Source organism: Fistularia commersonii, chromosome 24, assembly GCF_037954325.1.
Source record: "Fistularia commersonii isolate RoL2024-O1a breed Wild chromosome 24, RoL_Fcom_v1.0, whole genome shotgun sequence".
Lineage (NCBI taxonomy): Eukaryota > Metazoa > Chordata > Actinopteri > Syngnathiformes > Fistulariidae > Fistularia > Fistularia commersonii.
The window spans coordinates 8,656,566-8,771,859 of NC_141307.1; the positions used below are offsets into that span (position 1 = coordinate 8,656,566).

The window sequence follows — 115,294 nt, forward strand, 5'->3', positions numbered from 1 at the left end:
CCATCAAAGATTGGTACAGAATTCATGCTTGATATGTATGATTGGATCAACGAATGTGGGAGCTCAAACTGGAGATTATCAATTTTTGGAGCTACTTCAGAACTCTTGAGAATTTATCCTGAACTGAATAACACGGATTGGCTTTGTTATTTAACATTTACTGTGGACCTACTGACACACATGAATGAGCTGGACGTGAAGATCCAACCAAAAAAACGGTTTGTGAATGAAATGCAAGCAAATGTCAGAGCCTTCAAAACCAAGTTGGTTTTATTTTCAAAGCAAATATCAAAAGAGTCTGATATGTACTGTTCACAAATACATTTTTTGTTTTACATGTATCATATTGTCAAATTTTAAAAGTCAATCCGGCCCCTGAGCCAAAAAGTTTGCCCGCCCCTGGAATACCTTATGAAGACTTTTCAGAAAACCTTTGACCTGTCATTGCCAGCAAAAGGTATATAAGAAAGTATTGCAATGAATGTTTGTTCCTGACCAACTGCTTATTCTCCATCATTATGTCCAAATAAGTTTGTTAAAAATCAGACAAGGTGATTTTCTGTCTCTCATAGTTGAAGTATACCAATGATGAAAATGAAAGACCTCTATCATGTTTTTAAGTGGGAGAACTTGCACAATTGTTGGCTGACTAAATACTGTTTTGCCCCACTTTATCTGAATACTGGGTACTGACACTTATTCAAATCAACATTTTAAAATGAGCTGATTTAGACTATAATGATCATTTTGAGCTTATTTTAATCAAATTGTCAAATTTTCAAATACAACATTCAAGTTTTTAGTTTCACCTATGAACAGGGTGATGGCAATCAGCACCAACAACACACTGAAGTCTCACAGCACCTTGACTGGACTGAAAATCAATGTCAAAATGAAGCTATGACAAACAGTGCACCTCTGCGTGAATTCTGTCCTCTTTAAACATATCTTGAACCCCCGGTGCATGTCTTTGCGATAACAAGTCATAACTTCTCACTCCAAACTCACCTGAAACACAATAACAAATAAAATCTTCAAAGGGTACAGAAGAGACCTGCATGTTTTATTCCTAAACCAAGCCAAGGCTTCTTAATCCATCCCCACATCTGTCATCTGGGAGGCCTTCAACCTCTTCCAAGTGCATGAAACCACCACAAACCTGGTCAGAAGCTTCCTCCAGCATTTCTTATTCTGTAAAACAACCACAGAGTACAAAATATGGTGATCATTGGAAGTGGGCTTCAGGGCAGGCTGCGCCACATCCCCTCATGCCTTTACCATGGCAATGGAGATGATCATCGGTGCATCTCGGTGGAACGACGGAGGGGAGCTACTGCAGGCTTGACAGCAGCTGCCTCCGATTCGTGCCTCCAAATAATTATTGGAAAAGCCCCCCAGTACAACAGTCAAAGAACATGAAATGACCACCTAGATCCCCACCATCACCTCTACCAAATGCCAGCTGGAGAAGCTTCACTCCAACACTACCTGGGGAAGAAGAAGTTGGAAGCCAACAAGTAAGGGAGCATTTCCATCGTGAAAGGAAAGCTTACTGGCCACGGTTCCACCTCGTCGAAACAGCCATTCCTTTGATATCAGAGCTGCAGGTCCAGCCTTGGATGGTGGAAGCCTCAGATGCAGAACAGACCAACGCTGCATTGAATCCCTTCAGTGGGTTGTAGGACAGGATACAGATTGGATTGGAAAAGCAGGATTTCCCTTGAAAGGTAGTAAACATCAGACTTTTCTACTCATCCTGAAATTTATTACAAAACACACAAGAGATGTGTTTCAGTATTACACATTTACAATACGCAATTAAAAATGTGTCTGTAGATCTTTGTGCAAGTCGCTACAAATCAGCCTTGCTTGTTCAGAGATTATTAAAAAATCATTTTCACAGAAAGGTGGATTTAGAATTCAGTAAAATAAAAAAAAAAAAACATTGTAACAGTTTTACCAGAGATTTTCAATAATAATGTTTTCGTTTCCCATATGAACAAGCAGATGAAAATGTGTACAAACAACAGACGAGAGTGCCACATGACCACAAGCATGTAATTGATTCCTAAGTACAAATACAACCACTAATACAAAAGTTTTTGAGTCATGCATTGCTCCATTCAGAAGCTGATCCAGGGTCAGCCATCGCAGCCATTCAATGACAAGAAAAACGTCAACTCTGAGTTCCGATAGGCCGGAATGACCGAAACGACACAGACGCTTCAATTTTCATGAAGAAGTCAGAACACAGAACACATTCCGTCCATCCTCCTGATGCCACAATTGGTTTCTATTGTTTTACAAACGGGAGAACTTTGCCACGATCCCAGTCTGACAGTCTTTAAACGCGACCAGTGTGGTGGACGGATCGGGGCTGTCGTCTTTTGTCGTCAAACACAATCCATTTGCGCTAAGATCAGATTCCTTGGTGGGAATTTACTTCAGTACACGGAAGCAAGGCGTAGAGACAGGCTGTCCAGTTAACAAACTTATGTCACACGTCACCTATAACCCTCCTGCCTCTTTGCATTATCATCTACCAACATAATACAGTAGACACACCAAATGGTACGTTAAACATTCGTCTCCACGATCTTTGAGATGTCTCCCATCGAATATGTTATTATTTGCAATTTAACAGGGTGCACCGTCATCTTCACTTCAAACAACATCGCTGATGCGTCTTCCGCATCTCCTCGGTCACGTGGTGCACGGCCGACCAATAGGACGCCTTCTTCTTCTTCTTCTTTCGGCTTTTCCCGTCAGGGGTCGCCACAGCGAGTCAACTTTCTCCATCTAACAGTTTCTAGTCCATACATCATCGCTGGTCTCGCCACTGTCTTGTACACCTTTCCGTTCATTCTGGCCGATAGTCTTCTATCACATAGTACCCCTGACACTTTTCTCCACCCATTCCAATCAGCTTGGACCCGTCTCTTCACCTCTTTTCCACACTCTCCGTTGCTCTGGACTGTTGACCCTAAGTACCTGAAATCCTCCAGCTTCTTGATCTCCACTCCCTGTAGCCTCACCGTTCCACCTGAGTTCCTCTCATTCACACACATATATTCTGTCTTGCTGCGACTAACTTTCATTCCTCTCTTTTCTAGAGCATACTTCGACCTCTCTAGATTTTCCTCAACCTGTTCCCTGCTCTAACTACAGATCACAATGTCTGCAAACATCATGGTCCATGGAGATTCCTGTCTAGCCTCATCTGTCAGCCTGTCCATCACCATTGCTAACAAGAAGAGCCTCAGAGCTGATCCCTGATGGAGTCCCACCTCCACCTTGAACTTCTCTGTTACCCCTACAGCACACCGTACCAGTGTCTCACAGCTAGCATACATGTCCTGCACCAGTCTAACATACTTCTCTGCCACTCCAGACTTCCTCATACAATACCAGAGCTCCTCTCTTGGCACCCTGTCATATGCTTTTTCTAGGTCTACAAAAACACAATGCAGCTCCCTCTGGCCTTCTCTGTACTTCTCTATTAGCATTCTCAACGCAAATACTGCATCTGTAGTACTCTTCCTTGGCATAAAGCCATACTGCTGTTCACAGATGCTGACTTCTGCTCTCAGTCTAGTTTCCACTACTCTTTCCCATAACTTCATTGTATGGCTCATCAACTTTATCCCTCTATAGTTGCCACAATTCTGCACATCCCCTGTATTCTTAAAAATAGGCACCAACACACTTTGTCTCCATTCTTCAGGCATCTTCTCACTCTCTAAGATCCTGTTGAATAATCTAGTCAGAAAATCTACCGCTGCCTCTCCTCGACACTTCCATACCTCCACAGGTATATCATCAGGGCCAACTGCTTTTCCACTCTTCATCTTCTTCAATGCCTTCCTCACTTCACTCTTACTAATTTTTGCTACTTTGTGGTCTACAATAGTCACCTCTTCTACCCTTGCCTCTCTTTCATTTTCCACATTCATCAGTTCTTCAAGTACTCTTTCCATCTTCCCATCACTCTTCTAGCATCTGTCAATACATTTCCCTCTCTGTCCTTAATCACCCGGACCTGTTGTACATCCATTCCATCTTTATCTCTCTGTTTCGCCAACCTGTATAGATCATTCCCACCCTCCTTTCTATCCATCCGAGCATACAATCATTGTACGCTTTTTGTTTTGCCTTTGCTACCAGTATCTTTACCTTTCGCCACATCTCCCTGAACTCCTGTCTATTCTCTTCAGTCCTCTCAGTATCCCACTTCGTCTTTGCTAACCGCTTTCTCTGCATATACTCCTGCACTTCCTCATTCCACCACCAAGTCTCCTTATCTATTTTCCTTCCAGATGACACACCAAGTACTCTCCTATCTGTCTCCTTGATAATACGAGCTGCTGTTGTCCAATCATCTGGAAGCTCACCGTGACCACCCAGACCCTTTCTCAACTCCTCCCTGAAAACCATGCAACACTCCTCCCTTTTCAGCTTCCACCATTTTGTCCTGTGCTCTGCCTTTGTCCTCTTCATCTTCCTTGTCACCAGAGTCATCCTACAAACCATCATCCTTTGCTGTCTGGCAACACTCTCACCTACAACTACTTTGCAGTCACTGATCTCTTTCAGGTTACCGCATCTATACAAGATGTAGTCTACCTGCGTGCTCCTACCCCCACTCTTATAAGTTACCCTATGTTCCTGTTTTTTTGGGAAAAAGGTGTTCACTACAGCCATTTCCATCCTTTTTGCAAAATCTACCACCATCTGTCCCTCTGCATTCCTGTCCTGGATACCAGATCTGCCCATCACTTCTTCACCCCCTCTATTGCCATCGCCAACATGTCCGTTGAAGTCTGCACCTATTACCACTCTCTCATTTCTGGGAATATTCTGCATCACTTCATCCACCTCATTCCAGAACTTCTCCTTCTCTTCAGATTCACATCCCACCTGCGGGGCATAGCCACTAACAACATTGAGCATCACACCTTCAATTTCCAGTTTCAGACTTATAAGTCTATGTGACATTCTTTTCACCTCTTGGACGTTCCTAACAAACTCCTCCTTCAAGATAACTCCTATTCCACTTCTCTTCTTGTCAGTACCATAATAGTACAACTTAAAGCCCGCTCCTAAGCTTCTAGCCTTACTACCTTTCCACCTGGTCTCCTGGACAAACAGTATATCCACCTTCCTTCTCTGCATCATGTCGACAAACTCTCTACCTTTTCCTGTCATAGTCCCAATATTCAAAGTCCCTACTCTCCCTACTCCCTACTCCCAGGCTCTTTCCTTTCCTTCTCTCTCTCTGCTTCTGAACACGCACTCCTCCTCTTCTTCTCGTTCTTGTTCTTCGACCCAATAAAGCCAATAAAGCCACAATAAAGCCATCTAGTCAAAACAATTTTGACTAGATGGCTTTGTTGTGAAAACCTTCAGCAGTAGGTGAAGACATTGTGTAGAATCACGTCATATTCAGCATATTTCAGCACCAGATACCAGCATTAAGAATACCATGGTTATTTACAATATGTGAGTGAATTTATTCATTTTGTAGATTCTATATTTTGTAGAATCCCTTAATATTCAGCATATTTCAGCACAAGACACAACCTTTAAAGAATTCCAAAGTTATTTACAACTTGTGCCATAAACATTCGACTTAGTGAGATAAACATTTTTGATCAAATGGCTTTGTCTTTTAAACCTGCTGCTGGATTTCAGTAAATGTGACATATATTGTGTAGAATCATGGCCTATTCAACATATTTTAGCACCAGACACCAGTTTTAAGAATTCACTTGTTATTTATAACTTGGTCCAAAAAGCTTCAACATCATGACATGAAGAGTTTTGACCAGATAGGTTTATGGTTTAAACCTTTGGGTAGATTTAGGTAAAGATGGCATACTTTGTGTAGAATCACATCATATTCAGCACCAGGCACCACCATTAAGAATTCGAAAGTTATTTACAACCTGTGCCAAAAATCTAAAACTTGGAAGATAAACACTTTTTGACCAAATGGGTTTATCTTTTAAAGATGTGGCTCCATATCAGTAACTGTCGCAGATATTGTGTAGAATCATGTCCTTTTCAATATATTTTAGCACCAGACACCAGATTTCAATCATTCTTTTCTTCTTAAAACTTGTTCTAAAAAGCTTCAATTGGTAAGATAAACACTTGATGTCCAAATGGCTGGATTTCAGTAAATGTGACATGTATTGTGTAGAATTACGCCCTATTCAGCATATTCCAAAAACAGACACAAGATTTAAAGAATTCCAAAGTAATTTACAACTTGTTCCAAAAAATTCAATTCGGTGTGAAACATTTTTGAATAAATAGCTTTGTCTTTCATTCTTTCGGCTGGGATTGAGTGAATTTATACATTGTTTCGATAGTGTATTATCACATCCTAATCGGGAAATTTCAGCACCAGACACCAGCTTTAAAGAATTCCAAAGTTTTTTAATACCTTTGCCAAAAACCTTAAACTTGGAAAAAGCTTCAACTGGTGAGATAAACACTTTATGTCCAAATGGGTGTGTTTTAAACCTGCAGCTGGATTTCAGTAAATGTGACATACTGTATATTGTGTAGTATCACTTCATATTTAACATATTGCAGCACCAAACACCAGTTTTTAACAATTCACTTCTTATTCAAAACTTTTTTCAAAAATCTTCAACTTGGTGAGGTAAGAACTTTTCAACCAAATGCCTTTATCATTTAAACATCTGGCTGGATGTTAGTGAATCAGACATTAATTGTTTAGAATCACATCCTATTCAGCATATTTCAAAAACAGACACCAGTTTTGAAGAATTACAAAGTTATTTACAACTTTTGCAAAAAAACCCTCAACTGGCTGAGATAAAAAATTGACCAAACGGCTTCATATTTCTAACTGTCAGCTGCATTTAAGTAAAGATGATATATACTGTGCAGAATCACATCCTATTCAATAATTTTCAACAACAGGTGCCAGCTTTAAGGAATTCCAAAGTAATTTACAACTTGTTAAAACCTACTAAACCTGCAACATGATATTTATACATTTGACATATTTTGTGTAAGTTCAAATCCTATTTAACATATTTCAACAACAGAAACCAGCTTTAAAGAATTCCAAAGTAATTTACAACTTGTTCCAAACACCTTCAGTTTGGGTGATGAACATTTTTGAATAAATGGCTTTATCTTTCATTCTTGCGGCTGGATTTGAGTGAATTTATACATTGTTTAGATTCTGTATTGTGTATAATCACATCCTTATCGGGAAATTTGAGCTTCGGACACCAGCTCTTAAGAATTACAACTTGTGCCAAAAACTGTCAACTTGGTGAGATAAAGATATTATATCCAAATTGCAACTATGAGAGCGCAAAGACCAGACATCCCCCTCCCTTTTTTTTTGATATTAATGTATTTTATTTCCTGAGTTAGCAACTTGCTCCTTTCCTCTCACTCACTGTTCGTAAGTATGTAGTACCACATTCCACCACAGGATGGCCTGAAACCAACTGTGATTAGTTTGCCGAGACGAGGTCACAGCATTAGTTCAGTGCTGTGTTGGACGCCAGTAATGTGGCTAATGTCTGTGTTACAGCCGACAGCAAAACCCGCAAAACCTACACACTGAATCATCATCATTCACGTGTGCAACACAACCACTACAAAAGCTGATGCAGAAGCTGTAGTTAAACCTATCTGTAAATATATTCTGCCAACCCATGGCATACTGCAGAGAATAAATGAAGTTGTACACAATGGGTCAAGTTATGGATATTGACTTAAAGAGACATTGTTCTTATCATCCACAAACTGCAGGGTTAGTGGAAAGAACAAATGAAACAGTAAAAAACAGACTAAGAAAATGTACGGAACGTACAGGAAAGACATGGCGAGAGTGCATATATATGGTAAAAATGTATATGCACATAGTTACCACGGTGAATGGTTTGACACCATTATAGATAATACATGGTGGACCATTCAGGTTACCGATGACACATCCAGACCTAGAGAAGGCCCACACAGAAGAAACTTAGTGGAATACATTAGAAATACACTAAGGCAACGAGACGTAACAGACGCAAATGATCTACCTGAATCTCAATCTGCTCCACAGGTGAAGGTCGGAGTTGGTGATTGGATCTTCGTGAAAGTCATAAAGAGAAGCTGTTGGAGTTCAGCACGCTGGGAAGGACCATTCCAAGTACTTCTGACCACGCTGACTGCAGTGAAAACTGCGGAACGATCCACTTGGATTCATAATCACACTGTAAGGTACTCCCTGTTAATCCTACTAACACTGGCTAGAGGGGAAGGCTGACTACAAAAGGGAGTAAGAAGGATAGTCTTACTCGTCTCAAGGCATCGGCTGCATTTGTGAAGAAACCACCAGGTCCCTAACCATTTAGGTTGGAAGGATCCAGGATGAGCCCGCCAAAACAGGAGCACCCAACCCAGCAGGAGAAGGCAGAGACAAACAATGGCAAGTCTGATGAGTAAAGAAGGGCCTATCTCAAACTTATAAAGAACTATGAAATGAGAACAATGCTCCACATCGTGACAGTCTCTGGTGGCGATTGATAAATATAACAGCAGGAGACCAAACTGATTGCTATGTTTGTACTGTAATGCCAATATCAGTGTCTCCTAACCCGACTATACAACCTCATCCAATTAATGAAAGTGAAACCTTGTCCATAATATGAGTGTATTCCCAAGGACCGAATCAGAGATTTTGAATTTTTCAGAATATAACAAATACCTCGGTCCTTCCCTTTCTGCCTTACAATCCATCAAATTGGCGATTACCAGCTAATTATTCTATGGCAACCAACAGAACTGTCATTGAGGGATTCATTCTAATTACAATGAAAAGACACCACCATTTTGCATGAAACGACAGTGTGATAAAAAGGATCATTATCTGGGCCAACTTAAGTGTGACACTGTGCTAAATATGGAAACGGATAGACTAGTTAGGAAAACTTATGACTCCTATAGTAATAGTATATGTGAGGTTGGAAAGTGGGGAATGGATGCGTGCGCCATGAATCTGACTGCCCTCAAGCTATTGTTGGGTATTGAAACAAACCTCACCAAATTTGGTATTCCACCATGGAGGATTTTCGCATTCCCACATAAATACAGTTATCCATGCCCAAAAACACATGTATGGATTTGTGGCAGACGAGCATTTCTGTATCTGCCCCAACACTGGTGTGGCACATGCAATTTGGGCCGATTAGGAAGCGCCATGACTTTTATACCACAGCATAACATGACTCATGGCATACAACCCATTAGGCCAGGGGTGGGCAATTATTTTTTTCCATGGGGCCACATAAGAAACATAAAATATTGTGGAGGGCCGGGCCAAAAGGCTGAACTCAATTCTGCATAATATTAATTGTATTTATCTATAAAAAGCAGTAAATAGCACTGTTTTGACAAGCTGGCAAGAGTATATGTTAAAGTTAAGCAATGAAAAAATGAGGTTGCCTTACAAAAATGTATTCATTCAAATTTCTCAGCACAATGGTAGACAAAATTTTAACATTTTTTTACTATTTGTGACTCATATTAGTGAACATTTTCAGTCACATTCACTTCAAAACACATTTTGAGTTCCATATTGACTGTCACTGAACTGTGATTTTGAGAAAAAGTGTCCCAGTTCACTGTTATCTGGTGCCTTAACATGCCTACATTTGTGGTCTAGCTACCTCATTTGGTGTTTTAAAGTTCTTTTTTCTTGTTCAGTGAGAGAAATCTAATCTCTGCTGGGCTTTAACGAGTGCAGCTAAGTGAGGTTGAATGTCTGAAGTGCAGATGCGAAGCACAGCTGACAGATGATCATCAGTGAGAGAGGATCTATACCTGGATTTTGTAAACTTCATCATTGAAAATGTTTGTTCACAAATGTAGGTAGAGCCAAAGAGAACAAACATCTTCTGAGCATGTCTCCTAATGTTTGGAAAGTTCTCCTCCTTGAGAGAAGAGTAGAAATCCAGCAGAGATCCTGACTTAAAGTGCTCTGCCAGTACTACATCAGACTGCAGGTCGATGAGTTCCAGCTGAAAATCACTGGGTGCATCATCCGCACGGAAGGTAAAGGGAGAGGAAAGCATGTGCATGTCATCCTCCATTGTTCTAAGATCCTCAAATCGCCTTGAAAACTCACCATGCAATGCTCCTCACATGGATGAGTACCTACAGAGGTTATCAGCTGATGGTGTGACTTCTTTCAGGGTCAGCATGTGAGTGAGAGTGTTGCTCTCCTGTTGTCTTGAAAGCAACTGTATCTTTCTCATGAAAGCTCTCACCAGGCTGTGCATTTCATGCACAAAAAGGCCCTTGCCTTGCAGCTTGGTGTTCAGTTCATTCATCAGTGCAGTCACATCAACAGCAAATGCAAAATCTGCCATCCTGTCCTCATCTGCAAGCTCTGGGATGTCCTTGCCTTTTGTCTCACAAAACTCCTGGATTTCTGCTTTCAGATCCCAGACTCTTTTTAGCACTTTGCCCAGGCTGAGCCATCTCACAGAAGTGTGGTAGCCAATGTCACTGTGCTCACTCTCATGCTCCTCCAGAAGTGTTATAAACTGTCTGTGATTCAGTGCCCGCGCCCTGATGAAGTTAACTATTATAGTAATAACATCGATAACATGGTTAATTTTTAGCACTGATGTGCACAAGACATGTTGGTATAAAATACAATGTAAAAATACCAATTTCTGATCAGGGTCAATTTCAGTCACTTTATCCTGCATGCGTTTTAAAAGTCCGACATTTTTCCCTGTAAGATTTGGACAACCGTCCTTGGTGACACCTGCCATTCTGTCCCATTTCAGTCCCAACGTGTCCATACAAGCATTTACCTCAGTGAAGAGATCGCTCCCTGTCGTCATCCCTTTTAACGACCGCATTGCTGCCAGCTCCTCCGTAATCTTGAAGTCCGGCGCTATCCCACGGACAAATACGAGTAGCTGGGCTGTGTCGCGGACATCACAACTCTCGTTCAAAGCCAAGGAGAAAAAGTCAAAACTTGGCACTTCACGTTGCAGCTGTAGCTCCAGATTCCCCGCAATGTCCTCGATCCTTCTCGCCACGGTTCGCCTGGACAGCGGGACTTGCTCAAATGCCGCTTTTTTTCAGGGCATATTAGTGCTGCAGAGTCTACCAAGCACTCTTTCACAAACTCCCCCTCTGCGAATGGCTTGCTGTTTTTGGCTATTTTGTGGGATATCACAAAGCTGGTCTTGGTTGCTGCATCCCTGGATGTATGAAGCTTGGTAAAAAAGCCATGCTGCGTTTGCAGCTTAGCTAGCAAAGCTTCCAATGTCCGCGTTCTTTCGTCATCAGTCAGGTTTTTATATTTCTCTGCATGTTTCGTCTGGTAATGGCGACTCAAATTGTAGTCCTTAAACATGGCGATCTGCTCCCCGCAAACTAAACACACAGCTTTACCTCCAACTTCAGTAAATAAATACTTAGCTGTCCAATTTTTGTTGAAAATCCTACATTCGGCATTTACCTTTCTTTTTTTAGCCTGAGCGGACATTTTTGAGGGTGAAAGTTGTCTTGTGATTCAATCGCGCGCATGTCTTGATATACGCATTACGTTATTATGTGCGTGAATTAAAAAAAAAACAACTTCAGAATAAAAGCAGTGCAGCTTTAGCCCATGAATGAGGTGAAATTAGAAAGTATGTTTATTTTGTAATTTCCAATTAACCTTACACTGGCGGTCAGAGTCAACCAAAGGTATGTGGCCCGGGCCATACATTGCCCAGGTCTGTCATACAGGCCCGTCAGTGCCATCCCGCAGGCCGGATGTGGCCCGTGGGCCGTACAATGCCCAGGTCTGTTATACAAGGTATGCTCAGGCATTTCCTACAAAGGACCAAAAGTCAGTTACAATTGCCAAAGTATTGTGGGAAAGTACTTTGTTCATTATGGACTACCCGCTAGAATATATTCAGACCAAGGTAGAGATTTTGAAAGCCACCTTATAAAAGAACTCTTATCCATGCTTGGAGTAAGAAAGTTGCGCACCTCACCTTATCATCCGCAAGGTGATGCTCAACCAGAACATTTCAACAGAACACTTCTCTCAATGCTTGGAACTCTTGAAAATGTGCAGAAACAAAACTGGAGTCAACATATCGGTCAGTTAGTACATGCGTATAACTGCACTAAAAATTAGTCCACTGGATATTCCCCATACTACTTGATGTTCGGGCGCAATGCCAGATTGCCTGTTGACCTCTGTTTTGGTACAGCTCTCGACGGTAATTCAGAGACGTCTCACCTACAGTATGTGGACAAAATGAGAAAAGAACTCCAAAAAGCTTACCATTTAGCTGCAGAGTGTGCAACCAAGAGCCATCTGAGAAACAAAACCTGTTATGATCAACGAGTAAGAGACCAACCTCTACAAGAAGGAGACCGAGTCCTCCTAAGAAATGTTGGCCTCACTGGGAAACATAAACTACAAGATAGATGGAAATCCACACCCTATATTGTGATTAAAAAGTTTTCCAACTTACCTGTAGACAGAGTCAAACCCGAACAAGGAACTGGAAGTGTCAAAACTCAACACAGAGACCACCTTCTACAAATTGGTTATCTTGTCAGGATTCCCGATAATTCTGAACAAACTGAAAGAGTCAGAACACCAGTTACCAGGAGACAACAAACTCTAAGACATCAAACACATCACCAAAATGATCAGACATCTGACATCTCTTCAAACTCTGAATCTGAGTATGAGTGTGTCTACGAGTGCCCAACCTATGATAAGGTCAGGAAACCACTGTCCATACCAGACCGAACCACCCCAGAGCATACTCCCTTTGAAAATTTCCCCTCATCTGAGAGTGAACCGGAGGTGGAGAAAGTACATTCTGTCAGTTCACAGGAAGAGGAATATCAGTCCTCCAACAAGGACGCAGATACTAATGATACAGCTGAAGACACTGATGTGGAATTGAGAACTCAAACGAGCCCTAGAGGCAGAAAGTCAACGCGTGAAGTAAAACCAGTGATCCGCTTGACCTATGATAAACCTGGAACTCAAGCTGGGGAACCTGTGACTATTGTGCACCAGAGCATGGTCATTCACTTGAACCTCAGTGCCAGAGGAAACGCTGATCTTGTGAAACATCCTAAAACATGCCCCTACAGATCTAAGTCTAAACAGTACAGTTAGTTGAGGACATCTACAGTATATGTATATTTTAGAAGGGGGAGGATGTAGCCCGTCTAAAATTTCATTACAGACCATACAGGCTAAAATGTAAAGATGTTTTAACATTTAAGTAAAATTAAATAAGACTGAAATGGCTGTAAAACATTTAATATTTCATGTTTAAAATGTGTTCATAAATGGTTAAAAACAAGGTTTAATCTTATCTAAGGTTTTTGTTATTTATTTGGGAATCGTGCTTTTAATCGCCGCAAGCTTGTGTGAAACGTACAGCTCAACATGTGCTTTTGCTTGCATCCGAACTTGTTAAGTGTCAATATGGTATTTTCTTGAATTGTATTGGTTGATGTACACTTAGTGTCCAATCCCATGCGTGAGGGCGGGATCTGAATGAGGAAGGCAATAGAACATCTAGGCGCGAGGCATTCGACTGCTGCGTTTGCCGAGGGAAGTTTGTGAAGCTAAGCTGAAAGGAGAATGGTCATAAAACATTGTGGATGCAGAGTCTACGTTGCTGTTTTCGACTATTTAACCCTGTGATGAGTGAGTACTCGATGTATATGATTTTTATGCTTAGACGATATGTTTAAGTGCACATATGCGATGCTAATCGAGCGTTAGCATTGTTAGCATTTTACCGCGAGTTAATTTCATACTCTGTATGTAAAGTATATGAGCTTGGAATTGGAGACCTTTGATGCTCAGTGGACCGAGAGGAATTCTCTGGACGTTTCTGCTGAGGCTTAACCGATGAGTTTCACCGAGTGCACTTCGTGATGCCGTGATGCCAAGTCATTGCTAACCCGTTTGCTGAGAGGGAATCGCATGGTGATGGACAACATTTGACTATCCATTGCTTCGACACCAAAAGGATTAGTGAGTACATCAAAGCACATGCATTTTATTTTGGGGCTTGTGAACAAGTGAAACGGACATTTTCTGTTTTTCTGGTCCAACGATCCCGAGCATCGAATCAGGCCTGCCGAGATTGAACTTTCTGAGAAAAACAAAAAGGACTTTAAGGTTATGGTTTTTGAACTGGACTGAACTTGAAGGGATGTACATGGTTTTTGAATATGTTTATGTAGTTGCAGAGCGACAAAATCTCAAATGAACGCACTACCAATTTTATTTCATTTTTCTTTCTTTTAATTTTGTGAAACTAAACTTTAAATTTGTACTTAAAGAGATCTGTGTTTGTCTTAATTCATATTTTATCCTTAGGAGATGGAGGCACCGCTATAATCAAAAAGCATAAATAAGTTTAAGTTATCAAAGAATTAGGTATTATTGTTTCTCCTATTTACCATTGAAAATTTCATCGAAGTAACGTTCCCAGGGCCGGAACCATTGTACTATCACTACATTAACTAAGAGGTTGGGTGCTACACTGCTCTAACCATAAATCATCACACACTCTCTACCTTAGGCTACAGCCTAAGGCTAAAGCCTAAGGTAAAGAGGGATCTATCAAAGGCCATACCAGGACTCGTATGCACGGCGGGAAAGTTAATGACAAGAGAAAGAGAAAATTAAATAAAATACACATGGAAAAAGGAAGAGTACTACAGATGCAGTATTTGCGCCGAGAATGCTCATAGAGAAGTACAGAGAAGGCCCGTGGGAGCCCCATTGCCTTTTTGTACACCTTGAAAAGTCGTACGACAGGTTGCCAAGAGAGGAGCTCTGGTATCCTATGAGGAAGTCTGGAGCGGCAGAGAAGTGTGTTACACTGGTGCAGGACATGTATGCTAGCTGGCAGACAGTGGTGCGTGCGGTGTGCTGTAAGACGGTACCAGAGAAGTTCAAGGTGGAAGCGGGACTCCGTCGGGGATAGGCCCTGAGCCCCTTCTTGTTCGCAACGGTGACGGATGAGGGTAGACGTGAATCTCCACGGACCGTGACCTTTGCAGATGCCGTTGTGATCTGCAGTGAGAGCAGAAAACAGGTGGAGGTCAAGATAAGATAAGATAAGACCTCCGTCTCGCCCCGGAGACGGAGATTCCCGTGGAGGCCGATGTTCCTGCTTTACAAAAAAAAAAACATGGCTGATGCATCTTCCGCATCTGCCCGGTCACGTGATGCACGGCCCCCCGACAGGACGCCAAAGCATCAAAGTAAACCCAGGACTTCAACAACCAGACTCCTAGGAATATGATGAATGAATGGGGAAAAATGAAAGAGAGCCAAGGGTAGAAGCGCTGATTACTGGCGATCGCAAAAGGAGCAGAGACAAGTGTAAAAAGAAGCGAGGAGGGCATCGAAGAGGATGAGGAGTTCAAAGGCAGTAGGTCCTGATGACGTACCGTACATGTGGAGGCCTGGAAGTGCCTAGGAGAGCCAGCGGTACGGAGGTCAGCGGCTGGATTATTCAACAGCGAGAGGCACAAACGAGAGAAAAAGAAATTCAGCACACATGGAGAAATACTGTACGGGGATGACGAGAAAGGCGGCGAGCGACGGACGGAGGCAGGCGGCGAGACAACGGAAAGTGACCGAAGAAGGTAAGGCGGGGAACTATGACTGAGCGCGTGTGGCGCTGGGCTTCACGGTGACTCCGGTGGGACAGACACAAGGGAATGAGCGGCGTGTGTCTAGCTAGCAAAGGCCATACCAGGACTCGAATGCACGGCGGGACAGTTAATGACAAGAGAAAGAGAAAAATAAATAAAATACACATGGAAAAAGGAAGAGTACTACAGATGCAGTATTTGCGCCGAGAATGCTCATAGAGAAGTACAGAGAAGGCCCGCGGGAGCCCCATTGCCTTTTTGTACACCTAGAAAAGGCCGACGACAGGTTGCCAAGAGAGGAGCTCTGGTATCCTATGAGGAAGTCTGGAGCGGCAGAGAAGTGTGTTACACTGGTGCAGGACATGTATGCTAGCTGGGAGACAGTGGTGCGTGCGGTGTGCTGTAAGACGGTACCAGAGAAGTTCAAGGTGGAAGCGGGACTCCGTCGGGGATAGGCCCTGAGCCCCTTCTTGTTCGCAATGGTGACGCATGGGCGGGCTGACGGATGAGGGTAGACATGAATCTCCACGGACCGTGACCTTCGCAGATGCCGTTGTGATCTGTAGTGAGAGCAGAAAACAGGTGGAGGTCGAGATAAGATAAGATAAGATAAGAACAACTTTATTAATCCCGAAGGAAACTGTTGTGCCAGAGTTCCAGAAAATATAACAGTAATAAATAATAAAAGGCAGAATTAGAAATCAAAATAAACTATAAACTGTAAAGTGTCTCGGTGAAACTATAGAGAGGTGGGGGTATGCTCTGGAAAGGAGAGGAACGAAAGTTAGTCGCAGCAAGACAGCATACATGTGTGGGGATGAGAGGAACTCGGGTGGAACGGTGAGGCTACAGGGAGTGGAGATCAAGAAGCAGGAGCATTTCAGGGACTTGGACACTCGGGATTGTTTTCTGGCCCGATCGTAAATCCACGCTTTCGCGGTGCACCTGCCATGTGCAACGACAACTCCCTGGTTGGGTCACAGCCCGGCCAGGGAGGGTGGGCGCGCGCGACCATAAACAGTGAACCCGGCCTCCAGCAATACAGACTTGCTCTTGAACAGCACGACAGGGGAGAGCGCGGCCACAGTCCCCCACTACCAGAAATTATGCAGTCGAGATTCCCACATTTGGGGAATTTGCAGGGGTCAGCACAGCCGCAGTGCAATGGCTGAGCCCCGCCCTGGGTGAACCACCTTCTTGATCATGGTATCTCCCCTGCCAGGTAAGTATGAGTCGCACGCGTCCCGCGCACGGACCGCTTTCACACGCACGCCGTTCTCAGTCGGGGGGGAACCCACGCGGACTCTTCCGGGAGCTCACACGCGATCCCTCTCGCGCGCGCACACGCACACACGCACACACGCGCACGCGCACACACGCACACACACACACACACTCCGTCAAAAAACCGTCAACTCTGAGTTCTGACGGGCCGGGACGCCGAAAACGACACGGACGCTTCAATTTTCACGAAGAAGTCAGAGGACAACCGGAACACGTTCCGTCCGTCCTCCTGATGCCGCGAGGGGTTTCTGCCGCTCTACGGCCGGGAGAACTTCCCCCTGAGCCCAGTCTGACACAGTCTATCGGGGGCAATCCATCCGTTTCAAATGCGATCCATTTAGGCTCAGTTCTGGTCCATAGCGGGATTTTATCTGGCTGCACGGGGCGAATGGTAGGGACAGGGTTTCAGGCAGACACGCTCGTGTGTCGCTATCTACCGCTCCCTACCGGCAGAAACAACGGGGACAGTGTCGCTGGTCACGCAGGGCACAGACGAGATCTGGATCCCGTGTGTGTTGGTTACGTATGACGTTGTTTGAGGCCACGGCAACCTTGACATCGGACACAAAAGCGGGGGGTACACCGTTCCCGGAGATACTGCAATACCGGGTCGATGCGCGGAGTGGACGGAGCAAGCCCCTATTCCATCTCCCTGTTCCAAAAATCAATTTAATATTTGGTCCCCGTATAGGGGACGTATCAGATATTAAACTGATAAGAACAGATACTACACTTGATCTTAGCCAAAAGGCCGAGAAGCGACAGCCCCACGCCCTCGCTCGACGCCAGCGCATCCCCCGCACCGTCAGCTTCACTCACGACTTCATACAAGAAACAACATGGCTGAAGCATCTTCCGCATTTGCCCGGTCACGTGGTGCACGCCCCCCGACAGGACGCCGAAGCATCAAAGTAAACCCAGGACTTCAACAACCAGACTCTTGGAATCGTGTCCCCTTCAAATCCACCTGGAATGTGGCAAAAAGTCGCCCGTGAGGAGAAAAGACACAGGTGGAAAAGGGACGTTTGCACCGCTCACGATACACTGGGATGCAAACGGGCGCCATCTTGTGAACCCGTCTGGTTACCGCATCGTTGCGACCAGCTCTCACAGAGACTCGTTGCTCATCGCCGGGAAACACAATTCAAAAAACGTCACGAACACAAGACAACAGTAAAATGGATTTAAATCCACATTTACATTTAATTACATTCATGTTTTCGTCACTACCAGCAGAACAATTTCTAAACACGACGGTAAATCATCTCGTCCCGTGGCGAACACCCACTGGACCCCGGCACCCCAAACAGCCTTCGACGGCCTTGAACGCTAACCCCGCCCCGCACCGGCTAATACCGGCTGTTACGACAACTGCTGGTCCGGACGGAGCCGATCGCGCTCGGTTAGACCACCGCTTTTTCGTTGTCGTTTGAGTCGCCAACATTCAATTACCGACGCGCTCCGAGGCAAGATGGCGGAAGGCCGCGAGCTAGTCTGTTTGGCTAGCGGAGCGGCTTAGTTAGCCTTACCTCAGCTCACGAAATCTGTGACGTCGTCGAGATTTCTCGGCCGAAAGGACCTAAATTACCGTCAAAAATCACCGGGAGTTGCTTCGCGGTTGTTATAAACACGGTCAATTCGGTTGTAGGTCGAGAAATCGTCACTATTCTCTGTAAAAGTGAACTTACGTCGCGGGGCTGGACAGCGCTCTTGACCGGAAACACATCGTGGAACCCCGGAGCCTTCAGTGACCGACATAAACGGTCATAAACTCTTCGGTTCAATTCTACTTCGAACTATTTAAATTAATTGTACTTCAAACTATATGAATTAATTCTAATTCTAACCATATGAATTAACTGTACTTTAAATTATGAATTAAGAAAAGAGATGTGGGACCTGTGGAATCCCCTCCGTGGACACTTTCATCCCGAGTCCCGCTTCTCTGTACTCTTATACTGGCATTCTGTGGCTTAACTGATGCCAGACCACCATCGATGACATGCAGAGGTTTTTAAATGCACTGAATGGAGAGAAGTTCTGACACACTGTTGATGAATCAGGTCCAAGTCCAGTCACCCAGCAGCCCAGGAGTCTCCTTCTGTGCGCCGGTCTGCTCCAAGACCTCCAACATCATCCCCGTCTGCAGGAAAACAAAGAACCACAGGACCCTGGGTACAGATCTTCCATCCTGGCTCTGTAGGAGTGACTGACGTCCTCTGAGCACCTTGTTGTTCTGTCTTACCTGAGATCCAACACCGACCCGCCCTGGCCCCCCTGCTGTTCACCTAGAGTGAGCAGGACCAGAGGAGATGCCGTGATAATGAGCACTGTTGTGCAACTTGAAAGTCCTAGAAAGTGACATCTGGACATCTGGAGCTCATCTGAATATAAACCACAGTGGGTAAAAACACAAACACATAAGCTGCACTTGTCTGTAAACTGCAGGTGTTCACATTGTAACGAGATATTTACACATTAACCTTTTTTTTTTTTTTTTACTTTTAATTAGATACATACCGTTAACATTTGCAAATATGTCCTGGAAAAGCAGTGCCTGTAACACGGCTGATGGAAAATGTTCATAATGAATAAAACAAGGAAAAGTTCATCCATTTTTTATCCCCACTTTGTCCCAATCCGAGTCATTTTTGGCTTTGCACATTTCACTCTCTGTTGCTATTCAACTATGAGAGACAGTGCTGGGGTTAAAGAGATTTAATAAATTAATTGGTAAATTCTTCAGTAAAATAAGTAATTGTTTACCAATAAACAAGATATCACAGAGCTCCCACAGACCTGTAACTTCTTTTTTAAGATGCCCCTCTGTTCTCCACACCTTACCTGTATTAATGGCACCTGTTTGAACTGGTCACCAGGATAGAAGACACCTGTCCACAACCTCAAACCGTCACACTCCAAACTCAATCAGGCCAAGACCAAAGAGCTGTCTAAGGACACCATAAACAAAAATGTAAACCGGCACCAGGCTGGGAAGACTGAATCTGGACTAGGAAAGCAGCTTGGTGTGAAGACATCAACTGTGAGAGCAATTATTAGAAAATGGAAGACATACAAGACCACTGATAATCTCCCTCCATCTTGGGCTCCACACAAGAGCTCACCCCGAGGGCTCAAAATGATGAGACGCCCACAGGGGGACCTAGAGAATGAACTGCAGAGAGCTGGGACCAAAGTAATAAAGGCTACCATCAGTAACACACTACGCTGCCAGGTACTCAAACCCTGAAGTGCCAGATGTGTCCCTCTACTGAGATAGCATGTGTCCCATCGCGTCATCTAAATTTACTGGAGGGCATTTGGATGATCCAAAAGAGGACTATGAATGTCCTATGGTCAGATGAAACCAAAATACAACTTTTTAGTAAAAGCTAAGTGTGTCGTAGCTGGGGGAAGGAATGCTGAATCACATTCAAAATAACACCATTGACAGTGTTAAGCATTGCTTTGGGGCTGTTTTTCTACAAAGGGACCAAACGACTGATCAGAAAGGCTGAAAGGAAAGAATTAATGCGGCCATGGATTCTGAGATTTGGAGTGAAAATCTCCTTCCATTTGCAGGAGCATTGAAGATGAAACGTGGCTGGTTTCAGCATGACAATGATCCCAAACACACCGCCCGGGCAATGAAGGAGTGGCTTTGTAGGCAGGATCTACAAGAGGTAAGAGGTCTGCATGGAGGAATGGGCCAAACTACCAGCAACAGTGTGTAAAAACCCTGTGAATACATCAAGGGTAGGTAAACCCTTCAGCCGAAGGGGATATTCAAATCTTTGTACTTTTTAAGACCTTAAAACACTTTATAGCCTTGCCTTTGACACTTTATGGTTTTATTTGTATTTCTTATTCTCCCTCCTTCCGACTATTATTTATTATTGTTATGTTTTACTTGAAACTCTGGCACAACAATTTCCTTTGGGATAAATAAAGTTCTTCTTATTCTTATTCTTAAATAGGCCACATCTGGCCCATCAAAGATTGGTACAGAATTCATGCTTGATATGTATGATTGGATCAACGAATGTGGGAGCTCAAACTGGAGATTATCATTTTTTGGAGCTACTTCAGAACTCTTGAGAATTTACCCTGAACTGAATGACACGGATTGGCTTTGTTATTTAACATTTACTGTGGACCTACTGACACACATGAATGAGCTGGATGTGAAGATCCAACCAAAAAAACGGTTTGCGAATGAAATGCAAGCAAATGTCAGAGCCTTCAAAACCAAGTTGGTTTTATTTTCAAAGCAAATATCAAAAGAGTCTGATATGTACTGTTCACAAATACATTTTTTGTTTTACATGTATCATATTGTCAAATTTTAAAAGTCAATCCGGCCCCTGAGCCAAAAAGTTTGCCCGCCCCTGGAATACCTTATGAAGACTTTTCAGAAAACCTTTGACCTGTCATCGCCAGCAAAAGGTATATCAGAAAGTATTGCAATGAATGTTTATTCCTGACCAACTACTTATACTCCATCATTATGTCCAAATAAGTTTGTTGAAAATCAGACAATGAGATTTTCTGTCTCTCATAGTTGAAGTATACCAATAATGAAAATGAAAGACCTCCATCATGTTTTTAAGTGGGAGAACTTACACAATTGTTGGCTGACTAAATACTGTTTTGCCCCACTTTATCTGGATACTGGGCACTGACACCTATTCAAATCAACATTTTGAAATGAGCTGATTTAGACTGTAATGATCATTTTGAGCTTATTTTAATCAAATTGTCAAATATTCAAATACAACATTCAAGTTTTTAGTTTCACCTATGAACAGGTTGATGGCAATCAGCACCAACAACACACTGAAGTCTCACAGCACCTTGACTGGACTGAAAATCAATGTCAAAATTAAGCTATGACAAACAGTGCACCTCTGCGTGAATTCTGTCCTCTTTAAACATATCTTGAACCCCCGGTGCATGTCTTTGCGATAACAAGTCATAACTTCTCACTCCAAACTTACCTGAAACACAATAACAAATAAAATCTTCAAAGGGTACAGAAGAGACCTGCATGTTTTATTCCTAAACCGAGCCAAGGCTTCTTAATCCATCCCCGCATCTGTCATCTGGGAGGCCTTCAACCTCTTCCAAGTGCATGAAACCACCACTAACGTGGTCAGAAGCTTCCTCCGGCATTTCTTATTCTGTAAAACAACCACAGAGTACAAAACATGGTGATCATTGGAAGTGGGCTTCAGGGCAGGCTGCGTCACATCCCCTCTAGCCTTTACCATGGCAATGGAGATGATCATCGGTGCATCTCGGTGGAACAACGGGGGGGAGCTACTGCAGGCTTGACAGCGGCTGCCTCCGATTCGTGCCTCCAAATAATTATTGGAAAAGCCCCCCAGTACAACAGTCAAAGAACATGAAATGACCACCTAGATCCCCACCATCACCTCTACCAAATGCCAGCTGGAGAAGCTTCACTCCAACACTACCTGGGGAAGAAGAAGTTGGAAGCCAACAAGTGTTAAGCATAAGGCCCTGACCCTGGCATTCAAAACCACCTCAGGAACAGGTCCAGCATATCTGAACGAAATGATAAGACCTTATGCTCCCGGCAGAGAGCTGCATTCCTCTAATACAAACCTACTAGCAGTACCTTTTGCTCGCCCTAAGCGATCTCAGGCAAAACTGTTCTCAGTTCTACTACCTCAGCGGTGGAACAAACTTCCAGAAGCAACAAGACTAGCGTCATCTATCTCAACCTTCAAGAAACAGGTAAAAACTGTTCTCTTTCAGGACTTTTTACTGCGCTGATGCCCCAGATCAGGTTAGGCAGCAAGTTAGGCTATGCAGTGTCTGTGTGTGTGTGTGTATGTTTGTGTATGTCTTTGTCAAAAAAAAAAACAACTCACTAACCCAAGCTTACTGTTCTGTATATTTCCTGTGCATCGTGTATTTGCAAGTGTATTTGCAGTCCCTATGTCCTCTATTGTAAGTCGCTTTGGATAAAAGCGTCTGCCAAATGCAATGTGATGTAATGTGATGTAATTTAACATGATCTTGAGTGAGAAGATGCCTGAAGAATGGAGACAAAGTGTGATGGTGCCTATTTTTAAGAATAAAGGGGATGTGCAGAATTGTGGCATCTACCCTTGCCTCTCTTTCATTTTCCACATTCATCAGCTCTTCAAAGTACTCTTTCCATCTTCCCATCACTCTTCTAGCATCTCTCAATACATTTCCCTCGCTATCCTTAATCACCTGGACCTGTTGTACATCCTTTCCATCATCATCACTCTGTTTCGCCAACCTGTATAGATCATTCTCACCCTCCTTACTATCAACCGAGCATACAAGTCATCGTACGCTTTTTGTTTTGCCTTTGCTACCTCTATCTCTACCTTTCGCTATATCTCCCTGAACTCCTGTCTGTTCTCTTCAGTCCTCTCAGTATCCCACTTCTTCTTTGCTTACCGCTTTCTCTCTATATACTCCTGCACTTCCTCATTCCACCACCAAGCCTCCTTATCTACTTTCCTTCCAGATGACACACCAAGTACTCTTCTACCTGTCTCCCTGATAACACTAGCTGTAGTTGTTTAATCATCTGGAAGCTCACCCTGACCACTCAGACCCTTTCTCAACTCCTCCCTGAAAACCATGCAACACTCCTCCCTTTTCAGCTCCCACCACTTTGTCCTCTGCTCTGCCTTTGTCCTCTTCATCTACCTTGTCACCAGAGTCATCCTACAAACCACCATCCTATGCTGTCTGGCAACACTCTTTCTGTAACTCTGCCTGGGACCCTTTCTGTAACTCTGCCTGGGACCTTTCCTATAACTCTGCCTGGGACCCCTCCTGTAACCCTTCCTGAGACACCCCGCCTGCTTGCCTGCCTTCCTGCCTGCCTGCCAGAGACACCCTGCCTGCTTGCCTGCCTGAGGCACCCTGCCTGCTTGCCTGCCTGAGACACCCTGCGTACCTAAATAAAAGAGTTCCTACCCTGATTTCAGCCTTGGTTGTGTGGTTCCCTGCCCGAGTCCACCCCCGTCCCGTGACAGAATTCTCTGGCCAATATGGACTCGGGGAGCCCACCACCGGGACCCGGTCTCAGCCCCGAAATGGATCTCCAAGCCGCCCTGACCATACACAGCCAAGTGCTTGGACAACACGAGAGTATTCTGGGAGAGTTAGCAGATGCCGGATGTCAGGCCCATGGCAGGTTGGAGTCCATCTCCAACAGGCTTGCGCAGCTAGCCACCACCCCAGACACCTTAGATAGGCACAGCCAGACACTACGCGACCTGGCTGCCTCTCTACACCAGACTCAGGGGCAAGTGGAAAACATCTTCGCCCGGTTGAGCCAGATCTCCTCTGTCCTAGCCCAGAGATCGTTGCGGCAGAATCCTTCCGCTCCGCCGACCCCTGGTCCGGAACCAGCCCCCGCCCCTCGACATCAACCCGCAAAGGAACCGCATGTACCAGACCCCCCGCGATACTCCGGAGACCAAGGCAAATGTGGAGGAGTTTTGCTGCAGGTCTCACTAGTGTTTGGCTTGCAGCCGATGACCTACCAGAGGGATGAACAGAAAATAGCTTACACCATCAGTTTACTTACCGGAGCTGCACTACGCTGGGGTCGGCGGTGAGGCGGACTGCCGTGTCGGTCCTATGCCGCTTTCACCGCCGAGATGAGAGAAGTGTTCGACCACCCTCTCCAGGGAGACGACGCAGCGAAATGCTTGGGCGACCTCACCCAAGGGGGGCGGAGTGTCGCTGAGTATGCCGTTGAGTTTTGGACTCTGGCGGCAGCTTGTGACTGGAATGACCCAGCACTACAATACGCCTTTCTGAGGGGAATCAATGAGGAGCTGAAGGACGAGCTGGCGGCGAGGGACGGACCTCCGGACCTGCATGCATTGATCAACCTCGCAATCCGGATAGACAATCGTCTCCGCGAGAGGCGGCAGGAGAAGAAAGCCCAGGGACCCCCTTCGGACCGAGCCCGAACCCCAGTCCTGCCTCGCCCCTATCCCGGCTCCCGTAACCCCACTTCTCCACTCCGCCCGAGTTCATTTGCCCGTCCTTTGCCCTCAGCCTCAGATCCCCCGCGTTGGGGGAGGAGCCCATGCAGCTGGGCCGAGCGCACCTCACCGCTGAGGAGAAGACTGCCCAGCGGTGCCTCTACTGCAGTGAAGTGGGCCGCTTCGCTGCCACCTGCTCGGCCAAGCTGGGAAAAGCCAAGGCTCGCCAGTGACTCGGGGGTCCTGGTGAGTCGTACGGTGATTCCCCCCTGGCCCACCTACGGGTGCCAACCTCGCTGGAGTGGGGCATGCACCAGCGCTCAGTCTCGGCGCTGGTAGACTCAGGGGCAGAGGGCAACTTCATAGACGAGGCCCTGGTTAAAGAGCTCCTCATCCCCACCACAGCTATCCAACCACCCCGCTGCGCCCTGTCATTGAACAACCGCCGGCTGGCTCAGGTTCAGCGCCAGACCGTCCCCGTCCGCATCCGGATTTCTAGTAACCATTCCGAATCAATCTCCTTCCCCATCCTGTCTGGACTTCACTCCCCCCTGGTGCTCAGGTTCCCCTTGCTGCAACTACACAATCCCCACATCGACTGGGCCGCCGGCAAAATGCAGACCTGGAGCACATCATGCCATGCAACCTGCCTGACCTCCGCCCCACCCCCGGTAGTTCCGCAGCCCCAGATCGACCGTCAACCCCGGACCTATCCTGCGTCCCTTCCGAGTATCATGACCTCGTCCCGGTCTTTGTCAAGGACAAAGCCCTGACCCTCCCCCCTCACCGGCCTTATGACTGCGCCATAGACCACCAGCAGGACACAGTTCTACACAGAGGTCGACTATATAATCTGTCAAGACCCGAGAGAACCGCCATGGACGAGTATATTACAGACTCCCTGGCGACGGGCTTGATTCGACCATCCACCTCTCCGGCCGGGGCGGGGTTCTTCTTCGTGGGGAAGAAGGATGGGTGCCTCAGACCCTGCGTGGACTACCGGGGTCTGAACAGGATCACCATCCGGAACAAGTACCCACTTCCCCTTATCGATTCGGCTTTTACCCCCCCTCCACGGAGCCCAGATTTTCACAAAATTGGATTTAAGGAATGGAAGACGGCCTTTAATACGCCCCTGGGGCATTTTGAGTATCTAGTAATGCCCTTTGGCTAAACCAACGCCCCCGCCGTCTTCCAGCATCTCGTCAATGACGTCCTGCGGGACTTCTTGGACTGGTTTGTTTTTGTTTACCTAGACGACATCCTGATCTTCTCCCGCGGCGAGGAAGAGCACCGGCGGCACGTGAGACAGATGTTGGAGCGCCTTCTAGAGAACCGCCTCTTCGTAAAGGCGGAGAGGTGGGCGTTTCATGTGCCGTCGGCGTCCTTCTTGGGTTACATCATCACTGCGGGAAAGATCGGGATGGACCCCTCCAAGATAGCGGCGGTGAGGGACTGGCCGGAGCCCGGGGACCGCAAGCAGTTGCAGCGGTTCTTGGGCTTCGCCAATTTCTACCGCCGCTTCATTCAGAACTACAGCCAAATTGCCGCACCCCTCACCGCACTCACCTCCAGCAAGATTCGCTTCTCATGGACCCCGGCCGCCCGCAACGCATTCCTAACCCTCAAAACTCGGTTCACCACCACCCCAATCCTCACTTAGCCCGACACCTCACGTCAGTTTATCGTGGAGGTCGACGCCTCGGATACCGGAGTGGGGGCGGTGCTGTCTCAGCCCTCCCGTGGGGACAGCAAGCTCCATCCCTGTGCCTTTTTTTTCGAAAAAACTGTCGCCGGCCGAGCGGAAATATGACGTGGGAAACAGGGAGCTGCTGGCCGTCAAGCTGGCGCTGGAGGAGTGGAGACACTGGCTGGAGGGGGCGGAGATGCCGTTCCTGGTCTGGACCGACCACCGGAACCTGGAGTACCTGCGGACCGCCAAAAGATTGAACCCCAGACAGGCCAGGTGGGCACTCTTCTTCGATCGTTTTAGTTTCTCTTTGTCATACCGACCTGGTAATCGAAACATTAAGCCTGATGCCCTGTCCCGTGTCCACTCTAAAGAGGGGGGTTCCGAGCCCCCCGAGCCCATCCTGTCTCCATGCCACCTGGCCTGCTTGGTCTGGGATGTAGAAACCGCGGTCCGACAGGCTCAACAGAACCAGGTATTTCCGGAGGCCGGTCCCCCGGGGACGACGTTCGTCCCGGAGACAGCCCGGGCCGACGTCCTCCGGTGGGCCCACTCCAGCCAGCTATCATGCCACCCAGGGAGGTACAGAACTCTGAGGGCTGCGCGGCAGAGATTCTGGTGGCCCTCCATGTCCTTGTGCCGGTACATTTCAGCCTGCTCAGTCTAAGAGCAGTCTAAGTCCTCTACTCAACCTACCTCGGGGTGGCTACTGCCCCTCCCGATTCTCTGGCGACCTTGGTCCCATATTGCCTTAGATTTCGTTACCGGTTTACCCCCCTCTAAGGGGCACACAGTTATCCTGTCCATCATTGATCGTTTTTCTAAATTCACGCACTTTATTCGACTACCCAAACTTCCCTCTGCACTAGACACGGCTAAATTATTAGTTTCTCACGTTTTCCGCGCTCATGGCATCCCCGTAGACATCGTTTCCGATAGAGGTCCCCAGTTCACGTCCAGCGTTTGGAAGGTCTTTTGTTTAGCAACTGGGGCCAAGGTCAGCCTGTCGTCCGGGTTCCACCCCCAAAGTAACGGCCAGACGGAGCGGCTGAACCAGGAGATGGAGGCGGCCCTCCGCTGCGTCACCTCTAGAAACCCCAGCTCTTGGAGTGATCACCTTCCCTGGGTGGAGTACGTGCACAACACCCTCCCCAGCGCCGCTACCCAGCTCTCGCCTTTCCATTGTGGGTACGGCTACCAGCCTCCCTTGTTTCCCAAACACAAGCGAGAGATTGCGGTTCCCTCGGTCGGCGTCCATCTCCGCCGGTGCGCTCTGACCTGGCACCAGGCACGCGCCGCCCTCCTCCGTGCTTCCCGGCAAACTCAGACACAAGCTAACCGTCGCCGATCTGAGGCGCCGATCTACGCCCCCGGTCACAAAGTCTGGCTCTCCACCCAGGACCTTCCTCTGAACGCATCCCACAAGAAACTCTCTCCGCAATACATTGGCCCATTCGAGATCACTGCTATTATCAATGTGACCCTTCCTGTAACTCTGCCTGTGACACCCTGCCTACCTAAATAAAAGAGTTCCTACCCTGATTTCAGCCTTGGTGGTGTGGTTCCCTGCCTGAGTCCGCCCCCTGAGAAGACAGAAACACTACAGATTCTGTTACTGCAGCCCAATATGCTTTTTTTAACAGCGGGAGGGGTCCTGACATTGTCCGGACCCCACCAGCAGGATGTTCATACCCTCTTCTAGTCGGAAGCTGGTGCGGCATGTACCAATATCAATCATTCTGGGCTTTATTTCTGATATTATGCAGTGCGATGACTAATGCTTCAAGCCATGTCAATTTGTAGTGGGAACAGATCTCTCTTTGTCCTTGGTCCTGGTTTGGGGTTGTGTTGGCTACATACTGTACAACCATCCAATGTTTCCTTTATCTTTTGTTTGAAATATGGCAACCACCAACCCTGAGCCACCTTATTGTTTTATTGTATTGTGAGTTGGGCCGTGTGCTTCTCGAAATACACCATGTGCGGCTTCCAAAGGGGGCACCATTTCTGCCGTCGGTGTCTGCCAGAACCCTTCGTTGTTCTTTCTTGCTCCGTGCCCCGTCCAGACAGACTTTTCCCATGGGGTGCCCGGTTCTTGCAGCTGCTTTAGTTGGTCAGGGTTCATGCTTGTCCAGGAGCTTTGTTCTATTTCCGCTTGGGAGGCTTCCTGCTCCATCTCGTTTAGCATTAGCGGTAGTTCACCATCCGCTGGAAATCCTGCAACTAATTTCGCATATCTGTCTGCTTGTTCGTTCCCTTGTGAATCTTCATCCGGGCCCCCGGAGCGTGCTGTTATATTTCTGACTGCCAGTTCATCTGGTTCCAGGATTTCTCGTGCCAGTCGTATCACCAGGTCTCTGTGCTTACATGGTGTTCCTGCTGATATAGTCCGTCCAGACCTGGACATTCCTGCCCATCCTATATGGCATAAACCATATAAATATTGGGAGTCTGTTCAGATCTCTCCTCTCTAACCTTTGAGCTCTATGAGTGCTCCCACCATGACCTGTAGTTCAGCTCTCTGGGCTGAAAGTTTCTCATCCTCTTCCAGCGTTTTCGCTTTAAACACCTGCCATGTTCCTTCTCTTCTCTCCACAATTGCGTAGCCTGCTCTCAATTCATAAGTGCCACACATTGTGCCGTGGCAACAGCCATTGATGTACAGTACTCTTCTATCGCCTTGTAGCGAGTCAGCTCGGAGGTAGGTTCGGAACTTCACGTCTTGGTGCACAATTGGGGTGCACTTGTGCAATGGAAACAGCAAGATGTCATCTGCCAGCAGAACGTCAGGTGTTTGGAATGAGACGTTTGGCCTCAGCAATATTTTGCTTTGACACCTTAACGATGTCATGGAGAAGGCTGTGGACTCCAAGAACGCTTGCACCCCATGTGTTGTATACACTATTAATGGGTGATGCATTGTCATGTGTCACTGCGTAATGCATTGTCACTGCAACATTTCAGTGGGGTCCAATTTTGAGCTGTAGTACATCAACACTTCTTTTTGATCCTTTGCCTGTCCACTCCCTCTCTGGAAGTGGCTGTCAACGCCGTTCTTTTTCAGCAAACAAAAGGATTTAGAGTAATCTGGCACGGCAAGGGCGATTGCTTGGCTAATCAGGCCTTTAATTTTTGATGAAATGCACCTCCATTTGTGTAGTCCACGAAAGGGGAGCTGGGAGGTTAGAGTATCCTGCCTTGGCCATCATCTGTCTCATGGGAGCCGTCTGGTCCACGAAATTAGGGATGTGGTGGCTGTGATAGTTCAGAAGTCCAAGAAATCCCATCATATCACGTACAGTTTCTGGCCTAGCATATTGCAGAATCGAGGTCATTTGGATGGTTGTAAGGGATAGCCCTGCTGGGGAAAGTAGGCGTACGAGGAATACCACTGATTGACGCACACATTAAAGTTTTTTCCTAGACACCTTGTAGCCATGGGCCGCTAGGGGCAGTAGGATATTTCTGGTGGCTTCTAGACATTATTGGGGATTCGTAGCTGCAATTAGGATCTCATCGACATATTGGATGACCTCAACCTCATTAGGGATTTGTATGTCATTCAACAAAGCACGTAGGCAATGACTGAATATACCTGGAGAATTAGCCAAGCCCTGAGGGAGACGAGTGTACATATACTTGTTTCTGTAACACGTAAACGTGAGTTGGTCTCGGCTGTTGTCATGCAGTGGGATACAAAAAAGCATTGGATAAATCGAGCGCCTTAAACCATGTTTGAGCTGGCGTTATTGTGCCAAGAAAAAGCAGTGGATTAGTAACGGCATCTAAAGCCGTCATACACTGAGCATTGACTTCCCTCAAGCCGTGTACCGTTCGCCGGAATCCATCGGGTTTCTAACTGGCAGCAATGGGGTGTTTGATATCGAATTAGTGGGAAGCAACACACCAGCTTCTATCAAACCGACTATGGTCTCACGGATGCCCTCTGCTGCATCTGATTTAAACGGATATTGTGGGTTATAATTATTTCTTGTTTAAATGCAAGCTCGACAGGCGGGATGTTAATCAACCCTACATCAAAACTGCCCTTAGACCAGGAGGGTCAAACTCAAGTGGGCCGGAACATTGAAAAAATAGCATACTCAGCAATAGATAATCATAAAGTCATATCTTTTCTCTGTTTCGGTGTGAAGAAGTACAAGGACATTTGGAAAATCTTGGAATTTAATGAACAATCCTTTTACAAAACATTTCATGAAACACCAAATATTTCCTTAGACAAACGTGTAATTTACTTTTATCATTCACATGTATGCATTGCAACTGATCCCACTGATCTTACAAAGGCACAAAACTTTAACAAGTAATTGGTATTGAAAAATATAGAAAAGAACTTCAAGATTAAATGAGACTTGTAAAGAAAGGGATTTCTAAACCATATACCAGTGGTGGGCTGTCAGGGCCTGCAAGGCCTTCTCTGCTGGCCTAAAAAAATACCTGAATCACAAACGTTAATTAAAATTTGTCCATGAATACTTATTAAATAATTCCAAACGGTCTGTTCACTTCCATTCATAGCTTTTCTCCTGGTTGTGCCGCTTCCAGACAAGCATTTTCATACTAAAGCTTTTAACCACTTTTCAGCCATAATCTGTTGCTAGGCAGGGTCATAGTCAAAGGAATCTGCCTGGGGGGGGGGCTGCACAATCAGTTCTGCAAGCCCTTTACGCAAAAAAAGTGTTGATGATGCTGTTGCTTCAACCAATCAGATTTTGAGCTGGCGTAGATTTTGAGGAGAAGCGTACTAGCGAGTTGCGAACAGAAATATAGTTGTGTTTGTTTAATTTGTTTTTTTTCAACCCACAATGGCTGCAGGAGGAGAAGAAACGGATTTAGTTACTAACATATTGTTAAAGTGATTTTCTTTTTGAAGAAAAGCTGGACATAGTAAAGAAAGGTCGGGCAACTCCTAAGCTCGTGAACCTGTCATAAACAGGAAAAGGATTTGTCCAACATTTCCAAGCCACGAACTACGACCGGTACCCCTGGGTCACAGGCTCCGAGGTACACTGCAAATTGTATTGCTGGGAGTGCTTGGAGACGAAGCGCAGGGATGATCTGTGCGACAGGATAATAGAACTCTATTTGAGGAAAGGAAGGAGGATGGATTTTGTCTACAAATCATCAGAATTTGAGTGAGTAAAATACTGCTATTTTCCTTAATAATACGGAAAGCTTATAAGGTTATTATTGTTTTTTTTAATGTGTCGCATACATTTGCTATAAAGGCATTTATTGTGGCTTCTGTCCGTTTTTGTGGCTTCCGCCACGGGACACCTGAATGCCACAGGGGTATGTAGAAAGTCCATTAATTTTTGCAGCAGAAATTCAAAAGGTCATTGCTGATTTACGGCCTGAAGCAGGAAAAAAAACGCTGTGAAGAAAGCTCCTAAACCAAGAACAAAGAAAGAAATGGTGTCTGTCCTTGGTTTATGTAACTATTGTACAGCATTCATCGCAGAATTTGCAATCATAACTGCACCGCTTTTGAAAGTGGTATGTGAAAACCCATTGGCTATGAATGATGTTCTCTCACCTGGACACCAGAAGCAGCTGGAGTGTTTGCGGAAATCAAACAACAACTTTGTAGTGTATCCGTACAGAAGGGCCTATCTCAAACTTATAAAGAACTATGAAATGAGAACAATGCTCCACACCGTGACAGTCTCTGGTGGCGATTGATAAATATAACAGCAGGAGACCAAACTGATTGTTATGTTTGTACTGTAATGCAAATATCAGTGTCTCCTAACCCGAATATACAACCTCATCCAATTAATGAAAGTGAAACCTTGTCCATAATATGGGTGTATTCCCAAGGACTGAATCAGAGATTTTGAATTTTTCAGAATATAACAAATACCTCAGTCCTTCCCTTTCTGCCTTACAATCCATCAAATTGGCGATTACCAGCTAATTATTCTATGGCAACCAACAGAACTGTCATTGAGGGATTCATTCTGATTAAAATGAAAAAGACACCACCATTTTGCATGAAACGACAGTGTGGTAAAAAGGATCATTATCTGGGCCAACTTAAGTGTGCTAAATATGGAAACAGATAGACTAGTTAGGAAAACTTATGACTCCTATAGTAATAGTATATGTGAGGTTGGAAAGTGGGGAATGGATGCGTGCGCCATGAATCTGACTGCCCTCAAGCCATTATTGGGTATTGAAACAAACCTTACCAAATTTGGTATTCCACCATGGAGGATTTTCGCATTCCCACATAAATACGGTTCTCCATGCCCAAAAACACATGTATGGATTTGTGGCAGACGAGCATTTCTGTATCTGCCCCAACACTGGTGTGGCACATGCAATTTGGGCTGATTAGGAAGCGCCATGACTTTTATACCAGAGCATAACATGACTCATGGCATACAACCCATTAGGCCAGGGGTGGGCAATTATTTTTTTCCATGGGGCCACATAAGAAACGTAAAATATTGTGGAGGGCCGGGCCAAAAGGCTGAACTCAATTCTGCATAATATTAATTGCAATGAAAAAATGAGGTTGCCTTACAAAAATTTATTCATTCAAATTTCTCAGCACAATGGTAGACAAAATTTTAACATTTTTTACTATTTGTGACTCATATTAGTGAACATTTTCAGTCATATTCACTTCAAAACACATTTTGAGTTCCATATTGACTGTCACTGAACTGTGATTTTGAGAAAAAGGGTCCCAGTTCACTGTTATCTGGTGCCTTAACATGCCTACATTTGTGGTCTAACTACCTCATTTGGTGTTTTAAAGTTCTTTTTTCTTGTTCAGTGAGAGAAATCTAATCTCTGCTGGGCTTTAACGAGTGCATCGAAGTCAGGTTGAATGTCTGAAGTGGAGATGTGAAGCACAGCTAACAGATGATCATCAGTGAGAGGATCTATACCTGGATTTTGTAAACTTCATCATTGAAAATGTTTGTTCACAAATGTAGGTAGAGCCAAAGAGAACAAACATCTTCTGAGCATGTCTCCTAATGTTTGGAAAGTTCTCCTCCTTGAGAGAAGAGTAGAAATCCAGCAGAGATCCTGACTTAAAGTGCTCTGCCAGTACTACATCAGACTGCAGGTCAATGAGTTCCAGCTGTAAATCACTGGGTGCATCATCCACACGGAAGGTAAAGGGACTAGACATCATGTGCATGTCATCCTCCATTGTTCTAAGATCCTCAAATCACCTTGAAAACTCACCATACAATGCTCCTCACATGGATGAGTACCTGCAGAGGTTATCAGCTGAAGGTGTGACTTCTTTCAGGGTCAGCATGTGAGTGAGAGTGTTGCTCTCCTGTTGTCTTGAAAGCAACTGTATCTTTCTCATGAAAGCCTTCACCAGGCTGTGCATTTCATGCACAAAAAGGCCCTTGCCTTGCAGCTTGGTGTTCAGTTCATTCATCAGTGCAGTCACATCAACAGCAAATGCAAAATCTGCCATCCTGTCCTCATCTGCAAGCTCTGGGATGGCCTTGCCTTTTGTCTCAAAAAACTCCTGGATTTCTGCTTTCAGATCCCAGACTCTTTTTAGCACTTTGCCCAGGCTGAGCCATCTCACAGAAGTGTGGTAGCCAATGTCACTGTGCTCACTCTCATGCTCCTCCAGAAGTGTTATAAACTGTCTGTGATTCAGTGCCCGCGCCCTGATGAAGTTAACTATTATAGTGACAACATCGATAACATGGTTAATTTTTAGCACTGATGTGCACAACACATGTTGGTGTAAAATGCAATGTAAAAATACCAATTTCTGATCAGGGTCAATTTCAGTCACTTTATCCTGCATGCGTTTTAAAAGTCCGACATTTTTCCCTGTAAGATTTGGACAACCGTCCTTGGTGACACCTGCCAGTCTGTCCCATTTCAGTCCCAACGTGTCCATACAAGCATTTACCTCAGTGAAGAGATCGCTCCCTGTCGTCATCCCTTTTAACGACCGCATTGCTGCCAGCTCCTCCGTAATCTTGAAGTCCGGCGCTATCCCACGGACAAATACGAGTAGCTGGGCTGTGTCGCGGACATCACAACTCTCGTTCAAAGCCAAGGAGAAAAAGTCAAAACTTGGCACTTCACGTTGCAGCTGTAGCTCCAGATTCCCCGCAATGTCCTCGATCCTTCTCGCCACGGTTCGCCTGGACAGCGGGACTTGCTCAAATGCCGCTTTTTTTCAGGGTATATTAGTGCTGCAGAGTCTACCAAGCACTCTTTCACAAACTCCCCCTCTGCGAATGGCTTGCTGTTTTTGGCTATTTTGTGGGATATCACGAAGCTGGTCTTTGTTGCTGCATCCCTGGATGTATGAAGCTTGGTAAAAAAGCCTTGCTGCGTTTGCAGCTTAGCTAGCAAAGCTTCCAATGTCCGCGTTCTTTCGTCATCAGTCAGGTTTTTATATTTCTCTGCATGTTTCGTCTGGTAATGCCGACTCAAATTGTAGTCCTTAAACACGGCGATCTGCTCCCCGCAAACTAAACACACAGCTTTACCTCCAACTTCAGTAAATAAATACTTAGCTGTCCAATTTTTGTTGAAAATCCTACATTCGGCATCTACCTTTCTTTTTTTAGCCTGAGCGGACATTTTTGAGGGTGAAAGTTGTCTTGTGATTCAATCGCGCGCTTGTCTTGATAGACGCATTACGTCATTATGTGCGTGAATTAAAAAAAAAAACAACTTCAGAATAAAAGCAGTGCAGCTTTAGCCCATGAATGAGGTGAAATTAGAAAGTATGTTTATTTTGTAATTTCCAATTAACCTTACACTGGCGGTCAGAGTCAACCAAAGGTATGTGGCCCGGGCCATACATTGCCCAGGTCTGTCATACAGGCCCATCAGTGCCATCCCGCAGGCCGGATGTGGCCCGTGGGCCGTACAATGCCCAGGTCTGTTATACAAGGTATGCTCGGGCATTTCCTACAAAGGACCAAAAGTCAGTTACAGTTGCCAAAGTATTGTGGGAAAGTACTTTGTTCATTATGGACTACCCGCTAGAATACATTCAGACCAAGGTAGAGATTTTGAAAGCCGCCTTATAAAAGAACTCTTATCCATGCTTGGAGTAAGAAAGTCGCGCACCTCACCTTATCATCCGCAAGGTGATGCTCAACCAGAACATTTCAACAGAACACTTCTCTCAATGCTTGGAACTCTTGAAAATGTGCAGAAACAAAACTGGAGTCAACATATCAGTCAGTTAGTACATGCGTATGACTGCACTAAAAATTAGTCCACTGGATATTCCCCATACTACTTAATGTTCGGGCGCAATGCCAGATTGCCTGTTGACCTCTGTTTTGGTACAGCTCTCGACGGTAATTCAGAGACGTCTCACCTACGGTATGTGGACAAAATGAGAAAAGAACTCCAAAAAGCTTACCATTTAGCTGCAGAGTGTGCAACCAAGAGCCATCTGAGAAACAAAACCTGTTATGATCAACGAGTAAGAGACCAACCTCTACAAGAAGGAGACCGAGTCCTCGTAAGAAATGTTGGCCTCACTGGGAAACATAAACTACAAGATAGATGGAAATCCACACCCTATATTGTGATTAAAAAGTTTTCCAACTTACCTGTAGACAGAGTCAAACCCGAACAAGGAACTGGAAGTGTCAAAACTCTACACAGAGACCACCTTCTACAAATTGGTTGTCTTGTCAGGATTCCCGATAACTCTGAACAAACTAAAAGAGTCAGAACACCAGTTACCAGGAGACAACATACTCTAAGACATCAAACACATCACCAAAATGATCAGACATCTGACATCTCTTCAAACTCTGAATCTGAGTATGAGCGTGTCTACGAGTGCCCAACCTATGATAAGGTCAGGAAACCACTGTCCATACCAGACCGAACCACCCCAGAGCATACTCCCTTTGAAAATTCCCCCTCATCTGAGAGTGAACCGGAGGTGGAGAAAGTACATTATGTCAGTTCACAGGAAGAGGAATATCAGTCCTCCAACGAGGACGCAGATACTAATGATACAGCTGAAGACACTGATGTGGAGTTGAGAACTCAAACCAGCCCTAGAAGCAGAAAGTCAACGCGTGAAGTAAAACCAGTGATCCGCTTGACCTATGATAAACCTGGAACTCAAGCTGGGGAACCTGTGACTATTGTGCACCAGGGCATGGTCATTCACTTGAACCTCAGTGCCAGAGGAAACCCTGATCTTGTGAAACATCCTAAAACATGCCCCTACAGATCTAAGTCTAAACAGTACAGTTAGATGAGGACATCTACACCTTTTAGAAGGGGGAGGATGTAGCCCGTCTAAAATTTCATTACAGACCATACAGGCTAAAATGTGAAGATGTTTTAACATTTAAGTAAAATTAAATAAGACTGAAATGGCTGTAAAACATTTAATATTTCATGTTTAAAATGTGTTCATAAATGGTTAAAAACAAGGTTTAATCTTATCTAAGGTTTTTGTCATTTATTTGGGAATCGTGCTTTTAATCGCCACAAGCTTGTGTGAAACGTACAGCTCAACATGTGCTTTTGTTTGCATCCGAACTTGTTAAGTGTCAATATGGTATTTTCTTTAATTGTATTGGTTGATGTACACTTAGTGTCCAATCCCATGCGTGAGGGCGGGATCTGAATGAGGAAGGCAATAGAACATCTAGGCGCGAGGCATTCGACTGCTGCGTTTGCCGAGGGAAGTTTGTGAAGCTAAGCTGAAAGGAGAATGGTCATAAAACATTGTGGATGCAGAGTCTACGTTGCTGTTTTCGACTATTTAACCCTGTGATGAGTGAGTACTCGATGTATATGATTTTTATGCTTAGACGATATGTTGAAGTGCACATATGCGATGCTAATCGAGCGCTAGCATTGTTAGCATTTTACCGCGAGTTAATTTCATACTCTGTATGTAAAGTATATGAGCTTGGAATTGGAGACCTTTGATGCTCAGTGGACCGAGAGGAATTCTCTGGACGTTTCTGCTGAGGCTTAACCGATGAGTTTCACCGAGTGCACTTCGTGATGCCGTGATGCCAAGTCATTGCTAACCCGTTTGCCGAGAGGGAATCGCATGGTGATGGACAACATTTGACTATCCATTGCTTCGACACCAAAAGGATTAGTGAGTACATCAAAGCGCATGCATTTTATTTTGGGGCTTGTGAACAAGTGAAACGGACATTTTCTGTTTTTCTGGTCCAACGATCCCGAGCATCGAATCAGGCCTGCCACGATTGAACTTTCTGAGAAAAACAAAAAGGACTTTAAGGTTATGGTTTTTGAACTGGACTGAACTTGAAGGGATGTACATGGTTTTTGAATATGTTTATGTAGTTGCAAAGCGACAAAATCTCAAATGAACGCACTACCAATTTTATTTCATTTTTCTTTCTTTTAATTTTGTGAAACTAAACTTTAAATTTGTACTTAAAGAGATCTGTGTTTGTCTTAATTCATATTTTATCCTGAGGAGATGGAGGCACCGCTATAATCATAAAAGCATAAATAAGTTTAAGTTATCAAAGAATTAGGTATTATTGTTTCTCCTATTTACCATTGAAAATTTCATCTAAGTAACGTTCCCAGGGCCGGAACCATTGTACTATCACTACATTAACTAAGAGGTTGGGTGCTACACTGCTCTAACCATAAATCATCACACACTCTCTACCTTAGGCTACAGCCTAAGGCTAAAGCCTAAGGTAAAGAGGGAGCTAGCAAAGGCCATACCAGGACTCGAATGCACGGCGGGACACTTCATGACAAGAGAAAGAGAAAAATAAATAAAATACACATGGAAAAAAAGGACGAGTACCACAGATGCGGTATTTGCGCCCAGAATGCTCATAGACAAGTACAGAGGGGGCCGGCGGGAGCCGCATTGCCTTTTTGTACACCTAGAAAAGGCCTACGACAGGTTGCCAAGAGAGGAGCTCTGCTATCCTATGAGGAAGTCTGGAGCGGCAGAGAAGTGTGTTACACTGGTGCAGGACATGTATGCTAGCTGGGAGACAGTGGTGCGTGCGGTGTGCTGTAAGACGGTACCAGAGAAGTTCAAGGTGGAAGCGGGACTCCGTCGGGGATAGGCCCTGAGCCCCTTCTTGTTCGCAATGGTGACGCACGGGCGGGCTGACGGATGAGGGTAGACATGAATCTCCACGGACCGTGACCTTCGCAGATGCCGTTGTGATCTGTAGTGAGAGCAGAAAACAGGTGGAGGTCGAGATAAGATAAGATAAGATAAGATAAGAACAACTTTATTAATCCCGAAGGAAACTGTTGTGCCAGAGTTCCAGAAAATATAACAGTAATAAATAATAAAAGGCAGAATTAGAAATCAAAATAAACTATAAACTGTAAAGTGTCTCGGTGAAACTATAGAGAGGTGGGGGTATGCTCTGGAAAGGAGAGGAACGAAAGTTAGTCGCAGCAAGACAGCATACATGTGTGGGGATGAGAGGAACTCGGGTGGAACGGTGAGGCTACAGGGAGTGGAGATCAAGAAGCAGGAGCATTTCAGGGACTTGGACACTCTGGATTGTTTTCTGGCCCGATCGTAAATCCACGCTTTCGCGGTGCACCTGCCATGTGAAACGACAACTCCCTGGTTGGGTCACAGCCCGGCCAGGGAGGGTGGGCGCGCGCGACCATAAACAGTGAACCCGGCCTCCAGCGACACAGACTTGCTCTTGAACAGCACGACAGGAGAGAGCGCGGACGCAGTCCCCCACTACCAGAAATTATGCAGTCGAGATTCCCACAATTGGGGAATTCGCAGGGGTCAGCACAGCCGCAGTGCAATGGCTGAGCCTCGCCCTGGGTGAACCACCTTCTTGATCATGGTATCTCCCCTGCCAGGTAAGTATGAGTCGCACGCGTCCCGCGCACGGACCGCTTTCACACGCACGCCGTTCTCAGTCGGGGGGGAACCCACGCGGACTCTTCCGGGAGCTCACACGCGATCCCTCTCGCGCGCGCACACACACACACGCACACACACACGCACACACGCACACGCGCACACACACACACGCGCACACACACACACACACACACTCCGTCAAAAAACCGTCAACTCTGAGTTCTGACGGGCCGGGACGCCGAAAACGACACGGACGCTTCAATTTTCACGAAGAAGTCAGAGGACAACCGGAACACGTTCCGTCCGTCCTCCTGATGCCGCGAGGGGTTTCTGCCGCTCTACGACCGGGAGAACTTCCCCCTGAGCCCAGTCTGACACAGTCTATCGGGGGCAATCCATCCGTTTCAAATGCGATCCATTTAGGCTCAGTTCTGGTCCATAGTGGGATTTTATCGGGCTGCACGGGGCGAATGGTAGGGACAGGGTTTCAGGCAGACACGCTCGTTTGTCGCTATCTACCGCTCCCTACCGGCAGAAACAACGGGGACAGTGTCGCTGGTCACGCAGGGCACAGACAAGATCCGGATCCCGTGCGTGTTGGTTACGTACGACGTTGTTGGAGGCCACGGCAACCTTGACATCGGACACAAAAGCGGGGGGTGCACTGTTCCCAGAGATACTGCAATACCGGGTCGATGCGCGAAGTGGACGGAGCAAGCCCCTATTCCATCTCCCTGTTCCAAAAATCAATTTAATATTTGGTCCCCGGATAGGGGACGTATCAGATATTAAACTGATAAGAACAGATATTACACTTGATCTTAGCCAAAAGGCCGAGAAGCGATAACACCGCGCCTTCGCTCGACGCCCACCGGATTCCCCGCACCGTCAGCTTCACTCACGACTTCATACAAGAAACAACATGGCTGAAGCATCTTCCGCATTTGCCCGGTCACGTGGTGCACGCCCCCCGACAGGACGCCGAAGCATCAAAGTAAACCCAGGACATCAACAACCAGACTCTTGGAATCGTGTCCCCTTCAAATCCACCTGGAATGTGGCAAAAAGTCGCCCGTGAGGAGAAAAGACACAGGTGGAAACGGGACGTTTGCACCGCTCACGATACACTGGGCTGCAAACGGGCGCCATCTTGTGAACCCATCTGGTTACCGCATCGTTGCGACCAGTTCTCACAGAGACTCGTTGCTCATCGCCGGGAAACACAATTCAAAAAACGTCACGAACACAAGACAACAGTAAAATGGATTTAAATCCACATTTACATTTAATTACATTCATGTTTTCGTCACTACCAGCAGAACTAATTTTAAACACGACGGTAAATCATCTCGTCCCGTGGCGAACACCCACTGGACCCCGGCACCCCAAACAGCCTTCGACGGCCTTGAACGCTAACCCCGCCCCGCACCGGCTAATACCGGCTGTTACGACGACTGCTGGTCCGGACGGAGCCGATCGCGCTCGGTTAGACCACCGCTTTTTCGTTGTCGTTTGAGTCGCCAACATTCAATTACCGACGCGCTCCGAGGCAAGATGGCGGAAGGCCGCGAGCTAGTCTGTTTGGCTAGCGGAGCGGCTTAGTTAGCCTTACCTCAGCTCACGAAATCTGTGACGTCGTCGAGATTTCTCGGCCGAAAGGACCTAAATTACCGTCAAAAATCACCGGGAGTTGCTTCGCGGTTGTTATAAACACGGTCAATTCGGTTGTAGGTCGAGAAATCATCACTATTCTCTGTAAAAGTGAACTTACGTCGCGGGGCTGGACAGCGCTCTTGACCGGAAACACATTGTGGAACCCCGGAGCCTTCAGTGACCGACATAAACGGTCATAAACTCTTCGGTTCAATTCTACTTCGAACTATTTAAATTAATTCTACTTCAAACTATATGAATTAATTCTAATTCTAACAATATGAATTAACTGTACTTTAAATTATGAATTAAGAAAAGAGATGTGGGACCTGTGGAATCCCCTCCGTGGACACTTTCATCCCGAGTCCCGCTTCTCTGTACTCTTATACTGGCATTCTGTGGCTTAACTGATGCCAGACCACCATCGATGACATGCAGAGGTTTTTAAATGCACTGAATGGAGAGAAGTTCTGACACACTGTTGATGAATCAGGTCCAAGTCCAGTCACCCAGCAGCCCAGGAGTCTCCTTCTGTGCGCCGGTCTGCTCCAAGACCTCCAACATCATCCCCGTCTGCAGGAAAACAAAGAACCACAGGACCCTGGGTACAGATCTCCCATCCTGGCTCTGTAGGAGTGACTGACGTCCTCTGAGCACCTTGTTGTTCTGTCTTACCTGAGATCCAACACCGCCCGCCCTGGACCCCCTGCTGTTCACCTAGAGTGAGCAGGACCAGAGGAGATGCCGTGATAATGAGCACTGTTGTGCAACTTGAAAGTCCTAGAAAGTGACATCTGGACATCTGGAGCTCATCTGAATATAAACCACAGTGGGTAAAAACACAAACACATAAGCTGCACTTGTCTGTAAACTGCAGGTGTTCACATTGTAACGAGATATTTACACATTAACCTTTTTTTTTTTACTTTTAATTAAATACATACTGTTAACATTTGCAAATATGTCCTGGAAAAGCAGTGCCTGTAACACGGCTGATGGAAAATGTTCATAATGAATAAAACAAGGAAAAGTTCATCCATTTTTTATCCCCACTTTGTCCCAATCCGAGTCATTTTTGGCTTTGCACATTTGACCCTCTGTTGCTATTCAACTATGAGAAACAGTGCTGGGGTTAAAGAGATTTAATAAATTAACTGGTAAATTCTTCAGTAAAATAAGTATTTGGTTACCAATAAACAAGATATCACAGAGCTCCCACAGACCTGTAACTTCTTTTTTAAGATGCCCCTCTGTTCTCCACACCTTACCTGTATTAATGGCACCTGTTTGAACTGGTTACCAGGATAGAAGACACCTGTCCACAACCTCAAACCGTCACACTCCAAACTCAATCAGGCCAAGACCAAAGAGCTGTCTAAGGACACCATAAACAAAAATGTAAACCGGCTCCAGGCTGGGAAGACTGAATCTGGACTAGGAAAGCAGCTTGGTGTGAAGACATCAACTGTGAGAGCAATTATTAGAAAATGGAAGACATACAAGACCACTGATAATCTCCCTCCATCTTGGGCTCCACACAAGAGCTCACCCCGAGGGGTCAAAATGATGAGACGCCCACAGGGGGACCTAGAGAATGAGCTGAAGAGAGCTGGGACCAAAGTAATAAAGGCTACCATCAGTAACACACTACGCTGCCAGGTACTCAAACCCTGAAGTGCCAGATGTGTCCCTCTACTGAGATAGCATGTGTCCCATCGCGTCATCTAAATTTACTGGAGGGCATTTGGATGATCCAAAAGAGGACTATGAATGGCCTGTATATAATATATATGTATTTCTTATTCTCCCTCCTTCCGACTATTATTTATTATTGTTATGTTTTACTTGAAACTCTGGCACAACAATTTCCTTTGGGATAAATAAAGTTGTTCTTATTCTTATTCTTAAACAGGCCACATCTGGCCCATCAAAGATTGGTACAGAATTCATGCTTGATATGTATGATTGGATCAACGAATGTGGGAGCTCAAACTGGAGATGATCAATTTTTGGAGCTACTTCAGAACTCTTGAGAATTCATCCTGAACTGAATGACACGGATTGGCTTTGTTATTTAACATTTACTGTGGACCTACTGACACACATGAATGAGCTGGACGTGAAGATCCAACCAAAAAAACGGTTTGTGAATGAAATGCAAGCAAATGTCAGAGCCTTCAAAACCAAGTTGGTTTTATTTTCAAAGCGAATATCAAAAGAGTCTGATATGTACTGTTCACAAATACATTTTTTGTTTTACATGTATCATATTGTCAAATTTTAAAAGTCAATCCGGCCCCTGAGCCAAAAAGTTTGCCCGCCCCTGGAATACCTGATGAAGACTTTTCAGAAAACCTTTGACCTGTCATTGCCAGCAAAAGGTATATCAGAAAGTATTGCAATGAATGTTTGTTCCTGACCAACTACTTATTCTCCATCATTATGTCCAAATAAGCTTGTTAAAAATCAGACAATGAGATTTTCTGTCTCTCATCGTTGAAGTATACCAATAATGAAAATGAAAGACCTCCATCATGTTTTTAAGTGGGAGAACTTGCACAATTGTTGGCTGACTAAATACTGTTTTGCCCCACTTTATCTGGATACTGGGCACTGACACCTATTCAAATCAACATTTTAAAATGAGCTGATTTAGACTGTAATGATCATTTTGAGCTTATTTTAATCAAATTGTCAAATATTCAAATACAACATTCAAGTTTTTAGTTTCACCTATGAACAGGGTGATGGCAATCAGCACCAACAACACACTGAAGTCTCACAGCACCTTGACTGGACTGAAAATCAATGTCAAAATTAAGCTATGACAAACAGTGCACCTCTGCGTGAATTCTGTCCTCTTTAAACATATCTTGAACCCCCGGTGCATGTCTTTGCGATAACAAGTCATAACTTCTCACTCCAAACTTACCTGAAACACAATAACAAATAAAATCTTCAAAGGGTACAGAAGAGACCTGCATGTTTTATTCCTCAACCGAGCCAAGGCTTCTTAATCCATCCCCACATCTGTCATCTGGGAGGCCTTCAACCTCTTCCAAGTGCATGAAACCACCACAAACCTGGTCAGAAGCTTCCTCCAGCATTTCTTATTCTGTAAAACAACCACAGAGTACAAAACATGGTGATCATTGGAAGTGGGCTTCAGGGCAGGCTGCGCCACATCCCCTCTAGCCTTTACCATGGCAATGGAGATGACCATCGGTGCATCTCGGTGGAACGACGGAGGGGAGCTACTGCAGGCTTGACAGCGGCTGCCTCCAAATGATTATTGGAAAAGCCCCCCAGCACAAAAGTCAAAGAACATGAAATGACCACCTCGATCCCCTCCATCACCTCTACCAAATGCCAGCTGGAGAAGCTTCACTCCAACACTACCTGGGGAAGAAAAAGTTGGAAGCCAACAAGTGTCAAGCATAAGGCCCTGACCCTGGCATTCAAAACCACCTCAGGAACAGGTCCAGCATATCTGAACGAAATGATAAGACCTTATGCTCCCGGCAGAGAGCTGCGTTCCTCTAATACAAACCTACTAGCAGTACCTTTTGCTCGCTCTAAGCGATCTCAGGCAAAACTGTTCTCAGTTCTACTACCTCAGTGGTGGAACAAACTTCCAGAAGCAACAAGACTAGCATCATCTCTCTCAACCTTCAAGAAACAGGTAAAAACTGTTCTCTTTCAGGACTTTTTACTGCGATGATGCCCCAAGTCAGGTTAGGCAGCAAGTTAGGCTATGCAGTGTGTGTGTGTGTGTGTACGTTTGTGTATGTCTTTGTCAAAAAAAAAACAAAAAAAAAAAAGCTCACTAACCTAAGCTTACTGTTCTGTATATTTCATGTGCATCGTGTATTTTGCAGGTGTATTTGCAAGTGTATTTGCAGTCCCTATGTCCTCTATTGTAAGTCGCTTTGGATAAAAGCGTCTGCCAAATGCAATGTAATGTAATGTAATGTAATGATTTATGGACGTAGTGAGAGAGGATATGAAGGTAGTTGGTGTGAGAGAGGAGGATAAGAGAATAGAGTTAGATGGAGAAAGTTGACCCGCCGTGGCGACCCCTGAAGGGAAAAGCCGAAAGAAGAAGAAGAAGAAGAAGATCTGGTGAACGAATATGCTGATTAGGAATGACTACACAATATTAAAACCACATACTGTATAAATTCACTCAAATTCAGTCCCAAGAATGGAAGATAAAGCCATTTGGTAAAAAATGTTTATCTTGCCAAGTTGAAGGCATTCTTTAAATCTGGTGTTTGTTGCTGACATATGCTGGATTGGACGGGACTTCGCATTATATATTTTACATTTACTGAAATCCAGCCCTGTGTTTTAAAAGATAGAACCATTTGGTCAAAATTATTTATCTCACCAAGTTGAAGCATCTTGGGAAATGTTTTAAATATCAAGGGAATTCTTTAAAACTGGTGTCTGGTGGTTAAATATGTCGAATTGAACGTGATTCTACACAATATATGTTGAATTTACAATAATCCAGCCGCAGGTTTAAATGATAAAGCCAGTTGGACATCAAGTATTTATCTCACCAAATTGAAGTCATTTGGAATAAGTTGTAATTATTTTTTCATTCTTTTAAGCTGGTGTCTGGTAATGAAATTTCCTGATAAGGATGTGGTTCTACACAATACAGAATAAACACAATGTATAAATTCACTCAAATCTAGCCATATGAATGAAAGAAATAGCCATTTGGTCAAGAGTGTTTATCTTACCAAGATGAAGATTTTTGGCACAAACTGTAAATAACTTTTGGATTCTTTAAAGCTGGTGTCTGTTGCTGACATATACTGGATAGGACGTGAATCTACACTATATATATTATGTTTACTTAAATCCAGCCTCAGGTTTAAAATAAAGAGCCAGTTGGACGGTAAGTGTTTATCTCACCAACATGAAGGTTTTTGGCAGAAGCTGTCAATAAATTTGTAATTCATTAAACCTGGTGTCTGGGGATTAAATATGCTGAATTTTATCTGATTCTTCACAACATCAAATCCACACAATGTATAAAATCACTAAAATCCAGTTGCAAGAATGAAAGATAAAGCCATTATTTCAAAAAAAATTATCTCACAATTGAAAGGTTTTGGAACAAGTTGTTAATTACTTTGGAATTCTTTGAGGCCCATTTCTTTTGTTGAAATATGTTGAAATGGATGTGATTATACACAATCTTAAATCCACACAATGCATAAATTCATTATTATCCAGCCGAAGAATTAAAGATAAAGCCATTTGGTAAAAAATGTTCATCTTGCCAAATTGAATGAATTTGGAACAAGTTGTAAATTACTTTTGGATTCTTTAAAGCTGGTGTTTGTTGCTGACATGTGCTGGATAAGACGTGAATCTACATTATATATGTTATATTCACTGAAATCCAGCAGCAGGTTTAAAAGATAGAGCCATTTGGTCAAAATTATGTATCTAAAGTAGTTGAAGATTTTCGGAAAAAGGTTTTGAATTACAAGAGAATTCTTTAAAACTGGTGTCTGGTGGTAAAATATGTTGAAATGGATGTGATTCTACAAAATAAAAGTCACATTTACTATAATCCAGCCGCAGGTTTAAACCATAAAGCCAGTTGGACATCAAGTATTTCACTCACCAAGATGAAGCTTTTAGGAAAGAGTTAGAAATATTTTTATAATTCTTTAAAGATGGTTTCTGGTGATGACATATGCTGCTAAGGATGTGATTCTACACAATACAGAATCTATGCAATAAATTATAAATTCACTCAAATGTAGCCACATGAATGGAAGACAAAGCCATTTGGTCAAGACTGTTTAACTCACCAAGTTGAAGGTTTTTGGCACATCTTTGGGATTCTTTAAAGCTGGTGTCTGTTGCTGACCTATGGACATGATTACACACTTAATGTCACATTTACTGAAATCTGACATCCTATCTTTAACCTAAAAACAAACAAAAATGTGCAATATCTAATTTCTGTGCAATATTCAGAAACTGTGCAATATTTCATCTCATAACAGCTACACTGTGCAATATTTCATCTCATCTCATAACAGCTACACTACAACGTTCCCTTCTATCATACTATTGTGCACTCCTTACCTCACTTGTTACTAAGACACTTATAGTTTTATCACTGCTTACTAAGACACTTTATAGTTTCACTGAGACACTTTATAGTTTATAGTTTATTTTTATTTCTAATTCTGCCTTTCTTTATTATTTATTACTGTTATATTTTTCTGTAACTCTGGCACAGCAATTTCCTTCGGGATTAATAAGGTTGTTCTTATTCTTATTCTTATTCTTATTCTTAAATCCAGCCGAAGGTTAAGAGGATAAAGCCATTTGGAAAAAAAAATGTGTTTATCTCAAGAGGTTTGAGGTTTTAGGCAGAAGTTGTAAATAACTTTGGAATTCTTTAAAGCTGGTGTCTGGTGATGAAATATGCTGAATAGAATGTGATTCTACACAATTTATGTCACATTAACTGAAATCAAGCCGCAAGTTTCAGAGATAAAGCCATTTGGTCAAAAAGTGTTAAACATACAAAGTTGAAAGACTTTGGCACAAGTTGGAAATAACTACGCGATTCGTTAAAGCAGGTATGTGGTTGTCAAAAACGTTTAAAATATCATTCCATAAAATATATGTCACATTTACTGAAACCATGCATCAGGTTTAAAGGATAAGCCCATTTGGTAAACAAGTGTTTACCTCCACAGTTTGAAGCTTTTTCACGCAAGTTGAAAATAACTTTGGAAATCATTAAAACTCATGTCTGGTGCTGAAATATGCTTAAATGGCATAAAATACTTCACAATTCCCAAAATCCAGACGCAGGTTCAAAAGATAAAGCCATTTGGTTAAATAGTTTATCTAACCAAGTTTAAGCTTATTGGAACACCTTTTAAATCACAAGATAATTCTCTAAAGCCGGTGTCTGGTGCTTAAATATGCTGAACAAGATGTGATTCTACAAAATTTTTGTCAGATTTAATGAAATCAATCCGCAGGTTTCAGAGATAAAGCTATATGGTCCAAAAGTGTTTGTCTCACGAATTTGAAAGATTTTGGCACAAGTTGTAAATAACTTTGGAAATGGTTAATGCTGGTGTCTGGTGCTGAATTATGCTGAATAGGATGTGATTCTATACGCTATATTTCACATTTACTGAAATCATGCTATATGGGATAGTGTCACGAGTCGGGGGCGGACTCGGGCAGGGAACCACACCAACAGGGCTGGAATCCGATCTCTTTATTTAGGCAGGGTCTCAGTAGAGTTATAGCAGAGTTACAATTCTCTGGCGCCAGGCAGTGCGTGCCGCTGCTCTTTATGGGGATGTTGATTAGCGGCAGCTAGCTGCTGATTCTCAATTGGACCCAGCCATGTCTCCTCTCGGCTGCCAAGAGGAGATCCTGACAGTACCACCCCCCTCAACGGGCGCCTCCCTACGCCCCACGGAGCCGGCCTGGGCGGTCGTGGTGGTATTGCCGTATTAACGAGGGGTCCAGGATCCGCCGAGCCGAAACCCAGGATCTTCCCTCCTGACCATAGCCCTTCCAGTCCACCAGATATTGCAAATGATACACATTTCTTAAATCCATTTTCATGAAAATCTGGGCCCCGTGGAGCAGAGTAAAAGCCAAGTCAATAAGGGGAAGAGGGTACTTGTTCCGGATGGTGATCCTGTTCAGACCCCGGTAGTCCACGCAGGGTCTGAGGCCCCCATCCTTCTTCCCCACGAAGAAGAACCCCGCCCCGGCCGGAGAGGTGGATGGTCGTCGCCAGGGAATCTCTGATATACTCTTCCATGGCGGTTCTCTCGGGTCTTGACAGATTATATAGTCGACCTCTGGGTAGAACTGCGTCCTGCTGGAGGTCTATGGCGCAGTCATAAGGCCGGTGAGGGGGGAGGGTCAGGGCTTTGTCCTTGTCGAATACCCGGGTGAGGTCATGATACTCGGAAGGGACGCAGGATAGGTCCGGGGTTAATGGTCGATCTGGGGCTGCGGAACTACCGGGGGTGGGGCGGAGGTCAGGCAGGTTGCATGGCATGATGTGCTCCAGGTCCGGATTTTGCCGGCGGCCCAGTCGATGTGGGGATTTTGTAGTTGCAGCCAGGGGAACCTGAGCACCAGGGGGGGAGTGAAGTCCAGACAGGATGGTGAAGGAGATTGATTCGGAATGGTTACCAGAAATCCGGATACGGACGGGGACGGTCTGGCGCTGTACATGGGCCAGCCGGCGGTTGTTCAATGACAGGGCGCAGCGGGGTGGTTGGATAGCTGTGGTGGGGATGAGGAGCTCTTTAACCAGGGCCTCGTCTATGAAGTTGCCCTCTGCCCCTGAGTCTGCCAGCGCCGAGACCGAGCGCTGGTGCATGCCCCACTCCAGCGAGGTTGGCACCCGTAGGTGAGCCAGTGGGGAGGAGATCACTGGCGAGTCACTGGCGAGCCTTGGCTTTTCCCAGCTTGGCCGAGCAGGTGGCGGTGTAGTGGCCCACCTCACCGTAGTAGAGACAGGCGTTCCGGTGCCGCCGGGCAGTCTTCTCCTCAGCGGTGAGGTGCGCTCGGCCCAGCTGCATGGGCTCCTCCCCTGACGCGGCGGGACCCGGGGCTGGAATTCGGGCGGAGTGGTGAAGTGGGGTTACGGGAGCCGGGATAGGGGCGAGGCAGGGCTGAGGTTCGGTACGAAGGGGGTCCCGGGGCTTTCTTCTCCCGCCGCCTCTCGCGGAGCCGATTGTCTATCCGGATTGCGAGGTTGATCAGTGCATGCAGGTCCGGAGGTCCGTCCCTCCCCGCCAGCTCGTCCTTCAGCTCATCATTGAGTCCTCTCTGAAAGGCGTATCATAGTGCCGGGTTGTTCCAGTCACACGCTGCCGCCAGGGTCTGAAACTCAACAGCATACTCAGCCACACTCTGTCCCCCTTGGGTGAGGTCGCCCAAGCGTTTCACTGCGTCGTCTCCCTGGAGAGGGTGGTCGAAAACTTCTCTCATCTCGGCGGTGAAAGCGGCATAGGACCGGCACGGCAGTCCGTCTCTCCGCCACACCGCCGACCCCCAGCGTAGTGCAGCTCCGGTGAGTAGACTGATGGTATATGCTATCTTCCGTTCGTCTGTCTTGTAGGTCATCGGCTGCAAGCCAAACACTCGTGAGACTTGTAGCAAAAATCCTCCACATGGGGCTTCCGGTGACGCAATGTACTGAGACACACGCACGGAGTTGAGCTCTCCCGAAAATTGGTAGTATTCGGCTGTTTATGAAAAAATACTTGACAGTTTAATGGTGGAAAAGTGAGTCGCAGCATTGCAGATTGGGATGAGCACGGTCAGAGACACACGGAACGCAGCAAAACAGCAAAAACAGCAAGAAGAAGCGAAAGGAAAAAATCGTCCGCCATCTTCTCAAAGCCAGGTGAGCGGAAAAACGGATGAACAGAACATGGAGGACATTCTTCACGAGTTGAAAGAGTTGAGGAAAGAAAATAAGCAAGCATTTGTAGACACCAAGGAACAGTTGATTAGACTGGAGGTGTCGGTCACGGACTTGATTCAAAGGATGGAGAAGCTAGAGCGGAGAACTGAGGAAGCGGAGACCAGGGTATGCCAGGTGGAGGACACAAGCCAGCGCCATGAGAGGATGCTGAGGCACCTGTTGAAACGGGAGGCGGCCCTGAAGAACATGTGCGATGATCTACAGAATCGGATGCGCCGCAACAATCTGAGAATTTATCAAGTCCCCGAGGAAAGTGAGAAAGGTGGCATGATTGGTTTTGTGAGGAACTTAATTGAGACGGCGCTACAACTCCCGCCCGAGCTAAATATAAAAATCGAGAGGGCACACAGATCACTGGGGCTAAAGCCTGCGAGTTCAGCGCCTCCGCGCTCCATTATCGTGAGGTTTCTGGATTATACAGTAAAGGAAGCAGTGCTGCGACAAGCATGGGCCCAAAAACGAGTGAAGTTCCAAAAGGGAGTAATTTACTTTAACCAGGATTACTCTCCAGAAGTACAGAGGAAGAGAACGCGGGTCCGAGGAGTGATCAAGCAGCTGAAGGAGAAGGAGATCCGGGCAATGTGCCGCTATCCGGCGCAGCTGAGAATCAACTTGGAGTCGGGAGTGAAAACATTTCCTACGCTGGTGGATGCTGTGCCAACGTTGAAGAAGCTGGGCATCGAGTTGCAGGTTAGCAAGAGAAAGAGACTGGAATGGGAACTCTCAAAAGATACATGATACATACAAGACAGGATGGTGGGAAGAGAGAAAGAAAGGACACATCACTGTCCGCCGCAGACCTGCGGGCTGTTTTGCTGGACTAAAATGATGAGGAGTACTGTGCCCGGGTAATGTTAAAATAATTAGATAACGTTATTACTGTCAATCTTAAAGTTCTATGTGTATTACTGTTCATAGTTTAAACAGCCAAATATGCTGAAGTTAAGTGAATCATATTGTAAAGTTATTGAGAGGAGAGGAGAGTTAACTCTGCTATTATTTTCAATTAATATTTTTTTACGATGAGACCCGTGTTGGGATCACCGCCTCACCAAAGATTTTGTTTTTTTCTTTGGTCTGTGGTTTGGACAGCACTCAGTGCACTTTGCCCAGAGGGAATCTTAAATCACAACCCTCTGCCTGCATTACAACAGGAGCTGGACAGATCTCTGTACTCAGCTGGACTATTGGAAGTCACATATGTTTACTTTATTTTTTCTGTTCTGTGTTTTAAGAGTTCTTATTTCCTTGACATGTCGGTTAGGTCGGCACAAGTGATTTTTGTTACTACGAGGGCAAGGATAGTTACTTTATGCAAAGGTGAATCTGGGGAGAGTAAAATGAAAATAAGAAATGCCGATTTATGTCAGAGGTAGGGATTATCAGCTATAATGTCAAAGGACTAAATAATCCTATAAAAAGAAAGAAAATGCTGACTCAGTTGAAGAAATTTAATTGCTCAATAGTGTTACTACAGGAAACTCACTTAAATGAGGTAGAACGTAAGAAATTGAGGAGAGACTGGGTTGCACAGGTATTCTATGCTTTTTCTTCAAACAGCAGAAAGAGGGGAGTAGCAATTTTAATTAGTCATTCAATTAGTTTTGCAATTCAGAGAGAAGTGAAGGATAAAGTGGGGAGATATATACTTATTATGGGAACAGTAGGTGGAGTAGAGCTAACTATCATGAATATCTATGCCCCTAATGAAGATGACCCCAATTTCTTTAAAGAAGTGGCAACTGTAATGGCAAGAGAAGCCAGAGGTACTATAATTTTAGGAGGAGATTTCAATTGTGTTTTAAATGTAAAATTGGATAAAACTCCTTATGATTATGGGCCCATTAGCAGGAAATCCAGGGCAGCAAAACATATGTTGGAAGAATTAGGACTTGTGGATGTTTGGAGGGCAAAGAACCCGACCACGAGAGATTTCACCTTTCTGTCCATGGTACATGGGTCATACCCAAGAATTGATTTGATTTGCATTTCAAAACAAAGCTTATATAAAGTCATAGAATGTGTTATTGAACCTGGTACCCTATCTGATCATGGTCCTGTATATATGAAATTAAATTTAGGCTTTGGTTGGCACTTCAAATACTGGAGACTAAATATCTCATTGTTGACGGATCCAAATATAAAGGAAAACATAAAAAAAAACAATTGATGAGTACTTCAAAATTAATGATAATGGATCAGTATCCCCCTCGACTCTTTGGGAGGGGGCAAAGGTGGTGCTGAGAGGGAAATGTATTGAAATTGCGATTAGATTAAACCAGTGGTTCTTAACCTGGGTTCGATCGAACCCCAGGGGTTCGGTGGGTCAGTCTCAGGGGTTCGGCGGAGGTCAAGACACACATTGGTGATGACATCACTGGCTGCAGGTGATCACGCAACATAGCTTGGCCTATCCGTGCTGCAGGGATTTTGGCGCGCTCAGTTGTAGTAACTTGTGACTGTCGTGATGGTACGTCATGTGATTTCTTTCTTAATATTTTAATCCCTTCATACTAATTATGTCGGGCAAAAAAAGAAAGCGGTCGGAAGAACACGTACAATACGTATTCACATGTATGACGGAACGTGATTGGAATCGATGTCCTAACTGCATGATTTGCAAAGACAAGATGAGCAATTCTAGTCCAGCACCGGCAAAACTAAGGGACAGCTTCCTTAAGCTGCATGGAGATGGGAACTACAAGAACATAGCACTTGCTGAATTCAAGGTGAAGGGAGCCAGATTCGATGAAAAGGCTACTCTGCCTGTTCTTTGTACCCATCAACGAAACGATCCTCGATCCAATAAAGAAGGGTTCGGTGAATGCGCATGTAAAACAGGTGGGGTTCAGTACCTCCAACAAGGTTAAGAACCACTGGTCTAGATGCTGAGAAGGCGTTCGACTGGACATATCTGAAATTTACTATGGAACAAATGGGATTTAATATGACATTTATAAAATGGATTGAAGCACTGAATAAAGACTCAATATCAAAGGTCAGGGTGAATGGGTACTGCTCCCAATTTTTTCACCTTAAAATGGAGTTAGGCAGGGGAACCCAATCTCGCCTATTTTGTTCACATTGTGTATCGAACCGCTTGCTGAATTGATAAGGACAAACGATCAGATCGAGGGAATAGTAGATGAAGGAGGGGAGATGCACAGAATTTCGTTGTTCGCGGATGACGTTCTTTTGTTTATAAGAAATCCTCAGGCATTGCATAAGGGCCGGTATAGATGACTGAGGGACTATGGAGAGGTGTCAGGGTACAAGGTGAATGAGGGGAAATCAGAAGCAATGATGATAACAGGATGCTGGCTGACATGCTTGGACGGACAGGTGAAATTCAAGTGGTCAAAAGGGGGCTTTAAATACCTGGGAATCATTCTCACACACGACACAAGTCAGCTATATAAGTCAAATTATGGTAAACTAATTTCTCAGATCAAAAATGACATAGAAAGATGGGAGGTGCTTCCTTTGTCCTTAGTTGGGAGGATAGAAAGTATCAGGATGAATGTCCTACCTAGAATGCTGTTTCTGTTCAATGCTCTGCCTATCACTGTTCCTGTATCTACCTTTACATTACTGGATAAGCTCATTTCCAAATATATATGGCAGAACAAGAGGCCCAGAGTGAGATTGAAAATACTCTGTGCACCCAGAGATAAGGGCGGATTGGCCTTGCCACACTTAAGAAGTTACTACCTGGCAGCACAACTTGGAAAATTGGTCTCATGGATAAAACTAGATATGGACACAAGATGGGTGCATATAGAGCAAGGTTCAGTTAAAAATGTTTCGCTTTCAACTCTCCCCTTTCTAAATTCAAAAGCAAGACGTGGACTTAAGATACAAAATGAATATGTCAACCATACACTTAAGGTTTGGGAAAAGACAAGACGATTCCTGAATCTACCTCTAGCTCTATCGAGGGCAGCAAAAATAACAGCAGCAGGTGACTTTCTGCCAGCAAAGATGGACGGTGGTTTCATTAGATGGGCAGGGAAAGGTTTAATCACAATAAATCAGTTATTTGAAGGAAGAACTCTGAGGGCTTTTTCACAACTTCAGGCAAAATACGACATTGATTCTAAGGATTTATTTTGATATTTTCAAATTCGACATTATTTGATGACACACAAAGAATGGGACAATATTAAAGAAGCTTCAACTAATTTTGAACAATATTGGACTGAGATAGTTGAGAACAAAATGAACATTAAAAATACAATATCAGATATATATGGCAGGATACATATGGACACTTCAGTAGACACACTGGATGTGAAAGCTAAGTGGGAACTGCAATCTAATGCCATGATTGCTGATGGAGAACGGGAGAGTTCTTGGTTGCCCTGGCAACAATGTTTAAGCAGCCCAACATGGAGGGAGTTCAGCTGGAAGTTAAGAATAAGGTATTTTAAATCTCCCTTGATAATAGCTTTGTATGATAATAACTGTTCTCCCCTGTGTTGGAGGGGCTGTGGCATAACGGGGGACTTTTCCCACATTTTTTGGGACTGCCCTAAACTGATGAAATTCTGGGAAGAGATAAAAAAAATAAATAAGTGAGATTTTAAAATTAAACAGACCAATTGATCCACAGCAATTTATTATGGGTACAGCATCAACAAGCGGCCTAAGGAAAAAACAGGTGTTTACGCTTAGAGTTCTTCTATTAATTGCACATAAAATGATCACAGTAAATTGGCTCAAACCCCACCCACCTACCCTGGACCAGTGGCGTCAGAGGCTTAAGGATGTAAACTGCATGGAACGCATAACAGCAAACTTACGACTTCAGACAGACCTATATCTTGACAAATGGGCACCCATTAAAAAATATTTGGAGAGTTGAAGATATTATCTCTATTTGACTGAGTTAGATGCTTTTCTTGGTGTTTGTGTTTTGTTTTTTTTTTGTTTTTTTTTCTGTTTTTTTTTAGTTTTATTTTATTTTTCACTTGCTATTGAGGAAATAAGTGACCTATAAAGAGTATTGTATAATGTATATCTTGTTATGAGGTTTCGTAAGAATGTATAAAACTCTGTTAAGGAACCTGTTCTAATAAATGTTCAAAAAAAAAAAGAAAAACATTTTTGACCAAATGGCTTCATCTTTCTTGTGGCTGGATTTGAGGGAATTAATACATTGTGTAGATTCTGTCATGTGTAGCATCACATCCAGATCAGCATATTTCATCACCGGTCACCAGCTTTAAAGAATTAGAGATATTTACAACTTGTGCCAAACAACCTTCAACTTAGTGAAATAAACATTTTAGGTCCAAATGCCTTTATTTTCAAACTTCCGCCTGGATTTCATTACAGTTGACCAATAGAGTGCAAATTCACATCACATTCAACAATTTTCAGCAACAGACACCAGCTTTTAAGAATTCCAAAGCAATTTACAACTTGTTCCAAATGCCTTCAATTTGGCGAAATAAACATTTTTGATCAAATGGGTTTCTCTTCCCTTCTTGCGTCTGGATTTCAGTGAATGTATACATTTTGTAGATTTTATATTGTCTAGAATCACATCTTAATCAGCATATTTCAGCGCCAGACACCAGCTTTAAGGAATTCCAATGTTATTTACAACTTGTTCCAAAGAGCTTACACTTTGCAGGGTACACATAATTGGACAAATGGCTTTATATTTCATTCTTGCTGCTGGATTCTAGTGAATTTATATAATGTGTAGATTTTTTATTGTGTAGAATTACATCCTATTCAACATTTTTCAACAAGAGTAACTACCTTTAAAGAATTCTGAAATAATTTACACCTTGTTCAAAAAACCTTAAATTTGGCGAGATAAACATTTTTGACCAAATGGCTTCATCTTTCCTTCTTGCGGCTAAATTAGAGTGAATTCATACATTGCGTAGATTCTGTATTGTGTAGAATCACATCCATATCTGCATATTTCATCAACAGACACAAGCTCTAAAGAATGACACGAAAACCATCAACTTGATGAGAAAAACAATTTTGACCAAATGGCTTTATCCTTTAATCCTGCGGCTGGATTTTAGTAAATATGAAATATATTGTGTTGAATCATGTCCTATTACGCATATTTCAGCAACAGACACCAGCTTGAAAGACTTCCAAAATTATTTTTAACTTGTGCCAAAAACCTTCAATTTGGTGAGATAAACACTTCCTGAACAAATTGCTTTACCATTTAAACATGTGGCTGGATTTCATTAAATATAAACTATATATTGTTGAGCATCACATTTTTTTTTAGCATTTTTTAATTTTGTACTTCTTTTATAGCTGGTGTCTGGTGCTGATATATGATGAATAGAATGTGATTCTACAGATTAAATGTCATATTTACTGAAAACCAGCAACAGGATTAAAGATAAAGGAAATTAGTCAGCAAGTGTTTATCTCACCAAGTTGAATCTTTTCTGAGCAAGTTTAAATAACAATGGAAGTCTTTAAAACTAGTGTCTGGAGTTAGAATGTTTTGAGTAAGACGTAATTCTATTACAATATGTCACATTTACTGAAATCCAGTCGCAGGGATAAAAGATTAAGCCATTTGGTCAAAAAGCGTTAATCTCAACAAGTTGAAGGTTAATGGAACAAGTTTAAAATTATTTTAGAATTCTTTAAAGAACTCCAAAGTAATTTACACCTTGTTCCAAACATTTCTAGGCCATACAGCATCGCTGGTCTCACCACAGTCTTGTACACCTTTCCTTTCATTCTGGCCCATAGTCTTCTATCACATAGTACCCCTGACACTTTTCTCAATCCCATCCCAACCTGCTTGGACCCGTCTCTTCACCTCTTTTCCACACTCTCCGTTACTCTGGACTTTTGACCCCAAGTACCTGAAATCCTCCAACTTCTTGATCTCCACTCCCTGTAGCCTCACTCGTCTCCCTTCCAGAGCATACCTCCACCTCTCTAGATTTTCCTCTACCTGTTTTCTGCTCTCACTACAGATCACAATGTCATCCGCAAACATCAAGGGGTTTCCTAACCTCATCTGTCCATCACCATTGCGTACTAGAACGGGCTCAGAGCTGATCCCTGGTTGAGTCCCTCCTCCACCTTGAACTTCTCTGTTACCCCTACAGCGCACCGTACCAATGTCTCACAGCTAGCATACATGTCGCGCACCAGTTTAACATACTTCTCTGCCACTCCAGATTTCCTCATATAATACCAGAGCTCCTCTCTTGGCACCCTGTCATATGCTTTTTCTAGGTCTACAAAAACACAATGCAGCTCCCTCTGGCCTTCTCTGTACTTCTCTATTAGCTTTCTCAACGCAAATACTGCATCTGTAGTACTCTTCCTCGGCATGAAGCCATACTGCTTTTCACAAATGCTGACTTCTGCTCTCAGTCTAGTTTCCACTACTCTTTACCATAACTTCATTGTATGGCTCATCAACTGTATCCCTCTATAGTTGCCGCAATTGTGCACATCCCCTATATTCTTAAAAATAGGCACAATCACACTTTGTCTCCATTCTTCAGGCATCTTCTCACCCTCTAAGATCCTGTTGAATAATCTAGTCAGAAAATCTACTGCTCCCTTTCCTAGACCCTTCCACACCTCCACAGGTATATCATCAGGACCAACTGCTTTTCCCCTCTTCATCCTCTTCAATGCCTTCCTCACTTCACTTTTACTAATTTGTGCTACTTTGTGGTCTACAATAGTCCCCTCTTCTACCCTTGCCTCTCTTTCATTTTCCCAATTCATCAGCTCTTCAAAGTACTCTTTCCATCTTCCCATCACTCTTCTAGCATCTGTCAATGCATTTCCTTCTCTGTCCTTAATCACCCGGACCTGTTGTACATCCTTTCCATCTTTATCCCTCTGTTTTCGCCAACCTGTATAGATCATTCTCACCCTCCTTTCTATCCATCCGAGCATACAAGTCATCGTACGCTTTTTGTTTTGCCTTTGCTACCTCTATCTCTACCTTTCGCTATATCTCCCTGAATTCCTGTCTGTTCTCTTCAGTCCTCTCAGTATCCCACTTCTTCTTTGCTAACCGCTTTCTCTGTATACACTCCTGCACTTCCTCATTCCACCACCAAGTCTCCTTGTCTACTTTTCTTCCAGATGACACACCGAGTACTCTCCTATCTGTCTCCCCTGATAACACGAGCTGCTGTTGTCCAATCATCTGTAAGCTTACCGTGACCACCCAGACCCTTTCTCAACTCCTCCCTTAAAACCATGCAACACTCCTCCCTTTTCAGCTCCCACCACTTTGTCCTCTGCTCTGCCTTTGTCCTCTTCATCTTCCTTGTCACCAGTCATTTAGCTGCCCCACCTCATGGGCTCATCCAGGTGGATGAAGGGAATATAAATAAAGAAAACAAACTAAAATAGAGATTTAATAAAGCGCGAAAAACAGTCAACATGCAAGCAGTGGGTGTGGCTCGTTGGTCTTGGGGTATGATTCTCGCTTAGGGTGCGAGAGGTCCCGGATTCAAATCACTAATGATTCCCTTACTCTCATCTTGTTTGCTCCTACTTTTTCACAGCGCTGTAATGTGAGCAAGTAAGTTTGTTTTGTTTTGTTGTCATTTGAACTGGGATATTAGCTCCGACTCCTTTGTTGCACAGGATACCTATGTTGAAGACAACTGATAGGTGAGAGCATACCTTGACGTTGACCGGACAGGGAAGACCGAAGAACTGGTAAAATGTCACCCTTGAAAAGGTATTGAATGTGTGTTCAAAGGTATTGAAACCTAATGGCAAATGAGATGTGACTTGATTTTCTCTGCAACGCTGATCACAATCAATGGAGCCCTATCCCCACCATAATTGGGCCTGGTGGAGAAATACAAGTATTACTAAGCAAGACATGAGACAATGTCAAAGAGTCCCAACATCTCTTCAGCGGCAGTGCTGCTTCCACCGTAGAGACTGGGAGAAAATGAAAAGTAAAGCAAAGGCAAAGTCTGCCGCGAGACAAAGGGACATTGTGGGCCAATTCAACATGGCAAGAGGTGCAGGAAAACAAAAATATCCCACATGACGGAAGGCTTCTCCTGCTGAGCAGCACCAGCTGGTGGTACTGGACATGCACCACCAGGAAGAAGCAGACTGAATTGCCAGATCTTTGTCCCTCGCCAAGCATGGCCGCTGGGTGAGCTGAGATGGTGTAAAAAGTAGTATGATCTTTTGGAGCGGCAGTGGAACATGGAGGCCACAAGCTGAGCTTGACCATCAGATCCATGTATGATGTCCTGCCCCCTCCTGCCAAAGTACAAAAGTATTTTGGAGAGGATCCAGCCTGTTTCCAGTGTCCTGCCGAAGCAATCCTAAAGAAAATCCTTGAGGGCTGTAAGACCAGGCTCCCCTGAAGAATAATCAAAGCCTGCACACTAATCTGAAGGCAGATTCACCTGGTGCCCCAAGCAAACGGTGAAGTGCCTGGTTACTGCGATGGAAAACGAGAAGGTAACCAGCAATGCCATGGGCCCATTGTAAGCCCTGGTACTAAAGGGCTTACGAGTAGACTCTATTTTTAGTCTCACCATTCTGGATGACATTGTAGCGAGGTGGTCCTGAGAACCAAATATTACAAAGGTGTCTCCCTTGTGAAGCTGAAACTTGGGAGGTTTTTTTTTTCTATGCAAGTAATCATTGAGTGGAAAAGTCTGTGATGGTTGAACATCGCTGCTGAAGCAGAGTATGCAAGGTGTGTGCGATGAGTAGACCGGATCTGTCCGTATGACACAGCAGAATGTAGCATTAGAAGGGCTCAGGCTCGTCCGGGATTTGAACCCGGGACCTCTTGCACCCAAAGCGAGAATCATACCCCTAGACCAACGAGCCACAAAAGCTTGCTGAGTTAAGTCACGACCAATCAAATTTGATTATTCGTATAGCACCAAATGCCAACACAGCGTTTCCATGATGCTGTACAAATATAGAGCAGGACTGAACCACACTCTTTGGAAAGACTTACAGAATACCCACATTCCCCCATAAACAAGCACTTGGAGACGCTTTGAGGAAACACTGCCCTTTACCAGCTCGAAACTGATATGGGATTTCTGAGCCTTGGGATTTCCTTCTGATGACCACCTGCTTTTATTCTAATATGGCACTAGTGGCAGACAGCCACTTGCTGAGAGTACAATGCAAGGTGTGAAATGTAGCTGAGGCCGTGGTCTTCACATTCTACAGTCATGACCAAAAGTTTTGAGATTGCCACTTTCACAATGTCTGTTCCTTCATGGTTTTTAGGTGTTTGCCAGATGGTTCTATTGTTGTGTCATTCTCCAAACTTTTGGCCATGACTGTACAGACCTGGTCGTCACATCACAATTGATGAACAGCTTTACCCATCAGAAACGTTGTCCATTGATTCAATATATTGCTACAAAACCAGATAAGTTTGGCATCAAGTTCTGGGTGGTTTGTGATTTGACATTAAATATATCTGCAATGTATTTCCATATGTTGGCAAAGAACCTGGTCGTCCCAAAGAGGAGAGACTGTCCAAGAGTGTGGTAATGAAGTTGATGGGACCATTTCTGGACCACGTCAGAACCGTCACAACGGACTCTTTTTCCACCTCAATTTCACTTGCAAAAAAGTTGCTCAGCCGGAAAACTACCCGTCTTGGGCCACTCAAATAGATTTGCAGCGAAATTCCCCCTTCGGCTCAGGAGATGAAATGCAATGAGTTCAGCACTCAGGTGTTTTCAACGACTGACGCCACCCTGACAGTGTATGCAGCCAGCTGGAAGAAGACTGTCTACGTAATGAGCAGTATACACGGTGTGGTTCAGACTGAGGACAGCCACAAAAGAAAGCCAAGCACCATCACCCAGTACAATTCCACAAAATCCGGTGTCGATGCCTTGGATCAGATGGTGCGCGAGTACAGCTTGCGGGCAGGAACACGAAAATGGCCAGTCACCGTGTTCCATAACATGGTCGACATGGCAACCCTGAGCACCCATGTGCTGTATCAAGCCTGCACAAGAAGTGGTTATCCAGCATCAAGCAATGCAGAATATTTCCAAAAAAAAACAAGAACATTCAAGAGAAAGATCAGAGTCAGAAGCAATGAAGTTACAATTACCCTTGATTAGGTGAAATCCATGTAAAACTGATTCACACTTCTTTCTCCCCCCTCCTCCCAGAGCTGCTCCTCTGATAAACTGCATTCAACTCCCAGCAGGAGGGCTGCCACATTATTAGCATACTGGACAGACCACATTCCATGGCAGGGGGATCAAATGACCCCTCTGTAGTCTCCAAAGGTTAGGGATCAAATGATCCCTCCTTAGTCCCTCTAGTTCAAACCTGCGTCTGGATTGAAGTGAATCTGACCTATATTCTGAAGAACCATGTAATATTAGACATATTTTAATACCAGACACCAGTTTTAAAGAATTCCCTTGTTACTTAAAACTTATTCAAAAAGCTTCAACTTGATAAGATGAAAATATAACCCGATGGCTTTATCCCTTAAACATGCAGCGAGATTTCAGTAAATGTGACATATATAGTGTATATTCACATCCTATCTAAGTACCGGACACTAACTCTAAAGAATTACAAAGTTATATACAACTTTTGCCAAAAACCTTCAACTCGGTGGGATAAATACTCTGTGTCCATTGGGCTTCATCGTCTAAACCTGTGGCTGGAGATTAGTAAATGTGACATATATTATGTAGGATCACGTCCTATTCAACATATTTCTGCAAAGGTCACAATTTAAAAAAATTCCCCTTTTTATTTAAAAGTTGTTCCAAAAAGCTTCAACTTGGTGGGATAAAAAAAAAAAAAAAATGACCAAAGGGCTTTATCTTTTTAACTTGCGGCTGGATTTCAGTAAATGTGACATATATAATATAAATTCACGTCCAGTTCAGTAATATTTCAGCAACAGACACCAGCTTTAAAGAATTACAGTTATTTACAGCTTTTACCCAAAAACCTTCAACTTGGTGAGGTAAACACTTTATGTCCAGCTGGCTTTATCTTTTGAATATGCTTCTATATTTGAGTAAATGTTCCATATATTATGTAGAACTACATATATTCAGCATAATTCAGCACCAGACACCGGTTTCAAAGACTTCGAGTTCTTTACAACTTGTGCCAAAAACCTTCAACTTGGTGAGATAAACACTAGTTGACCATGTTGCTTTATATTTTAATCCCCTTGGTTGGAATACAGTAAATTTGACAACTATCCTGTAGATTCAAATTCTAGTCAGCATATTTCAGCACCAAAAACCGGTTTTAAAGAATTCCTAAGAAATTTACAACTTTTGTCAAAAACCATCAAATTGATGAGAAAAACAATTTTGACCAAATGGCTTTATCCTTTAATGCTGCAGCTGGATTTAAGTAAATATGAATTATATTGTGTAGAATCATGTCCTATTACGCATATTTCAGCAACAGACACCAGCTTGAAAGACTTCCAAAATCATTTTCAACTTGTGCCAAAAACATTAGACTTGGTGAGATAAACACTTCCTGACCAAATGACTTTATTATTTTAAATTGTGGCTGGATTTCAATAAATATGAAGTATATATTGTGGAGAATCACATTAAATTCAGCATGTTTCAACACCAAACACCAGCTTTAAAGAATTCCAAAGTAATTTACAACTTGTCAACTATTTACAACTTTACAACTATTAACACCAACGCCATCTTCAAAAAGGGTCAGAGCCGCCTGTTCTTCCTCAGGAGGCTCAGATCTTTCAATGTCTGCAGGACCATGCTGCAGATGTTCTACCACTCGGTGGTGTCCGGCGTCATCTTCTACGCTGTTGTGTGCTGGGGCAGCAGGCTCAAGACAGCTGACGCTAACAGACTCAACAAGCTCATCAGGAGAGCTGGATCTGTCCTGGGCGTGGAGCTGGAGTCTGTGGTGCAGGTGTCAGAGAGGAGGATGCTGAAGAAGCTCCTCAGCATCATGGACAACATCCATCACCCCCTGCATGCCACACTGACGTCCTGTCAGAGCTCTTTCAGTCGTAGACTGATACCACCGAGGAGCTCCACTGAATGCCACAGGAGGTCTTTCCTCCTGAGGCGATCAGACTTTTTAACTCCTCTCCATTCAGCCGCCGGCAACCATAACAACCTATCTTTAACTTAAAAACAAACAAAAAATGTGCAATATCTCATTTCTGTGCAATATTCAGAAACTGTGCAATATTTCATCATATTTCATCTCATCTCGTAACAGCTACACTACAATGTTCCCTTCTATCATACTATTGTGCACTCCTTACCTCAGTTGTTACTAAGACACTTATAGTTTTATCACTGCTTACTAAGACACTTTATAGTTTCACTGAGACACTTTATAGTTTATAGTTTATTTTTATTTCTAATTCTGCCTTTCTTTTATGATTTGTTACTGTTATATTTTCTGTAACTCTGGCACTGCAATTTCCTTCGGGATTAATAAAGTTGTTCTTATTCTTATTCTTATTCTTATTCTTAAGAAAAGAAGCGAGGAAGGCAACGAAGAGGATGAGGAGTTCAAAGGCAGTGGGTCCTGATGACATGCCGTACATGTGGAGGCATGGAAGTGTCTAGGAGAGCCAGCGGTACGGAGGTCAGCGACTGGATGATTCAAAAGAAAAAGAAATACAGCACACATGGAAAAATACTGTACAGGGATGACAAGAAAGGCGACGAGCGACAGACAGAGACGGCGAGACAACGGAAAGTGACCCGAAAGGTAAGGCGAGGAACTATGACTGAGCGCTTCACTGTGACTCCGGTGGGACAGACACAAGGGAATGAGCGCGGGTGTCCGTATGTGAAATGTTGGCGCTCTTGAGAGACAGCACCCCCTGCTGGGGAAAGAGAGGACGAACATGAAAAAGCTTACGGCACCTGGTATTCCAAGGCGGTCTCCCATCCAAGTACTAACCAGGCCCGACCCTGGTTGGCTTCCGAGGTCAGACGAGATCGGGGGTGTTCAGGGTGGTATGGCCGTAAACGAGACTACCCTACGCGGAAGGGCATTTTATAAGCAGCCGTCCTCCGTCTTTTCCACCTCCAGTCATTTCCAGATTTGTCTGGAGCTCCTTCTATTGCGTTTCCATGATTACAGCCAGTGGCACCCAAGGTTACTTTAACCAAAATCATCAGACACACTTTACCTTAGGCTGCAGCCTAAGGTAAAGAGGGAGCTATCAAAGGCCATACCAGGACTCGAATTCACGGCGGGACAGTAAATTACAAGAGACTGAGAAAATTAAATAAAATAAACATGGAAAAAGGAAGATTACAAAAGATGCAGTATTTACGCCGAGAATGCTCATAGAGAAGTACAGAGAAGGCCCGTGGGAGCCGCATTGCCTTTTTGTACACCTTGAAAAGTCGTATAACAGGTTGCCAAGAGAGGAGCTCTGGTATCCTATGAGGAAGTCTGGAGCGGCAGAGAAGTGTTTTACACTGGTGCAGGACATGTATGCTAGCTGGGAGACAGTGGTGCAGTGTGCTGTAAGACGGGACCAGAGAAGTTCAAGGTGGAAGCGGGACTCCGTCGGGGATAGGCCCTGAGCCCCTTCTTGTTCGCAATGGTGACGGATGAAGGTAGACGTGAATCTCCACGGACCGTGACCTTTGCAGATGCCGTTGTGATCTGTAGTGAGAGCAGAAAACAGGTGGAGGTCAAGATAAGATAAGATAAGACCTCCGTCTCGTCCCGGAGACGGAGGTCTCGGTGGAGGCTGATGTTCCTGTTTTAAAAAAAAACAACATGGCTGATGCATCTTCCGCATCTGCCCGGTCACGTGGTGCACGGCCCCCCAACAGGACGCCAAAGCATCAAAGTAAACCCAGGACTTCAACAACCAGACTCCTAGGAATATGATGAATGAATGGGGAAAAATGAAAGAGAGCCAAGGGTAGAAGCGCTGATTACTGGCGATCGCAAAAGGAGCAGAAACGAGTGTAAAAAGAAGCGAGGAGGGCATTGAAGAGGAGGAGGAGTTCAAAGGCAGGGGATCCTGATGACGTACCGTACATGTGGAGTCCTGGAAGTGCCTAGGAGAGCCAGCGGTACGGAGGTCAGCGGTTGGAGTATTCAACAGCGAGAGGCACAAACGAGAGAAAAAGAAATTCAGCACACATGGAGAAGTACTGAACGGGGATGACGAGAACGGCGGCGAGCGACGGACGGAGGCGGCGAGACAACGGAAAGTGACCCGAAAGGTAAGGCGGGGAACTATGACTGAGCACGTGTCGCGCCGGGCTTCACGGTGACTCCGGTGGGACAGACACAAGGGAATGAGCGGCGTGTGTCCGTGTGTGAAATGTTGGCGCTCTTGAGAGACAGCACCTCCTGCTGTTGACAGAGGGGACGAACATAAAAAAGCTTACGGCACCTGGTATTCCCAGGCGGTCTCCCATCCAAGTACTAACCAGGCCCGACCCTGCTTGGCTTCCGAGATCAGACGAGATCGGGCGTGTTCAGGGTGGTATGGCCGTAAACGAGACTAGCCTACGCGGAAGGGCATTTTATAAGCAGCTGTCCTCCGTCTTTTCCACGTCCAGTCATGTCCAGATCTGTCAGGAGCTCCTTCTATTGCGTTTCCATGATTACAGCCAGTGGCACCCAAGGTTACTATAACCAAAAATCATCAGACACTCTTTAACTAAAGTAAAGAGGGAGCTATCAAAGGCCATACCAGGACTCGAATGCACGGCGGGACAGTTAACGACAAGAGAAAGAGAAAAATAAATAAAATACACATGGAAAAAGGAAGAGTACTACAGATGCAGTATTTGCGCCGAGAATGCTCATAGAGAAGTACAGAGAAGGCCCGTGGGAGCCGCATTGCCTTTTTGTACACCTAGAAAAGGCGTACGACAGGTTGCCAAGAGAGAAGCTCTAGCTACCTCATTTGGTGTTTTAAAGTTCTTTTTTCTTGTTCAGTGAGAGAAATCTAATCTCTGCTGGGCTTTAACAAGTGCATCAAAGTCAGGTTAAATGTCTGTAGTGGAGATGTGAAGCACAGCTGACAGATGATCATCAGTGAGAGGATCTATACCTGGATTTTGTAAACTTCATCATTGAAAATGTTTGTTCACAAATGTAGGTAGAGCCAAAGAGAACAAACATCTTCTGAGCATGTCTCCTAATGTTTGGAAAGTTCTCCTCCTTGAGAGAAGAGTAGAAATCCAGCAGAGATCCTGACTTAAAGTGCTCTGCCAGTACTACATCAGACTGCAGGTCAATGAGTTCCAGCTGTAAATCACTGGGTGCATCATCCACACGGAAGGTAAAGGGAGAAGAAATCATGTGCATGTCATCCTCCATTGCTCTAAGATCCTCAAATCACCTTGAAAACTCACCATGCAATGCTCCTCACATGGATGAGTACCTGCAGAGGTTATCAGCTGATGGTGTGACTTATTTCAGGGTTTGCATGTGAGTGAGAGTGTTGCTCTCCTGTTGTCTTGAAAGCAACTGTATCTTTCTCATGAAAGCCTTCACCAGGCTGTGCATTTCATGCACAAAAAGGCCCTTGCCTTGCAGCTTGGTGTTCAGTTCATTCATCAGTGCAGTCACGTCAACAGCAAATGCAAAATCTGCCATCCTGTCCTCATCTGCAAGCTCTGGGATGGCCTTGCCTTTTGTCTCACAAAACTCCTGGATTTCTGCTTTCAGATCCCAGACTCTTTTTAGCACTTTGCCCAGGCTGAGCCATCTCACAGAAGTGTGGTAGCCAATGTCACTGTGCTCACTCTCATGCTCCTCCAGAAGTGTTATAAACTGTCTGTGATTCAGTGCCCGTGCCCTGATGAAGTTAATTATTTTAGTAACAACATCGATAACATGGTTAATTTTTAGCACTGATTTGCACAACACATGTTGGTGTAAAATACAATGTAAAAATACCAATTTCTGATCAGGGTCAATTTCAGTTACTTTATCCTGTCCGACATTTTTCCCTGTAAGATTTGGACAACCGTCCTTGGTGACACCTGCCAGTCTGTCCCATTTCAGTCCCAACGTGTCCATACAAGCATTTACCTCAGTGAAGAGATCGCTCCCTGTCGTCATCCCTTTTAACGACCGCATTGCTGCCAGCTCCTCCGTAATCTTGAAGTCCGGCGCTATTCCACGGACAAATACGAGTAGCTGGGCTGTGTCGCGGACATCACAACTCTCGTCCAAAGCCAAGGAGAAAAAGTCAAAACTTGGCACTTCACGTTGCAGCTGTAGCTCCAGATTCCCCGCAATGTCCTCGATCCTTCTCGCCACGGTTCGCCTGGACAGCGGGACTTGCTCAAATGCCGCTTTTTTTTCAGGGCATATTAGTGCTGCAGAGTCTACCAAGCACTCTTTCACAAACTCCCCCTCTGTGAATGGCTTGCTGTTTTTGGCTATTTTGTGGGATATCACAAAGCTGGTCTTGGTTGCTGCATCCCTGGATGTATGAAGCTTGGTAAAAAAAGCCTTGCTGCGTTTGCAGCTTAGCTAGCAAAGCTTCCAATGTCCGCGTTCTTTTGTCATCAGTCAGGTTTTAATATTTCTCTGCATGTTTCGTCTGGTAATGCCGACTCAAATTGTAGTCCTTAAACACGGCGATCTGCTCCCCGCAAACTAAACACACAGCTTTACCTCCAACTTCAGTAAATAAATACTTAGCTGTCCAATTTTTGTTAAAAATCCTACATTCGGCATCTACCTTTTTTTTTTTAGCCTGAGCGGACATTTTTGAGGGTGAAAGTTGTCTTGTGATTCAATCGCGCGCATGTCTTGATATACGCATTACGTCATTATGTGCGTGAATTAAAAAAAAAACAACAACTTCAGAATAAAAGCAGTGCAGCTTTAGCCCATGAATGAGGTGAAATTAGAAAGTATGTTTATTTTGTAATTTCCAATTAACCTTACACTGGCGGTCAGAGTCAACCAAAGGTATGTGGCCTGGGCCATACATTGCCCAGGTCTGTTATACAAGGTATGCTCAGGCATTTCCTACAAAGGACCAAAAGTCAGTTCCAGTTGCCAAAGTATTGTGGGAAAGTACTTTGTTCATTATGGACTACCCGCTAGAATACATTCAGACCAAGGTAGAGATTTTGAAAGCCGCCTTATAAAAGAACTCTTATCCATGCTTGGAGTAAGAAAGTCGCGCACCTCACCTTATCATCCGCAAGGTGATGCTCAACCAGAACATTTCAACAGAACACTTCTCTCAATGCTTGGAACTCTTGAAAATGTGCAGAAACAAAACTGGAGTCAACATATCAGTCAGTTAGTACATGCGTATAACTGCACTAAAAATTAGTCCACTGGATATTCCCCATACTACTTAATGTTCAGACGCAATGCCAGATTGCCTGTTGACCTCTGTTTTGGTACAGCTCTCGACGGTAATTCAGAGACGTCTCACCTACAGTATGTGGACAAAATGAGAAAAGAACTCCAAAAAGCTTACCATTTAGCTGTAGAGTGTGCAACCAAGAGCCATCTGAGAAACAAAACCTGTTGTGATCAACCAGTAAGAGACAAACCTCTAAAAAAAGGAGACCGAGTCCTCGTAAGAAATGTTGGCCTCACTGGGAAACATAAACTACAAGATAGATGGAAATCCACACCCAATATTGTGATTAAAAAGTTTTCCAACTTACCTGTAGACAGAGTCAAACCCGAACAAGGAACTGGAAGTGTCAAAACTCTACACAGAGACCACCTTCTACAAATTGGTTATCTTGTCAGGATTCCTGATAATTCTGAACAAACTAAAAGAGTCAGAACACCAGTTACCAGGAGACAACATACTCTAAGACATCAAACACATCACCAAAATGATCAGACATCTGACATCTCTTCAAACTCTGAATCTGAGTATGAGCGTGTCTACGAGTGCCCAACCTATGATAAGGTCAGGAAACCACTGTCCATACCAGACCGAACCACCCCAGAGCATACTCCCTTTGAAAATTTCCCCTCATCTGAGAGTGAACCGGAGGTGGAGAAAGTACATTCTGTCAGTTCACAGGAAGAGGAATATCAGTCCTCCAACGAGGACGCAGATACTAATGATACAGCTGAAGACACTGATGTGGAGTTGAGAACTCAAACCAGCCCTAGAGGCAGAAAGTCAACGCGTGAAGTAAAACCAGTGATCCGCTTCACCTATGATAAACCTGGAACTCAAGCTGGGGAACCTGTGACTATTGTGCACCAGAGCATGGTGATTCACTTGAACCTCAGTGCCAGAGGAAACCCTGATCTTGTGAAACATCCTAAAACATGCCCCTACAGATCTAAGTCTAAACAGTACAGTTAGATGAGGACATCTATACCTTTTAGAAGGGGGAGGATGTAGCCCGTCTAAAATTTCATTACAGACCATACAGGCTAAAATGTAAAGATGTTTTAACATTTAAGTAAAATTAGATAAAACTGAAATGGCTGTAAAACATTTAATATTTCATGTTTAAAATGTGTTCATAAATGGTTAAAAACAATGTTTAATCTTATCTAAGGTTTTTGTCATTTATTTGGGAATCGTGCTTTTAATCGCCACAAGCTTGTGTGAAACGTACAGCTCAACATGTGCTATTGTTTGCATCCAAACATGTTAAGTGTCAATATGGTATTTTCTTGAATTGTATTGGTTGAACTGGCAGAAACTCTTTACCTAAGGTAAAGGGGGAGCTGCCAAAGGCCATACCAGGACTGGTATGCACGGCGGGACACTTCATGACAAGAGAAAGAGAAAAATAAATAAAATACACATGGAAAAAAAGGACGAGTACCACAGATGCAGTATTTGCGCCCAGAATGCTCATAGACAAGTACAGAGGGGGCCGGCGGGAGCCGCATTGCCTTTTTGTACACCTAGAATAGGCCTACGACAGGTTGCCAAGAGAGGAGCTCTGGTATCCTATGAGGAAGTCTGGAGCGGCAGAGAAGTGTGTTACACTGGTGCAGGACATGTATGCTAGCTGGGAGACAGTGGTGCGTGCGGTGTGCTGTAAGACGGTACCAGAGATGTTCAAGGTGGAAGCGGGACTCCGTCGGGGATAGGCCCTGAGCCCCTTCTTGTTCGCAATGGTGACGCACGGGCGGGCTGACCGATGAGGGTAGACATGAATCTCCACGGACCGTGACCTTCGCAGATGCCGTTGTGATCTGTAGTGAGAGCAGAAAACAGGTGGAGGTCGAGATAAGATAAGATAAGATAAGATAAGATAAGATAAGATAAGATAAGAACAACTTTATTAATCCCGAAGGAAACTGTTGTGCCAGAGTTCCAGAAAATATAACAGTAATAAATAATAAAAGGCAGAATTAGAAATCAAAATAAACTATAAACTGTAAAGTGTCTCGGTGAAACTATAGAGAGGTGGGGGTATGCTCTGGAAAGGAGAGGAACGAAAGTTAGTCGCAGCAAGACAGCATACATGTGTGGGGATGAGAGGAACTCGGGTGGAACGGTGAGGCTACAGGGAGCGGAGATCAAGAAGCAGGAGCATTTCAGGGACTTGGACACTCAGGATTGTTTTCTGGCCCGATCGTAAATCCACGCTTTCGCGGTGCACCTGCCATGTGCAACGACAACTCCCTGGTTGGGTCACAGCCCGGCCAGGGAGGGTGGGCGCGCGCGACCATAAACAGTGAACCCGGCCTCCAGCGACACAGACTTGTTCTTAAACAGCACGACAGGGGAGAGCGCGGACGCAGTCCCCCACTACCAGAAATTATGCAGTCGAGATTCCCACATTTGGGGAATTCGCAGGGGTCAGCACAGCCGCAGTGCAATGGCTGAGCCTCGCCCTGGGTGAACCACCTTCTTGATCATGGTATCTCCCCTGCCAGGTAAGTATGAGTCGCACGCGTCCCGCGCACGGACCGCTTTCACACGCACGCCGTTCTCAGTCGGGGGGGAACCCACGCGGACTCTTCCGGGAGCTCACACGCGATCCCTCTCGCGCGCGCACACACACACACACACGTACACGCGCACACGCGCACACACGCACACACACACACACACACACACTCCGTCAAAAAAAACGTCAACTCTGAGTTCTGACGGGCCGGGACGCCGAAAACGACACGGACGCTTCAATTTTCACGAAGAAGTCAGAGGACAACCGGAACACGTTCCGTCCGTCCTCCTGATGCCGCGAGGGGTTTTTACCGCTCTACGGCCGGGAGAACTTGAATTTGGAGAATTTGCTGATAAGGATGTGGTTCTACACAATACAGAATAAACACAATGTATAAATTCACTCAAATCTAGCCATATGAATGAAAGAAATAGCCATTTGGTCAAGAGTGTTTATCTTACCAAGATGAAGATTTTTGGCACAAACTGTAAATAACTTTTGGATTCTTTAAAGCTGGTGTCTGTTGCTGACATATACTGGATAGGATGTGAATCTACACTATATATATTATATTTACTTAAATCCAGCCTCAGGTATAAAATAAAGAGCCAGTTGGACGGTAAGTGTTTATCTCACCAACATGAAGGTTTTTGGCAGAAGCTGTCAATAAATTTGTAATTCATTAAACCTGGTGTCTGGGGATTAAATATGCTGAATTTTATCTGATTCTTCACAACATCAAATCCACACAATGTATAAAATCACTAAAATCCAGTTGCAAGAATGAAAGATAAAGCCATTATTTCAAAAAAAAATATCTCACAATTGAAAGGTTTTGGAACAAGTTGTTAATTACTTTGGAATTCTTTGAGGCCCATTTCTTTTGTTGAAATATGTTGAAATGGATGTGATTATACACAATCTTAAATCCACACAATGCATAAATTCATTATTATCCAGCCGAAGAATTAAAGATAAAGCCATTTGGTAAAAAATGTTCATCTTGCCAAATTGAATGAATTTGGAACAAGTTGTAAATTACTTTTGGATTCTTTAAAGCTGGTGTTTGTTGCTGACATGTGCTGGATAAGACGTGAATCTACATTATATATGTTATATTCACTGAAATCCAGCAGCAGGTTTAAAAGATAGAGCCATTTGGTCAAAATTATGTATCTAAAGTAGTTGAAGATTTTCGGAAAAGGGTTTTGAATTACAAGAGAATTCTTTAAAACTGGTGTCTGGTGGTAAAATATGTTGAAATGGATGTGATTCTACAAAATAAAAGTCACATTTACTATAATCCAGCCGCAGGTTTAAACCATAAAGCCAGTTGGACATCAAGTATTTCACTCACCAAGATGAAGCTTTTAGGAAAGAGTTAGAAATATTTTTATAATTCTTTAAAGCTGGTTTCTGGTGATGACATATGCTGCTAAGGATGTGATTCTACACAATACAGAATCTATGCAATAAATTATAAATTCACTCAAATGTAGCCACATGAATGGAAGACAAAGCCATTTGGTCAAGACTGTTTAACTCACCAAGTTGAAGGTTTTTGGCACATCTTTGGGATTCTTTAAAGCTGGTGTCTGTTGCTGACCTATGCTGGATAGGACATGATTCTACACATTTACTGTAATCCAACCCTAGGTTTAAACAATAATGTGGTTCTACACAATATATGTCACATTTACTGTAATCCAGTCGCAGGTTTAAAAGATAAAGCCAGCTGGACATAAAGTATTTATTCCAACAAGTAGAAGACATTTGGAAAGAGTTGTAAATACCTTTTTAATTGTTTAAAGCTGGTGTCTGGTGATGAAAATGCTGATTAAGATGTGATTCTATACAATTCAGAATCTACGCAATGTATACATTCACTCCATTTCAGCCGTGAGAATGAAAGATAAAGCCATTGGATCAAAAATGATTATCGCGCCAAGTTCAAGTTGTTTGGAACAAGTTGTAAATCACTTTGGAATTCTTTAAAACTGGTAGCTGTTGCTGAATTTTTTGAGTAGCTTGTGAATTGACACATTTCATGTCACATTTAATTAAATCCAGCCGCAGGTTTAAAGATAAAGCCAGCTGGACATCAAGTGTTAATCTCAACAATTCATACACAATTCAGTATCTACATAATGTAATAATTCACTTCAATTCAGCCACAAGAATGAAAGATAAAGCCGTTTGATCAAAAATGATTATCTCACCAAATTAAAGGCATTTGAAATGATTTGTAAATTACTTTGGAATTCTTTAAAGCAAGTGTCGGTTTCTGAAATGTGCTAGATAGGAAGTGATTTTACACACTTAATGTCACATTTACTGAAATCTGACATCCTATCTTTAACCTAAAAACAAACAAAAATGTGCAATATCTCATTTCTGTGCAATATTCAGAAACTGTGCAATATTTCATCTCATAACAGCTACACTGTGCAATATTTCATCTCATCTCATAACAGCTACACTACAACGTTCCCTTCTATCATACTATTGTGCACTCCTTACCTCACTTGTTACTAAGATACTTATAGTTTTATCACTGCTTACTAAGACACTTTATAGTTTCACTGAGACACTTTATAGTTTATAGTTTATTTTTATTTCTAATTCTGCCTTTCTTTATTATTTATTACTGTTATATTTTTCTGTAACTCTGGCACAGCAATTTCCTTCGGGATTAATAAGGTTGTTCTTATTCTTATTCTTATTCTTATTCTTAAATCCAGCCGAAGGTTAAGAGGATAAAGCCATTTGGAAAAAAAATGTGTTTATCTCAAGAGGTTTGAAGTTTTAGGCAGAAGTTGTAAATAACTTTGGAATTCTTTAAAGCTGGTGTCTGGTGATGAAATATGCTGAATAGAATGTGATTCTACACAATTTATGTCACATTAACTGAAATCAAGCCGCAAGTTTCAGAGATAAAGCCATTTGGTCAAAAAGTGTTAAACACACGAAGTTGAAAGACTTTGGCACAAGTTGGAAATAACTACGCGATTCGTTAAAGCAGGTATGTGGTGGTCAAAAATGTTTAAAAGAATATCTTATGATAAAAGAATATTTATGTGACATAAAATATATGTCGCATTTACTGAAACCATGCATCAGGTTTAAAGGATAAGCCCATTTGGTAAACAAGTGTTTACCTCCACAGTTTGAAGCTTTTTCACGCAAGTTGAAAATAACTTTGGAAATCATTAAAACTCATGTCTGGTGCTGAAATATGCTTAATGGCATGTGATACTACGTAAAATACTTCACAATTCCCAAAATCCAGACGCAGGTTCAAAAGATAAAGCCATTTGGTTAAATAGTTTATCTAACCAAGTTTAAGCTTATTGGAACACCTTTTAAATCACAAGATAATTCTCTAAAGCTGGTGTCTGGTGCTTAAATATGCTGAGCAAGATATGATTCTACAAAATTTTTGTCAGATTTAATGAAATCAATCCGCAGGTTTCAGAGATAAAGCTATATGGTCCAAAAGTGTTTGTCTCACGAATTTGAAAGATTTTGGCACAAGTTGTAAATAACTTTGGAAATGGTTAATGCTGGTGTCTGGTGCTGAATTATGCTGAATAGGATGTGATTCTATACGCTATATTTCACATTTACTGAAATCATGCTATATGTTGAAAGGATAGTGTCACGGGTCGGGGGCGGACTCGGGCAGGGAACCACACCAACAGGGCTGGAATCCGATCTCTTTATTTAGGCAGGGTCTCAGTAGAGTTATAGCAGAGTTACAATTCTCTGGCGCCAGGCAGAGCGTGCCGCTGCTCTTTATGGGGATGTTGATTAGCGGCAGCTGGCTGCTGATTCTCAATTGGACCCAGCCATGTCTCCTCTCGGCTGCCGAGAGGAGATCCTGACAGTACCCCCCCCCTCAACGGGCGCCTCCCGGCGCCCCACGGAGCCGGCCTGGGCGGTCGTGGTGGTATTGCCGTATTAACGAGGGGTCCAGGATCCGCCGAGCTGAAACCCAGGATCTTCCCTCCTGACCGTAGCCCTTCCAGTCCACCAGATATTGCAAATGATACACATTTCTTAAATCCAATTTTGTGAAAATCTGGGCCCCGTGGAGCAGAGTAAAAGCCAAGTCAATAAGGGGAAGTGGGTACTTGTTCCGGATGGTGATCCTGTTCAGACCCCGGTAGTCCACGCAGGGTCTGAGGCCCCCATCCTTCTTCCCCACGAAGAAGAACCCCGCCCCGGCCGGAGAGGTGGATGGTCGTCGCCAGGGAATCTCTGATATACTCTTCTATGGCGGTTCTCTCGGGTCTTGACAGATTATATAGTCGACCTCTGGGTAGAACTGCGTCCTGCTGGAGGTCTATGGCGCAGTCATAAGGCCGGTTAGGGGGGAGGGTCAGGGCTTTATCCTTGTCGAGGACCTGGGCGAGATCATGATACTCGGAAGGGACGCAGGATAGGTCCGGGGTTAATGATCGATCTGGGGCTGCGGAACTACCGGGGGTTGGGGCGGAGGTCAGGCAGGTTGCATGGCATGATGTGCTCCAGGTCCGGATTTTGCCGGCGGCCCAGTCGATGTGGGGATTTTGCAGTTGCAGCCAGGGGAACCTGAGCACCAGGGGGGAGTGAAGTCCAGACAGGATGGCGAAGGAGATTGATTCGGAATGGTTACCAGAAATCCGGATACGAACGGGGACGGTCTGGCGCTGTACATGGGCCAGCCAGCGGTTGTTCAATGACAGGGCGCAGCGAGGTGGTTGGATAGCTGTGGTGGGGATGAGGAGCTCTTTATCCAGGGCCTCGTCTATGAAGTTGCCCTCTGCCCCTGAGTCTGCCAGCGCCGAGACCGAGCGCTGGTGCATGCCCCACTCCAGCGAGGTTGGCACCCGTAGGTGAGCCAGCGGGGAGGAGATCACTGGCGAGTCACTGGCGAGCCTTGGCTTTTCCCAGCTTGGCCGAGCAGGTGGCGGTGTAGTGGCCCACCTCACCGTAGTAGAGACAGGCGTTCCGGTGCCGCCGGGCAGTCTTCTCCTCAGCGGTGAGGTGCGCTCGGCCCAGCTGCATGGGCTCCTCCCCTGACGCGGCGGGACCCGGGGCTGGAATTCGGGCGGAGTGGTGAAGTGGGGTTACGGGAGCCGGGATAGGGGCGAGGCAGGGCTGAGGTTCGGTACGAAGGGGGTCCCGGGGCTTTCTTCTCCCGCCGCCTCTCGCGGAGCTGATTGTCTATCCGGATTGCGAGGTTGATCAGTGCATGCAGGTCCGGAGGTCCGTCCCTCCCCGCCAGCTCGTCCTTCAGCTCATCATTGAGTCCTCTCTGAAAGGCGTATCGTAGTGCCGGGTTGTTCCAGTCACACGCTGCCGCCAGGGTCTGAAACTCAACAGCATACTCAGCCACACTCTGTCCCCCTTGGGTGAGGTCGCCCAAGCGTTTCGCTGCGTCGTCTCCCTGGAGAGGGTGGTCGAATACTTCTCTCATCTCGGCGGTGAAAGCGGCATAGGACCGGCACGGCAGTCCGTCTCTCCGCCACACCGCCGACCCCCAGCATAGTGCAGCACCGGTGAGTAGACTGATGGTATATGCTATCTTCTGTTTGTCTATCTTGTAGGTCATCGGCTGCAAGCCAAACACTAGTGAGACTTGTAGCAAAAATCCTCCACATGGGGTTTCCGGTGACGCAATGTACTGAGACACACGCAGGGAGTTGAGCTCTCCCGAAAATTGGTAGTATTCGGCTGTTTATGAAAAAATACTTGACAGTTTAATGGTGGAAAAGTGAGTCTGAAGCATTGCAGATTGGGATGAGCACGGTCAGAGACACACGGAACGCAGCAAAATAGCAAAAACAGCAAGAAGAAGCGAAAGGAAAACATCGGCCGCCATCTTCCCCAAGCCAGGTGAGCGGAAAAACGGATGAACAGAACATGGAGAACATTCTTCGCGAGTTGAAAGAGTTGAGGAAAGAAAATAAGCAAGCATTTGCAGACACTAAGGAACAATTAACTAGACTGGAGGTGTCGGTCACGGACTTGATTCAAAGGATGGAGAAGCTAGAGCGGAGAACTGAGGAAGCGGAGACCAGGGTATGCCAGGTGGAAGACACAAGCCAGCGCCATGAGAGGATGCTGAGGCACCTGTTGAAACGGGAGGCGGCCCTGACGAACATGTGCGACGATCTACAGAATCGGATGCGCCGCAACAATCTGAGAATTTATCAAGTCCCCGAGGAAAGTGAGAAAGGTGACATGATTGGTTTTGTGAGGAACTTAATTGAGACGGCGCTACAACTCCCGCCAGAGCTAAATATAAAAATCGAGAGGGCACACAGATCACTGGGGCTAAAGCCTGCGAGTTCAGCGCCTCCGCGCTCCATTATCGTGAGGTTTCTGGATTATACAGTAAAGGAAGCAGTGCTGCGACAAGCATGGGCCCAAAAACGAGTGAAGTTCCAGAAGGGAGTGATTTACTTTAACCAGGATTACTCTCCAGAAATACAGAGGAAGAGAACGCGGGTCCGAGGAGTGATCAAGCAGCTGAAGGAGAAGGAGATCCGGGCAATGTGCCGCTATCCGGCGCAGCTGAGAATCAACTTGGAGTCGGGAGCTAAAACATTTCCTCCGCTGGTGGATGCTGTGCCAACGTTGAAGAAGCTCGGCATCGAGTTGCAGGTTAGCAAGAGAAAGAGACTGGAATGGGAACTCTCAAAAGATACATGATACATACAAGACAGGATGGTGGGAAGAGAGAAAGAAAGGACACATCACTGTCCGCCGCAGACCTGCGGGCTGTTTTGCTGGACTAAAATGATGAGGAGTACTGTGCCCGAGTAATGTTAAAATAATTAGATAATGTTATTACTGTCAATCTTAAAGTTCTATGTGTATTACTGTTCATAGTTTAAACAGCCAAATATGCTGAAGTTAAGTGAATCATATTGTAAAGTTATTGAGAGGAGAGGAGAGTTAACTCTGCTATTATTTTCAATTAATATTTTTTTACGATGAGACCCGTGTTGGGATCACCGCCTCACCAAAGATTTTGTTTTTTTTCTTTGGTCTGTGGTTTGGACAGCACTCAGTGCACTTTGCCCAGAGGGAATCTTAAATCACAACCCTCTGCCTGCATTACAACAGGAGCTGGACAGATCTCTGTACTCAGAACAGAAAAAATAAAGTAAACATATGTGACTTCCAATAGTCCAGCTGTGTTTTAAGAGTTCTTATTTCCTTGACATGTCGGTTAGGTCGGCACAAGTGATTTTTGTTACTACGAGGGCAAGGATAGTTACTTTATGCAAAGGTGAATCTGGGGAGAGTAAAATGAAAATAAGAAATGCCGATTTATGTCAGAGGTAGGGATTGTCAGTTATAATGTCAAAGGATTAAATAATCCTATAAAAATAAAGAAAATGCTGACTCAGTTGAAGAAATGTAATTGCTCAATAGCGTTACTACAGGAAACACACTTAAATGAGGTAGAACATAAGAAATTGAGGAGAGACTGGGTTGCACAGGTATTCTATGCTTTTTCTTCAAACAGCAGAAAGAGGGGAGTAGCAATTTTAATTAGTCATTCAATTAGTTTTGCAATTCAGAGAGAAGTGAAGGATAAAGCGGGGAGATATATACTTATTATGGGAACCTTGAGTGGAGTAGAGCTAACTATCATGAATATCTATGCCCCTGATGAAGATGACCCCAATTTCTTTAAAGAAGTGGCAACTGTAATGGCAAGAGAAGCCAGAGGTACTATAATTTTAGGAGGAGATTTCAATTGTGTTTTAAATGTAAAATTGGAAGGAAAGCAGGAAATCCAGGGCAGCAAAACATATGTTGGAAGAATTAGGACTTGTGGATGTTTGGAGGGCTAAGAACCCGACCACGAGAGATTTCACCTTTCTGTCCATGGTACATGGGTCATACCCAAGAATTGATTTGATTTGCATTTCAAAACAAAGCTTATATAAAGTCAGAGAATGTGTTATTGAACCTGGTACCCTATCTGATCATGGTCCTGTATATATGAAATTAAATTTAGGCTTTGGTTGGCACTTCAAATACTGGAGACTAAATATTTCATTGTTGACAGATTCAAGTATAAAGGAAAACATAAAAAAAGCAATTGATGAGTACTTCAAAATTAATGATAATGGATCAGTATCCCCCTCGACTCTTTGGGAGGGGGCAAAGGTGGTGCTGAGAGGGAAATGTATTGAAATTGCGATTAGATTAAACCGACAGAGAATGGAAAAGGAAAAACAGCTGGAAAGTGACATAAAAAGACTAGTACATGAACACAAAATGACAAGGGACAAAAATGTCTTTAAACAAATACAAGAAAGTAAAACCTCCTTGGATGAACTTCTCACACAAAAAGCAGAGGGAGCACTTCGATACACAAGCCAAAGGTACTATGAAAAGGGAAATAGGGCAAGCCGGCTACTTGCCTTTCAACTGAGGAAACAACAATCAAGCCGTATTGACCCTAAGATAAAACACCCCTCCTCTCTGACCGAGGTCTCCCACCCAGAGGAGATAGCTGAGGCATTCCAAACTTACTATAAAAACCTTTATGATACATCAGGAGAAACACAAGACAAAAGGAAATTAGAAGATATATTCAAAAATCTTGATTTAAGAAAACTCTCTGCATCTGAGGCGGACGAATTAATAGCTCCTATCTGAGAAAACCCACCTATCTGACCCACCTAAGACCTGGTCTGAGGCAGTAATAGCGGTTATACACAAAGAGGGGAAAGATCCATTAGATTGTGGTGCCTATAGGCCAATCAGTTTGTTGGGGAATGACGTAAAGATTATTAGTGCCATATTAGCAAATAGAATGCAGAAGTATTTAGGTAAATTGATTAATCCAGACCAGATTGGTTTCATACCAGGTCGACAAGGAGCAAATATTAGAAGAGCATTAAATGTACAATCAGTGGCAAGACATTCAGTTCACCCGTCAATGCTTCTCAGTCTAGATGCTGAGAAGGCGTTCGACAGAGTGGACTGGACATATCTGAAATTTACTATGGAACAAATGGGATTTAATATGACATTTATAAATGGATTGAAGCACTGAATAAAGACCCAATATCAAGGGTCAGGGTGAATGGGTACCGCTCCCAATTTTTTCACCTTAAAAAAGGAGTCAGGCAGGGGAACCCAATCTCGCCTATTTTTTCGCATTGTGTATCGAACCGCTTGCTGAATTGATAAGGACAAACGATCAGATCGAGGGAATAGTAGATGAAGAAGGGGAGATGCACAAAATTTCATTGTTCGCGGATGACGTTCTTTTGTTTATAAGAAACCCTCAGTCATCTATACCGGCCCTTATGCAATGCCTGAGGGACTATGGGGAGGTGTCAGGGTACAAGGTGAATGAGGGGAAATCAGAAGCAATGATGATAACAGGATGCTGGCCGACATGCTTGGACGGACAGGTGAAATTCAAGTGGTCAAAAGGGGGCTTTAGATACCTGGGAATCATTCTCACACACGACACAAGTCAGCTATATAAGGCAAATTATGGCAAACTAATTTCTCAGATCAAAAATGACATGGAAAGATGGGAGGTGCTTCCTTTGTCCTTAGTTGGGAGGATAGAAAGTATCAGGATGAATGTCCTACCTAGAATGCTGTTTCTGTTCAATGCTCTGCCTATCACTGTTCCTGTATCTACCTTTACATTACTGGATAAGCTCATTTCCAAATATATATGGCAGAACAAGAGGCCCAGAGTGAGATTGAAAATACTCTGTGCACCCAGAGATAAGGGCGGATTGGCCTTGCCACACTTAAGAAGTTACTACCTGGCAGCACAACTTGGAAAATTGGTCTCATGGATAAAACTAGATATGGACACAAGATGGGTGCATATAGAGCAAGGTTCAGTTAAAAATGTTTCGCTTTCAACTCTCCCCTTTCTAAATTCAAAAGCAAGACGTGGACTTAAGATACAAAATGAATATGTCAACCATACACTTAAGGTTTGGGAAAAGACAAGACGATTCCTGAATCTACCTCTAGCTCTATCGAGGGCAGCAAAAATAACAGCAGCAGGTGACTTTCTGCCAGCAAAGATGGACGGTGGTTTCATTAGATGGGCAGGGAAAGGTTTAATCACAATAAATCAGTTATTTGAAGGAAGAACTCTGAGGGCTTTTTCACAACTTCAGGCAAAATACGACATTGATTCTAAGGATTTATTTTGATATTTTCAAATTCGACATTATTTGATGACACACAAAGAATGGGACAATATTAAAGAAGCTTCAACTAATTTTGAACAATATTGGACTGAGATAGTTGAGAACAAAATGAACATTAAAAATACAATATCAGATATATATGGCAGGATACATATGGACACTTCAGTAGACACACTGGATGTGAAAGCTAAGTGGGAACTGCAATCTAATGCCATGATTGCTGATGGAGAACGGGAGAGTTCTTGGTTGCCCTGGCAACAATGTTTAAGCAGCCCAACATGGAGGGAGTTCAGCTGGAAGTTAAGAATAAGGTATTTTAAATCTCCCTTGATAATAGCTTCGTATGATAATAACTGTTCTCCCCTGTGTTGGAGGGGCTGTGGCATAACGGGGGACTTTTCCCACATTTTTTGGGACTGCCCTAAACTGATGAAATTCTGGGAAGAGGTAAAAAAAACAAATAAGTGAGATTTTAAAATTAAACAGACCAATTGATCCACAGCAATTTATTATGGGTACAGCATCAACAAGCGGCCTAAGGAAAAAACAGGTGTTTACGCTTAGAGTTCTTCTATTAATTGCACATAAAATGATCACAGTAAATTGGCTCAAACCCCACCCACCTACCCTGGACCAGTGGCGTCAGAGGCTTAAGGATGTAAACTGCATGGAACGCATAACAGCAAACTTACGACTTCAGACAGACCTATATCTTGACAAATGGGCACCCATTAAAAAATATTTGGAGAGTTGAAGATATTATCTCTATTTGACTGAGTTAGATGCTTTTCTTGGTGTTTGGGTTTTGGTTTTTTTTGTTTTTTTTTTCTGTTTTTTTTTAGTTTTATTTTATTTTTCACTTGCTATTGAGGAAATAAGTGACCTATAAAGATTATTGTATAATGTATATCTTGTTATGAGGTTTTGTAAGAATGTATAAAACTCTGTTAAGGAACCTGTTCTAATAAATGTTCAAAAAAAAAAAGAAAAACATTTTTGACCAAATGGCTTCATCTTTCTTGTGGCTGGATTTGAGGGAATTAATACATTGTGTAGATTCTGTCATGTGTAGCATCACATCCAGATCAGCATATTTCATCACCGGTCACCAGCTTTAAAGAATTAGAGATATTTACAACTTGTGCCAAACAACCTTCAACTTAGTGAAATAAACATTTTAGGTCCAAATGCCTTTATTTTCAAACTTCCGCCTGGATTTCATTACAGTTGACCAATAGAGTGCAAATTCACATCACATTCAACAATTTTCAGCAACAGACACCAGCTTTTAAGAATTCCAAAGCAATTTACAACTTGTTCCAAATGCCTTCAATTTGGCGAAATAAACATTTTTGATCAAATGGGTTTCTCTTCCCTTCTTGCGTCTGGATTTCAGTGAATGTATACATTTTGTAGATTTTATATTGTCTAGAATCACATCTTAATCAGCATATTTCAGCGCCAGACACCAGCTTTAAGGAATTCCAATGTTATTTACAACTTGTTCCAAAGAGCTTACACTTTGCAGGGTACACATAATTGGACAAATGGCTTTATATTTCAGTCTTGCTGCTGGATTCTAGTGAATTTATATAATGTGTAGATTTTTTATTGTGTAGAATCACATCCTATTCAACATTTTTCAACAAGAGTAACTACCTTTAAAGAATTCTGAAATAATTTACACCTTGTTCAAAAAACCTTAAATTTGGCGAGATAAACATTTTTGACCAAATGGCTTCATCTTTCATTCTTGCAGCTAAATTAGAGTGAATTCATACATTGCGTAGATTCTGTATTGTGTAGAATCACATCCAAATCTGCATATTTCATCAACAGACACAAGCTCTAAAGAATGACACGAAAACCATCAACTTGATGAGAAAAACAATTTTGACCAAATGGCTTTATCCTTTAATCCTGTGGCTGGATTTTAGTAAATATGAAATATATTGTGTTGAATCATGTCCTATTACGCATATTTCAGCAACAGACACCAGCTTGAAAGACTTCCAAAATTATTTTTAACTTGTGCCAAAAACCTTCAATTTGGTGAGATAAATACTTCCTGAACAAATTGCTTTACCATTTAAACATGTGGCTGGATTTCATTAAATATAAACTATATATTGTTGAGCATCACATTTTTTTTAGCATTTTTTAATTTTGTACTTCTTTTATAGCTGGTGTCTGGTGCTGATATATGATGAATAGAATGTGATTCTACAGATTAAATGTCATATTTACTGAAAACCAGCAACAGGATTAAAGATAAAGGAAATTAGTCAGCAAGTGTTTATCTCACCAAGTTGAATCCTTTCTGAGCAAGTTTAAATAACAATGGAAGTCTTTAAAACTAGTGTCTGGAGTTAGAATGTTTTGAGTAAGATGTAATTCTATTACAGTATGTCACATTTACTGAAATCCAGTCGCAGGGATAAAAGATTAAGCCATTTGGTCAAAAAGCGTTAATCTCAACAAGTTGAAGGTTAATGGAACAAGTTTAAAATTATTTTAGAATTCTTTAAAGAACTCCAAAGTAATTTACACCTTGTTCCACACATTTCTAGGCCATACAGCATCGCTGGTCTCACCACAGTCTTGTACACCTTTCCTTTCATTCTGGCCCATAGTCTTCTATCACATAGTACCCCTGACACTTTTCTCAATCCCATCCCAACCTGCTTGGACCCGTCTCTTCACCTCTTTTCCACACTCTCCGTTACTCTGGACTTTTGACCCCAAGTACCTGAAATCCTCCAACTTCTTGATCTCCACTCCCTGTAGCCTCACCGTTCCACCCGAGTTCCTCTCATTCACACACATATATTCTGTCTTGCTGCAACTAACTTTCATTCCTCTCCCTTCCAGAGCATACCTCCACCTCTCTAGATTTTCCTCTACCTGTTTTCTGCTCTCACTACAGATCACAATGTCATCCGCAAACATCAAGGGGTTTCCTGTCTAACCTCATCTGTCCATCACCATTGCGTACTAGAACGGGCTCAGAGCTGATCCCTGGTTGAGTCCCTCCTCCACCTTGAACTTCTCTGTTACCCCTACAGCGCACCGTACCAATGTCTCACAGCTAGCATACATGTCGCGCACCAGTTTAACATACTTCTCTGCCACTCCAGATTTCCTCATATAATACCAGAGCTCCTCTCTTGGCACCCTGTCATATGCTTTTTCTCGGTCTACAAAAACACAATGCAGCTCCCTCTGGCCTTCTCTGTACTTCTCTATTAGCTTTCTCAACGCAAATACTGCATCTGTAGTACTCTTCCTCGGCATGAAGCCATACTGCTTTTCACAAATGCTGACTTCTGCTCTCAGTCTAGTTTCCACTACTCTTTACCATAACTTCATTGTACGGCTCATCAACTTTATCCCTCTATAGTTGCCGCAATTGTGCACATCCCCTATATTCTTAAAAATAGGCACAATCACACTTTGTCTCCATTCTTCAGGCATCTTCTCACCCTCTAAGATCCTGTTGAATAATCTAGTCAGAAAATCTACTGCTCCCTTTCCTAGACACTTCCACACCTCCACAGGTATATCATCAGGACCAACTGCTTTTCCCCTCTTCATCCTCTTCAATGCCTTCCTCACTTCACTTTTACTAATTTGTGCTACTTTGTGGTCTACAATAGTCCCCTCTTCTACCCTTGCCTCTTTCATTTTCCCCATTCATCAGCTCTTCAAAGTACTCTTTCCATCTTCTCATCACTCTTCTAGCATCTGTCAATGCATTTCCTTCTCTGTCCTTAATCACCCGGACCTGTTGTACATCCTTTCCATATTTATCTCTCTGTTTTCGCCAACCTGTATAAATCATTCTCACCCTCCTTTCTATCCATCCGAGCATACAAGTCACCGTACGCTTTTTGTTTTGCATTTGCTACCTCTATCTTTACCTTTCGCTATATCTCCCTGAATTCCTGTCTGTTCTCTTCAGTCCTCTCAGTATCCCACTTCTTCTTTGCTAACCGCTTTCTCTGTATACACTCCTGCACTTCCTCATTCCACCACCAAGTCTCCTTGTCTACTTTTCTTCCAGATGACACACCGAGTACTCTCCTATCTGTCTCCCTGATAACTCGAGCTGCTGTTGTCCAATCATCTGTAAGCTCACCGTGACCACCCAGACCCTTTCTCAACTCCTCCCTTAAAACCATGCAACACTCCTCCCTTTTCAGCTCCCACCACTTTGTCCTCTGCTCTGCCTTTGTCCTCTTCATCTTCCTTGTCACCAGAGTCATTTAGCTGCCCCACCTCATGGGCTCATCCAGGTGGATGAAGGGAATATAAATAAAGAAAACAAACTATAATAGAGATTTAATAAAGCGCGAAAAACAGTCAACATGCAAGCAGTGGGCGTGGCTCGTTGGTCTTGGGGTATGATTCTCGCTTAGGGTGCGAGAGGTCCCGGATTCAAATCACTGATGATTCCCTGACTCTCATCTTGTTTGCTCCTACTTTTTCACAGCGCTGTAATGTGAGCAAGTACGTTTGTTTTGTTTTGTTGTCATTTGAACCGGGATATTAGCTCCGACTCCTTTGTTGCACAGGATACCTACGTTGAAGACAACTGATAGGTGAGAGCGTACCTTGACGTTGACCGGACAGGGAAGACCGAAGAACTGGTAAAATGTCACCCTTGAAAAGGTATTGAATGTGAGAAAACCTAATGGCAAATGAGATGTGACTTGATTTTCTCTGCAACGCTGATCACAATCAATGGAGCCCTATCCCCACCATAATTGGGCCTGGTGGAGAAATACAAGTATTACTAAGCAAGACATGAGACAATGTCAAAGAGTCCCAACATCTCTTCAGCGGCAGTGCTGCTTCTACCGTAGAGACTGGGAGAAAATGAAAAGTAAAGCAAAGGCAAAGTCTGCCGTGAGACAAAGGGACATTGTGGGCCAATTCAACATGGCAAGAGGTGCAGGAAAACAAAAATATCCCACATGACGGAAGGCTTCTCCCGCTGAGCAGCACCAGCTGGTGGTACTGGACATGCACCACCAGGAAGAAGCAGACTGAATTGCCAGAGCTTTGTCCCTCACCAAGCATGGCCGCTGGGTGAGCTGAGATGGTGTAAAAAGTAGTATGATCTTTTGGAGCGGCAGTGGAACATGGAGGCCACAAGCTGAGCTTGACCATCAGATCCATGTATGATGTCCTGCCCCCTCCTGCCAAAGTACAAAAGTATTTTGGAGAGGATCCAGCCTGTTTCCAGTGTCCTGCCGAAGCAATCCCAAAGAAAATCCTTGAGGGCTGTAAGACCAGGCTCCCCTGAAGAATAATCAGAGCCTGCATGCTAATCTGAAGGCAGATTCACCTGTTGCCCCAAGCAAACGGTGAAGTGCCTGGTTACTGCAATGGAAAACGAGAAGGTAGCCAGCAATGCCATGGGCCCATTGTAAGCCCTGGTACTAAAGGGCTTACGAGTAGACTCTAATTTCAGTCTCACCATTCTGGATGACATTATAGCGAGGTGGTCCTGAAAACCAAATACTACAAAGGTGTCTTCCTTGTGAAGCTGACACTTGGGAGTTTTTTCTTCTATATAAGTAATCATTGGGTGGAAAAGTCTGTGATGGTTGAACATTGCTGCTGAAACAGAGGATGCAAGGTGTGTGCGAAGAGTAGACCGGATCTGTCCGTATGACACAGCAGAATGTAGCATTGGAAGGCCTCGGGCTCGTCCGGGATTTGAACCCGGGACCTCTCGCACCCAAAGCGAGAATCATACCCCTAGACCAACGAGCCACAAAAGCTTGCTGAGTTGAGTCACGACCAATCAAATTTGATTATTCATATAGCACCAAACACCAACACAGCGTTTCCATGATGCTGTACAAATATAGAGCAGGACTGAACCACACTCTTTGGAAAGACTTACAGAATACCCACATTCCCGAATAAACAAGCACTTGGAGATGCTTTGAGGAAACACTGCCCTTTACCAGCTCAAAACTGATATGAGATTCCTGAGCCTTGGGGTTTCCTTCTGATGACCACCTGCTTTTATTCTAATATGGCACTAATGGCAGGCAGCCACTTGCTGGGAGTACAATGCAAGGTGTGAAATGTAGCTGAGGCCGTGGTCTTCACATTCTACAGTCATGGCCAAAAGTTTTGAGATTGCCACTTTCACAATGTCTGTTCCTTCATGGTTTTTAGGTGTTTGCCAGATGGTTCTATTGTTGTGTCATTCTCCAAACTTTTGGCCATGACTGTACAGACCTGGTCGTCACATCACAATTGATGAACAGCTTTACCCATCAGAAACGTTGCCCTTTGATTCAATATATTGCTACAAAACCAGATAAGTTTGGCATCAAACCACCAAACACCAGCTTTAAAGAATTCTAAAGTAATTTACAACTTGTCAACTATTTACAACTTTACAACTATTAACACCAACGCCATCTTCAAAAAGGGTCAGAGCCGCCTGTTCTTCCTCAGGAGGCTCAGATCTTTCAATGTCTGCAGGACCATGCTGCAGATGTTCTACCACTCGGTGGTGTCCGGCGTCATCTTCTACGCTGTTGTGTGCTGGGGCAGCAGGCTCAAGACAGCTGACGCTAACAGACTCAACAAGCTCATCAGGAGAGCTGGATCTGTCCTGGGCGTGGAGCAGGAGTCTGTGGTGCAGGTGTCAGAGAGGAGGATGCTGAAGAAGCTCCTCAGCATCATGGACAACATCCATCACCACCTGCATGCCACACTGACGTCCTGTCAGAGCTCTTTCAGCCGTAGACTGATACCACCGAGGAGCTCCACTGAACGCCACAGGAGGTCTTTCCTCCTGAGGCGATCAGACTTTTTAACTCCTCTCCATTCAGCCGCCGGCAACCATAACAACCTATCTTTAACCTAAAAACAAACAAAAATGTGCAATATCTCATTTCTGTGCAATATTCAGAAACTGTGCAATATTTCATCATATTTCATCTCATCTCGTAACAGCTACACTACAATGTTCCTTTCTATCATACTATTGTGCACTCCTTACCTCACTTGTTACTAAGACAGTTATAGTTTTATCACTGCTTACTAAGACACTTTATAGTTTCACTGAGACACTTTATAGTTTATAGTATATTTTTATTTCTAATTCTGCCTTTCTTTATTATTTATTACTGTTATATTTTTCTGTAACTCTGGCACAGCAATTTCCTTCGGGATTAATAAAGTTGTTCTTATTCTTATTCTTATTCTTAAGAAAAGAAGCGAGGAAGGCAACGAAGAGGATGAGGAGTTCAAAGGCAGTGGGTCCTGATGACATGCCGTACATGTGGAGGCATGGAAGTGTCTAGGAGAGCCAGCGGTACGGAGGTCAGCGACTGGATGATTCAAAAGAAAAAGAAATACAGCACACATGGAAAAATACTGTAGAGGGATGACAAGAAAGGCGACGAGCTACAGACAGAGACGGCGAGACAACGGAAAGAGACCCGAAAGGTAAGGCGGGGAACTATGTCTGAGCGCTTCACTGTGACTCCGGTGGGACAGACACAAGGGAATGAGCGCGGGTGTCCGTGTGTGAAATGTTGGCGCTCTTGAGAGACAGCACCCCCTGCTGGGGACAGAGAGGACGAACATGAAAAAGCTTACGGCACCTGGTATTCCAAGGCGGTCTCCCATCCAAGTACTAACCAGGCCCGACCCTGGTTGGCTTCCGAGATCAGACGAGATCGGGCGTGTTCAGGGTGGTATGGCCGTAAACGAGGGAGACCCGCGCGGAAGGGCATTTTATAAGCAGCCGTCCTCTGTCTCTTCCACCTCCAGTCATTTCCACATCTGTCGGGAGCTCCTTCTATTTAGTCTCCATGATTACAGCCAGTGGCGCCCGAGGCTACTCGAACCGAAAATCATCAGACACTCCTTAGGCTACAGCCTAAGGTAAAAAGTGAGCTAGCAAAGGCCATAGCAGAAAAGTTCAAGGTGGAAGCGGGACTCCGTCGGGGATAGGCCCTGAGCCCCTTCTTGGTCGCAATGGTGACGGACGGGCTGACGGATGAGGGTAGACATGAATCTCCACGGACCGTGACCTTTGCGGATGCCGTTGTGATCTGTAGTGAGAGCAGAAAACAGGTGGAGGTCAATCTAGAGAAGTGGGGGTATGCACCGCGTACTCAATCGGGGGGGGAACCCACGCGGACTCTTCACAAATACTGCAGGATCCGGGAGCTCACACACCATCCGTCTCGCACACACACACACACACCGCCCTGCGTGAATCTCTCACACACACACACTCCGTCAAAAAAACGTCAACTCTGAGTTCTGACGGGCCGGGACGCCGAAAACGACACGGACGCTTCAATTTTCATGAAGAAGTCAGAGGACAACCGGAACACGTTCCGTCCGTCCTCCTGATGCTGCCAGGGGTTTCTGCCGCTCTACGACCGGGAGAACTTCCCCCTGAGCCCAGTCTGACACAGTCTATCGGGGGCAATCCATCCTTTTCAAATGCGATTCATTTAAGCTCAGTTCTGGTCCATAGTGGGATTTTATTGGGCTGCACGGGGCGAATGGTAGGGACAGGGTTTCAGGCAGACACGCTCGTGTGTCGCTATCTACCGCTCCCTACCGGCAGAAACAATGGGGACAGTGTCGCTGGTCACGCAGGGCACAGACAAGATCTGGATCCCATGTATGTTGGTTACGTATGACGTTGTTGGAGGACACGGCAACCTTGACACCGGACACAAAAGCGGGGGGTGCACCGTTCCCAGACATACTGCAATACCAGGTCGATGAGCGGAGTGGACGGAGCAAGCCCCTATTCCATCTCCCTGTTCCAAAAATCAATTTAATATTAGGTCCAAGGATAGGGGACGTATCAGATATTAAACTGATAAAAACAGATACTACGCTTGATCTTAGCCAAAAGGCCGAGGAGCGATAGCCCCGCGCCCTCGCTCGATGCCAGCGCATTCCCCGCACCGTCAGCTTCACTCACTACTTCATTCACAAATAAACACCCACCCCGTCTCCGCCGCTCGGCCCGGAGCTACGGCGCATCTCCCCCATCGCCCCCATCGCCCCGGTGACGGAGGTCCCGGTGGAGGCCGATGTTCCTGCTTTACAAGAAACAACATGGCTGATGCATCTTCCGCATCTGCCCGCTCACGTGGCGCGCGGCCCCCCGACAGGACGCCGGAGCATCAAAGTAAACCCAGGACTTCAACAAGCAGACTCCTCGGAACCTGATGAATGAATGGGGAAAAATGATAGAGAGCCAGGGGTAGAAGCGGTGACTACTGGCGACCGCAAAGGAGCAGAGACCAGCGTAAAAAGAAGCGAGGAGGGCATCGAAGAGGATGAGGAGTTCAAAGGCAGTGGGTCCCGATGACGTACCGTACAGGTGGAGGCATGGAAGTGTCTAGGAGAGCCAGCGGTACGGAGGTCAGCGGCTGGATTATTCAACAGCGAGAGACACAAACGAGAGAAAAAGAAATACAGCGCACATGGAGAAACACTGTACAGGGATGACAAGAAAGGCGGCGAACCGAAAATCATCAGACACTCTTTACCTTCGGCTGCAGCCTAAGGTAAAGGGGGAGCTGCCAAAGGCCATATCAGGACTGGTATGCACGCCGGGACAGTTCATGACAAGAGAAAGAGAAAAATAAATAAAATACACATGGAAAAAGGAAGAGTACCACATATGCAGTATTGGCGCCCAGAATGCTCATAGACAAGTACAGAGGGGGCCGGCGGGAGCCGCATTGCCTTTTTGTACACCTAGAAAAGGCCTACGACAGGTTGCCAAGAGAGGAGCTCTGGTATCCTATGAGGAAGTCTGGAGCGGCAGAGAAGTGTGTTACACTGGTGCAGGACATGTATGCTAGCTGGGAGACAGTGGTGCGGTGTGCTGTAAGACTGGACCAAAAAGTTCAAGCTGGAAGCGGGACTCCGTCGGGGATAGGCACTGAGCCCCTTCTTGTTCGCAACGGTGACGGACGGCCTGACGGATGAGGGTAGACGTGAATCTCCACGGACCGTGACCTTTGCAGATGCCGTTGTGATCTGTAGTGAGAGCAGAAAACAGGTGGAGGTCAAGATAAGATAAGATAAGACCTCCTTCTCGCCCCGGAGACGGAGGTCCCGGTGGAGGCCGATGTTCCTGCTTTACAAAAAAAACAACAGGGCTGATGCATCTTCCGCATCTGCCCAGTCACGTGGTCCACGGCCCCCCGACAGGACGCCAAAGCATCAAAGTAGACCCAGGACTTCAACAACCAGACTCCTAGGAATATGATGAATGAATAGGGAAAAATGAAAGAGAGCCAAGGGCAGAAGCGCTGATTACTGGCGATCGCAAAAGGAGCAGAAACGAGTGTAAAAAGAAGCGAGGAGGGCATCGAAGAGGAGGAGGAGTTCAAAGGCAGGGGGTCCTGATGACGTACCGTACATGTGGAGTCCTGGAAGTGCCTAGGAGAGCCAGCGGTATGGAGGTCAGCGGTTGGATTATTCAACAGCGAGAGGTACAAACGAGAGAAAAAGAAATTCAGCACACATGGAGAAATACTGTACGGGGATGACAAGAACGGCGGCGAGCGACGGACGGAGGTGGCGAGACAACGGAAAGTGACCTGAAAGGTAAGGCGGGGAACTATGACTGAGCGCGTGTCGCGCCGGGCTTCACGGTAACTCCGGTGGGACAGACACAAGGGAATGAGCGGCGTGTGTCCGTGTGTGAAATGTTGTTGCTCTTGAGAGACAGCACCTCCTGCTGTTGACAGAGGGAACAAACATGAAAAAGCTTACGGCACCTGGTATTCCCAGGCGGTCTCCCATCCAAGTACTAACCAGGCCCGACACTGCTTGGCTTCCGAGATCAGACGAGATCGGGCGTGTTCAGGGTGGTATGGCCAGAAACGAGACTAGCCTACGCGGAAGGGCATTTTATAAGCAGCCGTCCTCCGTCTTTTCCACCTGCAGTCATTTCCAGATCTGTCAGGAGCTCCTTCTATTGCGTTTCCATGATTACAGCCAGTGGCACCCAATGTTACTATAACCAAAAATCATCAGACACACTGCACCTTAGGCTGCAGCCTAAGGTAAAGAGGGAGCTAGCAAAGGCCATACCAGGACTCAAATGCACGGCGGGACAGTTAATGACAAGAGAAAGAGAAAATTAAATAAAATACACATGGAAAAAGGAAGAGTACTACAGATGCAGTATTTGCGCCGAGAATGCTCATACAGAAGTACAGAGAAGGCCGGCGGGAGCCGCATTGCCTTTTTGTACACCTTGAAAAGTCATACGACAGGTTGCCAAGAGAGGAGCTCTGGTATCCTATGAGGAAGTCTGGAGCGGCAGAGAAGTGTGTTGCACTGGTGCAGGACATGTATGCTAGCTGGGAGACAGTTGTGCGGTGTGCTGTAAGACGGGACCAGAGAAGTTCAAGGTGGAAGCGGGACTCAGTTGGGGATAGGCCCTGAGCCCCTTCTTGTTCGCAACGGTGACGGACGGCCTGACGGATGAGGGTAGACGTGAATCTCCACGGACCGTGACCTTTGCAGATGCCGTTGTGATCTGTAGTGAGAGCAGAAAACAGGTGGAGGTCGAGATAAGATAAGATAAGATAAGATAAGATTAGATAAGATAAGATAAGAACAACTTTATTAATCCCGAAGGAAACTGTTGTGCCAGAGTTACAGAAAATATAACAGTAATAAATAATAAAAGGCAGAATTGGAAATCAAAATAAACTATAAACTGTAAAGTGTCTCAGTGAAACTATAGAGAGGTGGGGGTATGCTCTGGAAAGGAGAGGAACGAACGTTAGTTGCAGCAAGACAGTATACATGTGTGGGGATGAGAGGAACTCGGGTGGAACGGTGAGGCTACAGGGAGTGGAGATCAAGAAGCAGGAGCATTTCAGGGACTTGGACACTCTGGGTTGTTTTTTGGCCCGATCGTAAATCCACGCTTTAGCGGTGCACCTGCCATGTGCAACGACAACTCCCTTGTTGGGTCACAGCCCAGCCAGGGAGGGTCGGCGCGTGCGACCATAAACAGTGAACCCGGCCTCCAGCGACACAGACTTGCTCTTGAACAGCACAACAGGGGAGAGCGCGGACGCAGTCCCCCACTACCAGAAATTATGCAGTCGAGATTCCCACATTTGGAGAATTCGCAGGGGTCAGCACAGCCGCAGTGCAATGGCTGAGCCTCACCCTGGGTGAACCACCTTCTTGATCATGGTATCTCCCCTGCCAGGTAAGTATGAGTCGCACGCGTCCCGCGCACGGACCGCTTTCACACGCACGCCGTTCTCAGTCGGGGAGGAACCCATGCGGACTGTTGCGGGAGCTCACACACGATCCCTCTCGCACACACACACACACACACACACACACACACACACACACACACACACACACTCTGTCAAAAAAAAACGTCAACTCTGAGTTCTGACGGGCCGGGACGCTGAAAACGACACGGGCGCTTCAATTTTCACGAAGAAGTCAGCGGACAACCGGAACACGTTCCGTCTGTCCTCTGCATGCCGCGAGGGGTTTCTGCCGCTCTACTACCGTTCCCTACCGGCAGAAACAACGGGGACAGTGTCGCTGGTCACGCAGGGCACAGACAAGATCTGGATCCCGTGTATGTTGGTTACGTATGACGTTGTTGGAGGACACGGCAACCTTGACATCGGACACAAAAGCGGGGGGTGCACTGTTCCCAGAGGTACTGCAATACCGGGTCGATGCGTGGAGTGGACGGAGCAAGCCCCTATTCCATCTCCCTGTTCCAAAAATCAATTCAATATTTGGTCCCCAGATAGGGGACGTATCAGATATTGAACTGATAAGAACAGATACTACACTAGATCTTAGCCAAAAGGCCGAGAAGCGATAGCCCCGCGCCCTCGCTCGACGCCAGCGCATTCCCCGCACCGTCAGCTTCACTCACGACTTCATTCACAAACAAACCCCCACCCCGTCTCCGCTGCTCGGCCCGGAGCGACGGCGCATGTCCCCCATCGCCCCCATCGCCCCGGAGACGGAGGTCCCGGTGGAGGCCGACGTTCCTGCTTTACAAGAAACAACATGGCTGATGCATCTTCCGCATCTGCCCGGTCACGTGGTGCACGCCCCCCGACAGGACGCCGAAGCATCAAAGTAAACCCAGGACATCAACAACCAGACTCTTGGAATCGTGTCCCCTTCAAATCCACCTGGAATGTGGCAAAAAGTCGCCCGTGAGGAGAAAAGACACAGGTGGAAACAGGACGTTTGCACCGCTCACGATACACAGCGCGGCAAACGGGCGCCATCTTGTGAACCCGTCTGGTTACCGCATCGTTGCGACCAGCTCTCACAGAGACTCGTTGCTCATCGCCGGGAAACACAATTCAAAAAACGTCACGAACACAAGACAACAGTAAAATGGATTTAAATCCACATTTACATTTAATTACATTCATGTTTTCGTCACTACCAGCAGAACAATTTCTAAACACGACGGTAAATCATCTCGTCCCGTGGCGAACACCCACTGGACCCCGGCACCCCAAACAGCCTTCGACGGCCTTGAACGCTAACCCCGCCCCGCACCGGCTAATACTGGCTGTTACGACGACTGCTGGTCGGACGGAGCCGATCGCGCTCGGCTAGACTACCGCTTTATCGTTGTCGTTTGAGTCGCCAACACTCAATTACCGACGCGCTCCGAGGCAAGATGGCGGAAGGCCGCTAGCTAGGCTGTTAGCTAGCCTTACCTCAGCTCACGAAATCTGTGACGTTGTCAAGATTTCTCGGCCGAAAGGCCCTCAATTACCGTGAAAAATCACCGGGAGTTGCTTTGCGGTTGTTATAAACACGGTCAATCCGATTGTAGGTCGAGAAATCGTCACTATTCTCTGTAAAAGTGAACTTACGTCGCGGGGCTGGACGGCGCTTTTGACCGGGAACAAATCGCGGAACCCCGGAGCCTTCAGGGACCGACAGCTCCCTTCTTCACTTCCGTTAACGGGGTATGTTCGGAAAACGGCCATAAACTCTTCGGTTCAATTCTACTTCGAACTATATAAATTAATTCTACTTCAAACTATATGAATTAATTCTAATTCTAACCATATGAATTAACTGTACTTTAAATTATGAATTAAGAAAAGAGAGGTGAGACCTGTGGAATCCCCTCCGTGGACACTTTCATCCCGAGTCCCGCTTCTCTGAACTCTTATACTGGCATTCTGTGGCTTAACTGATGCCAGACCACCATTGTTGACATGCAGAGGTTTTTAAATGCACTGAATGGAGAGAAGTTCTGACACACTGTTGATGAATCAGGTCCAAGTCCAGTCACCCAGCAGCCCAGGAGTCTCCTTCTGTGCGCCGGTCTGCTCCAAGACCTCCAAAATCATCCCCGTCTGCAGGAAAACAAAGAACCACAGGACCCTGGGTACAGATCTTCCATCCTGGCTCTGTAGGAGTGACTGACGTCCTCTGAGCACCTTGTTGTTCTGTCTTACCTGAGATCCAACACCGACCCGCCCTGGACCCCCTGCTGTTCACCTAGAGTGAGCAGGACCAGAGGAGATGCCGTGATAATGAGCACTGTTGTGCAACTTGAAAGTCCTAGAAAGTGACATCTGGACATCTGGAGCTCATCTGAATATAAACCACAGTGGGTAAAAACACAAACACATAAGCTGCACTTGTCTGTAAACTGCAGGTGTTCACATTGTAACGAGATATTTACACATTAACCTTTTTTTTTTTTAACTTTTAATTAGATACATACTGTTAACATTTGCAAATATGTCCTGGAAAAGCAGTGCCTGTAACACGGCTGATGGAAAATGTTCATTATGAATGAAACAAGGAAAAGTTCATCCATTTTTTATCCCCGCTTTATTTATTATTGTTATGTTTTACTTGAAACTCTGGCACAACCATTTCCTTTGGGATAAATAAAGTTGTTCTTATTCTTATTCTTTAACAGGCCACATCTGGCCAATCAAAGATTGGTACAGAATTCATGCTTGATATGTATGATTGGATCAACGAATGTGGGAGCTCAAACTGGAGATTAGCAATTTTTGGAGCTACTTCAGAACTCTTGAGAATTTATCCTGAACTGAATAACACGGATTGGCTTTGTTATTTAACATTTACTGTGGACCTACTGACACACATGAATGAGCTGGACGTGAAGATCCAACCAAAAAAACAGTTTGTGAATGAAATGCAAGAAATGTCAGAGCCTTCAAAACCAAGTTGGTTTTATTTTCAAAGCGAATATCAAAAGAGTCTGATATGTACTGTTCACAAATCCATTTTTTTGTTTTACATGTATCATATTGTCAAATTTTAAAAGTCAATCCGGCCCCTGAGCCAAAAAGTTTGCCCGCCCCTGGAATACCTTATGAAGACTTTTCAGAAAACCTTTGACCTGTCATTGCCAGCAAAAGGTATATAAGAAAGTATTGCAATGAATGTTTGTTCCTGACCAACTACTTATTCTCCATCATTATGTCCAAATAAGTTTGTTAAAAATCAGACAATGATATTTTCTGTCTCTCATAGTTGAAGTATACCAATGATGAAAATGAAAGACCTCTATCATGTTTTTAAGTGGGAGAACTTGCACAATTGTTGGCTGACTAAATACTGTTTTGCCCCACTTTATCTGGATACTGGGCACTGACACCTATTCAAATCAACATTTTAAAATGAGCTGATTTAGACTGTAATGATCATTTTGAGCTTATTTTAATCAAATTGTCAAATATTCAAATACAACATTCAAGTTTTTAGTTTCACCTATGAACAGGGTGATGGCAATCAGCACCAACAACACACTGAAGTCTCACAGCACCTTGACTGGACTGAAAATCAATGTCAAAATGAAGCTATGACAAACAGTGAACCTCTGTGTGAATTCTGTCCTCTTTAAACATATCTTGAACCCCCGGTGCATGTCTTTGCGATAACAAGTCATAACTTCTCACTCCAAACTTACCTGAAACACAATAACAAATAAAATCTTCAAAGGGTACAGAAGAGACCTGCATGTTTTATTCCTCAACCGAGCAAAGGAGTCTTAATCCATCCCCACATCTGTCCTCTGGGAGGCCTTCAACCTCTTCCAAGTGCATGAAACCACCACAAACCTGGTCAGCAGCTTCCTCCAGCATTTCTTATTCTGTAAAACAACCACAGAGTACAAAACATGGTGATCATTGGAAGTGGGCTTCAGGGCAGGCTGCGTCACATCCCCTCCAGCCTTTACCATGGCAATGGAGATGATCATCGGTGCATCTCGGTGGAACGACGGAGGGGAGCTACTGCAGGCTTGACAGCGGCTGCCTCCGATTCGTGCCTCCAAATAATTATTGGAAAATGCCCCCCAGTACAATAGTCAAAGAACATGAAATGACCACCTAGATCCCCACCATCACCTCTACCAAATGCCAGCTGGAGAAGCTTCACTCCAACACTACCTGGGGAAGAAGAAGTTGGAAGCCAACAAGTAAGGGAGCATTTCCATCGTGAAAGGAAAGCTTACTGGCCACGGTTCCACCTCGTCGAAACAGCCATTCCTTTGATATCAGAGCTGCAGGTCCAGCCTTGGATGGTGGAAGCCTCAGATGCAGAACAGACCAACGCTGCATTGAATCCCTTCAGTGGGTTGTAGGACAGGATACAGATTGGATTGGAAAAGCAGGATTTCCCTTGAAAGGTAGTAAACATCAGACTTTTCTACTCATCCTGAAATTTATTACAAAACACACAAGAGATGTGTTTCAGTATTACACATTTACAATACGCAATTAAAAATGTGTCTGTAGATCTTTGTGCAAGTCGCTACAGATCAGCCTTGCTTGTTCAGAGATGATTAAAAAATCCTTTTCACAGAAAGGTGGATTTAGAACTCAGTAAAATAAAAAAAAAACATTGTAACAGTTTTACCAGAGATTTTCAATAATAATGTTTTCGTTTCCCATATGAACAAGCAGATGAAAATGTGTACAAACAACAGACGAGAGTGCCACATGACCACAAGCATGTAATTGATTCCTTCGTACAAATACAGCCACTAATACAAAAGTCAGAGAACATGACTCGTTTTTGAGTCATGCATTGTTCCTTTCAGAAGCTGATCCAGGGTCAGCCATCGCAGCCATTCAATGACAAGAAAAACGTCAACTCTGAGTTCCGATGACCAAAACGACACAGACGCTTCAATTTTCATGAAGAAGTCAGAACACAGAACACATTCCGTCCATCCTCCTGATGCCACAATTGGTTTCTATTGTTTTACAAACGGGAGAACTTTGCCACGATCCCGGTCTGACAGTCTTTAAACGCGACCAGTGTGTTGGACGGATCGGGGCTGTCGTCTTTTGTCGTCAAACACAATCCATTTGCGCTAAGATCAGATTCCTTGGTGGGAATTTACTTCGGTACACGGAAGCAAGGCGTAGAGACAGGCTGTCCAGTTAACAAACTTATGTCACACGTCACCCACAACCCTCCTGCCTCTTTGCATTATCATCTACCAACATAATACAGTAGACGCACCAAATGGCACGTTAAACATTCGTCTCCGTGATCTTTGAGATGTCTCCCATCGAATTTGTTATTATTTGCAATTTGAGAGGGTGCACCGTCAGCTTCACTTAAAACAACATCGCTGATGCATCATCCGCATCTCCCCGGTCACGTGGTGCACGGCCGACCAATAGGACGCCTTCTTCTTCTTCTTCTTTCGGCTTTTCCCGTCAGGGGTCGCCACAGCGAGTCAACTTTCTCCATCTAACCCTATTCTCTGTATCTTCCTCTCTCACACCAACTACCTTCATATCCTCTCTCACTACGTCCATAAATCTTCTGTTTGGTCTTCCTCGAGACCTCTTGCCTGGCAGCTCCAATTCCAGCATCCGTCTACCAATATATTCTCTATCCCTTCTCTGTACATGACCGAACCATCTCAGTCTGGCTTCTCTGACCTTCTCTCCAAAACATCGAATATGTGCCGTCCCTCTGATGGACTCATTCCTGATCCTATCCATCCTGGTCACTCCCAAAGAGAACCTTAACATCTTCATCTCTGCAACCTCTAGTTCTGCCTGCTGTCTTTTGGTCATTGTAACAGTTTCTAGTCCATACATCATCGCTGGTCTCACCACTGTCTTGTACACCTTTCCGTTCATTCTGGCCGATAGTCTTCTATCACATCGTACCCCTGACACTTTTCTCCACCCATTCCAATCAGCTTGGACCCGTCTCTTCACCTCTTTTCCACACTCTCCGTTGCTCTGGACTGTTGACCCTAAGTACCTGAAATCCTCCAGCTTCTTGATCTCCACTCCCTGTAGCCTCACCGTTCCACCTGAGTTCCTCTCATTCACACACATATATTCTGTCTTGCTGCGACTAACTTTCATTCCTCTCTTTTCTAGAGCATACTTCCACCTCTCTAGAGTTTCCTCAACCTATTCCCTGCTCTAACTACAGATCACAATGTCTGCAAACATCATGGTCCATGGAGATTCCTGTCTAGCCTCATCTGTCAGCCTGTCCATCACCATTGCTAACAAGAAGAGCCTCAGAGCTGATCCCTGATGGAGTCCCACCTCCACCTTGAACTTCTCTGTTACCCCTACAGCACACCGTACCAGTGTCTCACAGCTAGCATACATGTCCTGCACCAGTCTAACATACTTCTCTGCCACTCCAGACTTCCTCATACAATACCAGAGCTCCTCTCTTGGCACCCTGTCATATGCCTATTCTAGGTCTACAAAAACACAATGCAGCTCCCTCTGGCCTTCTCTGTACTTCTCTATTAGCATTCTCAACGCAAATACTGCATCTGTAGTACTCTTCCTAGGCATAAAGCCATACAGCTGTTCACAGATGCTGACTTCTGCTCTCAGTCTAGTTTCCACTACTCTTTCCCATAACTTCATTGTATGGCTCATCAACTTTATCTCTCTATAGTTGCCACAATTCTGCATATCCCCTTTATTATTAAAAATAGGCACCATCACACTTTGTCTCCATTCTTCAGGCATCTTCTCACTCTCTAAGATCCTGTTGAATAATCTAGTCAGAAAATCTACCGCTGCCTCTCCTAGACACTTCCACACCTCCACGGGTATATCATCAGGACCAACTGCTTTTCCACTCTTCATGGCTCTTCAATGCCTTCCTCACTTCCCTTTTAGTAATTTGTGCTACTTTGTGGCCTACAATAGTCCCCTCATCTACCCTTGCCTCTCTTTTGTTTTCCACATTCATCAGCTCTTCAAAGTACTCTTTCCATCTTCCCATCACTCTTCTAGCATCTGTCAATACATTTCCCTCTCTGTCCTTAATCACCTGGACCTGTTGTACATCCTTTCCATCGTTATCTCTGTTTCGCCAACCTGTATAGATCATTCTCACCCTCCTTCCTATCCAACCGAGCATACAAGTCATCGTACGCCCTTTGTTTTGCCTTTGCTACCTGTATCTTTACCTTTCGCCACATCTCCCTGAACTCCTGTCTATTCTCTTCAGTCCTCTCAGTATCCCACTTCGTCTTTGCTAACCGCTTTCTCTGCATATACTCCTGCACTTCCTCATTCCACCACCAAGTCTCCTTATCGACTTTCCCTCCAGATGACACACCAAGTACTCTCCTATCTGTCTCCTTGATAATACGAGCTGCTGTTGTCCAATCATCTGGAAGCTCACCGTGACCACCCAGACCCTTTCTCAACTCCTCCCTGAAAACCATGCAACACTCCTCCCTTTTCAGCTTCCACCATTGTGTCCTGTGCTCTGCCTTTGTCCTCTTCATCTTCCTTGTCACCAGAGTCATCTTACAAACCACCATCCTATGCTGTCTGGCTACACTCTCACCTACAACTACTTTGCAGTCACTGATCTCTTTCAGGTTACCTCATCTATACAAGATGTAGTCTACCTGTGTGCTCTTACCTCCACTCTTATAAGTTACCCTATGTTCCTGTTTTTTTCCGGAAAAAGGTGTTCACTACAGCCATTTCCATCCTTTTTGCAAAATCTACCACCATCTGTCCCTCTGCATTCCTATCCTGGATACCAAATCTGCCCATCACTTCTTCATCCCCTCTATTGCCTTCGCCAACATGTCCATTGAAGTCTGCACCAATGACCACTCTCTCATTTCTGGGAATATTCTGCATCACTTCATCTAACTCATTCCAGAACTTCTCCCTCTCTTCAGATTCATTTCCCACCTGTGGGGCATAGCCACTAACAACATTGAGCATCACACCTTCAATTTCCAATTTCAGACTCATAAGTCTATCTGACATTCTTTTCACCTCTTGGATGTTCCTAACAAACTCCTCCTTCAAGATAACTCCTATTCCATTTCTCTTCTTGTCAGTACCATAATAGTACAACTTAAAGCCTGCTCCTAAACTTCTAGCCTTACTACCCTTCCACCTGGTCTCCTGGACAAACAGTATATCCACCTTCCTTCTCTGCATCATGTCGACACCCTCTCTACCTTTTCCTGTCATAGTCCCAATATTAAAAGTCCCTACTCTCCCTACTCCCTACTCCTAGGCTCTTTCCTTTCCTCCTCTGTCTCTGCTTCTGAACACACACTCCTCCTCTTCTTCTTGTTCTTGTTCTTCGACCCAATAAAGCCAATAAAGCCACAATAAAGCCATCTAGTGAAACAATTTTGACTAGATGGCTTTATCGTTAAAACCTTCAGCAGTAGGTGAAGACATTGTGTAGAATCACATCCTATTCAGCATATTTTAGCACCAGATACCAGGATTAAGAATTCCATGGTTATTTACAATATGTGCCAAAAATCTTCAACTTGGAAGATAAAAACTTTTTGACCAAATGCCTTTATCTTTCATTGTTGAGTCTGGATTTGAATGAATTTATTCATTTTGTAGATTCTATATTTTGTAGAATTCTTTAATATTCAGCATATTTCAGCACAAGACACAACCTTTAAAGAATTCCAAAGTTATTTACAACTTGTGCCATAAACATTCGACTTGGTGAGATAAACATTTTTGACCAAATGGCTTTATCTTTTAAACCTGCTGCTGGATTTCAGTAAATGTGACATATAATGTGTAGAATCATGGCCTTTTCAACATATTTTAGCACCAGACACCAATTTTAAGAATTCACTTGTTATTTATAACTTGGTCCAAAAAGCTTCAACATCATGACATGAAGAGTTTTGACCAGATAGGTTTATGGTTTAAACCTTTGGGTAGATTTAGGTAAAGATGACATACTTTGTGTAGAATCACGTCATATTCAGCATAAATCAGCACATGGCACCAGCATTAAGAATTCCAAGGTTATTTACAACCTGTGCCAATAAACTTGAACTTGGAAGATAAACACTTTTTGACCAAATGGGTTTATCTTTTAAAGATGTGGCTCCATATCAGTAACTGTCGCAGATATTGTGTAGAATCATGTCCTTTTCAACATATTTTAGCACCAGACACCATTTTTCAATAATTCTCTTCTTGTTTAAAACTTGTGCTCATAAGCTTCAATTGGTAAGATAAACACTTGATGTCCAAATGGCTGGATTTCAGTAAATGTGACATATATTGTGTAGAATTACGCCCTATTCAGCATATCTCCAAAGCAGACACCAGATTTAAAGAATTACAAAGTTATTTATAACTTTTGCAAAAAACCTTCGACTTGTTGAGATACAAGATTTGGACCAAATGGCTTTATCTTTCTAACCTTCGGCTGCATTTAAATAAAGATGACATATACTGTGCAGAATCACATCCTATTCAATATATTTCAACAATTACCAGCTTTAAAGAATTCCAAAGTAATTTAAAACTTTTTCCAAAAAATTCAATTTGGTGTGATAAACATTTTTTAATAAATAGCTTTACCTTTCATTCTTTCGGCTGGGATTGACTGAATTTATACATTGTTTAGATTCTGTATTGTGTATAATCACATCCTTATCGGGAAATTTCAGCACCAGACACCAGCTTTAAAGAATCCCAGTTTTTTAACACCTTTGCCAAAAACTTTAAACTTGGAAGATAAACACTTTTTGACCAAATGGCTTTATCTTTTGAAGATGCGACTCCATATCAGTAATTGTCACATGTATTGTGTAGAATCATGTCCTTTTCAACATATTTCAGCATCAGACACCAGTTTTAAAGAATTCCCTTCTTGTTTAAAACTTGTTTTAAAAAGCTTCAACTGGTGTGATAAACACTTTATGTCCAAATGGGTTCATGTTTTAAACCTGCAGCTGGATTTCAGTAAATGTTACATATATTGTGTAGTATCACTTCATATTTAATATATTGCAGCACCAAACACCAGTTTTTAACAATTCACTTCTTATTCAAAACTTTTTTCAAAAATCTTCAACTTGGTGAGGTAAGAACTTTTCAACCAAATGCCTTTATCATTTACACATCTGGCTGGATGCTAGTGAATCAGACATTAATTGTTTAGAATCACATCCTATTCAGCATATTTCAAAAACAGACACCAGTTTTGAAGAATTACAAAGTTATTTACAACTTTTGCAAAAAAACATCGATTGACCAAATGGCTTCATATTTCTAACTGTCGGCTGCATTTAAGTAAAGATGATATATGCTGTGCAGAATCACATCCTTTTCAATAATTTTCAACCACAGGTGCCAGCTTTAAGGAATTCCAAAGTAATTTACAACTTGTTAAAAAACCTTCAATTTGGTGAAATAAAAAAAAAAAGACCAAATTGCTTCATCTACTAAACCTGCAACATGATATTTATACATTTGACATATTTTGTTTAAGTTCAAATCCTATTTAACATATTTCAAAAGCAGAAACCAGCTTCAAAGAATTCCAAAGTAATTTACAACTTGTTCCAAAAACCTTCAATTTGGGTGATAAACATTTTTGAATAAATGGCTTTATCTTTCATTCTTGAGGCTGGATTTGAGTGAATTTATACATTGTTTAGATTCTGTATTGTGTATAATCACATCCTTATCGGGAAATTTGAGCTTCAGACACCAGTTCTTAAGAATTACAACTTGTGCCAAAAACTGTCAACTTGGTGAGATAAAGATATTATATCCAAATGACTGCCAGATCTAGTGATCTGAGAGAAAGACCGGTGGTTAGAACTTCCTCCTTACACCTGCCATCGCTGGATTGACAGGATCTGACTGGACCGAGAAGGCCAAGGAGTAAACACCAAATGAACAGACTGAGTATGGTTTTGTCCATTAAAAGAAAGTAGATGTGGTTTATACTTTTGTCCGCGAAAAGAAAGTAGGTGTGGTTCATACTTTTTCCTTCAAAAGAAAGTAGACAGAGGTTTATACTTTTAGCCCTAAGAAAAGAAAGAACAGCAGGGTGCACTGGAATATATGTGTGTGTTGTCACTTCAAAGAGATTTTTATACTGACTAAAGTCAGTCTCTGAAGTAAGTGTAATTTTTAGGTTTTGGTTAAAATTGAGAAACTTGGTTTGCAGTGACAGCTGTGTCTGGAGAATACTAGGTTCTATAAGAGCTTGGCACGGTCAAAGATCTCTGTGAACATTGTGACTGATAGTTAACCACAACAACCTGTAGTGTAAAAAAAAATGGGAATCTCTTGTAGAAGTAAAAATGAAAAAGTCTTGGAAGGGAATGTGAAGTTCATGCACAAATTGGATCCAGATAATATAAAATATTAAAGAAAATGGAAAAAGACATACAGCTGGGATGGAAAATTAAGATTAGCATCATTAAAAACTTATGGATGAACACGAAAAATGCAAAAACAAGAAAAAGAGTGACAAAAAGTTTGACGAAGTGAGAAAAGTTGAAAAATGGATTAAACAAGCCTCCACACGAACACAAAGTATACAAAAGAAGAAGAAAAGAACAAATTAAAGATCAGAGTAAAGAAACTATGTTTGTGCAGAAGGAGGATAATGGAACAGCCGTCAAAGCTGTGATGCAGCAACCCCGACCACTGGAGATGCCACAAGGCGCAGTGGGAGGGGTTCCAGAGCCATTATACCCAAATCTGAAAAAGCTGCCGGCATATGAGGACATACACAAAGACAAACAAGAACAAGTAAAAGTAAAACCAACACATCCATACAAAACACGGAGAAAGAACCTTAACAAAAGTTATATTGTAGATGAGGCCAAATTATATCCTATCATACAAGTTCCGAATCCACACGATGCGGAAAACCCCCATGTGTAAAGATATCACATACTGAGGTAAAAGAAGCTGCAGATAATGGCTGGGGGCCATTCCAAGATGCAGTTTTCCATCTAGCTGAGTCATAGAGTTTGATTGGATTGGAGTTAGAACAAATATTCAAACTTGTCTTTCTATTAAAATGGGCAAGATATCGAGGTGATTACAAAGGAGGAAATCTCCAACAAGAGATTTGTCAACATCCAACAAATGGTCCTATTGTTGGAAATTATCTGGCTGCTGTACAAGCAGTATTAAATAGAGCAAGACCACTGCATGCAGCCACCACAGCCCATGCACAGTAAGCAGCATGCAAACAAGAAACAGGAGAAACTGTTACACAGTTTCAATTCCGCAATGAAGGGAAATTTGGAAACCATACTGGATTAGAATTCAATGAGCAGGATGATTTTCCTTACCAACTACATCTGAAAGTTGGTCTGCTGAGAGGACCACCGAGGAGCTCTGATGAATGTCACAGGAGGTCTTTCCTACCTGAGGCTATCAGAATTTTTAATTCCTCTCCCTCCAGCCACAGGGAATCTCAAAATCTTTGTACTTAAGACCTTAAGACACTTTATAGCCTTGACTTGCTACTTAGACACTTCATAGTTTTATTTGTATTTCTTACTCTCCCCACCTTTTTTTTATACTGTTTACACAATTTCCTACTAGTATTTATTATTGTTATGTTTTACTTGAAACTCTGGCACAACAATTTCCTTCGGGATAAATAAAGTTGTTCTTGTTGTTAACTGAGAAATATGCTCTCAATTATTTTCTGTTTTATTTTGAAGGGCCAGTCCCAGCTTCCGGTCTGTCCGTTGTGTTTTTATTTGCTTGAAAATAAACTTAACTTCTTCCAGTTCCGCAAAGCAAGAGATGTGTCACACATATTATTCCTCTGTAAAAGACCCAGTCGGTATTGAGGGGTAACACGCAGATCTACTGCAGAGATAACCTCTGACAGCAGGTTAATGGCCCAGGAAACCCCCAAAGACGGCTGAAGACAGTTTGGAGCCGCTGAGAAGAGCGACGATACTGTGAACTCGGCGTGAAGGTTAGCTTGATTAGCTAGCAGCTGCTAACAGTGCTACCACGTGCTCTAACTAGCAAGCCATGGAGCGGCCAAGTAGATGGTCACGGCTAGTTTTTACCGGAGATGAGAAGCAGTATGATCTCTGGGAGACTAAATTCTTGGCCTACATGCGGCTACAGGGGCTCAAAGACACAATTCTGAGTGAAACTCCAGAATTTGATGACGCTGACGAGGAGGTGAAGGACAAGGAGCAGAATGAAATGGCCTATGCCCAGCTGATCCAGTTTTTAGATGACAAAAGTCTAGGCCTGGTCATGCGCGAAGCTGCAGATGATGGGAGAAAGGCACTGAAGATGCTACGAGAGTATTATGCAGGTAAAGGGAAGCCTCGCATTATAAACCTGTATACTGACCTGACAAAACTGCCGAAAGGCAGCAATGACAGCGTAACAGACTTTGTGATTAGGGCAGAGACTATAATCACAGCGCTAAGAAATGCAGAGGAAGTCATGAGTGATGATCTTCTCATAGCTATGGTGCTAAAGGGACTTCCAGAATCGTTCAAACCATTTGCAGTTCATGTGACTCAAAGTGAAGAAAAGCTCAAATTTGCTGATTTTAAAAGGAGATTGCGTTCACATGTAAACACTGAAAAACTCTGCGCTCATGTGTCAGATAATGTTATGAAAGTGAACACGAAAGTAAATGACACTCTGAGGGGCAATGACAAAAACACAATGGCGGATATGGTGTGCTTTAAATGTGGTGTGAAGCGGCACAAAGCAAGAACATGCCAAAGAAGACAGTGGTGCGGTTTTTGCAAAAGCTCGATGCACAGAGATGCAAACTGCAGGCGTCGTCCAACGAGTGAACAAGCGAGACAAGCCGCAGAGGGTGAGGGCAACACATCGTATGTTTTCTTGACCGAAGACCGGGGAGCGGACATCGTTCCAGAGCGTGGTGTGAAGATGAAAGGCCTAATGGTGGACACGGACGCTACTTCCCACATCATCACGGATGAGACAAAGTTCAAGAGCTTCGATGAGACTTTCAGAGCTGACACACACCATGTTGAGCTGGCAGACGGGACCAAGTGTCAAGGCGTGGCGAAGCAGCGGGGAGAGGCAGAGGTGATCCTCATAGACAGCAGAGGACGTCACCACACAGCAACACTGAGAAACATGCTGTTCATCCCTTCCTATCCACAGGACATTTTATCTGTGATGGCCACCACAGCAAGCGGAGCAACGGTAATCTTCAATGTAGGAAAAGACATGGTCAAAATGAGTGACGATACTGTATTTCCTATTAATGTGCAGAACAAACTTTACTACCTATCTACAGCAGATGAAAGTAATGACAAATGCAAAGGGTGTTTTGATTTACAAACATGGCATGAAATTTTCGGCCATTGTAATTATAGCGAAGTACAAAAGTTGACAAAAGTGGTTGATGGTATGGTAATCAAAGGGAAAACTGAAAAACCTGTATCACCATGTGAAGTGTGTATTCAAGGGAAGTTTGTGCAGATCAGAAACAGAGAGCCTGATGCAAGAGCAACAGAGGTGTTTGATTTAATGCATACAGATCTGGCAGGGCCAGTAGATCCCATATCTATAGATGGACACAGATTTGCATTGTCGTTTACTGATGATTATTCCAGTATAATTTTTGTGTACTTTCTCAAACAAAAGAGTGATACAGTGAGTGCCACAGAGAGACAGAGTTGTTCTTATTTTTATTCTTAAATGTCTGCTTGATGGGGAAACAGCGACAGTAGACAGTGTTATGGCGTATGCATGGCATGTGGAGGAATTACAAACAGCCAAAGAAACATCAGTTTATGAAATGGAAGATGATGATGATTAAGGATTGTTAATGTTTCAAGGAGGTCGAAGAGGACGAAGACCCCAGAGAGGGAGTACAGGAAGAATTAGATATCAGAGTGGAATTGAGAAAAGACAAAATAGACAGAGATGACTCATGTTGGCATTGTGGTAAAACAGGCCATTGGTCACGACAGTGTGGGCAAAAGAGACAAGGAGGAAATGACAGGGGAGATAGGTGAAGTGAGGAGCGTGCACCCTTACCAAGTGCATGCACACCAACTCATTCAGATGATGATGATGAAGAAGAGGAAGGACTAGAAAGTATAAATATAGCAAGTGCATGGGAACTACTGAATAATTTGACAGTAAAACCCTACATGAATTTGGAAGTTAATGGAGTCTTAACAGAATTCCTGTGTGATACAGGAGCATGCAAAACAGTTTTGACAAGAGCACCTCCAAAAATAAAATATTCAAACACTTAGATAAAAGTTCAAAGTGCCCATGGACACACCAAAACGCAAAAACTCACTGAAAAGATTAATATGACACATCCAAATACAAGCCGATCATGCCAAGTACAGATAATCATTGATCCAAGCAATGGTGGGCTGTCAGGGCCTGCAAGGCCTTCTCTGCTGGCCCAAAACATATCTGAATCACAAACGTTAATTATATTTTGTCCATGAATTTTTATTAAATAATTCCAAATGGTCGGTCACTTCCTTTCATAGCTTTTCCCCTGGTTGTGCCGCTTCCAGGCATATACTTTCATATTAACAATCACATTCCAGCCATAATCTGTTGTCAGGCAGGGTCAAAGTCAAAGGAATCTGCCTGTGGGGGGGCCTGCACAATCAGTTCTGCAAGCCCTTTACGCAAATAAAAAGTGTTGACGACGCTGTTGCTTCAACCAATCAGATTTTGAGTTGGCGACATCAAAGCCTTCTCGCAGGCCATAGCAACATCAGCATATTCACACCCTCTGATTGCATAGTCAGAGAGTGGACAAGTATATTAGCAAGGAGAAGCGTACTAGCGAGCTGCGAACAGAAACATAGTTGTGTTTGTTTAATATGGGCATTGTCAACCCACAATGGCTGCAGGAGGAGAAGAAACGGATTCAGTTGCTCATATATTGTTAAAACTGTTTTCTAGATGGAGTTTTGAAGAAAAGCTGGGCATAGTAAAGAAAGCTTGGTAACTCATAAGCTAGCGAACCTGTCACAACCAGGAAAAGGATTTGTTTGACATTTTCAAACCACAAACTACGACCGGTACCCCTGGGTCACAGGCTCCGAGTGTCACGACTCATTGGGTCCCCGGGCAAGCGGCACAGCAATCACAGCAATTATCCTCCGCACCTGGTGACCACACCACACCAGGGAATAATCCCGCTAAACAGGCCTGAGTATAAAGGCGGATCCTTTATAAGGCGCCTTTTTAAGGCGGCGAAGGAAAAACAGTGACGCATGCAGCACTCTTAACAGAACTACGAGAAGTTATACTGCTCCCACGAAAATTAGAAGTAGTAAAATGCAGAGCACATCACTCAGGAACAGATGATTTTTTACAAAAGGAAATGCCTTTGCTGACAAAATAGCAAAGGAAGCAGAAAAAAAAAAAATACAGCATGCATGCTGAAAAACTATCTACTGCACCATCATTAATTGACAATGGTGTACCAAAGATGCTCAGGAGAATGCGTCAGCTACTGAAAGACAATCCTGGCTCAAGAGAGGAGCAACAGACTTCAATGGAATTTTGATGATAAATGAAAATGACCCATGGGCCTTGCCATGTGTCAACAGGAGGGATGGAGGTACTTACGTTAAAACACTTCTATACCATTATCCTAAATTCCTACTTAAAAAAATTTGCACAATGTATAACATACTTTAAAAATAATACTCAAGGAAACTAAGACCAAAGAAAGGAAGGTTTCCAGATCCACAATATCCTTTAGAAGTGATGGACATGGATTTTATTGAATTCAATTATGTAGGAAAATATAGATATTGTTTGGTAATAATTGACAGCCACGGCAAATGGGTGGAAATTGCAACTATGACAGCGCAAATACCAGAAATCCCCCTCCCTTTTTTTGATATTAAATGTATTTTATTTCCTGAGTTGGCAACTTGCTCCTTTCCTCTCACTCACTGTTCGTAAGTATGTAGTACCACATTCCACCACAGGATGGCGTGAAACCAACTGTGATTAGTTTGCCGAGACGCGGTCACAGCATTAGTTCAGTGCTGTGTCGGCGGCAAAGAGGTTGGACGCCAGTAATGTGGCTAATGTCTGCGTTACAGGTAAAGAGTTATAACGACACGTAAATAGGTAAAAACGAGCGAAAGAGTCCCGGTGAAGTGAGTGAATGGCCGTTTAACTTGTAGGGTTGAGGTCAGCAGTAGCTTGGGTAGTGCTAATAGCATGCGATCGCTAGCCGCTAGCTAACTGTAGCCTCGTGGCGGGACTACTGTGTATTGGAGCCGAGTGTTGGTTTGGAATGTGTGTAAATGTACGTGTACAGAGGGGAAATGGGAGCAATTGCTATACTGGTTTTGTAAATAAGGAAAACTGTGATTAGTTTGCCGAGACACGGTCACAGCATTACAAAAGCTGATGCAGAAGCTGTAGTTAATCCTATCTGTAAATACATTCTGCCAACCCATGGCATACTGCAGAGAATAAATGAAGTTGTACACAATGGGTCAAGTTATGGACATTGACTTAAAGAGACATTGTTCTTATCATCCACAAACTGCAGGGTTAGTGGAAAGAACAAATGAAACAGTAAAAAACAGACTAAGAAAATGTATGGAACATACAGGAAAGACATGGCGAGAGTGCATATATATGATAAAAATGTCTATGCACATAGTTACCATTGTGAATGGTTTGACACCATAATAGATAATACATGGTGGACCATTCAGGTTACCGATGACACATCCAGACCTAGAGAAGGCCCACACAGAAGAAACTTAGTGGAATACATTAAAAATACATTAAGGCAACGAGATGTAACAGACGCAAATGATCTGCCTGAATCTCAATCTGCTCCACAGGTGAAGGTCCGAGTTGGTGATTGGATCTTCGTGAAAGTCATAAAGAGAAGCTGTGGAGTTCAGCACGCTGGGAAGGACCATTCCAAGTATTTCTGACCACGCCGACTGCAGTGAAAACTGCGGAATGATCCACTTGGATTCATAATCACACTGTAAGGTACTCCCTGTTGATCCTACTAACACTGGCTAGAGGGGAAGGCTGACTACAAAGGGGAGTAAGAAGGATAGTCTTACTCGTCTCAAGGCATCGGCTGCATTAGTGAAGAAACCACCAGATCCCTAACCGTTTAGGTTGGAAGGATCCAGGATGAGCCAGCCAAAACAGGAGCACCCAACCCAGCAGGAGAACGCAGAGACAAACAATGGCAAGTCTGATGAGTAAAGAAGGGCCTATCTCAAACTTATAAAGAACTATGAAATGAGAACAATGCTCCACATCGTGACAGTCTCTGGTGGCGATTGATAAATATAACAGCAGGAGACCAAACTGATTGTTATGTTTGTACTGTAATGCAAATATCAGTGTCTCCTAACCCGACTATACAACCTTATCCAATTAATGAACGTGAAACCTTGTCCATAATATGGGTGTATTCCCAAGGACTGAATCAGAGATTTTGAAATTTTCAGAATATAACAAATACCTCAGTCCTTCCCTTTCTGCCTTACAATCCATCAAATTGGCGATTACCAGCAATTATTCTATGGCAACCAACAGAACTGTCATTGAGGGATTCATTCTAATTACAATGAAAAGACACCACCATTTTGCATGAAACGACAGTGTGGTAAAAAGGATCATTGTCTGGGCCAACTTAAGTGTGACACTGTGCTAAATATGGAAAGGGATAGACTAGTTAGGAAAACTTATGACTACTATAGTAATAGTATATGTGAGGTTGGAAAGTGGGGAATGGATGCGTGCGCCATGAATCTGACTGCCCTCAAGCCATTATTGAAACAATATTCAGTATTGAAACAAACCTCACCAAATTTGGTATTCCACCATGGAGGATTTTCGCATTCCCACATAAATACGGTTCTCCATGCCCAAAAACACATGTATGGATTTGTGGCAGATGAGCATTTCTGTATCTGCCCCAACACTGGTGTGGCACATGCAATTTGGGCTGATTAGGAAACGCCATGACTTTTATACCAGGGCATAACATGACTCATGGCATACAACCCATTAGGCCAGGGATGGGCAATTATTTTTTCCATGGGGCCACATAAGAAACATAAAATATTGTGGAGGGCCGGGCCAAAAGGCTGAACTCAATTCTGCATAATATTAATTGTATATCTCTATAAAAAGCAGTAAATAGCACTGTTTTGACAAGCTGGCAAGAGTATATGTTAAGATTAAGCAATGAAAAAATGAGGTTGCCTTACAAAAATGTATTCATTCAAATTTCTCAACACAATGGTAGACAAAAAAATTACGTTTTTTACTATTTGTGACTCATATTAGTGAACATTTTCAGTCACATTCACTTCAAAACACATTTTGAGTTCCATATACTGTTGGATAGTTGTGTAAAGGTTCTGAGCATTTTAAAGACATCACAATATTGTCTTTGTGAACCAAACATTAAGCAAGATACAACATATTGACTGTCACTGAACTGTGATTTTGAGAAAAAGGGCCCCAGTTCACTGTTATCTGGTGCCTTAACATGCCTACATTTGTGGTCTAACTACCTCATTTGGTGTTTTAAAGTTCTTTTTTCTTGTTCAGTGAGAGAAATCTAATCTCTGCTGGGCTTTAACGAGTGCATCTAAGTCAGGTTGAATGTCTGAAGTGGAGATGTGAAGCACAGCTGACAGATGATAATAATAATAATAATAATACATACGATTTGTATAGCGCTTTTCACGGTACACAAAGACGCTTTACAGGTTGACGACAGAAAAACATAGAACATAAACATTGTTAATGGGAAGAGCTGTAGGTGTTGTAGGTGGTTTGGAAGAGGTGGGTCTTGAGGTTATTTTTGAAGGAAGACAATGAGTTTGACTCTCGGATGGCTGGGGGGAGGGAGTTCCAGAGGGTGGGGGCGGCGATGGCGAAGGCTCTGTCTCCCAGGGTGCGGTACTTGGACTTACAGATTGGAGTTAGGAGGTTTTCATCCGAGGAGCGAAGACGACGCACTGGAGAGTGGCGACGTAGAAGATCGGTGAGATATGGGGGGGCGAGGTTGTTGAGGGCTTTGTAGGTGGTGAGGAGGATCTTGAAGTGGATGCGTTGTTTGATGGGCAGCCAGTGAAGTTGACGGAGGATGGGGGTGATGTGTTCTCTGGAAGGGGAGCGGGTAAGTAGTCGGGCAGCAGAGTTTTGGACGTATTGCAGTTTTTGAAGGGCATTAGAGGGGAGGCCATATAGGATACTATTGCAGTAGTCGAGTCTGGAGGTGATAAATGCATGGATTAGTGTTTCAGCAGCAGAGTGTGAAAGAGTGGGTCGGAGGCGTGCTATGTTTCGGAGGTGGAAAAAAGATGTTTTGGTGATGTGATTTATGTGTCGCCTAAAAGAGAGTGCAGGGTCCATGTAGATTCCAAGATTTCTTACCAGGGGGGAGGGGGAAACAGAGTGACCATCAATGGAGAGTGCGAGAATGTGACAGGAATTTAGCAAGGGTTTTGGGCCGAATATGATAATTTCTGTTTTGTTGCTGTTGAGTTTGAGGAAATTTTGGTTCATCCAGATGATCATCAGTGAGAGGATCTATACCTGGATTTTGTAAACTTCATCATTGAAAATGTTTGTTCACAAATGTAGGTAGAGCCAAAGAGAACAAACATCTTCTGAGCATGTCTCCTAATGTTTGGAAAGTTCTCCTCCTTGAGAGAAGAGTAGAAATCCAGCAGAGATCCTGACTTAAAGTGCTCTGCCAGTACTACATCAGACTGCAGGTCAATGAGTTCCAGCTGTAAATCACTGGGTGCATCATCCACACCTGAAGGTAAAGGTAAAGGTAAAGGGAGAGGAAACCATGTGCATGTCATTCTCCATTGTTCTAAGATCCTCAAATCGCCTTGAAAACTTACCATGCAATGCTCCTAGCATGGATGAGTACCTGCAGAGGTTATCAGCTGATGGTGTGACTTCTTCCAGGGTCAGCATATGAGTGAGAGTGTTGCTCTCCTGTTGTCTTGAAAGCAACTGTATCTTTCTCACAAAAGCCTTCACCAGGCTGTGCATTTCATGCACAAAAAGGCCCTTGCCTTGCAGCTTGGTGTTCAGTTCATTCATCAGTGCAGTCACATCAACAGCAAATGCAAAATCTGCCATCCTGTCCTCATCTGCAAGCTCTGGGATGGCCTTGC

General features: G+C 44.1%; 14 non-coding genes across 14 annotated transcripts; all 14 read right to left on the reverse strand.

Moving 5' to 3' along the window:
* Window positions 1-16,774: 16,774 nt before the first annotated feature.
* LOC147220150 (U1 spliceosomal RNA) lies at window positions 16,775-16,938 on the reverse strand. Its single transcript, XR_015108235.1, has one exon. It is a non-coding gene; the product is annotated as a U1 spliceosomal RNA (small nuclear RNA).
* Window positions 16,939-17,564: 626 nt separating this feature from the next.
* LOC147220151 (U2 spliceosomal RNA) lies at window positions 17,565-17,755 on the reverse strand. The gene has a single exon (XR_015108137.1). It is a non-coding gene; the product is annotated as a U2 spliceosomal RNA (small nuclear RNA).
* A 21,635-nt stretch (window positions 17,756-39,390) lies between these two features.
* LOC147220152 (U1 spliceosomal RNA) lies at window positions 39,391-39,554 on the reverse strand. Its single transcript, XR_015108221.1, has one exon. It is a non-coding gene; the product is annotated as a U1 spliceosomal RNA (small nuclear RNA).
* A 650-nt stretch (window positions 39,555-40,204) lies between these two features.
* On the reverse strand, window positions 40,205-40,395 carry LOC147220153 (U2 spliceosomal RNA). Its single transcript, XR_015108160.1, has one exon. It is a non-coding gene; the product is annotated as a U2 spliceosomal RNA (small nuclear RNA).
* Window positions 40,396-60,488: 20,093 nt separating this feature from the next.
* On the reverse strand, window positions 60,489-60,560 carry trnap-ugg (transfer RNA proline (anticodon UGG)). Its single transcript has one exon. It is a non-coding gene; the product is annotated as a tRNA-Pro (tRNA).
* A 4,040-nt stretch (window positions 60,561-64,600) lies between these two features.
* On the reverse strand, window positions 64,601-64,719 carry LOC147220155 (5S ribosomal RNA). The gene has a single exon (XR_015108622.1). It is a non-coding gene; the product is annotated as a 5S ribosomal RNA (ribosomal RNA).
* Window positions 64,720-66,099: 1,380 nt separating this feature from the next.
* LOC147220156 (5S ribosomal RNA) lies at window positions 66,100-66,218 on the reverse strand. Its single transcript, XR_015108388.1, has one exon. It is a non-coding gene; the product is annotated as a 5S ribosomal RNA (ribosomal RNA).
* Window positions 66,219-71,411: 5,193 nt separating this feature from the next.
* LOC147220157 (U1 spliceosomal RNA) lies at window positions 71,412-71,575 on the reverse strand. Its single transcript, XR_015108300.1, has one exon. It is a non-coding gene; the product is annotated as a U1 spliceosomal RNA (small nuclear RNA).
* Window positions 71,576-87,489: 15,914 nt separating this feature from the next.
* trnap-ugg (transfer RNA proline (anticodon UGG)) lies at window positions 87,490-87,561 on the reverse strand. Its single transcript has one exon. It is a non-coding gene; the product is annotated as a tRNA-Pro (tRNA).
* Window positions 87,562-89,405: 1,844 nt separating this feature from the next.
* LOC147220159 (5S ribosomal RNA) lies at window positions 89,406-89,524 on the reverse strand. The gene has a single exon (XR_015108562.1). It is a non-coding gene; the product is annotated as a 5S ribosomal RNA (ribosomal RNA).
* A 992-nt stretch (window positions 89,525-90,516) lies between these two features.
* LOC147220160 (U2 spliceosomal RNA) lies at window positions 90,517-90,707 on the reverse strand. Its single transcript, XR_015108190.1, has one exon. It is a non-coding gene; the product is annotated as a U2 spliceosomal RNA (small nuclear RNA).
* A 1,860-nt stretch (window positions 90,708-92,567) lies between these two features.
* Window positions 92,568-92,686, reverse strand: LOC147220161 (5S ribosomal RNA). The gene has a single exon (XR_015108636.1). It is a non-coding gene; the product is annotated as a 5S ribosomal RNA (ribosomal RNA).
* Window positions 92,687-93,877: 1,191 nt separating this feature from the next.
* LOC147220162 (U1 spliceosomal RNA) lies at window positions 93,878-94,041 on the reverse strand. The gene has a single exon (XR_015108206.1). It is a non-coding gene; the product is annotated as a U1 spliceosomal RNA (small nuclear RNA).
* A 444-nt stretch (window positions 94,042-94,485) lies between these two features.
* On the reverse strand, window positions 94,486-94,676 carry LOC147220163 (U2 spliceosomal RNA). The gene has a single exon (XR_015108169.1). It is a non-coding gene; the product is annotated as a U2 spliceosomal RNA (small nuclear RNA).
* Window positions 94,677-115,294: the final 20,618 nt, after the last annotated feature.